This window comes from Podarcis tiliguerta, assembly GCF_965153285.1.
Source record: "Podarcis tiliguerta genome assembly, chromosome: 10".
NCBI lineage: Eukaryota > Metazoa > Chordata > Lepidosauria > Squamata > Lacertidae > Podarcis > Podarcis tiliguerta.
The window spans coordinates 12,962,518-13,106,696 of NC_139543.1; the positions used below are offsets into that span (position 1 = coordinate 12,962,518).

Sequence of the window (144,179 nt, forward strand, 5' to 3'; positions counted from 1 at the left end):
CAGAAACCAGCAATATGAACAAAACAAGGTAAGGAATGCTTTTAATTTACCAGTATGCCCTGTGACATTTTAGAACAATATATCTAATATCATTCTAATAATGTTAAAAAGGTCAGTGTAGATCCAGCCCCTGTATGGGAAGATTATGAGTATAAATAAATAAATAGCAATAATATTGACCCAAAAGCTCACTGAGCGACTCAGAGCCAGTCATGCACTCTCAGTCTAACCTACCTCACTGGATTGTTGTCAGGATAATATGAGGGGGAGAGCAATGTATGCCTCCTTCAGCTTCTTGGAGCAAAAGTAAGAATAAACAAAAGAGCTTTGGGACTTAATGAGCCTTTTGATTTTGCTTGGGATTGGGGGTGGGGAAAGGATTTTGTCAAACATGTAGTAAGCTACAATACACAACTGGGAGATTGCATTCAATGTGGTGAGTCATACAGTGTGTCAGGTTATTCTATGAACAGACAACCTCATTTGAGGGTATGTTTTTACTATAATAAAACTTCCAGAATGTAAACTTCAGCTATCAAAATACAGTGGTACCCTGGTTCTCAAACTCAATCCATTCTGAAAGTCCATTCGTCTTCCAAAATGTTTGAAAACCAAGGCACAGCTTCTGATTGGCTGATTGGCTCCAGAAACAATGCTGGCAGCCAAAACAGACGTTCGGCTTCCGAAAAATGTTCGCAAACACTTAACTTCCGGGTTTGCAGCATTCAGGAGCCGCTTTGTTCGTCAACTAAGCGATTTGCGAACCAAGGTACCACTGTACTGCTATGGCTACGAGCTAACCATTCCTTTGTTTAGCACAGTTTCTGGTTCAAAGCCCAGAATGTTGGTTGGCGGGAGTTAATGGTTAGGATATATTTGGGGATCCTCCTGTGTTTCTACTATAAGACATGCATCAGACCTTGGAGAACAGGATAGCCCACTAAGAGGAAATGGCAAGCGTGTTTGATAAAGGGAAGCTCTGCACTCGAGAACAATAAAGACCCAAACACAGAGGCGAGTTTCTGCAAGGTGAAGTCACCTTCGGACAGTCGGCACCTGATGTGAGGTGTTATTGTTGTTTAGACGTTTAAACGTGTCTGACTCTTCGTGACCCCACAGACCAGATCACGCCAGGCACTTCTGTCTTCCACTGCCTCCCGCAGTTTGGTCAAACTCATGCTGGTAGCTTTGAGATCACCCATCTCGTCCTCTGTCCTCCCCTTCTCCTTGTGCCCTCCATCTTCCTCAACATCAGGGTCTTTTCCAGGGAGTCTTCTCTTCTCATGAGGTGGCCAAAGTATTGGAGTCTCAGCTTCAGGATCTGTCCTTCCAGTGAGCACTCAGGGCTGATTTCCTTCAGAATGGATAGGTTTTGACCTCATTGCAGCCCTGCCTCCACCCCCTGCCCCATGTAAGCAGTGTTGTTGTCCTTTAGTCATTTAGTCATGTCCGACTCTTCATGACCCCATGGACCAGAGCATGCCAGGCACTCCTGTCTTCTACTGCCTCCCGCAGTTTAGTCAAATTCATGCTGGTAGCTTCAAGAACACTATCCAACCATCTCGTCCTCTGTCGTCCCCTTCTCCTTGTGCCCTCCATCTTTCTCAACATCAGGGTCTTTTCCAGGGAGTCTTCTCTTCTCATGAGGTGGCCAAAGTATTGGAGCCTCAGCTTCAGGATCTGTCCTTCCAGTGAGCACTCAGGGCTGATTTCCTTCAGAATGGATAGGTTTGATCTTCTTGCAGTCCATGGGACTCTCCATAGTCTCCTCCAGCACCATAATTCAAAAGCATCAATTCTTCGGCGATCTGCCTTCTTTATGGTCCAGCTTTTACTTCCATACTACTGGGAAAACCATAGCTTTTACTATACGGACCTTTGTTGGCGATGTGAGGTATGCGTGTAATTAAAGCAAATGTTATAAACACATCACACATCTCTCTCATCCCAAGGTAACCAAACCCGTGCAGAACTGCTCCTGAAGGTTCTCACCACTTACAGAGGTATGGTACATGCAATAATAACCTAATTTGGCAAGTTTACTCAGTGTTGGTCCTATTGCTTGCTGTTCACGTAGCTAACAATTGCACACAGGTGCAATTAGGAGTCAGTGGATTTCAGCTCAGAACATTATGCCATCCAAGTTTTAATTTCAAGCCTCAAATGATGCATTTCCCAAAAGCTGAGTTTTCATTAAACAAATATTGAATTAACAGGAGCATCATATCCAAAATTTGGTTCTTGGCAGAGAGAAAGCAGGAAGAAAGAGAGAGTGAGAGAGATGTTAAGTAAGGGTAAGGAGGTAATTGTCCATAGATAATGTTATAATTCTGAGGAGTATATACTATGCATTGGCACAAACAGTAAAGTTAAAAGGTAAAGGACTCCTGGACAGTTAAGTCCAGTCAAAGGCGACTATGGGGTTGCAGCGCTCATCTCGCTTTCAGACTGAGGGAGCCAGCATTTGTCCACAGACAGCTTTCTGGGTCATGTGGCCAGCAGAACTAAACTGCTTCTGGTGCAATGGAACACCATGACAGAAACCAGAGTGCACAGAAATGCCATTTACCTTCCCGCCACAGCGGTACCTATTTATCTACCTCCACTGGTGCATTTTCGAACTGCTAGGTTGGCAGGAGCTGGGACAGAGCAATGAGAGCTCACCCTTTCGCGGAGTTTTGAACTGCTGACCTTCCGATTGGCAAGCCCAAGAGGCACAGTGGTTTAGACCACAGCACCACCCATGGCACAAACAGTGGAACATCTTGGGTGGGCACTGCAAGAAGGGGGTGTCTGTATGCAACATTCAATAAGTGTGTAACCTATGTACATATGTCCACAAGTAGCCGAGATGCACAAATCCACACCTGTGCACCGTCTCACCCCAGGACATGTGCAGAGACAGTTTGTACCTGTGTTCAGAGTAAGGTGTGATCAACACCGCAGAGATTTTAAATGGTTCATCCATTATGGGACAAACATTTGGTACATGAAATGAAAGGACACAGAATCTGCACAGAAATACCTCCCCAGACATTTGCCACTGCAATACATGTTGTTATATTTTTGGAATTATCATCAAGTGGGTTGAGAAGCGAGTCACTTTTTCTTCCACAGATTCACACATTATATTTTTACAAGAGTTCAGATACGAGACAATCAACTCCAGGAGACAGGTGGTTACTGGGTTGTTGCTTTTATTTTGATTATATATTTTGTGGTTTTATATTTTGATTTTGCTCTGTGAACCACCCTGAGACCTCCGGGTATAAGGTGGTATATAAATCAATAGTAATAATAATAATAATATGTTAATCAGCACCAAGCATCACAGAACAGAAGGCAAAATGCTGCCAAGTACATAAAGATACAGGAACACCAATGGCATGCTATATGGAGACAAAGGGGGCTGGAGTAAGAAATGGTCATGTTTCTCATTCATGCAAATTAGGGCAAACTAGGCATAATGGTAAAACTGTAGCTGTCATTTGAAAAAGACTGTAACATCTAGTAGAATGCCTTGACATGATACATTTAAAAGATGTTTAGGCAGATTAAGGGAGGCAAGACTATCAACAGCTACAAGCCACAATGCCCTGACATGATGCATTTCCTCACCATTGTTGTTGTTTAGTCGTTTAGTCCTGTCCAACTCTTCGTGACCCCATGGACCAGAGCGCGCCAGGCACTCCTGTCTTCCACTGCCTCCCAGATTCATCAAATTCATGTTGGTTGCTTCTATAACACTGTCCAACCATCTCATCCTCTGTCATCCCCTTCTCCTTATGCCCTTAATACAGCTACTAGCCACAATGGCTAGGTTCTACCTCCACTGTCACAGCTGGCAATAATAATAATAATAATAATAATAATAATAATAATAATAATAATAATAATAATAATAATTTATTTGTAGCCCGCCCATCTGGCTGGGTTTCCCCAGCCACTCTGGGCGGCTTCCAACAAAGATTAAAAATACATTAAAATGTCACACATTAAAAACTTCCCTAAACAGGGCTGCCTTCAGATGTCTTATAAATGTCAGGTACAGTGGAACTTAATTCATTATGGAGGTCCGTTCTTAACCTGAAACTGTTCTTAACCTGAGGTACCACCACACGATTTCTGTTCTCATCCTGAAGCAAAGTTCTTAACCTAAGTTAGTAACCCAAGGTACTATTTCTGGGTTAGCAGAGTCTGTAACCTGAAGCGTCTGTAACCTGAAGCGTCTGTAACCTGAAGCGTCTGTAACCTGAGGTACCACTGTAGTTGTTTATCTCTTTGACATCTGATGGGAGGGCGTTCCACAGGGCGGGTGCCACTAGCGAGAAGGCCCTCTGCCTGGTTCCCTGTAACTTGGCTTCTCGTAGCGAGGGAACCACCAGAAGGCCCTCGGAGCTGGACCTCAGTGTCTGGGCAGAATGATGGGGGTGGAGACGCTCCTTCAGGTATACTGGGCCGAGGCCGTTTAGGGCTTTAAAGGTCAGCACCAACACTTTGAATTGTGTTTGGAAATGTATCCTTCTCCAGTTACTGGGAATCACAGGAGGGCAGAGTGCTGTTGCGTTCATGTCCTGCCTGAAGGCTTCAGCCAGGCATCTGCTTCGTCAGGGTAAGATCTAGATGCTAAGCTAGATGGACCATTGGCCTGACCCAGCAGGCCTTTCTTGTGTTCAAAACACACAGTACATTGAGAGCCAGTGTGGTGTAGTGGTTAAGAGTGATAGACTCGTAATCTGGTGAACCGGGTTCACTTCCCCGCTCCTCCACATGCAGCTGCTGGGTGACCTTGGGCCAGTCACACTTCTTTGAAGTCTCTCAGCCTCACTCACCTCACAGAGTGTTTATTGTGGGGGAGGAGGGGAAAGGAGAATGTTAGCTGCTTTGAGACTCCTTAGGGTAGTGATAAAGCGGGATATCAAATCCAAACTATGCTACAGGGATGTTGAACCCATGGCATGAGATTACAACTCCCACCAGCCCCAGCCAATGGTCAGGGATGATGAGAGCATGAGTCTAAGAGCATTCAAAGAACCACAGGTGCTTGTTTTGCTGGATATGTTGAAGGGGGGATGAGGAGCTAGATGCAAGGCTACTGTCACACACACCGACGTTGGCCTATCAACCATGCTAATTCAAAGCAGTCGGTGAAGCTGCAAAATACACACGTGAAAAAAAGACTTTAAAAATTAGTGATATTTTGCAAAACGTATAAGGGTTTCAAGTGAGAATAATGACAGACGCTTAACAATAGCAATATGGCAGAGCTGTAAGAATAGCAACATAATTGTGTGATACAGTAATTACTGAAGATTGCTCGCAGTATGTTTTATTCTTATGACATAGTGGAATCATAAAAAAATGCCACTAATGCACAGAAAACTGTTGGGATATATATATATATATATATATATATGTATGTATGTATATATATATATATATATTGTTCCTTTCTCCAAAGTAAAAGAGGGATGAAAAACAATGATGTAGGTTTCTGCTCAGAAATGCCATAATTTATTGAGAAAGGGCATGACACTGTTTTTTGGGGGAGGGGGGTGTTTCTCATAGGTAGAAGGGAAAATACAGATCTTTGTATAATATACAGTGGTACCTCTGGTTGCATACTTAATTCATTCCGGAGGTCCATTCTTAACCTGAAGCTGTTCTTAACCTGAAGCACCACTTTAGCTAATGGGGGCCTCCCGCTGCTGCCGCACCACCGCGGTGCGATTTCTGTTCTCATCCTGAAGCAAAGTTCTTAACCCGAGGTACTATTTCTGGGTTAGCGGAGTCTGTAACCTGGAGCATATGTAACCTGAAGCGTATGTAACCTGAAGCGTATGTAACCCGAGGTACCACTGTATGTATTCTATGATTTGCCTTTTGTGAGTTCTAATAGGAATCTCGTGAACTGTAGAAAAACTAAGGAACTAGGTCTCTACCACAATTGGATCTTCACAACAGAACCCGCTGTCTTGCGTGCCCAACTGCAGGGTTCAAAATTATGTGGGGAGTCCATGGGTGTACAGCAAGCTCAGTGCTTCATGCTTTCCCCCAAATGAATGGTTGCCAGGGGGCAGGGCCACTGTAGATGCTGCAGAAGGGGCGGGGCCAGATAAAGCACCACCCCTAACTGCCACCTTGTGAAAGGAGAAGCCAGAAAAAGACTACTGAAGTTGCAGTGTCCATCACAACAGAGCTGCCCTACAAGCCCAAGGGTGAGGAGAGGCCCACAAGTACCAACTTACTTCATTTGTTATACCTGCAAACCACACAGAAGCCCCTAGCAGTATTAAGCAGTGTATCGAAATAGAATGATGATCATGAAAAGTCATAATCATAATACTTTATCACCCAGTGTCGAGAAGCAGAAGGCACAACTGCTCCATGCAGCACTTATTGTTGTCTTTACCCTGGGTATCAGCCATAGGATCAAACTTTTTGATATTCTTCGATGCGTGGGACAGTTGAGCTGAGCCGAACATGGCCTAATTTGTAAGTAGATGCTTTGTTTTGGTAGGGACTCTTCCAGGACATTTGGTTTGGATGAAGGTGTCCATACAGTCCGACACATTTTGAAAATTTAATGTTAATAATAATAATAATAATAATAATAATAATAATAATAATATTTCCCCATTTAAACCACACTCAATTCGCTCTAAGCTGTAACTTTGCTACCCTCTAGCCCCCATGGCATGTGTGTCATAACTGACACATCCTTAACACAATAAGACAATTAATTAATTAATGCTTCTTTTCAGCTTTGGCTTCCCCATTTGGGTATTTTTAGAATCATTTTTTTTCTGCACGCTGTGAGAGCCAGAAGCTTTCTACCTTTTTATTTTTGTATTTTATTATTGGGTCAGTATTATTTCCTTCCGGCTCCAAGGAATTTGAGGCAGTGCTTTAGCCTGATCCCAATTACGTAAAGTAGATTAGGAGGAAGGTGGCAAAAAAAGTTGACATGCCCAAAAGCATGTCGTCAGTTTTGGCAGGATAGTTATGCTGAACAATCTTGGTAAAATAGGGTTGCAAGGTAAAGGTAAAGGTAACCCTGACCATTAGGTTCAGTCGTGGATGACTCTGGGGTTGCAGTGCTCATCTTGCTTTATTGGCCAAGGGAGCCGGCATTTGTCCGCAGATAGCTTCCGGGTCATGCGGCCAGCATGACTAAGCTGCTTCTGGTGAACCAGAGCAGTGCACAGAAATGCCGTTTACCTTCCCGCCGGAGTGGTACCTATTTATCTACTTGCACTTTGACGTGCTTTCAAACTGCTAGGTTGGCAGGAGCAGGGACTGAGCAATGGGAGCTCATCCTCCTGCAGGAATTCGAACCGCCGACCTTCTGATCGGCAAGCCCTAGGCTCCATGGTTTAACCCACAGCGCCACCTGCATCCCTATAAAATAGGGTTCTACCCCCATAGGGTAGACCCACTTCTTTGAATTGGACATAAACCCTACTATGTTGAATGGGGTTGAATAGGGACTGCATTTAATATTGCTGCATTAGTTGAAAAGCCCTTAATGACTTCAAAGATTTTTTGGATCCAGGTCTGAATGCAGAATCGTAGTGCCGAGCACATCTTGAGTTTCAGTTTCCCTGTAAGAAACTTTCCGAAACTAATCTGCATTGAATTAGTGTGTTCCTTTCGACTTTATGGGTGTCAAACTTTAAAGCCAATGCCTCGTGCCCTCATAGTAGTGATAATGGGCTGGAAGCTATTAGAATCGCTGTTTAAGTTGGAAGAGAGAGTTTGATTTCTGTTTTAAAACAAATTGATATTTAACCTTTACAGCTATTCAGGGCCCCCAAATGCTGACAGTTGCATTTGTCCCACGTCGGCTGAATTTTAAGCAAACCGGCTTTTTATTGTAGCTCTTTATTAGTGCAGTAACACTGACCTCCACATGACACTTGTGGAAATGCAGCTCATTTGGGGCACTGAAGTACGATGGATGAAACACCAAGAGTTGGATTTATTTATTTAATAGAAGGACAGCACTCAAGAGCATTAGTCATGTCACATCATGACTCTACTAGTCTCAAAAGAGTTGCAAGTTGCTGCTGCTGTTTTTAGTTCAGCAAAGGGGGGCATATACCATACTTCTCTGTGTATAAGACTAGGGGTTTTTTTGCATGTCGAGGTCCCCAGGGCCACCCCAATAACTCACACATCACACAGAAATTTTTGTTTAAGGTTTTTGGCATAATTTTAGCCACAACTTTATTAAAATACATACATGTGAGTGGTTGCTTAGGCATTGGTTGCGACTATCTGCCCCCCCCCCCATGGGGGATAGACTGACATTCTGCATGCCGCGAAAGTCAGAAAAGGGGAATACACTTGGGGGTAGAGACGGAGCAGGGAACCTGCCCTCAGCCCTCCCCAAATGTAGCCAGGAGCTCTTGCAATGGCCCGAGCCCCCTTGACAGTGTGGACAAGTAATAGCTAGCCCCTGATTCCTTTAACAGAATCCCTTGCAGCAGCAGCATTAGAGGGGCAGGCACAGCCAATCCATGCCCCTCAACCAACCAAACCCTAAACCAATGCCTAACCGCAACCTTACAAGTTGTGACGATTTGCTACGCAGTAGGCAAAAACCAAATGGCCCCAGCCAATCAGCCAGGTGGACAAAATTCCTACCGGGCCCCTGCCCCAAGAGCAGATGACCCCATGACAGGCATAGCAAGGTCAAAGCGAACAACCCTAATTCTAGGGGGGGGGGGCGGGCAATCTGATGCACGGGCGAAAAGAGGAAGCCCTAGCATCATGCAAGGAGTTTTAGCATTTCTGGCTGTCAATCAACAAATGGCAATATTAACTTCTTACCAACAACAAGGGAAGCCCAATCACATCAGTGGCCAACGATCAATTAGCCCTCCCCCAACTTTGGAGTGTCCTGGAGGCCCCCACCACAACACGTGCTCTCCATGAAGGAGAACACACTTTACTTTTAAAAAAGGTTAAAAATCTGGGGGCATCTTATACATGGATAGTGCATATGCCCATTTTCCCAAAAGTAGGGGGTCCCCAAAAGTACCGGGTGTCTTATACATGGGTGTGTCTTATACACAGAAAAATACGGTAAGATGTTTTCTTTCTACTCAGCGTGAAGCTGGAACATTGGAATGCACAAATAAAAAAGACTTGTCTACAGATGCAACAGAATGTGTTAAAGTGAAGAACAAAGTGAGTAAATATTCATCATGTTCCTGCATAAATAAATTGTGTCCTTGAATCATAGGATGACTGGATTTACAAAGAACATCTGGGGTCCAATGGTCATGCAGAATGAGACATAAAATAGAACAGTCCATTGGTCTAAATCATCCTGTCCCAAATTTTTGATGGATGAGGCAGACACTTTTTTTGACTGAAAAAAAGGAAGAATTATTCCAAATTGTTCTTTCTTTTTGTATTCCAAAACGTATCCAAGTGTTCAAGGCTGTGAATGTTTACCCAGGTTCCTCCCAGATAAGTATATTTTTATAGGTTGAGAGATCTACTCTAGAAAACTCTAGAAATTAACAAATGGTAGGATTTTGATTATTTGAGATATAAAGGGGATCTAAAGGAGGAATCCCTGGGCTAGTCTATGCAAAATGATCTGGCCGAGCTAGTGGTGGAATAAGCCCCTCTTGAGATGACCATGCTGTAAGATATGGACCTCCTCCATCTAAACTGTCAATTTGTAAATAAATCATATTTCTTAAAGCTGTGACAGCCTCTGTCACATGTTCACTTCTCCAATGGAGCAGAGACCCTGGTTGAAGGCAAAGACCCCTGGAACCCTGTGCATAGCCTGGCAGGGTTTGGGGTGCCCTGTAACAATAAATAGGATTACAGCCCTATAGCACAATCCTATGTGTGCCTACTCAGAGGAATTATTTCTGAGTAGGCCTGCCTATTGTGCAGGTTAACACAAAGGGGGTTCACACTGGGTTTGATGGGACTTTGCTCTGAGGTAAGAGTGTATAGAATAGCAGCCCTAGGCTTGCTACAGAGTAAGTACCACTGATATTGGTAGGACTTCCAACTTACCTTGCGTAACTTGGTCCTGAAAGAGTGGAAAGTAGCCAGAGAAGTGTCAGGAGCTGAGCCTACACTCAAGTAGGACCCTGGCAGAGACACATGCCCGACTGGCATGCTCTCTCCCTCCTGGTCTTTCATTCGGGAGCTTCATAAGCTTTCTTCAGCCCGAACATCACAGTGACCGATGGCAACCAACACCGGCACACGTAGGGATCCGCAGAGTTAGCGCATCATGCGTAACAGACCTCAGCAACTCAGCATTTTGGCTAATCTGCTTTATTTACATATAAACACACATGGAGCACTAGCATCAGACAGCAAAGAGAGAAAGGACAAAGGACGATAGTCCCACTTCATGGAACACAGTAACACAAACATCCTGTCTCTGTCACTTCCCACTCTGTGGAGTCAAAACATACACCGTCATGTGATAGACGACAACCCAATGACTGCAATCATGGAGCAGGAATTCTAACAAGAAGCCCACCCTCCCTATGTACAAGGGATGTAACAAATGTTGGAAATGTAAAGATAAAGAAGGTACATTTTATCATATGTGGTGGGAATGTAAGAAAATTAAAAATTATTGGGAAATGATATATAATGAACTGAAGAAAATGTTTAAATATACATTTGGTAAGAAGCCAGAAGCATTCCTGCTAGGTATTGTGAGAAATGAGATAAACAAGAAAGATAGGAAATTATTTTTGTACGCAGTAACAGCAGCGAGAATATTGTTAGCCCAGAAATGGAAACAAGAAGAACTACCAACACTGGAAGAATGGAGAATGAAAATGATGGACTTTGCAGAACTGGATAGAATGACAGGAAGAATTAGGAATCGACGAGATCAGAGATTTATTGAAGAATGGGAAAAATTTTCAGAATATATGCATAATTTAGGTGAAAAACAAATAACGCTTGTAACGTTTAGCGAAGCTTTGTAAAAAAGAAAGTTAAAATTATGGATTGAAAGCAGATTTAATTTAAGAAGTAGATAAGAACTAAGAAATGTGTGGAAAAATTGAGAAGGGAAGGAGTACCAGCCAAGTTGAGGGAAGTCAAAAAATGAGAGAATGGTTTTATAAATTGTTTGAATTGTATTAATTTGTCTTATTTGTAAACTGAATAAAAATTATATTTAAAAAAAAGAAGAAGAAGCCCACCCTTCCTGGGTCTCTGCAAGTCATTGATGAGAACATAAAGGAGAGTTCTACAACATCAGACCAAAAGCTCATCTAGTCCTGTTTCCCACAGTGACCAATCAGATACCTCTCTGAAGCAGGGCATGGAAACAAGAGCCCTCTCCCATTGTTGCTGCCCAGCAACAGGTGTTTTGTCACAGAAGATTGTGGTGTAAGGCAACCTTTGAACCTGGAGGTTGTGTAACTAGTAAACTGCACCAGAAATGGTGCATAACTCCTGACTGGGAGGAATGAACATAAGTGGTGGCCCTCCCTGATAAAATTGAGGGTGAGTAATTCAACTTTGCTCTGGGGTCAGTTGTGACTGAATGATCCGAGTAAGCGTAATGCAGAGAAATAGCAAAATTATCGGGCAAAAGATGTGGGACATAATATTCAGGCGAAAGATTAGGAAAGTTTACCTTACTTAAAGAGAATTATATGAAAATGATGTATAGGTGGTATTTAACACCAGTTAAATTGGCAAAAATGTATAAAACAAGAGAAAATAAGTGTTGGTAATGTAAAGAAATAGAAGGTACGTTTCATCATATGCGGTGGCAGTGTAAGGTTATTAAAAAAATATGGGAAATGATATATAATGAATTGAAAAAAATGTTAAGAATAACCTTTGTTAAAAATCCAGAAGCCTTTCTATTAGGTAGTATAGGAATGGATCTACCTAAAGAATATAAAAATTGTTTATGTATGCAACAACAGCTGCCTGGATATTGCTAGCCCAATATTGGAAAGAAGAAGTCCCCACCAAAGGAGATTGGCAAATTAAATTAATGGAGTATGCTGAAATGGCTAAATTAACTGGGAAATTTAGAAATCAAGATGACAACAAATATAAAAAAGAATGGGAAATGTTTATTGCGTATTTACAAAAGCAATGTACACAAGTTAATACATTAGCGGGATTTTAAATAACACTTGTAATATTATAGACAATGTACCAAAATTGGAAGTAATCAGAGATAAAGACTTCATTGACATGTGTGAATGCAAATATTAAAGTTAACAAGAGAGCAGGTGGAGGGAAGTTCAGGGCATACTGTGGATTTAATATGGATTGTTTTATACAGTTGTTTTAAATGTTTTATTTTATGCCTTTTTTGTGTAGTTTTTGTTTTTGTGAAAATTAATAAAAATATTACACAAAAGAGAGAGAGAGAGAAATAGCAAAATTATCAGAGGAGGCTGTCTAGAGGGGCCCAAGCCCAGGGCAGTGAATTGCCTAGAGAGGCAACAAGTGCCGGCCGGCCAAGAAGGGGTAAAGTCACCTTTAAGTTGCCACCCCGAGATCTACCCCTCAGAGACAAAGGAAGGAAATTAAGAATAAGACCAGCAGAAGACAAAGTAAAGTGTAGGTACAATTATGAAGAAGATTCCCAGAAGGGAGATGGAAAAGAGTTAAGAGCCTCGGACGTAAGATCACCTGGTTGATGGACTAGATGGAACAGACAGAAAGGACAGACAGAACTCGGGACCAGGAAGAAGAGACGGTGGATGAAGTTTGGCAGATTTTTTTTTTTTTTTAAATCATTTTGAGAAGTATTGTAAAATTAATGACTGTCAGGAAAATCTTGGAATGAAACTATTAGGCTTTAGTAGAAATGTTATAAGGAGTTATGTACAAACAATTTTTTAAACCTCAGGATTTTTTTTGTTTGGTTTTATGGTGAGATAAGGCTAAAATAAATTAAGGTAATTAAAGGACAGAATATAGTGAAAGATGGAAAGGATATGCTGAGATAATTAATAATTAGAATACAAAAGAGGGAGGTGTGAGGAGGTCAAGGAAATAAGTTAACGAAGATAAGAATATGGAGTTATTGGATTGGTTTTTAAATTTACTTTTTTGTTTTTGTTTTTGGATGTTGGAGTATTGTATCTTTTTTATTTTTTTTCTTACTGATTTGTATTGTTAATTCTGTTTTTTCCTCTTTTTTGCTTTGTCTGGTTTTTTTTGTTTTGTTTCTTCTCTTTTGTAACTTTAAAATTCCAATAAATATTATTAAAAAGAGAGAGAGAGAGAGGCAACAAGAAGTCTTCTCTGCAGAAGCATTATTTGAGTTTACGGGTTATTTGGGTTATTTAGGCAGGAGCAGACGGAAGCCAAAACACTAGGTTCGTTGCAGGGACACTGCCACTTATCAGGGTGGGTTGGCAGTGTAATTCCATCTACTGGGCAAGCTATTTCTGTCCTCTTGGGCCACACTAACCTAAAAATACAGGCACGCCCTCTGCAAGTTATTATGAGTCACACAGCACTCTTTATCGTGCAACACTGAGAATTAGCAGCCTGTCCATTCTTCTGGACTACACTCGGAATGTAACTCACAGACATCTGGCCTTTTGTGCCAATGGAAGCTGGCTCAATAAAAAGCCATGGGCTTGTCCATATTTTCATGTAATCCACTGTATTAAATTCACACTGAATAGCTGGAACTCCCTGTGTTGTTCCTGTGGCCATCCTCTTTCCACACCGCAACAAAGGGACAACTACATAACAATTTCCAGTTCTTGCTTCGGTGCACCCAGGAGGCAGACAGTAGCTTATCTTTCCTTTCCTTTCTTTTTTTCATACAAAGCAATGACAACACAGGATAAATTATTGTGGGAAAGGAGCTATGTTTTCTCCCCGGTTTTCAAAAGCATCTGTAGGAAAGCTTGAGAGCAAAGCAACCAACAGTTGTGGTGTGGTCTCAGCAGGTTTCGTCTTCGTCTTCATAGCAGGAAAGCACCATCCCTGTCCTACTGAGATTTTGAACCTTGAGCTAATTTCCACTAGTCGGAGTTGCAAAGCTTTTAACTGAGAGCATTAGTAAACAAGAAGCCATTCATGCTGTGAATTTTTGCAAGAGTCAACTTCATTTATGTGTGTTTTCAAGAACTTCTGTTTCACCATGCCATGCAAGTGGCTTACTGCAAATGCCTTGTTTAGAAAGAGGGCAGCCTGAAGAAGTTAAGAGATATGTAAATGACCGGCTGCACTATTATCAAATTAATGAAATGTTTTAAAAAGATCTAAAGTTAAGAGGTTTTGAGGAGAAAGAGTCGAAATTCCAGAAAGAAATAATAAACAGTGATTTTAAAATTTTGCCTAAAATGTATAAGATATTGTTAGAATGGCACACGAAAGATGAAGAGATAAAATCAGTTATGATCGACTGGGCTAAAGATTTTGGATATAACATACAAATGGAGGATTGGGAGAAACTGTGGAAAGAAGGTTTAAGATTTACTGCATGTACAGCTATAAAAGAAAATGTGATGAAAATGATGTATTGATGGTATTTAACACCCGTGAAATTAGCAAAGATGTACAAGGGATGTAACAAATGTTGGAAATGTAAAGATAAAGAAGGTACATTTTACCATATGTGGTGGGAGTGCAAGAAAGTAAAAAGTTATTGGGAAATGATATACAATGAATTGAAAAAAATGTTTAAATATACCTTTGTTAAGAAACCAGAAGCATTCCTACTTGGTATTGTAGGGAACGAGATAAATAAGAAAGACAGGAAATTATTTTTATATGCAGTAACAGCAGCGAGAATACTGATAGCTCAGAAATGGAAGCAAGAAGACCTACCAACACTGGAAGAATGGAGAATGAAGATGATGGACTTTGCAGAACTCGACAGATTGACAGGAAGAATCAGAAATCGACGAGATCAGAGATTTACTGAAGAATGGGAAAAGTTCTCAGAATATATGCATAATCTAAGTGAAAAACAAATAACGCTTGTAACTTTTAATGAAGCTTTGTAAAAAAGAAAGATTAGAATTGGAATGAAACAAGATTTAATTTACAAATTAGATGAGACTTCAGAAATGTGTAGGAAAGTAAGAAGGGAAGGAGTACCAGCCAAGTTGAGGGAAGTCAAAAAAGGAGAATGGACTTAAAAAACCGTATGAATTGTATTAACTTGTTTTATTTGTAAACTGAATAAAAATTATATTGGGAAAAAAAATAGAAAGAGGGCAGCCTCATTTTGTAATGGTTCTTAGGCCATAGGTGGATGAGCCATCACTGAGATAGCAAGGGAGCTAAGGAAGACTCAACTGGGGAAGGGACAGAGTTCAGATGCAGAGCATCTGACTTGCATTCAGAAGACCTAGGTTCAATTTCTGGTATCCCCAGGCAGGGCTAGGGAAAGTTCTTGCATTGGGGATCTAGTGTCAGTCAATGTAGACTGGGATCAGCAAACTTTTTCAGCCGTGGGCCTGTTCGCTGTCCCTCAGACCAAGTGGTGGGCCAGACTATATTTTGAAAAATACTAATGAACGAATTCCTATGCCCCACAAATAACCCAGAGATGCATTTTAAATAAAAAGGACACATTCTACTGATGTAAAAAAACACCAGGCAGGCCCCACAAACAACCCAGAGATGCATTTTAAATAAAAGCACACATTCTACTCATGTAAAATCACGCTGATTCCCGGACCGTCCATGGGCCAGATTAAGATGGCGATTGGGCCACATCTGGCCCCGGGGCCTTAGATTGCCTACCCCTGGTGTAGACAATATTTTTTTCTGCTTTTTTATTTTGATTGTTTTTTATTGAAGATTTTCTTAGTTTACAAAAGTACATGCATTGTCTTTTTTCAGGTTGTGTTCTCTACAGATCTATTACATTTGGTGTGAGACATTTGAGTTATATGCAGTATAAGGCTGGGAAGAACAAGAGGGGGGAGAGAGGCACTGGTGGAGAAAAGGGTGTGTGATGGGGGTGGTCTGCCCCTGGTGTCATCCCTAAAGGGTGTGTGAAATTGCAGCAGGAGTCGCCCCCCAGGACGCCCCCCACCGCCGGCACACCCCCCCGGGACATGCGCCGTAGCACCCCAAGGGTGGCTAGCCCCTCCCCCGTGGGTTGCTCTGGGTGCCATATCAGCTATCGCCGCCTCTGGAGAGAGGGGGTGGTGTGGTAAAGCTTATATTTCTTTACTTACTGTATGTGTGGGGTTTAGTGTCAAGATCACTTGGGTAAGTTCTCATTCTATTCGCTTGTTATATTTCCTTGGTACTGAGAGAAGTTGGGGGTGGCTGCAGTGAGATTTGCTTGGGGTGGGTGGGTCAAGTTAGCCATGTTGATTAGTATGCTGTCGGTGGATTCCTGTTGTTGTCTTTTGGGGCTGTGTATATGATAAAGAAGGGACACGGGTGGCGCTGTGGGTTAAACCACAGAGCCTAGGACTTGCTGATCAGAAGGTCGCCGGTTCAAATCTCTGCGATGGGATGAGCTCCCGTTGCTCGGTCCCTGCTCCTGCCAACCTATCAGTTCGAAATCACGTCAAAGTGCAAGTAGATAAATAGGTACTGCTCCGGCGGGAAGGTAAACAGCTTAGTCATGCTGGCCACATGACCCGGAAGTTGTATGCTGGCTCCCTTGGCCAATAAATGAGTGCCGCAACCCCAGAGTCGGTCAAGACTGGGCCTAATGGTCAGGGGTCCCTTTACCTTTACCTTTATGTGATAAAGGGGAGTCATACTGGAGTGAAGACGTCCTCTTCCATTTCCCCCCGTGTCAGTTTCAGAACTGTAGACATTAATGAAACATATGGACCAATGTTCTGACTCAGTATAAGGTGGCTGCATAGGTTACATGTTTCTCACTACCACACATCAACTAGAATAAAGTGAGTAATTCAGTGTGTTCCTGCATAAATTGTGTTCTTGAGTCATAGGATGACTGGATTTACAAAGAACATTTGGGGCCAATAGTCATGCAGAGTGAGACATAAAATAGAACAGTCCATTGGTCCTGTCCCAAATTTTTGATGGATGAGGCAGACACTTTTTTGACTTAAAAAGGGAATAATTGCTCTTCTAAATTGCTCTTTTTGCATTCTAAAATGTATCTAAGTGTTCAATGTTGTGCATGTTTACTCAGGGTCCTCTCAGATAAGTATATTTTTATAGGTTGGGGGGATTCACCTAACTCTAGAAATTAACAAATGGTAGGATTTTATTGAGATATAAAGGAGGAATCCATGGGCTAGAACTATGCAAAATGATCTGGCAAGCTTGGGGTGGAACAAGCCTCTCTTGAGATGACCATGCAGTAAAATATGGACCTCCTCCATCTAAACTAAGGTGTAAATTTGTGAATTTCGGTTTCAGAAGTGTAGACAATAATGAAACATATGGACCAATGTTCCAAATCAGTCTGTGGTGGCTTCATATGTTACATACGCCACACATCAACAAGCGTTTAACTTTGGGAAGGCATGCCAGCGGAATGTGGAGTCATCAGCTACACCACTTCTATGTTACGACTTATTTAGTCTCAGAGAACTCATCCTTTACATGGTAGAAAGCTGAGGGATCATATCTTTGGCACAAAGAATGTGAATGAGTAATATCAATACAATCACTGGATATTTCCGGGGGGGGGGGTATCTTTCTCCCTCCACGCTTTCTCCGTTCTCTCCTTTAAACTCACACACATCCTCTTGGCACATTTTCATGTACTTTCACTTTCGCATTCAACACATTTTTCGCATTCGACGAGGCACGGCGGTGTTTTGAATTCTGGCACAGATGGATGTCTCCACTAACAGGATAAACATTTGAAGTGGCACTTGCTGAATGATTGACACTGGTTATGCAGTAAGTTCTTATTCTGTCAGACTTTGGCATGTCATTAGGTGTCAGAGTTAATCTTCTGCCAGCCATTTGACAGGATTGTACTTAGTGCCTGATGCCAGTTTCTAAAAAGTGTGCATGATTAAGGCTGCATACAAATTACATTTGTTCAGTTGAATAACATACTGGTTATATATTTGGAAAGGAGATAGAATTATCCTAACAATGGGTCTCACCGTAGAGAGCTTTATGGAATATTGTATCTATTGTCAGGGCCATGAATATCTTCTCCAAATATGGACTTCCAGTTTTCTCCACATCAGTCCAAGTCTGGCGTTGGAGAGTTGCTAGAAGATATTGATCACTCAACCAGGAAGAACTCTGAGTATTTATACCAGGCCTGGCCAAACCGTAGGGTATTGCCAGATAACTATGCCTCTGAATATTCATGTCCTGCTTGTGGACTTCCATAGGCATCTGGTTGGTCAATATAAGAACAGAATGATGAACTAGTTAGATATTTGCTCTGATCCATACATAGTCCTAGGGAGTTCACTCAGCTAGGTTCCAGCCCAACTTTGGTCTCATATCTGTCATATTTGAGTAAGTGCATGATGATTTTGCAATGCATGCTTGCCTTTATATGAGCCCAATTTATTGCTGCAGATTAGCTCTGAAAAAGCTATTTACAATGAAGGAAAGCATTAAAATATCCTTGGCTTTCATTAGTCAAGTGGCAAGAAGGATGAAGTCATCAAGATAAGGGAATGATCTATAACATTGTTTAGATATTTTAAACTTAGCAGGTATGAACCTGGTTTTCAAGCTAACTCCTATGCACCCATTGTTCTTCCATGTCAGAAGCCACTAAATTCATGCTGAAGGTATTATTACCCAGAAGATCCTGGAGAAAAAACTACAAAATTTAGGAGGCAATTCTCTTCCACCAAAAACAATGGAGATACCAACAGAGATAGAGAAGAATCTTGTTCAGTCTGGATTTTAAAGTAAACTAAGCTAATTCAGTTTCTTATACATATTTGAATGAAGTTAACAATCATATTGTGTACTTCTCCAGATTTTGCAATTAGGTTTAGTTTTTTGATAAAATGCTAGGGAGAATGTGCAGGTAAGCAAACAAAACTGAGTATTTTATAGCGGAAATGTGTAAAAAAAAATTGCATATTTTATGGGACAATGTGTGAAAACATTACAACCTTAATGCATTTTTAATGTCTGTGTTTTTTTAAAAAAAATTCAGAAAATGGGATGGAACTGACTTGTGTTCGAATGCATGCAAAAGTAGCACAGTATAGAAATAGGGTAATATGCCCATTCCTAGTTTCAGGTCCACTTCAGAATATACTACAAGGCTCCAATCCACTGGCCCTGAGATTACTGCTGAACTCAGAATTGATTGTATTGTAAAGGACATTATCTCAGGTATGGGTGCAAAAGAACCACCAACATTCTTCAGAAGTGCTATGCTTTTTGCACATTCTCCCAAATTATTTCCAGGCAAAGAATTTTTTTCCATTGTCATCCACCAGAAAAAAAAAAAACCCAGTATCAATAATACTGAGACATAATGGCAGACCCTCCAAGTGTCCCTATTTTCCAGGAATGTCCCTGATTTAGAGAAACCGTTCTGGTTTCTGATTTGATCATGGAATGTCCCACTTTTCCTTAGGATGTCCCTATTTTCATTGGATAAATGTTGAAGGCTATGGAGTTATCCAACCCCGAGCCGTCTGAAGGCAATTCTGTATAGGAAAGGGTTTTTTAATGTTTAATGTTTTATTATGTTTTTATATATGTTGGAAGCTGCCCAGAGTGGCTGAGGAAACCCTGTCAGATGTGTGGAGTATAAATAGTGCAATTAACATTATGGAGTGGGACATCCCTATTTTCATCAGAGAAATGTTGGAAGGTATGTAATAGAAATGATAAAACACAAAAATCTTGTGTCAGATGGTAATAAAGCACACAAAACAGGGCATAACACAGGCTAAATAAGAACAGAGGCTGTTGCCCTGCATATGTTATGGACTACAATTGTCATAAGTCCTAGCCTGCACTGGCCAGTGCCGATGGGAATTGCAGTCCAAAATATATCAAGGACACCAGGTTGAGGGCATCTAGGAGACGCCATGATGAGTTCTCTTTAATTGGCACCATTTTATAGCACAGTATACAGCAGTTAACATAATTCAACAAGTATATTGGAATTTCAGGACAACAGTCACATAATTGCCTTGATTAAAAGAGTTTCTTCCAAACCCCAGAACTGGAACCAGAAGACAGAGTTGACAAAATTACATTACACTCCTAATAATGTCTTAGGGTGAAGATTCCGTCAGAGCATTTTTTCTGCCTACAGGTCTGTGAACAAATTAAATAACTATTTTACTGGAGGCTTTGGCATCAAAGAGGGTTTTTATAGGTTGTCTTTTTTAAAAAAAAAAAGTATAGTTAACTGCTTTCCATATCAAAGCATGTAGAAGTTGACATCAACAGGGGTGGAGAAGCTTATAATCAGGAGAACTTTTTCAGGTTTATGAGTGTGCAAAATGTTCTCTCTATTTGCATCAAGCTATTAGCAAACTGTTTATGTATGTATTTATGCATCGCCTTTATATCCTGCTGTTCTTTTAAAGAGCTGCAGGCAATATACATGGGATTTTTACAAGTTGTGAAGCTGCTTAGATGACCTTGGTTCAGTTACCATGCCTTCGCCCAAATCTACCTTACATGGCTGTTGTGCTCCTGGCAGGAAGGCTGAGACATGGGGTCTGACCAAGGTCACACAGTCAGATTCATGACTGTGTGGGGATTGAATCATGCCCCCCATTGCTCAGGTCTTGACCTCTGACCATGGTACACCACACTGAATTTCTTCTTTTAGCAAAGTGCTGATGTTTGGTAGAACAAGTCCTATCGGACATTCCCTATCTTCTCTGTGTGAATGAAAGGATTTGTCCTAATAAGCATCATGTACTGAGGGGGGAATAAAAGATGAAAGACAAAGCTGTTCGGTATTCATCAAACCAGCTACAGTATTTCCAGAGCTATTGCTACTAAGAAATATAATTATTATTATTATTATTATTATTATTATTATTAATAATAATAATAATAATATTTATTTATATCCCGCCCTCCCCAGCCGAAGCCGGGCTCAGGGCGGCTAACAACAATCAAATAATCAAACAATCAAATAATCAAACATTCTAAAAACATTTCATTATAAAAATTAATTAAAATCAAATTAATGGCAACCGTTAAGCAAAATTCTGTGCAGGTTGCCAGAGGAGGGAGTCAGGCTGGGCCCTGACCAACAGCCTGGTGGATCAACTCTGTCTTGCAGGCCTTGCGGAAAGATGTCAGGTCCCACAGGGCCCTAGTCTCTTGTGACAGAGCGTTCCACCAGATTGGAGCCACAGCCGAGAAAGCCCTGGCTCTAGTTGAGGCCAGCCTAACTTCTCTGAGGCCTGGGACCTTCAGGATGTTTTTATTTGCAGACCATAGGTTCCCCTGTGGGGCATACCAGGAGAGGCGGTCCCATAGGTACGAGGGTCCTTGGCCGTATAGGGCTTTAAAGGTTAAAACCAGCACCTTAAACCTGATCCTGTACTCCACCAGGAGCCAGTGCAGCTGGTATAGTACCGGATGAATGTGATCTCGCAGCGAAGTACAGCTCTTTTTACTGGACTTTCCAGGGCAATTATGTATTTATTTTACCTCAGCAAAGCAACATGTTATCTTTGGACACCCTATTTCTGTAACTGCAGATTTAAAAAGCAACAACAGAGGGATTTGGGTGAACATTGTTGCATTGGCATACTGCAGGGATTCTCAGACTTCCTACGTGCTTCAGATGGCTGAAAATTACTGAGGCCCACCAGTCTCAAAATGGCGCCAGATGGAGGCAGAGTTTGGCATAACCAGCTGGCAATTACAGACATCTGATATCTAATCCACCTTTGGAAATGGCTAAATTCTTTGCTGCTGAGATTTCCCTATGGCAAGGAGTCCCATAGCTCAGCTTTCTACATGCTAAAAACAGAAATCCTTTTCTGGAGGCGTTGTTTGACATCCTCCCCCCCCCATTTGGACAAAAATTGCTGATCTGGAGACTCCTAATGACAATGTGCAGAAATGGGTCCTGTGTAGATGCTTCTTCACACTCCAACCCACAGGAACAGAAATAGTACCTCACAGGATCGATGCCCCTGCTCAACAGCATCAATCCAATGGAGTGTTGGGCGGGAAAGAAAGCCATGATATTGACCTAAACAGAAGGTAGACCTCAGCCTTTACCATGCAGCTTTCCTGCCCTGCCTGTCTCTCCTTCCTACCAGATGCCTGTCCCCCTGACAGTCATAGATTGCTGTGAGCCAATCCAGCCTGACTGACTCACAGTGATCTGTGGTCATGTGTACTTGATTCATACGTTGCTCAATTTTGCTCAAGCCTCTGTGAGACAAATCTGGTACTACCATGTTGTTGTTGTTATTTATTTGTACAACACCCAGCCACTCTGGGTGGCTTCCAACAAAGATTAAAAAGACATTAAAATGTCACACATTAAAAACTTCCCTCAACAGGGCTGCCTTCAGATGTCTTCTAAATGTCAGGTAGTTGTTTATCTCTTTGACATCTGATGGGTGGGTGTTCTACAGGGCGGGCGCCACTACCGAGAAGGCCTTCTGCCTGGTTCCCAGTAGCTTTGCTTCTCGCAATGAGGGAACCGTCAGAAGGCACTCGGCACTGAGTCTCAGTGTCCAGGCAGAATGATGGGGGTGGAGACGCTCCTTCAGGTATACTGAGCAGAGGCTGTTTAGGGCTTTAAAGGTCAACACCAATACTTTGAAATGTGCTCGGAAACATACTGGGAGCTAATGTAGTATCAGGCAAGGATGATTTCCCCTTGCAAATACACTAAAACTGGCCGAGTGTGCCTTTCTTTGTTCAGTATACCAAATTTTCCTTCTCTAGCATAATGGCCATTAAGAACTAAGCTTTTGGCTCTCAACGTGCTGCTTTAAGCCCACTTCAGTCCTCAGTCTCCACATGGTTAACAATGAAGAGTGTGCAGGAGAATCAGAGAGAGGTGGCTCCAATCCACCGGCCCTGCTCTCACAGCCCACATTGTCTATGCATTCGGAGCATGTCGACGGAGGTAAAGCCTGCAATATTCATATTGGCTTCCCCCTTGAGCTTGGAACCCTGCATGTTCTGTGTACGTAGAAGCAGCCCCCTGCAGACTGGCACTGGAAATAAAACACCGGTCCCAAGATTCAGGGTCCTGGGACCCTTAAAATAAAATCTGAGCAAAGTTGGTGAAGCAGCAAAGAGTTCATTGATACATTCTTGCAAGGATAGGTGTCCCAAAGCAGGCACAACCAAGTTGAGTAAAAGACAAGCTTATATCACCTTCCCCTGAGTGGGAATGTACCTCCCCTGTTGACATCTCCCATTCACCTGAATTCAGGGACCCTCACTCTTAATTAGGTAAAGGTAAAGGGACCCCGGGCCATTAGGTCCAGTTGTGGATGATTCTGGGGTTGTGGCACTCATCTCGCTCTATAGGCCAAGGGAGCCGGCGTTTGTCTGCAGACAGCTTCCGGGTCATGTGGCCAGCATGACCAAGCCACTTCTGGTGATACCACAGCAGCACACGGAAACACCGTTTACCTTCCCGCCAGTATTTATCTACTTGCACTTTGATGTGCTATTGAACTGTTAGGTTGGCAGGAGCAGGGACCAAGCAATGGGAGCTCACCCCATCGTGGGGATTCGAACTGCCAACCTTCTGATCGGCAAGCCCTAGGCTCTGTGGTTTAACCCAGTGGCGTAGCGTGGGGGGTGCAGGGGGGGCCGGCTGCACCGGGCGCAACATCGGGGGGGGGGCGCGCTCGCCCTCGCAGCTCTCTGCCCCTACCTGGCTCACTCACTCTCTCTCACTGCAGTGCTGGCTGTGCGAATCCGATCCGAGCCGCCGGGTCGCCGCCCACTGTGGAAGGGGGATGCCAGGCATGCGGTGCGGTGCGGTGCGGTGAGGAGAGAGAGCGAGGGACTATCTGGGGGAGGGACAGTGCAGCGGGGGGGGGGCGCAAATTACTTGCCTTGCCTCAGGTGCTGACAACCCACGCTACGCCACTGGTTTAACCCACAGCACCACCTTTTGCTCTTAATTACATTACTCAAATAAGGAAGCATGTTCCTATGCTCTCACACATCTACCCAAGCGATAAAGCCACTCCTTAACCACCCCCTTAGGCGTACACCAGTTCTACCCCTCTGAAGTGTGCTGATGTGTCTAGATAAACCACATTCTAGCAACAAGCTGCCTTGTTTTTTTATAACCCCAAGCCAGTAAAGGTAAGCCCCCAAGCGAGTTGGCCGTTAGCTAGCTGTTGTAACCTTCTACTCAGATGCTGCAACTGTTTGAGGCCTTTTGACCTTTCATGAAAAAGTGACGTTTTTATTCCTTAAAATAGGTTAGCCAGGGTTGCCTGTCCAGCATGCAATTCATTGTAAAGATGGCAGGCCTAGTTGTGCATGTTTCTCTTTGTGCATGGGTGCTGAATGCCTGAATAGGGCTACTACAGTGTCCTTTTCCCTGAAGAGAATGGGGTACCACGCGTGCACTGTGACTTCCTTGTGCACTTTGGAAAACATAGGTGGCTGTGCATCAGAAGTAGTGAAGTACTAACAACTCCCAAAATGAAGCTAGCAAGGGAGACAGGCTTGCTTTATATACAGTCCTTGCTTACATAGATTTGATGCTTCGGGGAGACAATCCATTTAATTAAATGCTCAGTAGCCAAAAAAAGGAAAAAAAAGGTCCTAAATTATCATGAATAGCAGTAGATCTGCTCTATGTTGTTCCAAGTTATAGAAATGTACATCACAATTTGCCACTTTATTCCACGCTGAAAGGTTTGCAAAAACGAATGCGCAGAAATATAAAATCATACTAACAGGGAAAGAAAGCAATAAGAATGCTCCTAATTACTTGCGCGATGACAGATGTTTTCCAAAAATGGTTCTTATGCCTCCAGATTTATATAACGTTAAAAATGTGTAAAACAACAATCTCCACTATGAATACTGAGCTGTCTTATTTGGTGTGTTAGAAACACAGTGTATATTGTTTAAGGATGGCTCTATCTTATTTAAAAATAGCAACACAATAAGATTCGGTCACCAAGAGCCTGCGCAGGAGAAAGGAGAATTCCTTTCTCAGCATTGTAAATGGATGCTCACATATGAATTGAAATTCACCAGAGAAGGAGGCAAATTAATATCATCGGAACCTTTAACATTCTTTTTTTGAATGTCCTTTGCATTATGGTAATTGGTAAGTATACTGATAAGTGACAATTCCTTAATGCTGAGGGGTGTCTCAGAGTACCAGAGAGATGCTGCAGAGATTACTAGGCCAAGCTATTTGCATGGCTAATCAGAAGGCGAATTTAATTTTGATGCTGGAGCACTGACAGATGCTCATTTTCAAATATCTATCATATATGGAAAGGTAAATGTCAAGCAGTACTTATTCTAAAATTTGCCTTACTCTCGAGAATTAGAGTGAATTCCAGAAGAAGAAAAAACAAGACCAGACAGACGTGTTGGCAATGAAAAATGACTCTATTTCAACTAATACCTGTATGCTTAATAGCTATGCCTGCCCTTTATTTCTATATCATTTACGAGTTGCACGGACTTACAATGACCTTTGCCTTCAGTTTAATGGCAGCCCCTATTTTTTGCTTTCAACTAGGTGCAAGAGTTCTGAAAACTGCTGGATGAAGGCTTCAGTCTGATGCTTACACTCTTGGGAGTAAGTGCCATTTAACTTGATGTCCTGTTTTGTAGACATGCATAGGGATAAGCCATGAAAAATAAAAACCCTGTGGTGCCCCTTGTTGAAAAAAGCTGAATCTCCATGTTGCACCCACTTGCCAGAAGCTAACATGCAAAAATTATTTCAAGTGGCCAACATACATCCAATCAACACGAAACTCATGACTTCCACCTGAAGTGTATCTGAAGGTACAACTTCTCCAGTATGCTTCTCCCCATGGTCTGAGATTTGCTAAGGAAGCTCTGCTACCCCATGTCCAAACTATTGTCTCAATAAAGTCCTCTCTGATTATGGGGAGGGAGTCAGAGATTCCTCCCCTCTTTAACTTTGGGGTAGGTCAGAAGGAAGGTCTGTAGCTTAGGAGAAAAGCATCTGTTCTGCATGCAAAATGTACCAGGTTCAATTCCCAGACTCTCCAGCTAGAGCAGAGTTTCCCAAACTTGGGTCTCCAACTGTTTTTGGACTACAATTCCTATCATCCCGTACCTGCTAGCTAGGGATGATGGGAGTTGTAGTCCAAAAACAGTTTGGGAAACCCTGAGCTAGAGCTTCAGGAGAACCTTGCCTGAAACCCTGGAGAGCCACTAGACTGGAAAAATACTGAGATGTTAAATAGCCAGATACTCAGTATAAGGCAGCTTTCTAACTCACTTCTCCTTAAATTTATATGGAAGAATGATTGGCTAATACTAGAAGTGGCCTGTACTCTAGTTGCAAGGGCTTCTCACCTCTTGAGTGTATTCTTCTTCTTCTTCTTCTTCTTCTTCTTCTTCTTCTTCTTCTTCGGTGATCACTCGTAGCCGAGTTAGATTGTCTTAATAGTGAGTCTGTAAGGGATTGTGGAAGTCAATTCTGGATCCACATGTCCTTCCACAGTGGGGACATAGTTTTCTGGGCAGGAGTTGATCACGGTGAAGGTTTGCCAAACTTGCCTTTCTCTTAACTCATTTCTACTTTTCAATCTGAGTTTGTTCTTCAAAGTCCACGACACCTTTGGTAATGGCTGTTCTCCAATTGAAGCACTCACAGATGAGTGTTTCCCAATTATCAGTGCTTATACTACTTTATTATTATTATTATTTGCCTTGAGAGTGTCTTTAAACCTCTTTTGTTGTCCAGCGATATTTCGCTTTCCATTCTTAAGTTGGGAGTAGAGTAGTTGTTTTGGAAGGCATCCAAACAACATGACCAATCCAACAAAGTTGATGTTGAAGAATCATCGCTTCGACACTGGTGACTTCCGGGTTAGCGCCACCGGCAATGGCGGGCTTCCTCTGATCTGGAGGAACCCGCTCCGTGAAAATTAGGGTCTGGACCGCCACGGTGAGGCGGAGACCCATCAAAACCACAGGCGGGAGAAGCCTGTGGACCTGGGATTCGGCTGGCACCTTTTGCGCCTCCCCTACTTGCGGGGAAACCCGGTTTCGGGGATCCGGAGCAACGTGGGGTGAGCAGTGCGGTGCTTCAAATCGATTGCTCTTTTCACGGAGTGAAGCCGCATTGCTGTTGTTGGAGAGCGTTAACTTTTTTCCTGTGGACAAATTGGACTCTAAACAAGTACCTGTGAGTAGAACGGAAAATTGGATTATTAAATTTCGTAATTTGGCACCGGAGCGGGAAGGTCTAAACAGGAAGTCCGCCTTTCCGCTTTTGTAAATAGTTTGAAGCAAAGAATCATCGCTTCGACACTGGTGATCTTTGCTTCTTCCAGTACACTGCCATTGGCTTGCCTGTCTTTCCAAGTATAAAAAATTTCGGAGACACCATTGATGGAATCTTTCGAGGAGTTGGAGGTGGTGTTTATAAGTGGTCCATGTTTCAGTGGCTTACAGTAAAGTTGGTAGTATAATAGCTTTGTAAACAAGCATTTTGGTTTCCCTGCAAATGTCCCAGTCCTCAAACACTCTGCGCTTCAATTGGGAGAAAGCTGCACTTGCAGAGCTTAGGCGATGCTGGATTTTGGCATTGATGTCGGCCCTCATGGAAAGATAACTGCCCTGGTAGGAAAAGTGATCAACGCTTTCCAACATTACACCATTAAGTTGGATTTGTGGTGCTGTGGAGGGGTTGTTTTGTGCTTATGATTAATGAGTGGGTTGTAATATTAAACATGAACCCTGTACCTGAACTGATTTGGGATCCAGGAAGGGTCAGCCTGATCGAAGGGTCATGGATCAAGGCCACGGGGTAGATTGGGGGCACTGTGCCCAGCCCTAATTTACAGCAACCTCCTGGTGACTTCTTGTTGAAACCTACCATATAGTTTTATCCTAAATTATCCCATTTCAAGCCACACGTTCACCAGCTATTCTCTGTGAATAGTATCCATTCAACAAACCATTTGAACGCCACCTTAAAGTGAACCATAGGAAGCTGCCTTATACCAAGTCAGACTCTTACATCCCTCTAGCTCAGTTTGTCTACACTGACGGGCAATGGTTCTCCATGGTTTCAGATAGGGGTCTTCTCCAACCGAACCTGGAGATAACAGAGATTTCACCTGTGACCATCTGCATGCAAAGCAGATATTCAGTCACTGAATTACTAGCCTTCCCAGGGACTTCAGGAAAAAAAGCTGGATATCTTCATAAGTGTAGCTATGATTACTTTGACAAAAGAATAACTGAGTTATGGGAATCCATATGAATAATAAAATCCAATTGGGGCTGGTGATGGAATATTATACAAACCAGAAGAAGAAAAAGGAGGAGGAGGACGAGGAGTTGGAGTTTGGGTTTGACATCCCACTTTATCACTACCCAAAGGAGTCTCAAAGCGGCTAACATTCTCCTTTCCCTTCTTCCCCCACAACAAACACTCTGTGAGGTGAGTGGGGCTGAGAGACTTCAAAGTGTGACTGGCCCAAGGTCACCCAGCAGCTGCATGTGGAGGAGCGTAGACGCGAACCCGGTTCACCAGATTACGAGCCCACCGCTCTTAACCACTACACCACACTGGTCAACCTTCCTTCCTTCTTTGCTTCCTTCCTTCCACTATAAATATAAGCAGGTGTAGCAATGAATGCCATTTTTTAAACTAAAAAAAAATCCAGCTGATCCACTCTAACATTCTTTGATCCTTCAGACCATTTGGACTAAAATGCCTTTTTTGTGTTTGAACACAGGTCATCAGAATTTGTCCTTACACAATTTGGAAATAAGATTATCTAGAACACTTTGTCTATAGTTGGCAAAGAAATAAGGCCTTTTGCAAAGCAATTAGTGATCCATAATATTAGCACCATCTGAAACTAACATGGGAACAATTATTTTTAGAGTGTAGTTTCCATGGTTATTATCATTGATGATAGTAATTACACCATGGTGTTTAGAACATGGCCTCTGAGGCAACACATAGCCCACTTGGCAAACTATTGAGACACCCTTTTTCAAACAAGAGCCTAAAATGCCAGACACTAACCTTACTAGTGCTTAAATAACCCACTTTAATATTAAACACTCATCTTAAAAAGTAGAGACATCAGCTTGCCAACAAAGATCTGTATAGTAAAAGCTATGGTTTTCCCAGTAGTGATGTATGGAAGGGAAAGCTGGACCATAAAGAAGGCTGATCGCCGAAGAATTGATGCTTTTGCATTATGGTGCTGGAGGAGACTCTTGAGATTCCCATGGACTGCAAGAAGATCAAACCTATCCATTCTGAAGGAAATCAGCCCTGGGTGCTCACTGGAAGGACAGATTGTGAAGCTGAGGCTCCAATACTTTGGCCACCTCATGAGAAGAGAAGACTCCCTGGAAAAGACCCTGATGTTGGGAAAGATGGAGGGCACAAGGAGAAGGGAACAACAGAGGATGAGATGGTTGGATAGTGTTCTCGAAGCTACCAGCATGAGTTTGACTAAACTGCGGGAGGCAGTGGAAGACAGGAGTGCCTGGCGTGCTCTGGTCCATGGGGTCATGAAGAGTCGGACACGACTAAATGACTAAACAACAACAACAATGTGGAAATATAAGCAAGTATTTCCCTGCTCCAGTGGGTGACTTCTCCATCTCCCCACAGCCAATTTTCTCCCCCACCCCATGCAGAACATCTCCACTTTTCTTTGCCTTCCAAATCTTCTTGGTCAATGTAGCAAACAAAACTCCAGAAAGAGCAAATGCACTAGCTCCCAACTGCATCTGTACAGATTGACTTCTTTTGCATGATTTAATCCTGTTGCAAAAATACGTATTTTCTGCTCATGGCCCTTAGAGGTTTATATCTCACAACACAGAAAAACAAGAAACAAGCCAGTGAACAGTTTTCCTAGTATGGACGAAGCGTTATTGTAAAGCATAACCTTTTCAGGGAATCTCTTCTCATTCCAGAAAAAGCCTAATTTACATCAAAGTCACTAGCCTGATAATATTGGACAGCGGATGGAGTCTGAAGTGTATGAATAAGAGTTGTGGACACTGGGATTATGTAGACAGGGATAAACAGAACTGCCTGGATCTGCTTTGATTTTTTCTTTTTGCCCATGACAAAATGTAATCATTCTATTCCAGAGTGGTTGGTGGAATCTGGAATGGTCCTTAGTGTGAGTTGGACCCACAACTCACATGTTTGTGGATCTCAAATGTGGCAATGCAGCAGTGATGCAGAGAATACTATATCTGATAGATAGATGAATCCTGTTGTATATTTCCTCCAAAGTTATCTTCCCCTCTGTCTTTCTCTTTTATTTATATGGTGATTCAACATTTCCTTAGAAGTTAGAAGTATGTTCCTTAGAGTTGAACATACCTTATCATTGAGATGAGGCTGGCATTGGTGTCTTTCTAGTAAATTATTCTCTGGTGTCCTACAGTTTTCTCATGGTTTCTGATCTAAAAAAAAAAAAAAGCCCAGGAGAGAAATTACATCATTGCATCTTCTCCGTGGCCCAGGAAGCTTGGAGTTTGGATGTGGGAGAACTCCAGTTCAGTCCACATAGAAAGGTGAACCTACCCAATTCCACACTTTTTGAAACACTGCCTGAACCAAAACACAGACATCCTTTGCAATTCACGCTTCTCTGAATTTTGCAATGCCTTTTCCCAGTCATGCACTATGTACAAAAATGCATATATTATGGTAAAGTGTGTATAAATATTAGTGAAAATAATGAACAAATAAAAATTAGATTGCATTCCCAGTCTTTGTCTTCAGCTGTTTCCCTATATATTCATGAAATATATTTTCAACAACAACTTAGACACACACTATATCATTGGCTACATCCAATAATCAGTTTTGATTTATTCCAGTTTATGTATTTTAGACCATGTTGCCACCACATATACTGCTACTGGCTGTTCTTATCTGTCTGGGGTTCTTTGCTGCAGCATGCCATAAGCAATAATTTTAATAAACGGCTGTTTGAATAATTATAATACTCCACTTCTTTCCCCTGGCCTCCTCTTCATCTCCAGGATCCTTTCTCCTATCGACAATTCCTAATACAGTTGTCATTTCTTATACACCAGCTTCAGACTCATTGCTGTCTTGGATTACACTTTCCCCTTTTCTATTATATTCAGTTTCTGTCTTTAAATTTTGTTTTCACAAACTCATTTTCCCACCAAGCTTTTCCCTTCTCTGCCACTTCTCGACTTTCATTTCACTTGCCTGGATCATCCTCTCAAAATATCGCATTATAACAGCAACATGTGTAGACATCTGTGCCTACTAAGCATTTAGATTTCATCTTTCTTTCGGTTCACCTTCCTTTGTTTCCTCCAAGCTTCTGGCCTGATTTTTTAGATCCTGAACAGGAATCCATTGTTTTCTGCCTTGTGGTACTGTTATCTATCCTAGACTCTATGGGACAGGGAAGCCAAACTCTAAATGAATGAAATATGCAGAGCGCTTCTTATGATAATCATTGCTTACCATAATGCAGAGGAAAAGGAAAATCTAAAGGCAATATATAGGGAGAAAACAGTCAATTACCAAACAAAGCAACCAAACTCACCAAGCACTAGTTAAATGTTTTCTGAATGATATGGAACAAAATCAGCAGAGGAGCAAACATGCAAAACTATAGACATATTCAGAACAGATGTCAAGAAACACATTTTATGTTTGGCATATTTCCTCAAGTTTGGATTAATCTCTGGAACCAGATGGTATTTATCTGTAGCAGGAGACCATCTCCCCACAGAAATGCAAACATCAGCAAAAAGCAAAACAAAACAAAATCCGCACACACACACCCAAAGCTAACCCTTCCACCCCACAAAACTAATATAGGAAACATAGGTTTCTGGAAGATAGAACGCAATGACAATGGTCACATGCAATATATCAATAAGCATTATTCTGTTTCATCTTCAAACGTGCTGATTCACAGAGATTTTATTTTATTTTTGCCAGTGAGCTGCAGATTCCTTTCGAACAGAAGAAAGTGAAAAGTAACTTTCTCGCAGACCAAAATTCACCGAACTATTTGGATGGCATCAAAGATTTGCATACAAGGATTGATGCAATATTAATGCATCTTCTTAGTCACGTGCAGTCACCAGGTATAATTTCTTTATAAATTTCAAGAGCCAGTGTGGTGTAGTGGTTAAGAGCGGTAGTCTCGTAATCTGGGTAACCGGGTTCGCGTCTCCGCTCCTCCACATGCAGCTGCTGGGTGACCTTGGGCCAGTCACAGTCTCTCAGCCCCACTCACCTCACAGAGTGTTTGTTGTGGGGGAGGAAGGGAAAGGAGAATGTTAGCCGCTTTGAGACTCCTTAAAGGGAGTGAAAGGCGGGATATCAAATCCAAACTCTTCTTCTTCTTCTTCAATGTCGTGGTCCTAAGCAATATATTTACATCAGTGAATCAGCATCAGTAGTTGATTAATCCCATGGGGTACCAGAGATTCTTCCCTATTATCTTGCTCTCCTTGCTTTCAACTGTCCACTTAGGTTCACATGTTTTCCCACATGCATTTTTGCTTTTGAATTGTGGCGCTGGAGGAGACTCTTGAGAGTCCCACGGTCTGCAAAAAGATCAAACCTATCCATTCTGAAGGAAATCAGCCCTGAGTGCTCACTGGAAGGACAGATTCTGAAGCTGAGGCTCAAATACTTTGGCCACCTCATGAGAAGAGAAGACTCTGGAAAAAACTCTGGTGTTGGGTAAGATTGAGGGCAAAAGGGGAAGGGGACAACAATGGACGAGATGGTTGGACAGTGTTATAGAAGCGACCAACATGAAATTGATGAAACTCCAGGAGGCAGTGGAAGACAGGAGTGCCTGGCGTGCTCTGGTCCATGGGGTCATGAAGAGTTGGACGCGACTACTCAACTAAACAACAACAATGTATCATGGATTTGGGATGCCACTATGGGAATATACTTCCACATGATCTTCTTCTACATGACCTGGAGCACGGGGCAACCAATGCGATGCCTTCTAGAAGTTGCTGGGCTATAATTCCTGTCATCTTTAACCAATGGCTGTGCTGGCTGGGTCTGATGGGAGTTGAAATTCAGCATCAACATCTGGAGGGTATAGTGCTACCTACCTCTGACGTGGAGCTTTTAATTTAACCATAGTGATGTGGGAAACAAGGAAGTATACTACAGGGTTTTCCGAGTCCCTGAGCCATGTGAGTCCATTGTAACGGGAGTCAATATATCTTTTGGATTGACAATCCCAGATTGTCTGGAGCTTTGGGCTGGGTTGTCACATATATGCTGATGACACTCAGCTCTATCTGCGTATGGATGGCCATACCAACTCGGCCGGGGACAAACTGACCAGATGTTTGGAAGCTGTGGCTGGATGGTTTCGTGGGAGCCAACTGAAACTAAATCCTTCAAAGGCAGAGGTCCTTTGGCTAGGTCGGGATGGTATGGGGATGAGGGACCAACTCCCTTCTCTTGTGGGGGCCCAATTAGTGCCATTGCCTTCCATTAAGAGTTTGGGTGTAATCCTTGACGTCTCCCTTTCCATGGAGGCGCAGGTTACAGCAACAGCCAAGGCGACATTTTTCCACCTTTGCCGCATCAAGCAGTTGATCCCTTACCTTCCTGCCCCGACCAGGCCACAGTGATCCATGCGACGGTCACCTCCAGGCTTGACTACTATAATTCTCTCTACGCAGGGTTGCCCTTGAAGCTGTCCCAGAAACTCCAGCGGGTGCAGAATGCTGCAGTGAGGCTCCTCATGGGGTCTCTGCCATGGGAGCATATTCACCCAGTGCTTTTCCAGCTGCACTGGCTCCCGGTGGAGTACAGGGTCAGATTTAAGGTGCTGGTTTTGACCTTTAAAGCCCTTCATGGCCTAGGACTCTCATACCTATGGCACCGCCTCTCCAGGTATGCTCCACAGAGGACCTTAAGGTCCATAAATAGCAACACCCTAGAGGTCCTGGGCCCTAAGGAAGTTAGATTAGCCTCAATCAGAGCCAGGGCCTTTTCAACACTGGCTCCGGCCTGGTGGAACGCTCAGCCTCAGGAGACCAGGGCCCTGCGGGATCTGATTTATTTCCACACGGCCTGTAGGACAGAGTTGTTCTGCCTAGCCTTTGGCTTAGAATCAATTTGATTCCTTCCCCCTTTCTTTTTCCTTTCTCCTCCTGTGAAGAGGCTGCATCTTAATGTTTTAATGTTGTATTTTAATCTTGTTTTTAATTGTATTTTAATCACCTTGTTTTTATTATTGGTTGTTAGCCGCCCTGAGCCCGGTCTTGGCTGGGGTGGGTGAGGTATAAATAAAATTTGTTGTTGTTGTTGTTGTTGTTGTAATTTGTGCTTAACTAAATGGTTCTCTCGGATGCTGGTGGCACTGTGGTTTAAACCACTGAGCCTGGGGCTTGCCGATCAGAAGGTCGGCGGTTTGAATCCCCATGACAGGGTGAGTTCCCATTGCTCAGTCCCAGCTCCTGCCAACCTAGCAGTTTGAAACCACACCAGTGCAAGTAGATAAATAGGTATTGCTCCAGCGGGAAGGTAAATGGTGTTTCCATGCGCTGCTCTGGTTTTGCCAGAATCAGCTTAGTCATGCTGGCCACATGACCCAGAAAAACTGTTTGCAGACAAACGCCGGCTCCCTCGGCCTGTAAAGCGAGAAGAGCACTACAACCCCAGAGTCGTTTGCGACTGGATTTAACTGTAAGGGGTCCCTTTACCTTTACCTTAAACGCTTCTCTAAACTGTTATGGCTTGTTTTCAAATCAAAACTTTCACATAACCAGGAGAAATTCCAACCAGTAAAGTTTTCGCCTACCTGGAGAAGCAATGGTGGGGGGAAGGTTCCCCTTCAGGTCTTCTGCCTGCCGTGCAAAATGTGTTGCAGAAGGCATACGAGTCCTTCTTCCCCTCTCCCCACCCCCCAAAAATGTGGAAAGCCTAATTGTAAAGTGGTGAAGCAGCATGGCTCATTTGAAGGGTTTCCTGGCACCCAATGAAGAGATTTTTATTTGTTCTGTTTGTTTGTGAAACCTTTGCCAGTTATGCAGCTATCAGAGACACATGGAGAATGGCAACTGTAGGTTTGAATAACAACATGCTTCAATAATATTTGAATAGCAACATACAAGGTCCGTATAGTAAAAGCTATGGTTTCCCCAGTTGTGATGTATTGAAGTGAGAGCTGGATCATAAAGAAGGCTGATCGCCGAAGAATTGATGCTTTTGAATTCTGGTGCTGGAGGAGACTCTTGAGAGTCCCATGGACTGCAAGAAGATCAAACCTATCCATTCTGAAGGAAATCAGCCCTGAGTGCTCACTGGAAGGACAGATCGTGAAGCTGAGGCTCCCATACTTTGGCCACCTCCTGAGAAGAGAATCATAGAATCATAGAATCATAGAGTTGGAAGAGACCACAAGGGCCATCGAGTCCAACCCCCTGCCAAGCAGGAAACACCATCAGAGCACCCCTGACATATGGTTGTCAAGCCTCTGCTTAAAGACCTCCAAAGAAGGAGACTCCACCACACAGAAGACTCCCCGGAAAAGACCCTGATGTTGGGAAAGATGGAGGGCACAAGAAGAAGGGGACAACAGAGGACGAGATGGTTGTACAGTGTTCTCGAAGCTACCAGCATGAGTTTGACCAAACTGCGGGAGGCAGTGGAAGACAGAAGTGCCTGGTGTGCTCTGCTCCATGGGGTCACGAAGAGTCAGACACGACTAAATGACTAAACAACAACAACAAGAACATACTGGCCACGCACACACTTCTGATTTTGTCTCATGCAGGATTACAAATGCATGAAGTCACTAGGCTTTGCTGTGGAAGTATTTTAGTGAAGTTGCCCACCCTCTTGAATCCACCAAGATTTGATTTCCAAAATCTGATGGGTTCTGAAGAAGCCAATCGCTGCATCTAAAACGGATGCTAGAATCACCACTACAACTTGCTTTACACATATAGAAGGTTTTGTGTGGTCAAGCAGTGCCGTGGTGCAATGTCAAGGAAGGCAACATACCTGTCTGGCTGTTTTAAATCCTAGAGCTTTGAAGCGGGCAGGTCTCACTAGTCTCCAAGCTAATCGTATTCTTAATTGTTTGTCGGAATTGGAAAATGCACGGCAATTTGTATGGGTGAAAGCTCTCAGACAAATGATGAGATAATTACTTGAATATGCATTGATTGAGCAATTGGCCGGATGATTTTCTATCAGAAAGTGTTTGGGTTGAAAGGGAATAAAGGATTGTAGTACCTTGAAGAGATCCTGCTTGCAAATGAGTGATCCAGGCATGCAGGACTATTAGCCCCAGACCAAGTCTTAGTGTGGCATGGATATCATTGCTGTTGCCGCCACTGTTTGTACTGATATAAGAAGGGGAAAGTTTGCATTTGTGGGAATAGCCATCATCTCTCTGTTCCAATGCATCAGGACTTGGTGCAAGCCTAGCAAGGATAAATTTGGGACCGTGTAGACCTTTTTCATAGAATTATAGAGTGGGAAGGTATCCTGAGGGTCATCCTGCAATGAAATAATCTCAACTAAAGTATCCATGATAGATGGGCCTCCAACCTCTGCTTAAAAACCTCCAGTGAAGGAGAATCAACCACTTTCTGAGGGAATCTGTTTCACTGTCAAACAGCTCTTTCCATCAGAAAGTTATTCCTGATGTCTAATTGGAAATTTCATTCTCGTTACTTGAATCCATTAGTTTGGTCTTACTCCATGGAGCTTGAGAAACAAGCTTCATATTGCATGCGACAGCCATTGAGATGTTTGAAGTTGGCTATCATATGTCTAAGCAGTGGGGTCAACTATTGGGGTGGAAGAGGCTTCAGCCCCCTCAATATTTCTGGGAAGCGCCACCAATATTGAGGGGGCTGCCATCCCCCACTGCCTCCGGTTGAGCACTGGACCACAGGGTGGAGGCAGGAAGCATGAAGGGTGATTTTTGCCCTCTGCGCCCCCCACCCACAGACAAGTGCTGACAGGACAGGCGAGGCAGAACGGGCAACGAATGGGATGGGACAGGTCAGGTGACGCCAGGCCCCCACAATGTGGGGAGCAAGTTGGCACCCTTGCCTCTCAGTCTACTCTTTTCCAGGCAGCTTCACAACAGACGCCAATAATGCCTCCCAGGAGCCATCTCAGATGACAATGTATTCCACAACTTGGCTGTTGGATGTTATGTAATATTATATATTTTCTGGAATCAAGAGCAGTTTTGCATCCACATGAAGATCTTTACAAAGCAGATATTTATATCAACGTATATCAAACTTCCAGCTCTAAACAAACAGAGGTGGTTGTTGTTGTCAACCAGAGCCAGGGCCTTTTCAACACTGGCTCTGGCCTGGTGGAACGCTCTGCCTCATGAGACCAGGGCCCTGCAGGATCTGATTTCTTTCCGCAGGGCCTGTAAGGCAGAGTTGTTCCACCTGGCCTTTGGCTTGGAATCAGTTTGATTCCCTCCCCTTCTTTCTTTTTTCCTTTCTCCACCTGTGATAAGGCTGCATTTTAATGTTTCAATGTTGTAATGTTGTATTTTAATCTTGTTTTTAAGTTGCATTCATTCAACTTGTTTTTATTATTGCTTGTTAGCCGCCCTGAGCCTGGCCTTGGCTGGGGAGGGCGGGGTATAAATAAAAATTGTTGTTGTTGTTTTAAAAAAACACCTCCCTTCATCCATCATTGTAGTCAGTTCTTCATGCGACTGATATCTCAGTAACCTGCAATGCCCATTCTCATACGTTTGGAAGACCACTCCCTCCACTATTGTGGGTAGACAAGAAGGAGGCAATTGGTTTGGTTCTCTTAATTTTGTGCTGTAATTCTCCAGCCAAGAAAATATGTAGGGATTTTGTGTGAAGACTTCCACCAAAGAATCCTGAGAACTGTAGTTTGCTAAGGGTGCTGGGGATTGTAGCTTTGTTTCCAAGATTCTTCAAGGAAAGCCATGTACAGTTTCCAGGATTCTTTGAGTGAAGCCATGTGTTTTAAATGTACATAAAAGGTAAAAATAAAAGGTAAAGGACCCCTGGACGGTTTAGTCCAGTCAAAGGCGACTATGGGGTTGCGGCGCTCATCTCACTTTCAGGCCGAGGGAGCCGGTGTTTGTCCACAGACAGCTTTCCAGGTCATGAGGCCAGCAGGACTAAACCGCTTCTGGCGCACCTGGACACCGTGACAGAAACCAGAGTGCACAGAAACGCCATTTACCTTCCTACCACAGCAGTACCTATTTATCTACTTGCACTGGTGTGCTTTTGAACTACTAGGTTGGCAGGAGTTGGGACAGAGCAACAAGAACTCACTCTGTCATGGGTATTTGAACCACCGACCTTCTGATCAGCAAGCCCAAGAGGCTCAGTGGTTTAGACCACAGTGCCACCCACATTTTTTCCCAAATGTACAGTGTGAGTGTGACCTACAATCCTTCCTTTGTCCCTTCCTTCCACCAGCCAACTGTGAGAGGGAATAACTGTTAGGGAAAAATGAAAGGTCTGAGTTCAGGAGCAAAAATAATTGTTCTGCTTGGGTATTCATGCCCCACAGTCAACAGCCACAATCCACCATGGATATCTGATGTTTAAGCCACAGGTGGAAGTTGCACAAAACCAAGAAGGGTTTGCACAGGGGACTTTTGCCTTGCTTTGCAATAAAATGAAATGCAAACAGGAGATCTCTTACCAGTTCTTAACAAAATGCTTCAAAGACTGAGGGCACTGTGAGCATCACACGTTTTGATGTATGAAAACACTGGGATTTTCTGTGTAAATTTTTGCATCTCATTGGGACTTCGCCCACAGTGACATTTTCCTGTGCGAAATCTGGCATTTTTAAAAATAAAAAATTCCATCCATATATAATGGCAAGATCAAAGCTAGAGCAATCAGTATATTCTGATCTGATATCACAAAGGAAAATGTTGTGATATAGCACCATCTGCAGGTACAGAACAATACCATGTTTGCCCAAAGCATCGCTTGAAATATTTATGCTTCCCTACTTTTCCCTCCCTGAAGCAGGAATAGGGCATGCATTTTGCATGGATTTGATACACTGGAGACATAATTGCAATAGCATTATATAACTATAGAATCTGAACTATTAGCTTATTTATAGTTACACGGCACGGAAGCGATGTGAAACAAAAGGGATTTTAGGATAAGCAATAATGCGGCTGCAAAGCTATCTGTAGTAGTTAAAATGTGCTAGTTGTACAATTTGTATGCACAATAGGATTTACTTTAGATGGTGCACCTTTCTGGAAAAAACAGAATGTTCAATATTAAAAATCAATAAGAAAACATGCACGCTGTATTATATAAGGAAATGCCTTGGTAAACCTTTGCAAGGGCACTTGGGTTTGGTGCGGAGAAATGACTGTGCCAGTTCGCAGTTTTTGGCATCCATAGGCATGGTAAATCAAGGGTGCTACAGGTCTTCAGTGTCCTTGTAAGGAGGCAACTGGAGTGAGATGCAATGAGGCAGAGTCCTTTTCTAGGCTCTAAGCCACACTTAGTTTGTCCAGCTAAGGAACCACGATATTGCTAGGAATGGAAGACAGGATTTCATCAGCATAGCAATGCAGGATAATGCAGCTGTGCCATGAAAACTCTTGGATAAGTCAGGTGAAGCAAATTTGCTGATATGGATAGGTGTCCTAGGCAGGTATTCGGCTTGAGAACTACTTGATATGCACAGAATGTGCAGCTGCATATAATGGTTTTGATCTGCACGACAAACAAAGGACTTTTGCTTATTTATTTATAAAACTCATATATGCTTAATTGCTGAAAGCTCTAAACAGTTTACATGGTATTTAAAACATACATTAATATTATCCATAAATGTTAGATGATAAACACAAAAACCCAAGTGTACATGAATCTGTACTTTAAAAATATATATCATATATAAAAAGTAAATTTCATATTAAAATGTATGTCAACTTTGCATATCTGGGTAGGATTTCCAAAATAAAAAGGGTGACAGCTGTTGCCAAAAAATTACCATGATACACTTTATGTGAATAAAATGTCTCAAACATGTACTATATATATTGGGAAATAGAAGTATATTTGTGGAGTGAAATAAAGACTCAGATTTCACACATTCCCACCAGTGGTGAAGGTGTCAGCACATTTTTGAGGTGCTATAAATATAGGGATCCCTTCTAGTCAGTTGAGAGGCTGGGATCACACATTAGAGCTGCAACCCTGTACAGACTCCCTTGAAAGTAAGTTCCATTGAAATCAATAGGATTTACTTCTGAGTAGACACATAACAATAGAATCAAAGAGTTGGAAGGGACCACAAGGACAATCTAGTCCAACCCTCTGCAATGCAGGAACCTCAGCTAAAGCATCCATGACAGATGGCCATCCAACTTCTGTTTTAAAACTTCCAAGGAAGGAAAGTCCACCACCTCTTGAGGGAGTCTGTTCCACTGCTGAACAGCTCTTTCCTCTGAATGTTTAGTCAGAATTTCCTTTCTTGCAACTTGAAGCCATTGGTTCGAGTCCTACCCTCCAGAGCAGGAGAAAACAAGCATGCTCCCTCCTTCATGGACAACCCTTAAGATATTTGAAGATAGCTATCATCTCTCAGTCTCCTCCCAGTTTCTTCAAGCGCTCCTCAAAAGGCTTAGTTTCCAGACCCTTGATCATCTTGGTTGTTGTCCTCTGCACACATTCCAGCTTGTCAACATCCTTCTTAAATTGTGGTGCCCAGAACTGGTCACAGTATTCCAAGTGTGGTCTGACTAAGGTAGAACAGAGTGGCACTATTACTTCCCTTGGTCTGGACACTACACTTCTGTTAATGCAGTGTAGGATAGCATTAACATTTTTTTGCTGCTGCATCACACTGTTGACTCATGTGAAGCATGTGGTCTACCAAGACCCCTAGATCCTTTGCGCATGCACTGCTACTAAGCCAGGTGTCCCCCATCCTATATTTGTGCATTTGGTCCTTCCTTCCTAAGCGCAGAACCTTACATTTGCCCCTATTGAAATTCATTTTGTTAGCTTGCACCCAGTTCTCCAATCTGTTAAGGTCATTTTGAATTCTGATTCTGCCTTCTGCGGCATTAGCTACCCCTCCCAATTTGGTGTCATCTTCAAATTTGATGAACATCCCTTCAATTCTTTCATCCAAGTCGTTTGTAAAGACATTGAACAACAATCACTTCCTGCCAAGTTTCTGAGCACTTCCACTTCAATCAGTTCCTTCCTGTTGGTGAGGACCAGGTCCAAAATAGATGATCCCCTTGTTGGTTCTTCCATCTTCTGGGAAATTAAATTGTCAGCGATGCAATGGAGGAAAGTCTTTCTCCACTGCATGAAGAGCTGTAGCAGTCATGGATTTCCTAAAGGGCATGCTGGTGAAGATCAGAAAACAACTACAGCACACTTACAATGAAATTTAACATCCTACAATAAAGGGTCTTAGGTAGGGCATTGGGAACCCACCTTCCTAAGAAATATATCTAGTCCTCTTCAAACTCTTTCATAATTTCATTTAAAATTCCTTGGGGAAAATTGCTCCAAGTAGACACTGCCAGATCCATTGTACGATTCCACTTGTTTGCACAATTTGATGGCAACTCTAATATGAGCCATCCATTGTAGATGACGGGATAATACAGAAGGTGATCACTTGCGGCTTTCTCTAGTTCTCCAATGTCTGCATAATGCTGAATGCATATGGGTTGGACACAATTCTTGTTGATATGTTTACTATCATCTCAGTGGTTAGCAAACAGCTTTGCGATGCCTTAGCCCCGAGTGATATTTTGATGTAAGCATCTCTGCAGATCTGCATTCAAACACTTTACTTGTACTGACATCTTAACACCATTTTCTGATTTAAGATGACAACACTGGGGAAAAAGCCCTTTCTGACAGTAATTAAATCAATTAAATCAAACCGTTTTGAACCCAGCATTGACAATAACCTTAGCTGGACCTGAAAGGTTGGGAATAGCAAACCAGGTTAAGCACTTGGAGGAAGAAGGGGTGAGGTTAAGTTGACTAGTGAATAAGATTTTTATTCATGTGAACATCAGATCCATGTTTAATACCAGTCTCATAGAGATGTAAGATTTTCAGAAATATCTGTGTATTATTGTTGAAAAGCTAAGACCTCCATCCTCTGCACACACTTGCCAGGGAATGTTCCATTGAAATCTATCACTTGAGGCTGTATCCAAAACTGTGAAATTGAAATTCTGATCATAAAATGAGACTCCCCATCTCTCCTCCATCTGCATGTTCCCAAAATCTGCTGCAGAGGGTCCCCAAACCCTTTTGACCAGATTTAAAGGATGGGGGGTACAGACGAGAGAAGAGGGAGATCTATTGTGCACAAGGAAATCTATTGTGAGAGTGGCACAGAATCATTGGATAGAACCCTTGATTGATTGATTGATTGATTGATTGATTGAATGATTGAACTAGTATTTAAATATTTATCTCTGGATCCAACCAATCCTCGGTTTTCCAATGTAATCCGTTCTGGAAGACCGTTCGAGTTCTGAAACAAAACTGAAAACTCAATACGGAATCCTCAAAACAGAAAACTCAATACAGAAAACTCAATACGGAAGCCGCCTCAAAAGTTTTCCGAAGTGTGTTCAAAAACGGAAGCATTTACTTCTGGGTTTACGGCGTTCGAATTCTGAAACGTTTGTCAATGGAGACATTCGAAAACCAAGGTACCATTGTAATTATAAGCATAGAAAAACAATATAGTATCATACATTGAAATCTAATTCAACCAGTATAAAAACCGCATCAAAAAACACAGTGATAAAACATTGATAAAATCAACAAATGATCAACAAAACAGCTACAAAACCTCAATAAATCATAACCAAGTAAAGTATATCAAAAGTCATTTGGAAAAGGTGGGTTTTCAAAGCACTTTCAAATACTGAAAATGAGTGGCCCAATCTTTGGAGGGATTTCTATATCAGGCAGGAACTGTTTCTGAGTTGTTCTTGTTGCAGTTGAACTCAATAAGATTTCAGAGTAAGGATCAGGCTGTAAGTTAGTTTTGAATCAACTGTTATTGTTTTCCTTGGGACTAAAATGTGCTTTTAATTCAGGTATACAGGGCTCTGTTTTCTTTAAATAATAAGAATAAACCCTGAAGATAATCCAGGGAGCGTTCTCCTTAGTTCAAACACCTGTACATGATAGAACAGAGGAGTACAGCATGCGAAGACAAGATTATTATCAGTCACAGTTTAATTAGCACCCCTGAGACTTGGACATGAAAGGTCTCAGGTCTCTTGAAAACTCATAACTTATGTAAGAAATCATTTCTAAACACTGGGCATATGCCACACTCTTTTGGAAGATATGAAATGCCAGCTTTCTTTTGAACGCTTTATAATACTTTCGTGATCAACGATAACAGAGGCACTCTTTGTCCCACCCAAGTCCAAGTATGGTATAATATCAGTACAGTGGTACCTTGGTACTCAAACAACCTGGAACCCAAACACTGCAAACCCAGAAGTGTTCCAGTTTGCTAACTGTTTTTGGAAGCCGAATGTGCCCCGTTTTGAGTGTTACACTTCCGATTTGAGTTGCACACTTCCATTCTGAATGTTACGCTGAGGTCTGTCTGTTTTTGTTATTTATTTTGTATTTTTGCTTCTGCAGCTCTTTTCGTTTTGCCTTTGTGACTGTGTGGAATCCAATTCAGCTACCAACTGATTGGTTGTGCGACTGCAGTACATTATTTATTGCTTTCATTTTATGGATCAAAGGTCTCATTAGATAGGAAAATTCATGTTGAATTGCTGTTTTAAGGGTTGTTTTTAAAAGTCTGGAACGGATTGATCCATTTTGCATTACTTTCTATGGGAAAGCATGCCCTGGTTTTGGAATGCTTTGGTTTTGGAACGCACTTCCAGAACGGATTACGTTTGAGAACCAAGGTACCACTGTAATACAAGTCTTAACGGGCCCATAAATGATTGTCTCTGAGCATGAGGATCAGGCCAGATTGAAGGCATGGTGTAGTATATGCTTTATTGTCATTTATTGTCCTTTTTGTTAGTGCTAGGTCCTCAGATGAGGAACTTATTGAAGTTGTTCCATGCACATGTTGATTTAGTTGGGTACTGACTGGACATAGCTACAAATGCTGAGACTGTTGAACAGACTCTTGGGCTGGGGTTTGTTTGGGTTTCTTTGTTTGGGTGGGTGTGTTGCTGTTGGTTTGTTGTATATTTCTCTTTGAACTTGTGATTTATGTGGAAATTGTTCAGTTTGGTTGTGTGTTTTTTAAAATTTTATTTATTGTTCGTGACTACTTTTGTCATGTTATAATTATGGATATATATATATATATATATATATATATATATATATATAATTTTATAAGCCGCCTTATGCATGGTTTTGTAGCCTTATCGGAGTTCACCGACTGGGTCTGCGTTGCTCTGGGACAGGAGGAAGGAAGTCAAATGACACCGAGGTTGGTTCAAAGAAAGAGTTTATTCTGCTCTCCGGATAGCAGAAGGCACTTGTGTGGTGAGTCCACAGCAAGTCCAAAGAAATGAGAAATTTCATGCGGTATATATATCCTCCAGGCACCCTCTCCCCCTTCCCCAGCCACGTTAGCTTGTACACACAGGTTGACATCACAGGTGTTCCTGCTCCGGCACTCTTAACCATAAAAGGGTGTTCCTGCACTTCTGACCATAAAGGGATTTTCCTTCCTGTACTTCTGACCATAAAAGGATCTTCCTGTTCCTACTCTTATCTTGGAGCAAGAGGCCACCATTTCCGAGAACACACTCTGGCACTGTTCCCAAACTGGGTTTGTGCGTTTTTTGTGGTCAGTACATAAGATAAGGCACGGATGTGTCTTCTCTGTTCTACTGGTACAGTGAAGGCCATACTTGACATCACAAACTGATAAAGGAGAGAGCTTTGAGCACAGCCGGGTTTTTGTTTATACATTGACTCAGAGCTCAAGTTAATATATTCTAGCTAAGGAAAAATAGGGATTTTGGTGCAGTTTCAAACTGCCTGCACAGTCAGTTTTGGGTTTGGGAAACCCATTCCTTCAGTTTGAACTGTGGAAAGGTGGCATACAAATAAAATTATGTATGTAATTGTTCTAACTCACACTCCAAACTTAGGGTGAACAGTAGGAAGAGGAGGGTTATGTTAATAATAACGTTATTCACAAAGAAATATTTATGATGTAGAGGGTAAGATTATTGACTTAGCATGCTTCACTTTCTTTCCAAATTTCTGATGCAGATGTTGTCCATATAGCCCATTTCCCCAAATTATGAGAAACATTTCAGCTAGTTAAATAGTCTACAAAACAGCATAAATTTATGAGAGGTTCATTGAGAATGCTGACTTTAGTGGCTGTGCCTCACAAATGTCCTTTATGTGTAAATAAAATAATCCAATATGAAAATGTTGATCAATTGCATGGGATATTCTGGATGGAAAAACAGATAATGATGATGTGAACTAAAGTTTGCAACAAAATTCTCCTATTATAATTATTGCTACACACTGGAAACCATTAGGAGGAAACCATATTTGTTTTTAATGAGAAAATGAGACTTGAGTGTGTGTCCTTTTAAAAAGTCTTTTCTGTCGTTGGATTACTGAGCTAATCCTTTAAGATAATAATAGTCGTTTGCCTACCTGTCCACTAATTCTGTCATGTTGCTGCATACAGAATAGGACTACTGATTCCACAAAGAACTACATTGGTTCTTCTGTAATATGTATTTTGTTAAAAAGAAAGAAAGAAGAAGAAACAAAAACCCACCGGCTTTTAAAATTAGGAATAATGAAATGAAGTCTTTACCTGTACACCAGTTAGAAGGATCTAAGTATACAATTCAGACATGACTCTATGGGGAGCTAAAGTTGAATGCCTTATCTCCCATTTGGATCACTGAATTTAGGAGTTGAAGAAGATTGCCACTTGTCTTGCTGAGGAGCTAATTACCCTAACTGATATGCATGATGGGCTGGACTTCAGCAGATGAATTCTGAATCAAAGAATAAGGCTGCAGTATAGTACCAACAGGGACGCAGGTGGCGCTGTGGTCTAAACCACTGAACCTAGGGCTTGCCGATCAGAAGGTTGGCAGTTCGAATCCCTTTGATAGGGTGAACTTCTGTTGCTTGGGCCCAGCTCCTGCCCACCTAGCAGTTCGAAAGCACGTCAAAGTGCAAATAGATAAATAGGTACCGCTCCGGCGGGAAGGTAAACGGCGTTTCCGTGGGCTGCTCTGGTTCGCCAGAAGCAGCTTAGTCATGCTGGCCACATGACCCGGAAGCTGTATGCCGGCTCCCTCGGCCAATAAAGCAAGATGAGTGCCACAACCCCAGAGTCGGCAGGGGTCAGGGGTCCCTTTACCTTTTATAGTACCAACAGGGACATGGGTGGTGCTGTGCTCTAAACCACAAAGCCTAGGGCTTGCTGAACAGAAGGTTGGCAGTTTGAATCCCTGTGACAGGGTGAGCTCCCGTTGCTCAGTCCCAGCTCCTGCCCACCTAGCAGTTCGAAAGCACGTCAAAGTGCAAGTAGATGAATAGGTACCACTCCGACGGGAAGGTAAATGGCGTTTCCGTGTGCTGCTCTGGTTCTCCAGAAGCAGCTTAGTCCTGCTGGCCACATGACCATCTGAGCCATCTGCAGACAAACGCCGGCTCCCTTGACCTATAGAGCAAGATGAGCATGCAACCCCAGAGTTGTCCATGACTAGACCTAACGGTCAGGGGTACCTTTACCTTTATAGTACCAACAAAAATTGTTGGTCATATTCATCACCCTTACAGTTTCTAGTTCATTTCCTTCCATCATGAAAATATGATGAAGGTCCAGTTCGCATGGTCTTGCTGGTATGGATGCCTTCACAAAGTTCTCCCTCATGGTTTGTTTCTCAGCTGCATTTCTATTGTATAGTACGTGAGAAGCCCATATCACTCCGGCATTTCCCAAGACAAGGGTGGAAAACCTGTTGCCCTCCATATGTTCTTGGAGCCCAACTCCCATCAGTCCCACTTGGAATAGCCAATCATCACCTCTGATGGGAATTGTAGAACACATATATCTGAATCCACCACTCCCCATCCTAAGTGTCCTAAAGAGCCACAATGTTAGAAGATGGCAAGTGTCAATTTTTTAATGGCATCTGCCACACCATAACAATAAAATCACTACTGCAGCAACATGGATGGCCATTGTTAATTTGCTTCCTTTTTATAATGGTCAACTGAATCATCTGAGAACATCATTCAGATGTTTATCAAGATCATTTCATTGGAATTGATACATAGCTATTGAACATACATTGCTTGCTGCTACACTAGACTTTTCTTACACGATCATCTCCTGTAAAGACATTTGTGACATTTTCTGTGAAAAGTGACAAGAAGAATACTTAAACTTTTTCCCTGGCACAACATTTCATTTTAGCAGGAAAGGACACAAAAAAGAAATGATAATCCTAATAAGGCCGGGATTTGTTTAAAGAGAAATACATAAGTAATAACATATTGGACTATAAGAAATAGGGATGGAGGAAATTTTGTTTAGTCCACATTTATAAGCACACTGTCCTAATTCACACCTCCTGGATCAGGAAGCAATTGCTGATTGCGTGGCGAGTTCCCGCCCCCCACCAGGATAAATAAAGACACGAGACACCATGATATAAGGTTAAATGGGCGAATTAGGCCACAACTTTATTGAATTCAGGAATGAGAGGCATTGGCTTAGGCATTGGTCCTACCGACTATCCGGCTCCAGCCCATTTGCTGGAGACACGGTGAAGGGTTAACACCTTAGTGGGGGAGTCACCTGCCGAGGCACGTCAGCTAGGAGCTCCCCCGGTCACCGCTCTGGGGCGTGCCTTCGGCCCACACCTCCATAGGCTTCGGACAGGGCCACGCCACCCGGAATCCTTTAACGGACCACCCTTCGTTCACTGGGGGGAGGTGATGGCGTTCCTCCCCCCCCACACGCATCCTCTGAACCCCTTCTTACCAATGCCTACCGCCAATGCCGAGAAGTTGTGAAGAGTTGCTACGAGGTAGGCGAAAAACCAAAAGGCTGGAAATCGCCAATTGGGATAAATTCCTACCATGCCCCTTGCGGCAACAGACCGAGGTCCATAGCAAAGTCAGAGACCTACCTAACACCTACCTAAAGGGAGGGAGGGCGGGCAAATGTGGGGTCCCAGCCGGCGAAAGGAGGGCGAGCCTCCTCGCCCCGGCGCTAAATAGGGGCAAGCCCCGCTCCCTAAGCCAGCTGATTGGCTGGCTGGGGAGGGAAGCCCCCGGGATTCCCATTCCTATTCTCGCAGGGGCTAAACCAGCCCCTGCTCACGTGGGGGGGGGGGGGCGTGACGCCCGCAACCCCACCTCCTGGGGCAAGCCGGAAGTGGCTTTACTGATCAGAAAGTAATTGTTCTTTGGATTTCGCAGTTCTCTGAATTTTGTGACACAGTTCTTTGCTTTTTAAAAGGAACCAGAACACTTTTTTAAAAAAAAATGTATGCATATTTTACATCTCCTATGAAGAGAGAGTTTCCCTATGTGGATGTAATATGCTTGAAGACTTATGCCACTGCTTACTGGTTTGCCCAATTTATGAGGATTTAAGAAGAGCCTTGTTCGAAGATTTAAGTCTCTTAGTTAGGAGATCGCCTAGGTATTTGATTAACTTTTTATTAGGGGATAGGTCCCCCTATGTCTCTGAAAAGTGGTCTGTTTTGCCTTTGGGGCAGCCATTTTAAGGGGAAATGTTTTTGGAAATGGCAAGTTAAATTCTTCAGGGAAACAAACTCTTATCTGACAGAATGTCTGTTTCAAATAATTATTTTAACTTTGCAATGTACTTTATTACATTTTATGTATTTTATCATTCCCTTGTCTTTCAAACAAAATAGTCAATACAAATGTCCTAACACACCTGAGAGAATTCTGGTCCACCATACTTTTTGGGATGGAATATTTCATGGTCTTCAGTAGGGTCAGTATATTCCACAATGTCCCCGCTTGTCACAGCAGGTCCTACTAGCTCTCTAAGCATGCATAATATGGCCTGATGTGATGGAGGATATACAGTGGTACTTCAGGTTAAGAACTTAATTCATTCTGGAGGTTTGTTCTTAATCTGAAACTGTTCTTAACCTGAAACACCACTTTAGCTAATGGGGCCTCCTGCTGCCGCTGCGCCGCTGCTGTATGATTTCTGTTCTCATCCTGAAGCAAAGTTCTTAACTCGAGGTACTATTTCTGGGTTAGCGGAGTCTGTAACCTGAAGTGTCTGTAACCTGAAGTGTCTGTAACCCAAGGTACCACTGTATTTCAAATTCAGATGATACCAGTTATCTAACTGAATGCCTTAGTATTCTGTACGTTTCCTAATAGACAATAGTTTTGGGGTCTCTTCTTCTGGGCAGGGTGGCTCCCACAAGGCCATTTTGGTCGTTCCAGCACAGTTGTATCCCTCTGCTGAGATCTGTGAGCCGTGGACCTGGTTCAATCCATATATTGGTGTCTGGCCTCTTTATTACCTGTTCCAGTCACAACCCACTTTTGATGGCTTCCTGGAATTTCTTTAAAGAACTGATAAACTCATCTAACATTGATTAACTGTGGGTAAAACTCAATATTTGTACAGCAGACTGTATTTATTTTGGTTGTAAATCAGCTGAAATGGATATAGTTATTTTCTCTTGGGTGGCTATGAGGAAAGCTATCCAATAATAACACCAAGGAACATTGGTAGGCAAACAGATGCAAGGAGCTTTATTTAAGGTCATTTGCCATAAAGGATAGTGAAATTAACAGGGCAGTCATTTGCATGTCTACTCAGAGGTATGTCCTATTTAGTTCGATGCTAGTTACTCCCAGGTAAGTGTATATGATCACAGTCTAACGGTGGATAAAGGTAAGCTTTAAAATGTCATTTTCTTCTGGGGAACTGTGCTGGAGACATGTTCACAATGTATATGTTCAGAGAGATATATTCATTGAGTCATACATTGATTTCTGATTGTCCACACACCTAGAATGAAGATATATGAGAGATGTGTGGTTAAATGGTCACAGCTTTATTCACTACTCTATGGATGATCTGCAGAGATCAGATCGAAGGTTGTCTAGCTACTTGTGGGCAACTTTAAACTAAGCTGGCTACCTTGAGGGCTGGCTACCTTGAGGAGGTAGAATGTGAAATCCCCAAGTCTCCTCTACTGGGCAAAACTACTTGTCCTACACTGTGGCATTAAAGCCAAAAACAACCCAGCGAAAATAAATAGCAATGTGAAGTAGGTGAAATGGGTGCTCCAACAGCTTAGTCATGGGACACCCCTCAGAAAATGTTACTTGGTCCCCTGAATGGGTAACCAGCTAATTTCATACTGCTAAATGGGCCCACATCAGAAGAGGTCAGCTTCGGGGAATTCTGTGCCCTAAATAGGGATACACATGCCTTGGTGTGATTGGCCTCACTGGGCCATGTGACCTGTCCTTGAAACAAGAAGCTGGGGAAGTATTGTGTGCTTATCCAGTATACCTGAAGGAGCGTCTGCACGCCCAGCGTTCTGCCCAGACACTGAGGTCCAGCGTCGATGGCCTTCTGGCGGTTCCCTCACTGCGAGAAGCCAAGTTACAGGCAACCAGGCAGAGGGCCTTCTCGGTAGTGGCACCCACCTTGTGGAATGCCCTCCCACCAGATGTCAAAGAGAACAACAGCTATCAGACTCTTAGAAGACATCTGAAGGCAGCCCTGTTTAGGGAAGCTTTTAATGTTTAACAGACTATTGTACTTTAATATTTTGTTGGAAGCCACCCGAGTGGCTGGAGAAACCCAGCCAGATGGGCGGGGTATTAATAATAATAATAATAATAACTGTTATTACTATTATCCCCACAAGGGGTGGGACAAGAACACTTCCATTCAGGCAACAAGGCTGTGATCTTAGGCAGAACAGGTAGCTTGCAGCATGGCTCGAGCTATATAGATTCCGCTTCTGCTCCTTCATCTGTGTGCTTTGGTGGAACCTTCATAGCATTCTGGAACATCATTGTTAAGGGACTGGGACCAGTTTGCCATTCCACACATACTGACCTTCCTGGTTGTAAACATCTCAAACAAAAGACAGTGGAGTCCACTGTTCTTTTGTGGGAAAAGGAGGCAACGTGCAAGTTCCTTTGAGAGGAAGGTAGCATGGAGCAATTGAGTTTCCAGTGTGGTGTGCGGAGGAGCTGAAAAAGTACCTCTCTGACACCAGCATCATTGCAGCTTACCTGCATGGGGTGGCACAGGGTTGTGATGAGGTCAGGGCTGAGCAGGTGCTCCTACTGGTATGCCCACACAGCCTCGGGTTCACTTTTCTCCTGCCCCATCCCCATCCAGGTAAGTTGTGATGGTGACTCTGTAGCTCTGCCCACCACTCAGGCCACCACCTGCAGAACATGCAGAATATGAAGCGAACCTAGACCCCCATGTCATGGAATTCTACTCAATATTGGTCCAGAGCAGATTCCAATGTATAGTTAGCAGAGTAAAAACGTTGCAGGATTCCCCAAAAATAGACCAGAGGCAATTATATTTCATTCAGAAGAGCTTGACTGCTACTGAAGGCAAATGAACATAATGGTCACAAAGCAAATATATTCAGGATTGTCACTGTCCATAAGAAATCCAGTTGCAGCAGACTTAACTTAAACTTGCAATAACTTATAATAGGTCTAACACTCAGCATACTATGTACAGAACTCAGAACCAGGAGGGAGAGAGATAGAAAGAGAAAGTGAAACCCAGGCTCCTTCTGGCCTATTTTTATAGTCAGCATGACCTTGACTGAAAGAGATAACAGACCAGTTTAAACCAGCTGTACTCAGCTTCTCTGAAAGAATAACCCAAACATAATGAACCTTCTGCTTGTTTCTTTCACACAAAGAAGCTTCCAGAACCTTCCGGAACCCTCTTGAATTAATTAGAACAGGAAAGATCTCTACACATCATATCAATACTTTCTGCACTAAGAAATGCAAACTGACACCCATCATCTCATCTTCTTTCAATAACTGGATGTCATGAACAGTTGTCTTTTTTTTATTTTTACAAGACTAAGTTCTAAGACATAAATCATAATTAAATCAAATCATCATTAAACGAGGAGGGGGAGAAACATGTATGCCACCTCGAGCTCCTTGGGGAAAAGAAGGTGGGAAATAGATGCAATAAATACACATATGCACAGACATAATTATAGGCATATATCATTATTATATAATTATTGAAAGGGTCTTTTTAACCACTTGCAGGGAAAACAAAGAGCCTTTTAAAGTAGCTTTGTTTAATGATTTGTTCTATTGCATATTTTCTCTTGTGGTTTACCACTGCTATTTATATTCTGGCTTGTAAGCTACCTTTGAGTACACTTGCCATCTGTTGGCCTATTCACAAACAGAGCTCCTTCTTGCATTCTGCATCACAATGCACAATACACTAACACCAGTTGTTGTTGTTTTTTTAAAAAAAGAATTGATCTATGCATCCTATTACCCTGCTGTGATTGATACATACATTTGCGATAAGTCTGCATGAAAATTTGTAAGCGCTTGTATGCAAAATTCTCCTGTTTTATATGCAAATAGGCCTGGTATATGTGATTGTCCCTTGACATAATGCATTTATGAATGCTATCTTCATGAATATGCACATTTTAATTGTACTTTTCACTAACGTGCACCTTTTTGCATACTTTATTTGGTTGGGCATCTTTACGAAATTACAAAATTCAGATAAATGTTGGGCAGCTGCTAAACTGAGGCCCGTGGTAGTTCAGAAGCAAAATTCAGCTAAAAATGTTGCGTCTCAGTTTGTCCACTAGTTCCAAAAGCACAAATTTGGTAGGTTTACATTAAGATAGAAACTGGACAAATTTCTCCCATATCCCTAGTCAGAGGTGGTGATTTATTTGGGCGCATGGCAGCTCTGATACATCACTGAACCTCACAAAACTGCAGCAAACACCTTTCCCCTAAACCAGTAGCTATAACTGACAGCTCTCTTTTCCAATCCCTGCCTTTTTAGGAAGCGATGGCAAAGTGTGACAGCTAATCAGGATTAAAAGGCACCAGAGGAGGAGGAAAGCACTGAAGAGTGTCTGGCACTTCCTGTTTCTGTAGTGACCTTTCTAAGCTTAATAGCTGCAGGACTTCCTGCAGGTTCTACGCCTCCAGACCTCAGTGGCTCAGCTTGTCACAATAACGTTTTGTACTTCCCACTTCCAGAATGATCAATAAAGCTACGCAGACTCTTTTTTAGCACTTTTACTTCAAGCTTTCTCATGCAGCTTGAAGTTCTGAGGTGACCTAGAAAAAGGCAGGAGGGATGAGCAATACCTCCCCCCCCCCATCCCCACCTTTTAAAATAATGCTTTTAGGGCAGGAGGGAGATTCTCTGTGTTATTTAGCCAAACTAATTTGCTCGTAGCTTGCTTTCATTTCTGACAGTTAGTTGGCATTTTCTGGAGCGCATCTCCAAAGGTAATTGTTGTGCTTCGAGGGACCTTTCCCTGGCCCTCTTCATCTCATCACCTCAGGTGATGTGAAAAACAAAGAAGCAGCTTGCTGTTAAATAATAATTTTTAAGAGCATTTTTTGTTAAAAAAAGGATTCTCTTTAGGGTGGAAGGAAACAAAGCTTCACTGAGAATAGAGTATATGATTTTTTTTTGTTCCACTGTAGGAAGAAAAACTACCTTCTCTGATGGGAAAGAAACAGATTATTCGTTTTCAGTGGCAAGCAAATGTTTAGAAGAATGGAATTGGGATGTTATGTGTGGAAGCCTTGTTCAATGAAGAAAGCACACATCATATATTTAAAACATATCCAAAGTTTGTCAAGCGTACAGGGAATCACAGCTTTCTGAAGAGTAAAGTACAGTTCCCAGTATTTGAGCTTTTTGCAGGTTGCTTTAAGCCAGGCTTCCTCAAACTCGGCCCTCCAGACTACAATTCCCATCATCCCTGATCACTGGTCCTGCTAGCTAGGGATCATGGGTGTTGAAGGGCAAAAACATCTGGAGGGCTGAGTTTGAGGAAGCCTGCTTTAAATGTATGGTGTATACATTATGGGTTAACTCCTTTACGATTGCATTATGCAAGGTACAGAAGCACCATATAGTTATGTCAGTAAGAGCCAGGTTCATATAGATCTGCTTGTGTTTTTCACTTTCCCCCTCCCCATATTACCATCACATCATGGGGAGAGCAGGGTTGAACGTCTTGGCTCCACCACCTCCATCATCTCTCTCACTGGCTTCATCAACATTCACATGTTGGGAAGGGAACCATTGAGCAGGGAGCCCATAGAGGCTGCTCATGTGATTTAGAACCCTGACCTTCTAGGACAAAAAGTCTCTCCAATGGCACCCAAAAAAGGTCTCGGTAAAATCCACAATGTGTGAGTGACAGTTTGTTCTTCCTGCGCAGTTCCTGTTTGCACTTGCTCAGCCTCTCCTACATTGAACACCCCTCAGTTAACCATGTCCACATTTCCTTGGATAGCAAGGAAGAGACTGTGGTCTCTTCTGAATGGAGGAGAGGTGCAGAGAGCTTATCTTCAGAAGCAAGTGAGGTGCTGCCTGACATAGAAGCTGAACTTGGGGGCGTGGGTGTCCACAGGCCATTTTGTGGTCCTCTTTTTTGCTCCATTGAATGTGGCAGCCATTTTTTGTGTTATGCCAGTTCCTCACAGCAGCCAAGAAGGAGTGTAACCCTATCTCCTGACCATCCATTGGACTTTAATTTCTCTGGATATGTTCTGTTTGCATGATGTGTTGGTCTATGGAATTACACTTTGTGAGATATTATGTGTTGAATTGTGTTTGAAATAGAAGTTACATAGTTAAAAACAGCCTGTTACATTGTGTGTGTTGTTACCAGCATGTAAAAGCATCTGCAAGTAGCTCTAGAGAGAAATGAAACCCCGAAGAGTCACTTCCAGTCAATGTAGACCATGGACAGGCAATCTTTGATCCTAGGGTCATTTGTGGACCTTAGTCTCATTTCAAAAAGCAGCTACAAACGATCAATTCAGACCTTTGGCAAATGTCATCTGTCCCTCACACCATTGGCTGCTGGGTGGGGAGAGGGAGGGAGGGAGGGAGGGAGGGAGGGAGGGAGAGAGAGAGAGAGAGAGAGAGAGAGAGAGAGAGAGATGGGTTGCTACTTATACTGAAGTGATTGCAACTGATGAGCTATAAATGAACCAAAGAAAGTTCAGCTATGAAACCTTCCTTGGATTTCTGTGTGCTCATTCTTACTGGCGGCAGCTTAATTAAATAATAGCATCAATGCTCAAAGAATGTAATTAATGAGTGGCAACATCCAAGTGTACCCTAACACCCCATAAGAGAAGTAATACCACATTACCATGTGCAGAGTGGATTGCCAAGATATTAAATCCAGCTTCTGAGATAGTCTAAGTACACCAATACTGCTTGACTCTCAGATGGTCCTTATCAGTAGCTGAACAGCAACGAAAACATCCAAAATGACTATCAAGAGATGGTAAGTGGCAAATGAGTGGCTCTTGGACAATAAGAGTTTAAGATAGCTAGAACAATGGGCTATCCATTTCCAAAGTGCAGCTCAAAACATGCTCTGTCATATGTGAAGAACTCCTTGTCCAAGAAAACAAACCAACCAGACAAAAGCCTTTCAAAAACGTCCACAGTTTCAATGCATTTGGTGACAGCCAGGCAATATGAGCCACCCACGAGTCCCATTGATTTAAGTGGGTGGTAAACATAACATTCTTCTATTGAAACCAGTGTTTAAATTGGCTGTCTTGCTCGCTCACTTGCAAAAACAAAGTCCCTCTGTGATTTTTAATGGCTCTCGAAGATCCACTTTAAGATGGTGGTTAACTGTTGCTGCTTTCATCCATCTGTCTTGGGAGACAATGCAGAAGTGCAGCTTTGAGGGTGAAGACAAACTGTTGGAAAGTTACAGCACCTGCTGTGGTTATAGAGACCAATATGGGAGAGATATGTTTTGTTGCAGTTGGGGCACACAAAGGTGTCTGGTCATGCTGCTGCAGATGCACCATGTCGTTTCTTCTCTGTGTGTTCCTCCCAGCAGTCATTCCTCCTCTGGCCATTGCTGTGGATACACAACCTCACTGTCTGTCTCCAGGTACTACAGTGATCTGCAAGGAATTACCACATAGCAAGATTGATATTGCTAGCCTCCATGCCATGTTTGCAGACATCTTTGTAATGCAGAGTTGGTCAGCCAACAGGCCTGGTGCCTGAAGCCAGCTCCCATAGAGCACATCCTTCCTTTCTGTGCACATGACCAAGCCAGTGTAGACGTCACTGAGACAGGAGTGAGAACATTCTGGGAATGTGGGCTTGGGAGAGCACACCTTTGAGACTCTGTCCTGCCATGTGATGCCCAAAATCCTCCTGACACAACACATGTGGAAGACATTGACAGACCTTCCAATTATTCCAATTTTCCAGGGGCAGTCCCGGATTTACAGAAACCATCCTGATTTCTGATTTGATCCAGGAACGTCCTGCTTTTCCTGATTCTATTTTCACTGGAGTAATGTTGGAGGGTGTGTGTTGAGGCTTTCAATAGTCAATGGTCAAAGATGATGGGAACTGTAGTCTAACAACTACGGAGGGTCACAGGTTCTCCACCCTTACCCTAGGGCAGTTATCCACCTAAATCATAATCAAGAGTATGTGCTTGCTCTGTGTTTAATGATATATATCACCTCTATTTTTTCTGCTGCATATACCAACTTTTTCATCATTGGAATCGACTGATGAAATGATGGGCATTTTCAGTGTCACTCTCCGCCTTTCGTGATATTGATTGGCTTTTAGCATGTGGTCATAAAAACCATGTACCAATTTCAGAACAACCCTGATGGGAGAAGGAGGAAAACCCCAGAACTCTGTGGAAATAGATGTAAATGATCAAGGTCAAGAAAAGCATTAACCATGAAATGTAACCAACTCTCTCTGAAACATTTATATTTTAATTATGATTCTTCAAGAGTCAAGATTTTTATGTGCAGATAAATCTTGGGTGACTATAAGGATTGGAAATTTCAGCAGCACTCTGGTAAAAAGCAAGATATTTCTCCGTGAATTTGTCTCTTGGCCTACTGGCATGAGCTCCAGAATTGACCTAAACCCAAATGAGTGTGGGATGTGATCAAACGTAGGTATTTCTCGACATCCAGAGCTTGCTAAACTAGCCCTAATGGGCTTTCAGAAAGGCTCACAACAAAAGTTATTGTGCATCACTACAGAAAATGCAGAATAAGGAAGGCCCTTGCAGGTGAGGGGTGCATAGCATTATAGGACGACATATTCCACAGTCAGATTGAGGAGTTTATCTCCTATCCGCAGGATGAATTAGTATAATTCATTCTGCTACCTTATATCGTGCTGCTCGTGTACAGATTCCAAGAAGGTGATTGTTCCTTTTCTAACCTTTACTCTTATACAGGAGATTCTGTGATAGCGTCACAGAGGACATATGAAGAAAACAAAACAAAGGTCCAGGTATGTAGGATAAATGCAGTTCTCCATGAGTTGCGAATCAGAGTTCTGATCCAGAAGATGAAAACTGTTACCGTGTAAATAAGATACGTTTGCTAGGCTTGTAATGTTGGCTGCCTTGAAAAGTTGCTGTAGCTCAGTGGTGGCCAAACTCGGCCCTCCAGCTGATTTGGGGATACAACTCCCATTATCCCTAGCTAACAGGACCAGTGGTCAGGAATGATGGGAATTGTAGTCCCAAAACAGCTGGAGGGCCAAGTTTGGCCACCACTGCTAGCTGGAGGGGGCAGTTGCTGCTTCCCTCCCCAGCTGTGCCCCCCATGTGTTTTTTATATTGTTACAAACCACTGCGATAAATCTTTATGATGCGACAGGACATCAATATTTTTTATAAATAAAATAATTCTAAAATAGTAGATCTCGAGGTGCAAAATATAGGATGCATCTTAATGCATATTCCAATGACTTCAGTTTGGGTAGTGAGCTCACCACGCCCAGTCACTACTGAGCCCACGTTTGAGAGTGTCTAATCTGAAATTGATTTCCGGCTCAGGAGCTGCTGTTGGCAGTGTCACACTGATTGACATATCAGCCCTGCAAGGGGGTGGACTAGATGACCCCCGGGGTCCCTTCCAACTCTACAATCCTATGATTCTAGGATATGTGAGGACCCTCTGCCAGAAAGCATTCAACGTGCTCATCTCTTGGTTGGAGAGGAGACAAATTCTTCATCTGCTTTAGTATCCTACCCTTCCTTTGAATTTAAGGACGCTTCTTGTGTCGTGTCCAATAATCCCCAAGGATAAATTTGAAATGAGATAGATAGATAGATGATAGATTGATAGATTGATCTATGGCTATTTCTGTTCCAGTTATCCTGGAAGCAGCAGGTAGATAGAAGCACACAGGAAACTGAACTAACACTTTTATTTATTTATTTCATTCTGTTAAGATGATGGTTTTGCAGTACTAATTATTGAAATGTGGGGTAGAAAATAAAACTCCTCACAATGTGACAGGCTTCCTGATCTCAATGATTAATGCAAACTCACTTCTGGAAGAAGAGATGCAGCTGATGTTCTCCATTGTGTCTGTCTGCACATTCTATATTAATCTGTTGCATTACAATGAAGTGCTCTACTGATCAGTAACAAATTGGTATGACGACACTTCTTTTAATAGCTCTGTGGTTTTTGTAATCCTGCAAAATGAAATGGCAAAGAGTCAGTGCAAGCAGACAGGAGTATTAGCCGCAACATTGATTTATTCAGTAATAGAAAGAAACAGATCTTATTTTGAAGTCTGATTTGGACCTTAGAGTGAAAAGAGAGTTCAGCTCTTTTTGAAATGACGAGAGGAACACCTAAATGATTACCTTTGCAAGCATTCCCCCCTGTAGTGTATCAAGGTATTTAGGTAGCTGAGGTCGATTATGTGTATATCCTTTCCCCAACCTTACTTAAAGCCACAATCACTTTATTACTCAATAACTGAAGGATTTTTCAATTTAAAAAAATCTTTGACAGTGATGTCACAGCAACATCATTTCTTCAGTTGAAGCAATTCCAATTAAATGATGTTATTATTTTAAAAATGTGCTGTTTCTTAATTCATTGATAGTTTTTTTTCATACATCCAGCTGATGCCAAAACATTTTCCTTCAGAAGAACAGTATTTATTCACTAGACAAGATGCTTTTTTAAAAAGGATTCTGAATATTGAAACATCTGTCTTTGTTACCAGAGTATGGCGAATTCTCATATAGAAAATCCAGAATCAAAATTAAGGAACAAAATGTCTGAGTCTCTCTCTCTCTCTCTCTCTCTCTCATACAGCCACAGGGAATCTCAATAGGGGACAAGGTTACACTATGAGAGGAAGATGGGGTTAATCATTTATTTGCTTCCACATAAGAATAGCTCCCCCCCAACCACTTTATGTCCTAGGTGGAAAAAGGTCATAGGACCACAGGAAGCATACTCTCCGACATTTCTCCAATGAAAATAGGGCCTATCCAACAACAACATTTATATTTATACCCCATCCATTAGACTGGGTTGCCTCCAGCCACTCTGGGCGACTTCCAACATTTATTAAAACATAATAAAACAGTAAACATTTAAAAACTTCCCTAAACGGAGCTGCCTTCAGATGTCCTCTAAAGGTTGTATAGTTACTTATTTGCTTAGCTTACATAACTCCATGCCCTCCAGCATTGTCTTAATGAAATGTGGAATATTCCAGGATCAAATCAGAAACTAGGATGGCTTCTGTAAATCCAGTACTGTCCCTAGAAAATAGGGTAAAGTTAGAGGGTCTGCTTTTAGCTTGGTATTGTCTATATTAGGGGTCAGCAAACATTTTCAGCAGGGGGCCGTTCCACTGCCCTTCAGACCTTGTGGGGGGCCAGACTATATTTTGGAAAAAAAAGGAAGAATGGTTTTCGCCCACCCGCAAAGAGGCCTGAAGATGCTTCGCTTTACCTGTCCCAGTTGTCGTCCCAATAGCCACAGCTGAGCTTCTCCAGCCAGCCAGGTGCCGTGGCAGGGTAGGAGGATGTGTTGGCCGGTGAAGACAGAAACAGTAGCCCTGGCGGAGGAGCCATGGATGGAGGTAGGGGAACTGGGGGGTCGCCGGTGCTTTTACTCACCACCTGCTGCTGCTGCTTCCTGAGAGGCACTGTGGAGAAGAAGACAGAGCCGCCCGCCAACCCGCAAGTGGCTGCCACGGCCAGCGCAACAACCCACCTGAACGCCATGAGAGGAACGGAGGGAGGAGGGAGGCAGGCAGGCAGCAACGAAGGAAGTGTGCAAGGAAGCAGTGCAGGAAACAGGCACAGAGAAGGAAGGGAGGGTGGACTGAGGGAGAGGGAGGAGGAGCAGGAAGAAAATGGTTTCCTGCTTGGCAGGGGGTTGGACTCGATGGCCCTTGTGGTCTCTTCCAACTCTATGATTCTATGATTCTATGATTGATTCTATGATTCTATGATTCTATGAAAATGCAGCAGCAGTTGGCAGCCGACGTCACATGCCCCCTTCACAGTGCTGCCCTGCTGAGGTGGGCAGGTGGGCGAGCCAACTCCCACCGTCAACAGAGCCTGGCGTCGGACAAGATTGCTCCGTCCTTGAGGAGAAAAGCGCCGCCATGTGAGGGAGAGGGAAAAAATGCACACACTGGCGATCTAAGCAATGGCAATCCACGCAGCAATTCCTTGACCATCCACAGGCCTGATCTAGAAGGCAATTGGGCCTCATCCAGCCCGATGATCTTAGTTAGCTGACCCATGGTCTATATACTAACTGGCAGTGGTTTTCCACGATTTTGAGCAGGGTTTTCTGGCAGCCATACTTCAAAATCCCATCAAAATAAAAAGTTTCTCCCTCCTCCCTCCACTCAAAGAACTTTAGCCAAAGTCACGCAAAGAAGCAGCCCAATGATTTTTAACCAGGCAGAACCTCCTAGCACTGTGGAACTGACACAGAGAAGGCTCCGTCTCTCGTGCTCATGTCTCAAATCTCTAAAGATGGTACTGAGAGCAAAGCTGCTAATTTGCAAACACTGGTCTTCAGTCGAAATGGTAGAGCTCAGATCCAATTTTATTGTGTCAGCAAGACCTAGGAGCAGGCAGTAAGAGTCCCTGCAAACTTTCCCGGTGAAAAGCTATCATGGCCCAGCTTTCTGCCACCTTTGCAAATGTTAAGCAGAACTGAAGCACTAAGCTCTTAAGACTAGCACAAAAGGCACATCATGTGGGGACGTTGACTGCAGTTCATTTTGTTATCTCTGCTGTGCTTTATGATCACATTAGTCTTGATCAGCTTTCAGGACAGTGGCACTTGCTTAACTGTAGCTGCAAAGTCATTAGCGCATATGAAATGGATTTAAGGTTTCAGGAAAGCTCGAACGATAGCATTCCAAGGGCAAAAATGTAATTTCCTCCCAAACGTCTGCTCATTTCCTCTGCCATTGTCCATTGCATGAAACAATACAGGATTCGACGCCGATACTGTGCTTTGCAAGCATAGGAGGATCTCAAAATTGATCATATCAGAGTGTGACAAACAATTCACGAGTCATGGCTCTGGTCAGATATGCACCAGAAACCGTACAAAAAACCCTCACAAATACAACAAAATCGCAAGCACAGGGCGGAGGGGAGCTAGAAACACAGCTTGCACTCCTTTTAACCTTTAGATAGCTGCATTTTCAGTCCGGTTCAAATAAGAATTATAGAGAGAAAGCATCACTAAAAATTGCTCGGAGCAAATGATTTTTTAAAACACAGTCATAATAAGCAATTTCATTTACTAAAGGCACACTTGGGAATGCCACAGAAACAGCTCGACATATTGTCCAGTTCTCTGAATCGCTGCTGCTAATCGAAGCTACAATACACAATACAAAAGCATTTATTTGCTTCTAAAAGTTCTCAATGTGCCACAAATTCTGCTGGATTACTATTGTGCTGATTTCCTTTCTCTCCCTTCCCTGCCTTTTACCCAGAAATTTCACTGACCACATGAACCACTGCTTGCCAAATCACTTTTAAAATTATTAATCTGAAGATTGGGGTACGGACTTTGTACAGACATAGCTCAGCTGCTTGAAGATAAATATCAGCTACAAACAAACTAGATGGTATCTGCTGGAAATCAGATGTCCCTGTGTTAAGAAAAGCTATTCAAAATCAGGCTGTTGCCTTTTCTGCCATTAGTAAAGCTCACCAATCTTCTTCTTCTTTGGAGATCACTTATAGCCGAGTAAGATTGTCTTCCACGAACATGATATTAACAGTGAGTTTGTAAGTGACTGTGGAGGCCAATTCTGGATCCACACGTCTTTCCACAGTGGGGACATAGGTTTCTGGGTGGGAGTTGATCACAGTGAGGATTTACCAAATGTGCCTTCTTCTTAGCACGTTTCGCCCTTTCGTCCCAAGTTCGAGCGTCTTCAAAGCCCATGACACCTTTGGTAAAGGCTGTTCTCCAATTGGAGCACTCACAGGCCAGCGTTTCCCAGTTGTTGGTGTTTATACTATATTTTTCTAGATTTCCTTGAGAGAGTCTTTAAACCTCTTTTGTTGACGCTTTCTATTTTTAAGTTTGGAATAAATTATAGTCCCCCCAAAAGAGGTCATCTTATACATGGGGGGGGGTCTTATAGATAGAAAAGTACGGTAATTTTGTCACTACCACCACCGTGATGACACCCGGGGTGGACTGCGCCCCCTTCATCTGCCCCTGGCAGGGAGGGAGCCAGGGGCCTGCTGATATCTCTGTTTTATTTTCGTGGAAGGAGCCTTTCCCCAACGTTTACCTTATTCTGGCCAAATCCCTGGAGAGACGTGACAAACCTCCGGCACTGGGGCATGGGGAAATACCTTTTGGGAGTCGTAGGAACACTCTCCCCACCTGCGGCTTCTTACAACTTCTTTCAGAAACATTGCTCCCCCAAACCGAAGAGGCTGAGCGTAGCCATCACAGCTAGTTGCCTTGGATAGGCCTCTAAATGTTTGGTGTGGCTGAGGCAGCTGAATGTGCGTCTGAGCTGACTTCTGTCCGTAGTTTTGGGCCAGCCACAGCCCATTCCCTGTTTCGTCCACAGGGCCACGACTCCAAGGATCAGGCTCCAGCTCCAGTTCCCAGGATGAAGAATCAGAGGGCATCCCAGCAGTTCCCAGCTACCACCCCTTGCACCTCTTCCCCACTGCCCCTTATCCATGCAGGAAATCTGTGCACTAGAGAACGTTTTAAACAAAAGCGAAACTCCATCATCCGTGGCATCCCAGTCTTGCCTTTCTGGATTGTATTGTCCTTCCAAGTCGCTGGAGGAATTCCATGTTGCACAGTGCCTTGCATGTCTTCTGGGATGTCCCGCTTGCCATTCCCTGGCAAGAGGAGAACAGTGTCACTGGTATATGTTAAAACTCAATATAGAAATTGGAGGAACTTGTGGCTTTTGATATTCCAAGGATTAATTAATATTTCTTAATAAACTAGCTTAAAATGAAAAAAGTAGTTTGCTTTCCTTCTCTGACTGCTGCTGGGAGATCTGCTTCAGAAGGCTGAAGCCAGCTGGATGTGTGCCGGCTTTCGGGGAGCAAGACATTGGAAGTGTTGGACCAACTGGGGGGGGGGGGGAGCATGGACATGTGAGGCATCTTTCCATGAGGATTTTCTATGAAGTCCATGTCTGTGACATTGGCTGTAGCCCCCATTTTTTTTCTTTCATAACCTAGGCCTGTAAGGCTGGTTTCTCTGGAGGTGTCACAGTTGGCGGCAGACAAAACCAGGTCCTTTGAGAGGCTGGTGTGAGGCATCTGAGTATTAGCAATACTAGCCAAGCCCTGGCTCTGTGGCCCACCTAAACTGAGGGAATTCTGTTTCCTGGGCAGTTGGCAGAGCCCCTCTTTGCTGTTCCTTTTCGGCCACTGTCAAATGAGGGCGATGGCGACTGGTCTATTGATTCTAAGCTGATTAGCGGCCCAGCCCAGCCCAGCTTGACATCCCCCACCAAGTGTCCCCCTTCTAGAACCCACCACTCTCAACCGACTCTCAACTGCCTCCCACTCCAACATTCAAACTCCCTTTCCAAGCCTCCTCCAATCTTCTCTCTCCACCAGAATTCCATGTTCTCTCTTCCCCCCTCCCTCCCTGCTTAACGTTCCCTTTGGAATTCTAATAGAATTACCTTAGTTACAACAACAACAACAACAACAACAATTTATTATTTATACCCCGCCCACCTGGCTGGGCTTCCCCAGCCACTCTGTGCGGCTTCCAACAAAATATTAAAATGCAGTAATGCATCAAACATTAAAAGCTTCCCTAAGCAGGGCTACCTTCAGATGTCTTCTAAAAGTCTGGTAGTTGTTGTTCTGTTTGACATCTGGTGGGAGGACGTTCCACAGGGCGCGTGCCACTACCAAGAAGGCCCTCTGCCTGGTTCCCTGTAACTTGGATTCTCACAGCCAGGGAACCGCCAGAAGGCCTTTGGCAATGGACCTCAGTGTCTGGGTAGAACGATGGAGGTGGAAACGCTCTTTCAGATACACTGGACCGAGGCTGTTTAGGGCTTTAAAGGTCAGCACCAACACTTTGAATTGTGCTCAGAAATGAAATATTACACACAATATTGTTATTGTGCATGCTGCAGGGGCCCCCAATGGATAATGTGTACACAGCCTTTGGTTTTAAGGGAAAGGCTTCCAGCGGGCTTCAGCTTGCATGGGGCAGGAGTGCAGTGAGATTTATTCTGTCTTATTTGTTTGCACCATCGCTGCGTGTGACCCTTGAGAAAGAGGTTCGTGCCCCGAGGGGTTTACAATCTTTAGTTTGACACAGGGAGGGAACAGGGAAAGGTTGAGGTCCAGGGTGGATCCTAAGTCCTCCCATGAGGCATAAGACACGGTCTGTGAGTTTAGATTTTGGGATTCCCGGACATTCCCATCTGTAACCTCTTCCTCTGTTTTTGCAATACGGTAATTAAGGTGATTCTATTAGAATTCCCAAGTGAATGTCAAGCAGGGAGGGAGGGGGAAAGAGAGAGAGAGGAATTCTGGTAGAGACGGAAGGTTGGAGGAGCCTTGGAAAAGGAGCGTGAATGTTGGAATGGGAGGCAGTTGAGAGTCGGTTGAGAGTGGTGGATTCTAGAAGGGGGGCACTTGGTGGGGGACCTGAAGCTGGGCTGGGCAGCTCTTTGGGATCAGTAGTCCAGTAATAGGATCAAATGTGCCCCTCAGTGCGCATGAGAAGGAACTCTGAAGGTAGGAGGAGCTCCAAGGCCCAGAGGAGATGAGTGGCATAGAAATACTGTTGTTGTTGTTAATAATAATAATAATGTTGTTTAGTCGTGTCTGACTCTTCGTGACCCCATGGACCAGAGCACGCCAGGCACTCCTGTCTTTATTAATAATAATAATAGCATCACCTGTCACTGGTGCATGTGGCTTGGCTCCCTGGCTTGACTTGTCCACAGATGTTGTCAGCTTGGTAGGTCCTCAGCTGTGGTCCCCAGATTATATTTACTGTTGTGAATAACTGGTTGGTTACAAGTGCCCCCCACCCTCCTGCCCCAGACTGGTGCTAGCATGGCTGGGAGCCAGGCACCTGCTGATGTCTTCATTTTCTTTGCAGGAAGGGAGCCTTTCCCCAACATATATTTTGTTCTGGCCAAATCCCTGGAAAGACGTGGCGACCCTCGGGTAGTGGGGCAGAGGGAAGGAAGGGGTCCTTCTGAAACAGCTTTTGGAGGGTCATAGGAACCCTGTCCCCACCTGTGGCTTCCAGCAAGTGCTTTTCAGAAGCATTGCTCTGGAAGCTGAGCATAGCCATCACTGCTACTTGCCATGGATGGGCCTCTCCTCCATGAGATTGTCTCACCTTCTTTGAAAGCCACCTCATCCAAGATGCTCTTGTGGGGCATCTGATTCTCCTAGGCTTCCATATTCCTGCAAAGAGGCAGATCTTGCAAAATCAGCCATGGGATCTTGTTCTCTCACCTTACAAAGTTCCACCTGGTTCACTATTGCATATGTACATCATTCCTTGACAATTGAGGTTAAGGGGTGATATGATAGCCATGTTCAAATATATAAAAGGATGTCACATAGAGGAGGGAGAAAGGTTGTTTTCTGCTGCTCCAGAGAAGCGGACACGGAGCAATGGATCCAAACTACAAGAAAGAAGATTCCACCTAAACATTAGGAAGAACTTCCTGACAGTAAGAGCTGTTTGACAGTGGAATTTGCTGCCAAGGAGTGTGGTGGAGTCTCCTTCTTTGGAGGTCTTTAAGCAGAGGCTTGACAACCATATGTCAGGAGTGCTCTGATGGTGTTTCCTGCTTGGCAGGGGGTTGGACTCGATGGCCCTTGTGGTCTCTTCCAACTCTATGATTCTATGATTCTATGAATTACAGAAAGCCTGCAACATTGGAGCATCTCACTTATGTGCATTGAGCTTTATGTTCTTGGCCAAAAAACCCAAAGAATCAAAAAGGGGACAGAAAGCAGGCAGGTGTCCAAGAAAAAAGACTTTGGCTATCCCACCCAGCCCTGAACCCCATGTGTTTTGCCCATACAGTCATACCTCAGGTTGAAGTAGCTTCGGGATAAGTATTTTGGGGGTTGCTCGCTGCGGTGACCTGGAATTAACGGAGTGCGTTAGTTTCAGGTTTTGCCGTGTGCACATGCGCAGATGGTCAAAATGATGTCACGTGCATGCGCAGAAGCAGTGAATCGCGACCCGCGCATGTGCAGATGAGCGGACGCAAGTTGCATTCGCTTCTGGATGCGAACGGGGCTCCGGAACGGATCCTGTTCACATCCAGAGGTACCACTGTACGTGATTCTGGTTGGAGGCACGATCCCCAGAACATAATCCCCATGAAAGTGGCAGGCTTCCTGTTGAGAGCATCTACCACACCGGACATTTCAAGGCCTTTTCTACCATTTTCACAGTCTTGGCTCCCACCTAATTCAGCCTAAGTTATACTTAGAGTAGGTCCATTGAAACTAATGGTCCTTACTTAGTCAAGTTCATTAATTTTAATAGGTTTACTGTTGGTAAAATTTAGTTGACTCCTATCTCAACATTTCTAACCGCAGCTAAACAGATTGCAAAAGAAAAGTCTACTTTTGGATTTTTTACCCACGAAGCACTCATTTCCCATACTTTTACCAGAAAATAGATAGTAAATCTTCTTTATTGCTTAAAAAAAAAGAACACCACTATTTAACTTAGATTTGCTTCTAGCAATCCTTAATTACATTCTTATCATTTCAAATTAATCTGGTAGCGTTTGCTATGTGTCTAAGAGATTCCTTCAATAACCTTTCCCTATGACTAAAGGGGTTGGGAAAATAGAATATAATCAGATTGATTTACTTTGAAGGCTTACAAAAACTTGTGCAGAACTCTAGCCTAACCAGCTATAAAACCAGACAGACTAAGATAATTTTTATGATCAGTCAGCTATGGTTTAAATTATGTATTTGTCAAGTGACAGTGATAGAAAATTTGCATGTGCTTAAATAAATGAACATATGCAAATAAATGGTGGTGGTCAACTGTTCTTTCCAAGAGAAATGGAAACCTAGACTCAAAGAGAAGAGATCTCTCAATACATGGCCCAACGAGGGTGTGGCGCTTCTGATCATTGTTTTTCTGAGAGCTATTACATATATGCTAATAATAAACATATGGTAAACTGGACAGGCTCTGAAATCATGTCTAGAATCCAGTTCTGCCATCCAGGATCATTCTTCAACAGAAAGACAATGCAGTATGTGATACAACACACCATTTTATCTCTCCCACGAAAGCCTGTTCAAATGAACTGGATATTTGTGGACCCATAGGCTTGCCATATGTCAGGAATATTCCTGACATGTTCTGGTTTTCGGGTTTAAAATGAATGAATGAATGAATGAATGAATCTTTATTTGCGTCAGCCATCGGCCATAGCAATAAAACAACAATACGATATACAAAGAGTAGAACTAAAAAGTCAATTATATAAAATACATTTTAGGGTTTTGAATCAATAGTAAAATGGTGGATCTTATTCTGATTGCCCCAGCTAAAAACCTTGCACCCTTTGCTGTCACCTGCTCATCTTGATCTGCCAAAAGAAAGGACACTGCGGCAGTGGTTGGGCGACCCAGAATGGACAATAAAAGAGGGGTGATAATCTCAATCCTCAAGTCTTTATAAAGAGTGCAAGCCAGAAAGGCATGCGCCGCCAATTCAGTACAGGGACATAAGCGTTTTTCGGGTGGAATCTGTTGGAATCGGGTGCAAAAATGATGTCGGGGGGGGGGTGCCGAATTGGCAAAATGTCAGGCTGCAAATGGGGCCCGATATTTGCCCTGCACTTGCCCTGTTTTTTGTTTTTAAAAAAGTCAGATTGGTTTCTGAGTCACTCTCTGCCCTGTGTTTTTTTTCTGTGTTTCGACTACTGAAGCATTCTGTGTACAACAAAGCTCTGACCCAATCACTCTTATTTGTAATATTTCCCCTTTTGGGGCAGAAGCAAATGAAATTTGCAGGCACAAAGCCCTTCCAGAGTGTGTTAAAACGGTGAAATTGCAGGCCCAGGGGCTTTTTTGGAGGAAGTAAAACAAATTCACTTTCCTCCATCATCCATACTAGGACAATACTTTTATCAGGCCAACAAAAACTTCAAAATCCATACTTTTTAAATATTTTTGAAGGAAGAATAAGAGTTCATCTCTTGCTGTAAAACAATTAAGTGAAGTGTATTCTTGCTTGTACATTGAGAAAAAGAAATAGCAACTTCAGGTTAGCCAGTATAGATATCTAGTGCTTGTTTTGTTGAGAGAGAATACAGTGGTGCCCCGCAAGACGAATGCCTCACAAGACGGAAAACCCGCTAGACGAAAGGGTTTTCCGTTTTGGAGGTGCTTCGCAGAACGAATTTCCTATGGGCTTGCTTCGCAAGACGAAAATGTCTTGCGAGTTCCTGCGATTTTTTTCCCCCGCTCCCCACCCCCTTTTTCTAAGGCACTAAGCTGCTAATAGCCTTTTAGCAGCTAATCCGCTAATCCCTTAAGCCTTTAATAGCCGCTAATAGCCGCTAAACCGCTAATAGCGCTAATCCGCTAATCCGCTAATGGGGTTGCTTCGCAAGACGAAAAAAACCGCTAGACGAAGAGACTCGTGCAACGGATTCTTTTCGTCTTGCGAGGCACCACTGTATTCTCCATTTGGCATTACAGGGTGAGGCTGTGCTTAATGCTGCCTGTGAAGATTTGAATTCATTTAAAGTAGCTAGGTGTTCCCTTGCTGCTTTTCCTGTATTTGGCTACATCTTCTTTCTTGCATTGTTTATTCCATTATCACTAGGTTGGGCACTTCTTTCATTTTGAATAAAGACAGAGGCAAAGCAGGTGTTGAGCATTTCCACCTTTTCTCTGTCACCCAAGAGCATTTCTCTGTCTTCCCCACGCTGAGAACTTAGTACTTGCTTGTTCTTCCTCTTGCTTTGAGCATAATCAAGGAAACCTTTTATATTATTTGTAACTTCTCTTGCAAGCCTGAGATCATTCTGAGCCCACCTGACTGCCCCTCCTGCAGCTGTTGACTACTTCATGATTTCCCCTTACTTTCATTCCTTATACATGTCCTACCTAAAGTTCATCTTTATGGAGGCTTTGGCTACTGAGCTGTAAATTAGGAGGGGGGAGAGATCCTCAAATACCCCTTTATTCAGCCCCAAAACAGAGGCAATGCACACTTCTAGTGGATTCTTCCTGCCTACAGCTTCTCAAATTAGCAGCACATCATTCGGAAGGATAAGAAAAACCTCCTGCCCCTTTACTGAGTTCCTTTAATCCATGAGAGACTTTCCTTAATTCAGAGAATGTGTTTCTCTGTTCCTGTTCCTGTTCCATTCCATGTCTCATCCCATAGGAAACTTTTCAGTATTTGACTCTTGTGAATAGTTATGTTATCAGCCCTAGCAATTCAAGCAGGTAATCTAATAAGCACAGATGTTGCCTTGTGAAATCAGTTTTTACCTACCTCGACCAGATGTAATGTATTCATTAGTGCCTTTGGGTAATGTAATATTGATTTTTTTTTTTTGGTAGTATAGACTATGAACTTCAAACTTGGAGTTTCTTAACATTAAAATACAAAATGAATTTAGCTAAGGCACAGGTGATTACATTGTACCATTAAGAATGCAGTTAAATCACATATTTGTTGTTGCTTGACTTCCTCTTTTTTCTTCTTTTTATTACCCAAGTCTCCAATATTAAATCATGGCGGTGAATGGTTTTACTGACATGGCATTCATTGGCACCGCTTTCAGATCTAAAGAAACTGCAAGTTAACAACTGCTAAAAATAAGTTAGTCCTACTTACAATGCCATGGACTTGAGAGGTCCTTAATACTTTCATACTGGTTTAGAGGTTGATGTTGTTTTTCCTGATAGGCAGAAATTCAGGTTGTTGTTTTTGCTTCCATTAAGCTAAATGGCGGAGGCCTTAGCTTTGAATTTCTCCCTCGCCATATAACTCTTAAAGGCATAGGAAGCCTGCCAAACAAAAGATGGCAACTTTCATCTATTAACCAGCTAGTGAAGAATGGGAAACAAATGTAAAATAAAATAATAACGATGTGTTCTTATACATGCTGCCCAAAACACAATATCCTGTCTCAGGCAGCCAGTGTGGTGTAGCTGGACCTGGAAGAACAGGATTCAAATCCCCACTCAGGCATAAAAGTCATTGGGTGACCTTGGGCCAGTCAATCACTCTTAACCTCACGTCTCTCACAGGGTTGCTGTCATGGGGATTAAATGAGGAAGGAGGAGAACTATATAAGGCATCATGAGTTAACTGAAGAAATAAATAAATGATCAGTCCGATACTCACTTGGAAATAAGCCCCATTGAATCCAACAGTTACTTTTCTCAGAAGCAAGCGGCCAGGAAAAACCATGCCAGTCTTGGTATTTTGCCTGCACCAGTTGCAGCAAACCTCTTGAGAGTAGGAGAGGCTAAGACATTAGTGGCCAATTCACTATTTCCAGCACATTGCTCTTTAACAGCAGAATCACTGTAGGACCAGGGTACAATAAGTTTGATTGTTAGATTGCTCTGAAGGCTGGTCCTAGATGGTCATCTGAGATAGCTCAGTCAGTAGAGCATGAGGCTCTTAATCTCAGTGCTTTGCAAGAGGTTGGGTAAGATTACTTTTGTGGTCTCTTCCACATCTACAATTCTGTAGCTAAGAAATGGCTGTGTTGACTCTCCAAGTGTCCCTATTTTCCAGGCCGTCCTGACTTCTGATTTGATCACTGCATGTCCCACTTTTCTTTAAAGGTAAAGGTAAAGGGACACCTGACCATTAGGTCCAGTCGTGACCGACTCTTGGGTTGCGGCGCTCATCTCGCTTTATCGGCCAAGGGAGTTGGCGTACAGCTTCCGGATCATGTGGCCAGCATGACTAAGCCGCTTCTGGCGAACCAGAGCAGCACACGGAAACGCCATTTACCTTCCCGCAGGAGCAGTACCTATTTATCTACTTGCACTTTGACACGCTTTCGAACTGCTAGGTTGGCAGGAGCAGGGACCGAGCAACAGGAGCTCACCCTGTCGCGGGGATTTGAACCGCCGACCTTCTGATCGGCAAGTCCTAGGCTCTATGGTTTAACCCACAGCACCACCCGACGTCCCTATTTTCATTGGAGAAATGTTGGAGGCTATGGAGTTATCCAATCCCCGAGCCATCTGAAGGCAATCTGTATAGGGAGGTTTTTAAACAAACAAACAAAGAAAGAATGTTTTATTGTGTTCTTATATATGTTGGAAGCTGCCCAGAGTGGCTGGGCCAACCCAGTAAGATGTATGGGGTATAAATAGCAAAATTATCATTGTGGAATGGGACATCCCTATTTTCATTGGAGTGACTGGTTATGGCAGGGGTGGGGAACTTCAAGCCTACAGGCCTAATGAGCCCCATCAGGCCTTTCTATTTGGCTTAAGAGGCCATTTCAGCCAAGCTTTCGCCACCTGCCCTGCACCTGATAAGTGCTGTATGATGCTAGATGCAGCGCAGATAAAGGCAGGGCTTGGGTGAAAGTTGCATTTCAGGTACCACCAATCAGTTGATGGGTAGTTCCTGCATCAACCTTTGAGCAGTGCGTCTCAGGCACCAACTACCAGTTGATTGTTTGCACTTCAGAAGTATACATACACAGCTTTCACTGGGCTGAGAATCAGCTGGTTTTTGACACTGAGGAAGCCCTGTCCCCAGTGCTTCCCAAGCATCGATGATCAACTGAATTTGGGAACGCGGCATCCTTTTTAAATCATACTGTTGGATTTCAAACTAGATGACCAGAATTGGTCACCTGGCAACACCGCAGCAGCAATAATAGATGGATACACCTGTGTGTGTTAAGATCTGGGAGTCGAGCACTCTCCAATGCAGGCATAGGCAAACTCGGCCCTCCAGATGTTTTGGGACTACAACTCCCATCATCCCTGACCACTGGTCCAGTTAGCTAGGGATGATGGGAGTTGTAGTCCCAAAACATCTGGAGGGCCGAGTTTGCCTGTGCTTGCTCCAATGCTTTTGGGGAAGCTAAATTTCAAGTGGCTTTTAGATAGGCAATGAAATTCAGCGGTTGAGATTTTCTATTGCCTTTTTTTGGTATGGATGATGTATTGTGTTTTATAAACTTTTCTTTTTAATTCAGAAGTTTCAAGGGGTTATTTCATTCAGTAGCAAGTGACATGTTATTATTTTAATGTGCAAGCCGCCTTGGAGGATTTTTAATTCACAAAGGTGGCATGAAAAGTTTTAAAATAAATAAAAGCGCAACAAATAGAAGGATAGATAAATATAACTCATTACGGGAGACAATTAAATGAAATAAAGCACACTGCAACAGCAGCAGCGTCTAAACCAGATGGCAGGCAAGTTGGGTCCAGATTCACTGACAGCCTGTCTAATTGAAATGGACATATGGATGGGAGAGAAAGGAAATAAGAAACTGACAGATATGGTCAGGGACCAACACTGTAGCCTCACAAAGCCCTGGAAAGCTAGTCAGCTGGCAAGTTTGTCCTAAAGCCTAACGTGCAATGACTCATTCCATTTCCCCATGTTAGAAACAGCATTTGATGCCCTAAACCATTTCAACAGACTAGGGGTTGTATCCAGTGAGGGCACACAGGGTGCTGCAGGCAAAAGGAGAGGAGAATTCCATTGTGCAAGTGGAGGAGGTCTGTCGCACAAATGGAACAGCAGTGTTGAATACAACCGTAGGGCTGCAATCCTATAACCCCAAATTCCATTGGATTGAGCGCAATTTAGTTTTAAGTAAACATGTTTAGCATTGGAAATGCATAATTGCAATCCCAGTGCCATTTTATAGGAAATTAGTCCTGTTTAACTCAACAGTGTTTACTTCTGACTCAACATGCATTTATTATTTTACATCAGGGCCCCTCCTCTGAATATTCTGCCATCAATCTGCCTGTGGGAGGAACTGTTAGTTTTTGTGATAAAGCCACTTCCGCCCTGCAGAGGAGGTAGGGTTGTGGGCTTCATGGCCCCACCGCACACATGGCGGCTAGAGCCCAGCCCCCGCGTGATTGGGGAATCCCCGGCCGCGTCACCCCCTAGCTGTTAGTTTTTGTGATAAACCAGACATCTTATGCAAGACTTGAAGATAAATCTCTACTTGTCAGGTTGGTAATGGCTGAACAAGAAGCAAGCTCTTGGGCTTGCTGATCGGAAGGTTGGCGGTTCGAATCCATGCGACAGGGTGAGCTCCCAATGCTCTGTCCCAGCTTCTGCCCACCTAGCAGTTCAAAACCACACCAGTGCAAGTAGATAGATAGGTACCGCTGTGGCAGGAAGGTAAATGCCATTTCTGTGTGCTCTGGTTTCTATAAAGGTCCTCCGTGCACCAGAAGCATTTTAGTCACGCTGGCCACATGACCTCAAAAGCTTGGCCTGATGCAAGATGAGTGCCGTAACCCCCATAGTTGCTTTTGACTGGACTTAACAGTCCAGGGGTCCTTTACCTTTTTACACACACACACACACACACACACACACACACAAACACACAATGTGTGTGTCCCCCCCCCCCGCTTGAGTCCAAGAGAGGGTTTAGTCTTTTTGTTTTCAAAACTCCTTCATAACAGTACATAAGTTATTAATCCATAGCTTGGCTGTCCTCACAAACTCCTCCAGACAGTGCCTGGAGTCACCATGCTCCCATGTTCTCAGTCAAAGAATCAACTAACAGAATAACCAGCCAACTCCTTTCCCCGTTACTGTGTATTCTTTGTGAAATACATTTGCAATGCAAATATTGATAAGAACCTCCCCAGCCTGGAGGTACTTTTCTCCTAGATTTCATCAGGGGGAGAGCAGATGTTCATGAGAAGAGGTTAATCACTGCCGTACTGTCAAAGCCAAGACACCACTACATTAATTGCCAATGTGGTACCCTCCAGATGTAGTGGATTAGAACTCCCATCAGCCCCAGTGAACATTGCCAATTGTCAGGAATGATGGGAGTTGTTGTCTAACAGCATCTAGAAGGAACTGCATTGGCCACCCCAGGAACAGAACATGAGTAGGCGTCAAGCAAAAGGTAAGAGAGTCTGTTCTAGTATTCTAGGGTGGTATATCTATATGTAGTGATTTGTTTTAAATGTAAGAAACTTCATTTGAACATGCGGGAAAGCATAAATTGCAAAAAAGCAGGCTGGAACGATGTTAAGTCAACAACAACAACAATTATGTGTCTGTTTCTTTAAAAAGAGTTAATTTTGAGAGGACATTATAAGGAGGAAAAATGGCCAGTGTGAAGGATATCAAGCCACTCCCTTTCAAATCGTAGTTAGTATTTGCAAATATGTAAGTTTATAGGTAAGACTACACTGCAATGGATTTTTATTGAAACCAATGAACGTTGAATAAGTCATAAAAAGATTTATTTTAGCTCTGACACTTTTATATATCATTTGGCCATTCTGTTCACAGTGGAACACTCATACCCATGGCAGTGAAAGCACTTGAAATACTTTAATACAAAATGAAGTAAGCTTTCTTTATTATCTATTCAAATGTTATATTTAAATGCCGCACATACACTTTTCTAGGAAAGAAAAGAAATCACTCCCTCACTGTCCAGTTTCCCCAGAAGAAAAGAAAAAACACACCCATGAAACAGCATTGTTGAAACAGATGAACATGCTTGTTCAATCTGATTGTACAAGTGTGACCTTTTCATTGAGAGGTTGTTAAGAAAGTCTCGAGTAAAGTACTGTTTCCACCCCTCTCTACATTCTCATCTTTTTAGACAATCCTTTTCAATTATATGGTTGAAGAGGCATGTTCCTGACATTCTCTTTATCTGAATTCTCCTTAGCTGAGACCCCAAAGTTCCAAATTTCCCAGTCTTGTTTTGGAAAGCTTTAAGAATCCTCCATTTCTCTGTTTAGTTCTATTCAGGCTTTGTTACTCACCTTATTAGAATTGTGGGGGTGGGGAGCAGGGTCAAACTTCCTGCCCTTCTGTTGTTCCCTGATGTCATAATGTATAAGCTTGCTCCTCTATTACTCTCCGCTCCCTCCACTTCATCCCACATCGTTCAGTGGGGACCCCAACCAAGCCATCACTTATTCCTTTCAGATTGGGCTACATCAACTGCAGATTACCTGGGTTACCCAACAGAGCAGGTATTCAGACCTTGGGCTACTGGAAATTAGGGGCATCCTGGTGTTTGTTATGTCCCCCCAAAAGTCAACATGATTCTATGATACTTACATTATCAAAATATTGTTTCCTGTTCATAGGTGGTTGGAGGGCGAGAGTGCTCATATGTGGCCAGAGTATGGCTGCATGGACCAGACACAAAATCCCATTAGCACTGGGTTTGCAATAGTTCAGTAACTGAGCAGATGTAGAATACCTTTTTTCAACATGGTTCCACCTCTTAGTGGTTCATTAGGGTGGTAACCATTTGGGGATCTTGAAGGGCAAACGCTGGCATGCTTGGATTTTGTGCTTTTTGGCATTATTGGCTGGAAGTGACCATTAGTTTGGTCGGATATTTTGCCCAGAAGGGTGTGGAGGGGAGATGGCGACTCTAAATGACATCATTAGGCAAGGGTGAAAGTGAATGGGGAGATCTGTATCAACCTGCCTAGCAATGAGGGTGACGCTATGCATTATCCTGAGATGAAATATACAAGGACTGGTTCCCATAAAATGGGTGAAATTCACTTGTCCAATTGGAGCAATGATATTTTCTTGGCAGCATGACCTGCACAACTTTACTCAAGGCAGGTAGGGGGAGAGAGTCTAAGCTTTTCCTCTTCAGTGGCAGGTAATGTGGGAATCCAACAGGTAGAGTAAGGTTAGGAGAGCATGATAGATAGATAGATAGATAGATAGATAGATAGATGATAGAGATATAGATATAGATATAATTTTTTTTTGCATATCATTCCCAACTATCATATGACATATTTTCTTACCTTATACAATATTTTAGACTTCCATCAACCACATCTGAAGATTTTTCAGTCTTTATCACCTAGTCTACATTTCTCAATTCCCCTATTACTTTTAATCATCCTTAACTAATAACTCTCTTCATAATCTTCTTCTCTGCAATATTTCACATAATCCTCCTTACAAAACTTATTGCAGTCCCACTAGCGTAATCTGTTTATTACCATTGCTTTTCAAATAGTTCAAATATTTACTCCAGTCCCCTGAGAATCTCTGGTCCCACAGGTTTCAGATCCTTCCTGTCATCTTGTCTAATTCTACATAGTCCCTTAATTTCGCCTGCCATTCTTCTTTCGTCGGTAATTCTTCTTGTTTCCATAGGAGAGCATCCTTAGGCACCTTTAGAGGCAGAAATCCTCATGCTTCCTTCCAATGTTGGGAGGCCTGTTGGCATGGTAAGGATCACCTGGGGAAACAGTATTGTAGGAAAGGTCCTACAAGATCAAGAAAGCCACCCTACTCACCCGAATGCATGGGGCTTAAGGGAGAGGGCATATCTCACTTGGATTGGTAGTTGATTAGTTACCTGCACAGAACCTCCCCCTGCAGACATTGTTGTTTAGTCATTTAGTCGTGTCCGACTCTTCATGACCCCATGGACCAGAGCACACCAGGCACTCCTGTCTTCCACAGCCTCCCGCAGTTTGGTCAAATTCATGTTAGTAGCTTCGAGAACACTGTCCAACCATCTCGTCCTCTGTCATCTCTGTCCTATGCCCTCAATCTTTCCCAACATCAGGGGCTTTTCATTTGTTTATAATTTGAATAAAATGTCCTTCCTTTTAACACACTTCACCTTGTGTCACATCTTCTTATTTCCATGGTTACACCCGCAATGCAACTAGTTTGCTTGCAGTTTAATGAGAACAATATTGCAAATGCTGATTAACTTTGGAAAGCGTCCCAAATTATTTTTGCATTCATGCCCATAAGGCCAATTTGGTTAGAGTAGACGTTATAGCTGTTACCTTAAGCTTTGTATTATTAGTGTGCAAAAATAGTCTGCTCCTTTTTATGTTTGTAAGCAATAATATCACCTCAAGCAAACATAGTGATTTCAATTATCCTTAAGGCAAACTTTCACGTTACAACTTAATTATGGCCTCAGTAGCAGCTTTTCAGCACCATCTTCACATTAGCAAAATATCTACTCTGTCCTAGTCCTATTGTGCCATTGCTACACCTTATGCACAAGTCTCTATTGGTATAATGAATATAGTGATGGGCAGTCAATGTCTTTGCTCCTAGTTTGTAACCGAGCCATTTAAAGCATATTCATTTTGAGCAATTTCACCAATTTCTCTCTCTCTCTCTCTCTCCCTCTCTCTCTCTCTCTCTCTCTGTGTGTGTGTCCAAAGTTTGCAAGATGTGTAGATCCCAAAATATTTGAGTAGATCTTCAGAAGCAGAGCATAGACTAGAACCCTTTGGTTGGTTTCCATGATTAATTGTCCCATTGCCCTGCCCCAACAATCTCTACAGAGATTGCAGCCCTCTGTAGTTTTTTAAAAATGTTTTTAATGTTTAATGTTTTGTTATGTTTTTATATACCGTATGCTGTGAGCTGCTCAGAGTGACTGTGGCAACCCAGTCATATAGGTGGAGTACAAATAATAAAATTATTATTATTACAGATTATGGTGTTATCAAAACGATGACAGAACCTAAAGGTGCATCAGACTTTAGCATTCACAGTCTTTAAGAAATGAACTCCAAAAATAGGGCCACAAAAGGGGATCCTTCAAATTGAATAGATGGACCTGATTTGAATCTATTCCATCAATATCTGGGCAAGGACAATGCCTTGTGCTCAGGGTGTGGGGCGCTGTTTCCAAATCCACAGCTCCAAATGCTATCCCATTGCCTGAACTGTGACAATGACCTTAGGGGCTGGGACATACCAGATCTGACGAGTCAAGAGGAGTAGTCAATTGATGCAGGTGCCAGGAACTATTAGAGGACTAAGCAGTGAGCAAAGTGTAACCATTTGTGTGGCGAGTTCCCGCCTCCCCCCTCAGAAATAAAGACACAAGACACCAGAGTTTAAGGTTAATGGGTCAAATTAGGCCACAACTTAATTGATTACAGGAATTAAGCGGTATTGGCTTAGGCATTGGTCCTATTAGCTAACCGGCTTCAGCCTGCTTGGTTGAAGACGGGCAAGGGTTAACCACCAGTAGGGGGAGTCCTGCTGATGCACATCAACTAGGAGCTCCCCCGGGGTCACCGCTCGGGGGCGTGCCTTAGGCCCACACCTCCATAGGCTTAGGACAAGGCCACGCACCCCGGAATCCTTTACCAGACTACCCTTTGATTTGGGGGAAGGTGATGGCGCTTCCTTCCCCCCACCCTTGTTATCTGCATAACAACACCCCTACCAATGCCTAACCACCAATGCCCAGGAAGTTGTGACGTTTGCTACGAGGCAGGCAAAAAACCAAAGAGGGAGACCCTCGGCCGCGCCGGCGCTAAGTAGGGCAGGCCACGCCCCCTGGGCCAGCCGATTGGCTGGCCAGGGGGATGACGAGTTCAAGGATTCCCCAGTATCACGGGGGCTGTACGCCAGCCCCCGCGTGCGTGGGGGAGAGGTGTGAAGCCCGCAACCCCACCTCCTCTCCAGCTCGGAAGTGGCATTACTGACTTTATTGAGGACAACCATGCACGTCACTTTCCAAGCTTCCTCTTCATCTGGAATGTTTAATTTTATGGTGAGAGAATGCATTCTCGCATTTCAAAGCACTATTGTTCCGCAACAGATGTTTATGAAAATCTTCTCTCTTGTAGTTACATTGCAAAACAATTATATCTGCGTGTAAAGCCTCGCTGCTAGGGAACTGTCAGTCACAGAGTAGGTTTCGTCTCACTGCACTGAAGACTGAAATGGCTGCACACTTTAAACGGGATAGTTTGTTTAATATCAATGGGCATGTCTGGATGCAACTGGAACCCTGATGGATCTCTCCCCAGGCAACTGCCAATAGCCTATAGCCATGATGGCTGCGCATTGTTGTTGTTTAGTCATGTCTGGCTCTTCGTGACCCCATGGACCAGAGCACGCCAGGCACTCCTGTCTTCCACTGCCTCCCGCAGTTTGGTCAGGCTCATGCTGGTAGCTTCGAGAACACTGCCCAACCATCTCGTCCTCTGTCGTCCCCTTCTCCTTGTGCCTACCATCTTTCCCAACATCAGGGTCTTTTCCAGGGAGTCTTCTCATGAGATGGCCAAAATATTGGAGCCTCAGCTTCAGGATCTGTCCTTCCAGTGAGCACTCAGGGCTGATTTCCTTCAGAATGGATAGGTTGGATCTTCTTGCAGTCCATGGGACTCTCAAGAGTCTCCTCCAGCACCATAATTCAAAAGCATCAATTCTTTGGCGATCAGCCTTCTTTATGGTCCAGCTCCTACTTTCCATACTGGGAAAACCATGGCTTTAACTATACAGACCTTTGTTGGCAAGGTGATGTCTCTGCTTTTTAAGATGCTGTCTAGGTTTGCCATCGCCTTTCTCCCAAGGAGCAGGTGTCTTTTAATTTCGTGACTGATGTCACCATCTGCATTGATCACGGAGCCCAAGAAAGTAAAATCTCTCACTGCCTCCATTTCTTCCCCTTCTATTTGCCATTACCTCCAATATTTGAGGAGTTTCACCTCTGAATATCAGCAGATAGAATCACAGGTGAGGTGAGTGCTGCTGTTTGTGGGCTCCTCATTGGCGTCTAGTTGGCCACTGTGGGAACAGAATGCTGAATAAGTGAGCCTTTGGTCTGATCTTATGTTCACTGCATGATTCATCCAAATATTTCTATATTAGCCCACCTATTGCCATGGCAATTTGCTTTCCACAATCCAGAAACATTATGTCTAGCATTTTCCATCCGGAGACTCTGTTTGATGTGAAGGTCACTTGTGACCTTGAGAAAGGAGATACTTTCCAATTCTCAGAAAATAGGATTCCGATTACCAGTTGTACATGCTGCATTTCAGTTGCGTCGTATTAAGAATCTGTTAACCCTACTTCAAGTTATTTCAAAAGAAATTACCTTAAGTGCATTCTCCCCTCTGCTCAGCTGGTCTCGTGGAAGCCGTATATTTCCTTCTCTAGAAAATCGGTATTTTGTCTTGATTTATAAGGCTTCGATGTTATCTCCTCAAAGGTAATTTGATTCCTGTCTAGCCACAAGGTGTAGTCGTTAAGATCACTCTTTTTCATATCTGGCCTCTTAGCACATTTCCACAAACCACCGTTCCTTCCAGCATTGCCACTGCCTCAGCACAATCAGAATGAAAAAGCAAGAAAGAAAGATGTATTAGAAACCATTCCTTTTCCCTGTCATCCGGATTAAGGCACAAAACATATTTTAATGCTCACCGCCAGCAAAGGCACAGAGATTGACTCAGCCTTTAATTAGGGCTGCCTTGCAAAAGGAACCTTGCTAACACTCAGTGTATTTTCACAAAATATGCTGCATGTCCTGACCGCTCAAAGAATGGAACAGTCTCTGGTTATCATTGTAGAATGGAATTGCGGTGAGTAAATGATCACCCCAAAATGACAGCCATAAAACTTCAGCTGGGTGTTTTGACTATTTACTAGACACTCATCATTGTATTATATGTTTCAAACACAGGATTGCCAATACTGTGGTTGCATTGTGACATTGGCAGGGGAGAACTGGTGGTTATGCCTTATACTGGGAGTCAGACCAATGACTTATCTAGCTCAGAATTGGCTGGACCAGACACCCATAAACTGCTGTCATCTTGATGGTTTGGACTGCAGCTCTCATTGGTCTTGTATGCTTGGGCTGATAAGTGTTGGAATCCAACAACATCTGGAGCAGTGTTTCCCAAACTTGGGTCTCCAGCTGTTTGGGGACTACAGTTCCCATCATCCCTGACCACTAGTCCTGCTAGCTAGGGATGGTGGGAGTTGTAGTTCAAAACAGCTGGAGACCCAACTCCTGTTATCCCTAGCTAGCAGGACTAGTGGTCAGGGATGATGGGAATTGTAGTCCAAAAACAGCTGGAGACCCAAGTTTGATCTGGAGAGTAGCAGATTGGACAAGGCTGGTCTATAATGACTGGCAATGGCTCTCCAGATTTTCAGACATGCATCTGAAAATTGCCAGGAATTGAAGTTGGGAATTTCTGAATGCAAAGCATGGTCTCTACCTCTATAGTCCTTCCTCTAATTAATGTGGAACATCTCTCCCTTGATTCTCTGTTGCCAATAACCACCAATCCATCACTACCAGTTCCTCTTCATTCAGACCTGGGGCTGATTCTCTCCTAGAATTCAAACAATCCTCCTTCCCATTGTATTATATCTGGGCAAACCCAGGTTTGGTTTTTCCGAAGGTCACTGTAATTTCTCTGTTAAAGCCACTTCCGACCTTGGGCGGTGGTGTTGCGGGCTTCACGCCCCCAACACGCGTATGGGGGCTGGCTCTCAGCCTCCACGCAATTAGGGGAATCCTCAGCCACGTCATCCCCTGGCCAGCCAATGGACTGGCCCAGGGGGTGTGGCCTGCTCCATATAAGGCAGGCGCGGCCGGGGATCTCCCTCTTTGGCCATGCCGACTCTCCGGTTTCCCACCCGCCCACCCTCTAAGTTTCTCTTCCAACCTTGCTATGGACCTCGGTTGGTCACTGTTAAGGGGCCTGGTAGGAATTTTTTCCACTTGGCAAATTGGCACCAGCCGTTTGGTTTTTTGCCTACCTCATAGCAAATCGTCACAACTTCCTCGGTTTTGGTGGTTAGGCATTGGTATGGGTATTGTTATGTCGATGTGTGGGGGGAGGAGTGCCATCACCTCCCCTGCATATTGAAGGGTAGTCCAATAAAGGATTCCCAGGGGCGTGGCCCTGTATGAAGCCTATGGAGGTGAGGGCCCAAGGCACGCCCCCAAGCAGTGACCCCGGGGAAGTGCCTAGTTGATGTGCATCAGCAGGGCTCCCCCTGCTGGTGTTCAAGCTAACAGGCTGAAGCCGGATAGTTGGTTAGGACCAATGCCTAAGCCAATACCACTCATCACTTGTAACCAATAAAGTTGTGGCCTAATTTTGCCCAATTTTGCCCACGTGTCTTTATTCCTACTGTGGGGAGGCGGGAACTCGCCACACAAAGGGCAGCTACCATGTTCTCTCCATAAGCACAACAGCTGATCTCTCAACTCTAGGCTTACCTAAACCCCAGAGCTGCCTCAAAAAGAATTTTTTAAAAGATTATCAGTATTGGCAATCCATCAATCAGTCCCCGCTGCAATGCTTCCAATATCTATCGTAGATGTTTAGTTTACCAGCAAATAGGGTTTCATCCTCTATCCCAACAACAGTGTTGTTCTGACACTTTTAATATTGGAAATGACAAGAGTTTCTATGTAAAGCTCTCTCGTATTGCAACTGTACTTTAATTTGTTTAACAAACAGTGTAAATGTTGTTGTTGCTGTCAAGACTAAAGAAACTGTTGACCCAGAAATAAAGAAGAAAAGGGGGGGGGGGAGAGAGAAAAGAAAGAAAAGCCATATGCTAAGATGTAAATTTTATACAAGAGAAATGTGCCATATGGCACTGGATTTGCACCCCTGTCAATGCCGCCTTGAAAGCAACCCATGAAATACGATCATTCGTATCATTGCTCCTGTCACTCCTATTGGAATCTGTGACAGCAAAGAAAGAAAAGTGACAATGACATGTAATAAGGTTCTGTAGGACAAAAGATACCTTATACTACCAAGAGGAATGAACAACTGGATTTAGAAGTCAGTTGCAGGTGGCAATTAAGATGCTGTTTATTAATTGTCATGTGCTCGTAAGCCTGATCTCTTTTCAGAAAATAGTTGATGACTCATCGCTCACTTCCCTGGGTGTTCAAAGTGTTTAAATACAATGCTGCAGATAATTATCAGCTTCCACCAAATGTGCTTGTTAGTAGCACTGGAATTAATTTAGGTATTAATTATGAATGTTATACCTTTGGGGAAATGCATCAATCTAACTATAACACACCTGTCTTCAGGCACGTTGGTGCTGCATCAAATTCTTTCGCAAAGGTTTGCCTTCCAATAATGTCAGCGCCTTGTAAAAGTAACTGTAATCATTGGGTGTTAACACAACAGTTCCTGCAGCAAATCTCCACATTTATATATTGCCCTATCCCGTACATTCAAGGCTCCTGGTAATACATTTTCCTCTTGCTTATTTTATGCCTCCCTCTGATAACTCCTTCCTACACATGATAGATCTTTCTTTTTTAAGTGATCTGAAGATAAATTGTGAACTAAATGCCCTGCATCTTATTTGGATTAACTTCTTGAGAAGAAGAAGAGTTTGGATTTGATATCCCGCTTTATCACTACCCTTTAAGGAGTCTCAAAGCGGCTAACATTCTCCTTTCCCTTCCTCCCCCACAACAAACACTCTGTGAGGTGAGTGAGGCTGAGAGACTTCAAAGAAGTGTGACTGGCCCAAGGTCACCCAGCAGCTGCATGTGGAGGAGCGGAGACGCGAACCCGGTTCCCCAGATTACGAGACTACCGCTCTTAACCACTACACCACGCCAGTTCTTTGCTGAATTACACTAAGTGCATCAGAAAACATAAGAGCTTACAGTTTTGAATCTGGATCTTGTTAGTATTTGTACTGGTACTGTATTTATTAGAAATGGGATCCTCCTTAATGAGGGTCCTGGTTGTGTACGGGCCCCTGAGACACCCCCTCCCCCTCTGGGTTGTAGGTGGGGGGCGTGCCCCAGGCCTTGTCTGTGGGCCCCACAATCACGCCAGGCCATTTGAGCCAATCCGATGCAGGTGGCGTGATGGGGGAGGGGCTTTAAAAGTGACAGCGCAATGTAGCTGAGGCACTTGCTTCGTGCTGCTGAACACCCGCTCTCCCATCCCTATTTGTTGGTGTTGCTACTTTGGCCTTGCTTCAGATATTGGTCTCCTGAAACAGGAGCCGGGAAGGATTTTTTTTCCATTTGGCAAATTGGCACTGGCCACTTGGTTTTCACCTACCCCCTTAGCCATCATCACAACTTTGTAAGGTTTGACGGTTAGGCATTGGCTTAGTGAGGTGTGTGGGAGGGGAGGTGCAGCCATCACCTGCCCCTACATGAATAGGGGTAAAGGAATCTGGGGGTCCTGGATCTCATCCGAAGTCCACTGGAGGGACTAGGGCCATGCCAAGACCACAGGAACCCTGGAGTGAGCAGTTGATTTTCATTGATGTTGCTCCCTCGTTTGGTGTTTACCCTTCCAGACTACCTGCCAGAGAGGCAGTTAGGTTGCCAATGCCTAAGCCAATACCACTCACTTTGCTGTAATCAATAAAGTTGTGGCCTAAATTTGGCCCAATAACTTAAACCAAAATTACATGTCAGTGTGCAGTTATTCACTTGGGGGAAGGGCTTGGGGGCCTCGGAGTGCAAAAATATATTTTGCAAAGAATAGATTGTATTGGGGGGAAAGAAAACCCATGCAACGTAATGTAACAGTCTTCTGACTCCAATCCAGGTCACAGAAATGCTGAATTTGTTACCTTTAAAATCATTACTTTTAAATGTGAGTATGTGTGTATGTTAGGTAGTGATAGAAGGGGTGGGAATTAGAGATGGGCTGGTTGTTACACTGAGTTTGCAGACTCCAAGAACATGCTGCTCACAGGAGCTGGTGAGGGCAGACAAGTTATAATTCATGGACTCCTTCAAAGGAGTTTTGGAAGCAAGAAGACCCTCTCTTGGGCTCAAGAGAGTGAATGACATTGCAATGGATTTAGTATATCTGCACAATACTGCTTTTAATAGTTGCCATCCTCTAAGAAAAGAGTCATCTTAAAAGTCTTGTGTGTGGAGTCTACTTCACGACTAGGGCTTCGAGGGTGAAACTGCTACATCAGTCTGTATGACTCAGAAAAACGAGATCTGTTTCGGTTTCCCACAATTTTCTGCCTTTGCATATGCAAGGTTAGGGGAGTCTCAAATGTGCCATTCCAAATCTCTCTGTCTGGCCCTTGGGCGTCTCCACAGGCCACAACCCTCCCCAGCCACACCCACTTTTCCCAGACCACACCCTTGACAAACTATGTTTGACACCTTCCTTGAGTGTTTTTAGCTGGCTGGAGTGTGCCATTGAACTCTGATAATGCCTCTTGCTCGTCCGGATGAAGGATAGAGAGGGGTGTCTGAGTGTGTAGAAACTAACTGAATGTACTAAGTTAACATTCACAGTTATTGGGCTGCCCATTTTTGCTTCCAGCCTCTCTCTCCACTAGCATGTGCTCCCTTGAAGATATTGTGGGTCTCAGGCTGAAACAGGGTTGCCCACCCATGGCTTAGGCTTTTCATCATTAGGCAGAGTGAAGGTGGATATTGTGGGCAGCATATTTTGCCAAATAATTTTTAAAAAATGCATTCTTCAAATGAAGAATGATATAAGAAATAATCATGAATAATAATTGGGGAACTCCAAATGAGTCAACCATCCATGAATTTGGTCCTTCTGGTGTATACCACTTCAAATAAAATGGAGATAATTCCTTTAGGAGTTTAGCATTCTCACAATATCATTATTATGCCTGACTTTAACTTTCTGTATGTGTACAGATTTCTGTAGCAGTTCATTTCAAAGCTTTCATGCTAATGATCTGTCTGATTTATTCCCCAGCTCAAAGTATCTTTGCTTCACAAATGGCATTTTTGAAAAATAAATTCTAATCCCAATTGCTCACTAACTATTCGAGAAGAAAGTTGCTTGTGTTCCTGTTCCGGAAGTCTAATTGAAATAATAAATAGTTTTGTTGTTGTTGTTTCTTTGTTTCTTTTTCTTTTTTTAAAAAACCTCTCTCCCTTTACCTCCTAGCCAGGAAATATAAGACAGTAGATGTCCTCTTATAAGAGCTTTATAAGTATGACAAATTGCTGATGAGGAAGAAAAAAAAGTGCAATTAAAAAACCCAAAACAAATTTGTGTTTCTCAGTCTATGTAGCTCAGTACACTTCTCTGCTTTCACAATTAAATTAGCAAGCCTTCTCTCACTGACTAAGAGTCTTCCATATTTACTAAAAGCTCTCTTCAAACATTCTGATTCCATACACAGTAAACGACACCCTGGGTGCTGGGGCTAGAGGAAATAAACTCACTGGCTACAGCCATAACTCCATCCTTATAGACTTCCCTGAGCTGGAACTCCCTCACACATAGTAGAACCCTCATTTTCCATTATTGTGATTCTATCCAAATGCATTGAAACAGATTGAAATCTGGGTGTACACAATGCAGATTAACTGAGCACAATTCTGGATAAAAATGTGCAAAGTTTATATGGACTTGAAAGAGTCATCCACCACCACGTCAAGATTAAGAAATACCACACTGCCCCCTTTTGGAGATCAACTGGTCTTCTTCTGTTTTAACGCTAAGACCAGGGTCTGCTTTGGAGGGATTAGAGATCTTGGAGTCAGATGTCCCACTTGTGGGCTGAAGAGCCACAGTGCCCCTGCCCATCACCAATTGAGGTTCAATAGATGTGGTTCACAATGTAGAGGGACCACTTAACTTGGATATCCCCAATTCTTCATCAACAAGCAGGTGAGCTGGTTGATCAATGAATATATGCTCAGTGCCTGCACCAAAGCTTTCTATCTGTAATCAGGTTGTGGCCAATTTTCCTCCAACACACATCTCTGGGTATTTATTTGCTATCTGATTGCCCCACCATGGACTCACTGTTCCAGAGCCCACAAAACCTTCTCCCTGAGCCTATTTTACACCATTCAAGCTAGATGCAAGACAAAGGGAAAGCTCAGGCAAAGGTTTGCTTTAGCTTATTAACCAGTAGCTTTTATGTGCTGCAACTTGAGATTCGTTGTACATAAACTGCAATGCCGCACTCAAGAGGACATGCACACACAAAGTTGATTGAATGATTGATGGATCCTGGGTCACGTAAGTAGGGCAAGATGAGTCTGGGGATTTGGGGAAGTGTGTAATACTTTATGTTCCTGTCAAGAAACTCCAGAGCTTGAAAGTTGAAAGGCGTGGGCAGAAAGGCAGTGGAACAACAATGGAAAGCCACAGGATGTACTCATCCTCAGTGAGGGAAATTAAGCATTTAATGTTTTGTTTAATGAACTTAGGTGCATTGTTTTGTTTTAAGTAAAATAAAAACATTCTCACTTTTACTCAGATTTGGAAACCATTATCTCATTCCACAACAAGCTCTAAATGAAATTTGTTAAGTTTATTGTACTAGTCATGGCAATTTAATAAACTCTATAGAAAAGTACAGGGACACGGGTGGCGCTATGGGTTAAACCACAGACCCTAGGACTTGCTGATCAGAAGATCAGCGGTTTGAATCCAAGTGACGGGGTGAGCTCCCGTTGCTCGGTCCCTGCTCCTGCCAACCTAGCAGTTCAAAAGCACGTTCTTAAACCATTAGGTCCAGTCGCGGACGACTCTGGGGCTGCGGCACCCATCTCGCTTTATTGGCCGAGGGAGCCGGCGTACAGCTTCTGGGTCATGTGGCCAGCATGAGTAAGCTGCTTCTGGCGAACCAGAGCAGCGCACGGAAACACCGTTTACCTTCCCGTCAGAGCGGTACCTATTTATCTACTTGCGCTTTGTGCTTTCAAACTTCTAGGTTGGCAGGAGCAGGGACCGAGCAACGGGAGCTCACCCCATCGCGGGGATTCAAACCGCCGACCTTCTGATCGGCAAGTCCTAGGCTCTGTGGTTTAACCCACAGCACCACCTGCGCAGCATGGCTATGAGGAGTGTTTGAAAGACATCAAATGTTAAGAAGAGATAAATGGTCTTCACAGGGGAAGGAGGCAAGTTTAGAAACTTATGTCTGAGATGTACTTGATTTTAACGTAATTTAATTTATAAATTTTAACTTGTTATACATGTGCTGCTGTGTAATGTATTGAATATGGGCCTATGGCCATAATAAACTATCTATCTATCTATCTTCACAGGTTTTGTTAAGGCTTTGCCAATGATCCACTGTGAGTGTTTTCTTTTGGGATAATTTGCAACATGGGTTTGATCTATCAATTGCTCTTCATTGGGAATGGAAATGTAGAGGCCTCTGGGGACTTTTATCAATTCAGGAACTCCACAGCTAGGGAATAGGGAAGGAATCCAATTCATTTCACATTTAATAGCAAATCTATCAAATCTGCAGTTCCTGAAAGAATATGAAAACTTAAACACAGGCATCTTTGGAAATGTACACTTATCTGAATTTTGTGATGCAGTTCTCCAACCAAACTATCTATATTGCAGGGAATTGTGCCTGAAAATAAGATATGGGCGAAAATAACATAGAAAAGGGCAGTACATCAGGGGAAATTGCTTGCAAAAATGTGTACATTAGTCAGAACTACATTAAAAATGTGTTTATGGGGAGAAATCCACAGTAAAATGCTGGTGAATTTCTTGAGCATTTTTTTTTAAATTAAAAATATGACGCAGAAATGCGGAGAACCAAATTTAAGATTGGAAAAATGAGAAATGGAGAGAACCAAAACTGACAGATCCTCCCAGCTGTGTCCACACCCTCACCAGCTATGTCTCCTCCACCCACTGGAGGAGGAACGGGTGTGCGGAGGGAGCGGACTGCCCCCAGCACCACTATTCCGGTAGGGTGCCATTGCGGCGGCCCCCCCAACATGCGCCATGCACCTCCCCCGCATGCTCTGGGCACGCGCCCCCACAGGTGGCACACCACGCCCCAAGAATGTGCACCACACCCAGCAGGTGGCGTACCATGCCCTGGGATGCACGCCACACCCCTGCAGGCGGCATACCACGCCCCTGGGGCATGCGCCACACCCCTGGGGGCGCCAGCCATGCCCTCCTGCTCTCTGCCTCTGGTAGCAGAGCATGGAGCTTCGCCACTGCCTCCACCACCAGTCCGCCCCTAGAACAGTTAGGGAGCCTTCCTAGTCTCACATGACCCCCCTCCAAGGTTTAATTGGACCTGGCTCTTACACACATGCAAAAACATTTATAAGATCATTGGTTTCTTTTGCCTTGATCAGATGCAAAGAAGGACGGGGTTCTTGCACCTTTCACAGTTTGTGTTATTGCTGCAGAAAATATAATGGGCTGAGTCTTTTCATGGGGTATACATTAGCCCTATATCATATGGATGGGTTAATATGACGGACTGATTCTATTAACATAATTTGATCAACTTTGTCACCCAACATTCCCATAAAATGAAGTTCCATGAATTTTGGGTGCTGAATCTTCAGCAAGCAGCCAGAACACATAAATATCTCCATGGCATGAATTCCATTGTTTTAAGACTCTGATTCACCTTTCCACCCTGTCAATAAAACCCTGATTTGTTTAAAAGTTGTCGAAAGCATCTTAATTACTTACTCATCCGTTTATCACTGTAAGACACTGAGATCCAGCACCGAGGGCCTTCTGGCGGTTCCCTCATTGCGAAAAGTGAGGTTACAGGGAACCTTCTTGGTAGTGGCACCTGCCCTGTGGAACACTCTCCCTTCAGATGTGAAGGAAATAAGCAGCTATCCTATCTTTAAAAGACATCTGAAGGCAGCCCTGTTCAGGGAAGTTTTAAATATTTAATGCTGTACTGTTTTTAACAATTGATTGGGAGCCGCCCAGAGTGGCTGGGAAAACTCAGCCAGATGGGCGGGGTATAAATAATAAATTATTATTATTATTATTATTATTATTATTATTATTATTATTATTATTAAAGTCTGGGTCTATGAAGCTTACAGCTGAGGAGGAGGCTTGGATTGGTAGCCTTTAACCCTAAGCAAAGGAAATCTCACACTTCCCAAAAGTGGAAGGAGAAATGAAATGGACAAAGGGAATTCAGAGTGGGCGAAACAATACTGAGAAAAGTGTGAGAGGGCAAGATGCTGCTGGTATGTATGTGCTGCCTAGTTTTGTTATGTGCTTCGGCAGCACATATACTAAAATTGGAATACAATGAAACATTGTGCATATTTATGGTAAATCAGTTCTCGGAAGGGATTCTAGTCCAGCTTAATGATAGTAACCACACGGTTGCATTCTAAGTGTTCAAGGTAAAAAAGAAAGAAAGGAGATGTCATTTCAAGTGCCTATTTATTACACTTTCATTGTTCGCAGTAAATAGCATCTGTGGTTATTATATCAATCTTATCATAAACGCCGGTAATTTGTAGGCAGGCAGAATAGCTCAAACTGTGTTTCGGCAGCTGTGGTGGTGAAGAAAGCGGACGAAACACCGTCCCGGTGCATTAAAATTGCATCAAGCCTCTCTTCCATTCATGTTTTACACTTTCCCCCCATTCATTTCTTCGTGGGTTTCTTGTTGTTTTTACTGCTGTTGTTCACACGGAGGACGTGGAGAAATGATTCATTACATGAGAGAATGCGGCCATCTGTTTACTTGAAGCAGGAGCACAGTGCACAGGTTTTGGATAAGTTCCAGAACCGGACTCAACATAAAAAAGAACGAGATAGTCTCTTGGTGTAGGCAGTTGTTCGTTGTAAACATAGTTTTAAGTGTTCTAATTATTACTGTCAGTTAATTTTTTTTCCTGTCTATGGATTGTCTTGGGCACTGGCATCTAGGCTTTGCTGCATCCCACATGAAATCTGGACTTAGTCATGGCATATGTTAAGGGGCCTCTTCCTTCATGAAGCAGAAACTGAGGAGACGAGGGCTGGTCTAGCTAAGACTGTGTTAGCCCCTCGATTCCAAAATTGCTCCCTTCACTCCCTCGCCAACCCATATATTGTGGAGCTCTTATTTCCCCCTGCTTCAGAGTTTATTACTGGAAGGAGTATCTCTCCTAGTTTCAGAATGGTAAACGCTCAGAACTTTAGTCAGAAATGTCATACTGATTCATAATATAAACAGTGGTTTTCATTGCCGGGTAATAAATATGAGCTATAAAAACCTAAATGAGAGTAACAGCGCCATAAATTATCAGTATGTTATGTTATAAATGTGAAATAGTCTTTGAAGGGTTTTTTATTGCTAAGACACAGCGTATACACTAAAAAAAAGGGCCTTTTGTTAACAGTACTATAAAATAGCAGCGGAAAGGAATGTAAGCCCAAAGAAAACTTTCTAGACAGAAATAAGCAAGACTCCCTTTCTCACAGCCTTATTGTACTGTGCTTATGAGGTAGAGGGTGTGCTGAGGCAATTTTTTACGTTAAAAATTCTGAAAATGTTCTTTTGCAGGTGGGACTTTGAAAGAGGACAATTTTGCACGCACATACAAACACACACACAATTATCTGAATATCCTCCAACATCTGTGAGGTGGCTTCCATTTTTCCTCTACAGTTCCATGGGGGAAAGTTATGTTTGCTGTTGCTACTATCAGTTTGCAGAAAAACCACCCCCACTGCCCCACTGAGGGAAAAATACTTAAAAGTATTGATGCCACCACTGCTGATTATTATGAGCTACTCACAACAAACTGTTGGAGAGAATATTTGAAAAAAAATCCCAATTTCACTGCCTATGAATAGGATTGAAATTCTCATCCCTTTCATTCCCCCCCCCAAAAAAAAGAAGTCTCCCCCCCTTTGATAAAATAGGGACAGCTTTATACTACTTTCTCAGAGTGGACAGAAATCTCTTTGAAATGCTCAGGGAAAGGGTTGATTATAAGTTTCCCAGATAATTAACATTCAAATAAAATATAAGGGGCTTTCCTCACCGAGAAAACTATTATAACTGGAAAGAACAGGTCTTGGGTTTATTCTGATGCTTATTGTGAGTCTGTCTAAGAAGGCAAATTCTATTCTTTCTCTTGGTATTGAAACTACCCATGTGATATTGCAATGTGCTTTTCAAATTAGTTTGGTGCTGTTTGACTAGCTCAAGCAAAAGTTGGATGTATGGAATTAATTGCATGGATCTTTGGACTGAGGCATTAAAATAGCATTTGCTGCCATAAGATTCACTGGCAGGAAAATACTACTGTTGTTGTTGTTGTTGTTGTTTTAAAAAGTATTAGCATTTTATTTGTCTTGCCATTTTATCACATTTTAAGTTCTTTTACAGGTTTAACAATAGAGAACTGTTAGTATACTTTCTGAAACATAGTTTTGATGATGTTTCAAACTTCTTGGACATAAATGAGGTTGGGTTAGAGTACGGCTTTGCCACCTTTCTTATGGGTTAATTATTTGGCATGGCATGTGCTTGTTCCTCGTTTCTTCCCCTCCCCCTATTTTGAATTAAATTTGCAATAGCTTTCTATTACTCCAAAATATACAAAGTCAGTTACAAATCATTTTGCTGCATATAAGGAAAATAAAACAGAATATAAAAGTTACAGATCTTGAGAGGATATGGTAATAATAACAAGTTTCACCAGTACAAGAAAGTAGGATAGTCAGGTTAAAGCAGGTAAGTAATTCTGATTGCTAATGCCCTCTTGATCTCTGTCCCTGTGATCTAGAAATGCCATCAGTCCATGGCCCAAAATGACAATGCAGTTTCTCTCCTCTGGGTCCAGGTGGCATCTGAGCAAAGGCTCCTAAAAAATACTGCTGTTGATGACCTGTTGAAAAGCTCTCTGTAGCTATGATTTTTATTCATTTGGTGATGATGAATCAGAGGAATGTGGGAAGTTGCCTTATACTGAGGTAACGCATTGTCCCATTGTGTTCAGTGTTGTTCTGGAAGGTTTATCACCTGATCAGATTAGATCAAGAGACAAAGCTGTTGTGGGGTTGCCATGGCACATTCTGCAACTTGGCAACCAACCCATGGGTCACATTTTAACTTTGATCTACGCACTGACTCATAGCTTATAGACTAGTCACATGAGATGATCTTATAGCATCACAGAGTTGGAAGGGATTTTTTGGCACTTCCTGCAACTTGGCGGGCTGCATCGAACCCATGGATCATGGGTTAACCTTGGGCTACATACTGACTCATAGCTTGTAGACTAGGCATAGTGGATGATGATCTTATAGAATCATAGAGTTGGAAGGGAACCTGATGATCATCTAATCCAGGCGTAGGCAAACTTGACCCTCCAGATGTTTTGGGACTACAACTCCCATCATCCCTAGCTAACAAGCCCAGTGGTCAGGGATGATGGGAGTTGTAGTCCCAAAGCATCTGGAGGACCAAGTTTGGCTATGCCTAATCTAATCCAACCTCCTGCAATATAGGAATATGCAGCTGTCCAAAATAATAATAATAATAATAATAATAATAATAATACATTATTTATAACCCGCCCATCTGGCTGGGCTTCCCAGCCACTCTGGGTAGCTTCCAACAAAATATTAAAATGCAGTAATGCATCAAACATTAAAAAATTCCCTAAACAGAGCTGCCTTCAGATGTCTTCTAAAAGGCTGGTAGTTGTTGTTGTCTTTGACATCTGGTGGGAGGGTGTTCCACAGGGTGGGTGTCACTACCGAGAAGGCCCTCTGCCTGGTTCCCTGTAACTTGATTTCTTGCAGTAAGGGAACCACCAGCAGGCCCTCAGCGCTGGACCTCAGTGTCCGGGTAGAATGATGGGAGTGGAGATGCTCCTTCAGATATACTGGACCGAGGCCGTTTAGGGCTTTAAAGGTCAGCACCAACACTTTGAATTGTACTCGGAAATGTACTGGGAGCCAATGTAGGTATTTCAAGACCGGTGTTATATGGTCTCGGTGGCCGCTCCCAGTCACCAGTCTAGCTGCCACATTCTGGATTAGTTGTAGTTTCCAGTTCACTTTCAAAGATAGCTCCACATAGAGCGCATTGCAGTAGTCCAAGAGAGAGATAACCAGAGCATGCACCACTCTGGCGAGACAGTCCGCGGGCGGGCAGGGGCTCAGCCTGCGTACCAGATGGAGCTGGTAGACAGCTGCCCTGGACACAGAATTGACCTGCGCATCCAGGGACAGCTGCGAGCCCAAAATGACTCCCAGGCTGCGCACCTGGTCCTTCAGGGGCACAGTTACCCCATTCAGGACCAGGAAGACCGCCTCCTGTCCCCCCAAAACAGTACTTCTGTCTTGTCCTTATGAGGATTGAACCTGAAACCTTGGTGTTATCTAACCAACTGAGCTCTTTTGTGCCAACTGCTGTTGAGGGTCTCCAGAAGAGGTCCCTGAGATGCAAAGGAATGCACCTGGAACTTTTGCACACAAAGAATGTGAGCCATATCACATTCTCCAAAGGGAAGCTGCTGTACCCATGACATCTCCCTGCAGGACATCTAGAAACCCAAGGCAGAATGTTGAGAAGTTACCTGAGCGTGAATGATAACTAATTTGTGGCTGAGGGGGGAAAGAACCTTGGCTAACATTTACAAGGCAGCTGCCTGGCACTTCTGGAATATCTCTCAAGCCATTTAAAGGTACGAAAAGGCAGCCTTAGCCAATGCTGTGCTTGGCAGGGCAGTACTGGAAGCAATCTGTATTACTCCTCTCCTTTTCTCTCTTTGGCACAGTTTTGATTTTATATGCATTTCCCCCCCCCCCCCATTTCCACACTTTGTTAAACAAAGTCATACTTGGATGGGCATTTTGGTTTTGATTTACATGTCAAATGGTGCTGATTCCGAGAGTCGGCACTTATAATTTAAACACAGGCAAACAATAACACACGCCTAAATGTGTCACCTTTGAATGGCTTCTGAAAGATGCTCAGCACCCATTCAAACACTCAGAAACCAGCAAAAGCCCCCTAGAGTCAGTTTAATAATTTCAGAAGGTAAGTAAGAAGAGGGTCAAATATTATGTCCTCTCTCACACATGGAAAGTTATCACATCAACAGAATGTTTGGGGTCAGTGAGTATTGAAACCTGCAGTTTCAAGTGGAACAAACCTAGGAAGACTGTAATGTGTATGAATGAATCGGAGGTTCTTCTGAGAAGAAGAAGAGTTTGGATTTGATATCCCGCTTTATCACTACCCTAAGGAGTCTCAAAGTGGCTAACATTCTCCTTTCCCTTCCTCCCCCACAGCAAACACTGTGAGGTGAGTGGGGCTGAGAGACTTCAAAGATGTGTGACTAGCCCAAGGTCACCCAGCAGCTGCATGTGGAGGAGCGGAGATGCGAACCCGGTTCACCAGAATATGAGTCCACCACTCTTAACCACTACACCACACTGGCTCTCTGGAAGAGAGTCTTGTGGATGGCTGGGACAACCATGAATGTAGACATCCATGACACCCCTTAAGGCCACCAAACGCTGCCCCAAAACTAATTTATGAGCTGCCATCACTGGATGTTGCTGGTTGTGGTTAGGTATCCTCTATCAAAACAAAAACAAACAGTGGACCCCAAGATGTGTGGTCAAGTCCATCCACTTGAATTTAATAAAGAACTCTCCAGCTATTCAGTTACAAACTATGCAGGAAAAAAAGTCTTTAAAAGTGAATTCCACTAAGGAAATCAGAAACTTATAGACATTTGAAATATGAGGAAAGGACAAAATAATCCTAAGGTATTGCTAAGGTTGGTTTTGGTTTTTTGGTTTTTGCCTGGCTTCTTGATTTGAGAAAGGACACATCCATTTTTTTTAGTTCCAGAGAAAACATAATTTAAGTTCCTAAGCAATCTTCTAAATAGTCCTAATGGCTCTGAGCAGTGGCATAGCATAGGTTGCCAGTGCCTGGGGCAGGGGCTCATGTGTCCCAGGTGAGGGGGGGGCTGCTAGCTCAGCTCTCTCCGCCAACACCGCTGGAGGGAGGCTATCCCCACTGGGGGGGACGCAGCTACCATCTTGTCACCCCTCCCAGAGTGGCACCGGGCCGCCCCCCCCCGCCCCCTTCCTACGCCACTGACAATATAATGTCCTTTTTAAAGTTAGGAAACTAAGCCAACAGAACTTACTCTTTCACTCACTCAGACCTACTATCCTCTCCCAATCAAATGCAAATAATGTTTTGCCCAATCCATGTGAGCACTGGAAAGCAGTGTCAATGGGAACAGGAGATTGCCCTCCAATCTGTGAACAGGCAAACTGATGTCACCACTTTCTTTGTTACTACCCCTCGTATATGTGACTCAGGGCATTTCGTACCTGAAGCACGTAGGGAGAGTGAATCTATTCCCACCTGTTTTCAGGAGATCTTATACATGATTAAATGGAAGGTGTAAGACTCCAAATCGTACAGGAGGAAATTCCATGAATTTGGTCGTGTGCAATCTGGCCACAGAGAAAGCTTCTGTTTACAAGGGGAGAAATGTGAGGTTTTTGTGACCTTTAGAGAAACAGGATTTTCACAGATAGTTCCAAACCTAGTAATTAGCTACGGTGAGTTCTCATCTGCAGACCCCCTACCCTTCAGGAAATTAGGCAAGGAACATACCACAAAGACAACTCTATCTACCGCACCTTGTAATGTGGACTTGAAACACTGTGAAGAAGTTTGTTTCAATTCCCCAGCTCTTTTAAAACTATATTCTTGAATCAGGTACAGTAAATTATGAAAAGTTGCATCACTTTGCAGAACTTGCATAATGAACTGCTGAGTTGCATATGGTGGGAGGCCGATAGCTGCTTTCTGAACCTGCTGAAGAGTTCAAATATAGTCTAGGGTAGGGTGACAAAGATATGGATGATAACTGCAAGATCTGAAGCTGTGCAAAACTGCTGCCCCATTCTCGCAAAAGAGGGATGATGAACCGTGTTTGCATGTCCGGAGGCTTTCAAAACTATCACACAAAAGCTGCTGCTTCCGCCTTTTCCTGAGATCCATGACAGGATATTATCTGCATCTTTCGCTGTGTGTAGGTAGTCAGAAGGCAGAATTTATGAGGGGAATGCTTCATTCTGGAGACATCTCTGTTTTTTTCCTGAGGACATTTGGGTCATTATTAATAAAGATCTATTAGACACATTGATTGCCACTGTCTGCTTTTGGCAGCTAGTTAGATGGTCCTCCTTTCCCTCATAAATAGTGTTGCTTCGGGCCTCTGGTATGAATAAGCAACGGGCACATTATTTAGGAGTTGGCTTTGTTAAGCTGTGTCATATCTTATTAAAAGCAAGTCCCAACAAATGAATGCTGAAGCCTCGGCACTGCCAATGACTCAATGGCTAGTGCCAATCACCGTCAAAGCAACCTATGGGTCCTCAGCACATCTTTCCTCATCAGAGAACAGCTTGATTGCTATTCTTATGAGAGCCACTTACTTCCCCTCCCCATTTCCACTCCAGCTACAATACGAAACCCCATAGGTATCTGCTACACCACAAATGAATGATGGATTAATTCCCCTGCAGTAGAAATATCTTACAAAAAACGGGTTCCCCAGGCTTATATTGAACTTTCAGGCTACCAGTCTTGCTTTGTAGGGATTCGCTGGAAAGACTTCACCATGGCATGATAAGGTACGGTGTGCTGAGGGAAAGCCTAATTAGATTTGACATTTTAATTGGAGAATGATAAATGTCCTTCACCAAACTTTCTTGAAACTGTTCACAGGTGACTGATTATGGAGTAGCATTAATCCACTGTAGCCTCTAGGTATCCTGTGGAAATCTTCTTAGCTACAAGTTAGAGAACATAAAACTTTTTTCATCTACTTTTTGCATCAGCATGGAAGGCACAATTTTGTCCGCACTATCGTTGCTACTTAACATGATGATTAAAGTAGATTTGTTCTCCACCATAGAAGGTCTTGTTATATCTTCCTTATCTTATAAGACCTACAGAGAATCCTGTGCACAGGGTGTAGCAATTTGTTCTCCCAGCCACCTAATGCATTGCCAAGCGCAAAGGAGATTTGAACTATGATTCTCACATCAAAAGCAAACCCTTTGCTTATCCTAATGCATTACACTGATGTCTGTACCACAGGGTGATTTTTCATACTTCATCAGACTTGGAACTGAAAGGAACACATAGTGGCTAAAGGTCTATGGGGCACAGGGAACTTGTACAGTGGTACCTTGGTTCTCAAACTTAATCTGTTCTGGTAGTCCATTCCAAAACCAAAGCGTTCCAAAACCAAGACACTCTTTCCCATAGAAAGTAATGCAAAACGGATTAATGTTGCTTTGGACTTTGGAAAAATCAACCCCTAAAACAGCAATTTAACATGAATTTTACTCTCTAACGAGACCATTGATCCATAAATGAAAGCAATAATCAATGAACTGTACTATAAAATAAAGACGACAGTATTGTAGATGATAAAATTTGAAATTAATTGATAGTCATTGTTGGGATGGGGTTTTTATCCATTTCCGCAGTCACACAATCAATCAATCAATCAATCAATAGCTGAACTGGGTTTAATAGTGTCACATTACGGAAGTCAAACATATAAAGTTTGGTGCTCTCTTTTTTTGCTATTTATTTTGCGTTTTTGTTTTTGAGGCTTTTTTGGTTAATATGTTTTGTTTTGTCTTGAGCAGACAAGACCATTGTGGGGTCCAACAGTCAAGAACGTGGTTTCTGCACGAGCTGTTAAAGGAATGTGAGAGATTTGGTCAAATCCAGCACATTGGCCTGTTGTTGTCGTTTAGTCGTTTAGTTGTGTCCAACTCTTCGTGACCCCATGGACCAGAGCACGCCAGGCACTCCTGTCTTCCACTGCCTCCCACAGTTTGGTCAAACTCATGCTGGTAGCTTCGAGAACAGTGCCCAACCATCTCGTCCTCTGTCGTCCCCTTCTCCTTGTGCCCTCCATCTTTCCCAACATCAGGGTCTTTTCCAGGGAGTCTTCTCTTCTCATGAGGTGCCTCAGCTTCACGATCTGTCCTTCCAGTGAGCACGTAGGGTTGATCTCCTTAAGAATGGATAGGTTTGAACTTCTTGCAGTCCATGGGACTCTCAAGAGTCTCCTCCAGCACCATAATTCAAAAGCATCAATTCTTCGGCGATCAGCCTTCTTTATGGTCCAGCTTTCACTTCCATACATCACTACTGGGAAAACCATAGCTTTAACTATACGGACCTTTGTTGGCAAGGTGATGTCTCTGCTTTTTAAGATGCTGTCTAGGTTTGTCATTGCTTTTCTCCCAAGAAGCAGGCATCTCATATCAGGAGGGTGCTGTCATGGCTCCAACCCACCACACATGGAATACCATCTTAGCAAGAGGAGGCCTTGCCCCATCCATTAGCCAGAAAAGCAATAGCCGCAGAGAGTTTGCTTTCCTCCTCCCTGCCAAAAAGTACCTGTACTGGAGCATATTCTGGAAGATCTTTGTATTTTGAGGTTAGGAATGATGCAGAGCAATTTCCCTTTTAATGCCCAAGCACAGTTATAGTACTGTAGGCTTGTAGACTGAAAAACTAGTAGCATTGTCAGAAAATCTGCAGGCTATGGGGGCAACCCCCTCCAATTCTGTTAAATAATTTAACTGAGCAAAAGAAAAAAAGAATCCAATTGAGGCTGACAATAGCAATTATCCTGTTTATCAGTGAAGTGTGAAACATGCCCATATTCAGAGGCCTTTGGTGTGAACTACAGTATACATACCAATGCTTTAGATATTCAGAAACATCACCAGTGGTTAGCCAGCTCAACTGCTTGATGTAAATTTTCAACAGATAACACCCACTTCAGTTTATATATAAATTATGATACTCACAAAACCAGCTGACGTAGCCAAACACACACATTTATTTATTCTAAAGCATCTTTCAAGTGAAATCATGTTCTCCTCCAGAAACAAAATTGTAAAATATGTGAATGCTATGTTTTATTCATTACTCTCTCGTAATCCCCTTATCAACAGCCTAAAATAATGAGAAAGCAGATCTATGAAATACAATAGACCAGTCTTAACCGAAGTAAAGATATTATGTTGCCATTGCTAAACATTGCTAAAATGACAAATCATCTGCTATCTCCAGGATGGATTGCCGCTTTTTCTACAGGGTGTATTGTGCCGAAATGCCCCTTAGTCATTTGCTATTTTTATCTTCTGTTCTCCACTCAGTGTTTTCTAAAGAAAACAAAACAGGCTTAACCTTCATAATCTAACATTCTAACAGGGAAAAAAGAGAAAACTGTTAACACATACTACCTTTTCTAGCAGCACAGAAGGAATGGGGAGAACACCTTTCTAGTTTTGGGTTAATTGGCTTCTTCTTCAGGTTGGCAATTGATCAACACTGCATACTATTCATCATGTTTACTCAGAAGTAAGTCCCACTGAGTTCACTAAAGTTTACACCCAGGCAAGCAATGCAGCCTGAATCTCCAGAAAGAAGCTGTCTCTTCAGAGAGGTCCTAGCAATAAATTATTATTAACTATAAATAATTTTATTATTTATAGAATAAAATTATTCTATAATTTCCCCGCGGCGGGGTGCACTCCCATTGTTCGGCCCCAGCGCCTGCCAACCTAGCAGTTCGAAAGCACCCCCGGGTGCAAGTAGATAAATAGGGACCGCTTACTAGCGGGAAGGTAAACGGTGTTTCCGTGTGCTGCGCTGGTGCTGGCTCGCCAGAGCAGCGATGTCACGCTGGCCACGTGACCCGGAAGTGTCTCCGGACAGCGCTGGCCCCCGGCCTCTTGAGTGAGATGGGCGCACAACCCTAGAGTCTGTCAAGACTGGCCCGTACAGGCAGGGGTACCTTTACCTTTACCTATAAATTATCATCATCATCACCACCATCACCATCATCTAATTATAATTATAAATTATACTACATATATATATATATATATATATATATACACACATATACATATATATATCTCATTCATCTGGCTGGGTTTCCCCAACCACTCTGGGCAGATGGAATCCAGTTTCATTACACCCTGCAAGGGTCTTGAGATGACTGATCACCAATTAGGAACTGCACAATATATGTGTACAATTATATTGCAATTTATTTACTCATTGTCAACTGAAAAGGAAGCCTTCTTGTGATATTTTTAAAGACATGATTTTATTTTTTTCTACAGCAGAAAAAGAGAAACATGGCTTCTCAAGCTGGACCCTTTTTGGAAGAGAGGTTGCCTCTGTCAAGCCACATGGTAAGAGTTACAGCCTTCCCCCCCCCACCCCACCCACCAATCACCAGATGCAGCCCCTGAAATGTTCCCCACTGAAGAACTTGATCTTCAGACCGAAAATGGGTCCCCAGTCTTGAATCTCTAATCCAATGCAGGTAATCAAGAAACACCAGTTTAGCAAAAGACCAATTAAGATGGCACCCATGCGATTGTACATAATCGGGATTACAGTCTGGTTAGGATCCCATTTTGGTTGAGCTAACTGGTGTTTCCATGTGAGGGCATGCAACCACTTTCATTTGTGCAACCCTGAAAGCTTCAAATAGGGCTTCCAATGACAGCAGCATATGTCTCTCCACCTCACCGCAGCAATGGTTCATACTGCCAAAGCTGGAACAAGATCTCAGCTAGGAAAGCATTGTGCCAGTACCCCATGGAACTCAACAAGTGTTGGTCCTGACCTTTAAAGCCCTAAATGGCATCTCCACCCCTATTGTTCAGCCCAGACACTGAAGTCCACTTGCAAGTTTCTCACTGCAAGAAGTGAAGTTGCAGGGAACCAGGCAGAGAGCCTTCTTGGTAGTGGCACCCACCCTGTGGAACACCCTCCCATCATATATCAAGGAGATAAAGAACTACACAACTTTTAGAAGACATCTGAAGCCAGCCCTGTATCAGGAGGCTTTTAATGTTTGATGTTTTATTATGTTTTAATATGCTGGAAGTCACCCAGAGTGGCTGGGGAAAACCAGCAAGATGGGTGGAGTATTATTATTATTATTATTATTATTATTATTATTATTATTATGCAACCACACTGGGCCAAAGGGGATGTGTGTGGAAACAGTTTTACAAGGAGAAATCTGCAGCCTGTTGCAATCTACCTCTTCTGCTTGTGTTCATTCCCATAATCTTAAAAAAAAACACAACACAACACATCTTCCCAAATTTCAGTTTCATTGCATTATTCATGGTAGAATAATGAATGCAATGCAGTTAAACTCCTACATACGGGAGGTTTGTTTTTTGTTTTTAATACACAAACACTTTATCTTTGTGTTTTTCAAAAACCATCGGGTTAAGGGTGTGTAAGTGAACATAAAAATTGTTTGTCAGCATTCAGCGAATGCTATGATATTAATCTCACTTTAATGTGGTAGTGTAAATCGACCCTAACAAGCTGATCCAGCTGTTAAATACAAATTGGCATATAAATGCTTACTCAGAAACTATAAGACTTTTTATTATTTTGACTAATGACTACTAATTTGGGGTACTTGTCCTCTTGACCTTCATGTTATATATCAACATGCCAGTTCTGGTCCAATGTTTTTTTCAATATTCATACCAGTGACTCTGGTGTATATTAAGCTTATAAAGATCACCAGCCTCACACGGTGTTCTTGTTCCATGCATGGACGGGCCACTGTGTGCTTGAAACAGCCCTTGGTACACTCACAATAACCTGTGGAGTTCTGGGTACGGTGCCAATCTAACCATCAGTGTCTCACCTTGGCTGGGGGAGCATGGCCTGGTGATAGGGTGAATGGGGAAAGTTTCAAGGGCCGAACAGAAACTCTTGGGGCACATATTTGACCCTAGGCCTGAGATTCCTCACTCTGAGCCACCCTGAGCCAAGACCTTTGGAATTGTGTCCAGGAATGATTCAAAGGTGGATTCAAATGAGACAATGTGATGCATTCGCTGTAAACCCAGACACAAGCATTGAGCACCTGGTAAGTTTCCAAATGTTTTTCAAAGTTAAGGCTTGGCCAAATTGCCCACCTCATTTTCCCCAAAGTATTATCCTCCTGGAAAAACAGGAGCTAACCCCCCTCCCGCTAGTTTCTTGAAGGATGGGGAAAATATCTCAGAAACGTTCTGTTAAGTTGTGGGCGAACATATCAGACGACACAGCGATTCTTCCAAAGCAGCTCTTTATTTGTAAGCTGGAACAGAACTGAACTGAGGAGCTCAGTCAGCCTGCTTATATAGAGCTCCACTAGAATGCAACAGTAACCATTTTCTGTAACTAGCCAATCACTGAACGTCACTTTTGATCCTTCATTTGCATACAAACTATCCAATCACTGAACGTCACTTTCAATCCTTCATTTGCATAACTATCTACAGTATCCCCCTGCTGGCCCAGGGTGAGAACTTCAGTACATAACACGTTCAGGAGCTAAGGCTGCCGTTTACCATCCTGAATGTGACTAGGAAGTGTGGCTGCAGGAAGCAGTGGTGAAAACCACATTCCATTTCCCAAAATGCCTTGGGGTTGGTTTCATGTGAGGTGAAGTGAGGTGGTGTGGTGTCATGCCCTGGCCTTCCATGAAGCTGTGGAGAGAGTCTTGTATCACTGTAAGTAGTGTGGGGCTGCTCCTCCTTTTTAAGACAAGGGTTGGAGAATGGAAAGCCCTAGGCCACCTCATAAGGCTAAGTAAAGCAAGGAGCAACATCTTCCAGGAAATGTTCAGATAATTTCTTCCCAACTGCCCTCCGTTCTTTTTTACAGGAGGGTTTCATTTTGCCCCTACTTGCTCAACAAATGGATAAAAGATCCCGTCTCAAAATGATCAGCAGATGCCTCCAGTACTTTAACCATTTGATCATGACAATCATGAACTAGGGAAGATCTGCCTTTTCCCCGGAAGAGTAGTAGCAGGAGCAGGTCTGCAGCAATGCAAAAGCAACATGTTTGCTAAGTAGCCAAGTCTCCACTGAAAAAGATATAATGGACAGTGAGAATTGGGTCCATACATAGGAAAGAAATACAGATAGGTACATTGACCCTGAATCTGTTCTGTGCACAAGAGAGGTGTGATGCATGCAGTAACCAAAGAGGAGGAGGAGGAGGAGGAGGAGGAGGAGGAGGAGGAGGAGGAGAAGAAGAAGAAGAAGAAGAAGAAGAAGAAGAAGAAGAAGAAGAAGAAGAAGGTGATAAAGGACCCCTGGACAGTTAAGTCCAGTTGAATTCAACTATGGGGTGCAGTGCTCATCTCGCTTTCAGGCCAAGGGAGCCAGCGTTTGTCCACAGACAGCTTTCCGGGTCAAATGGCCAGCATGCTTAAACCACTTCTGGCTCAACGGGACACCGTGACAGAAGCCAGAGCGCACAGAAACATACAAATAATATTTATACCGTGCCCATCTGACTGGGTTGCCCCGGCCCCTCTGGGCAGCTTCCAACCCATATAAAAATATAATAAAATATTACACATTACAAAGTTTCCCTATAACGGGCTGCCTTCAGATGTCCTCTAAATCTCAGAAGGCTTATAGGAACTTGCCACAGGTGGAATGCAGTGTGAATCCTGAGGACCGTGGTGAACACTTTTAGTTAGGTGACCTATACATTTATAAGCAAGGATATATTTACTGTTATTAGTAGCGTGCGAAGCAATCTGGAAAATGATGTTCCAGAAAGTCTTGATTGGGCTAAAAGAGATGGCTTCTGGGGCAAGTGACTATATAAACTATTTAGCTTTGGGGAAGGGAACTACAAACTACTGACCACTTGTTAAGTGGATATGTTTACCAGCAAGTGGATATGTGAGTTCTTGTCAGGGTGATTCTTAACCTTGCAGCGGTGCAATTTAGCAAGATAACATGCAAAGAGTAGTAATTAGAGCTTCTACCTGGAAATATCCTTCCCTGCTACCGAATGAAAATTGAAATTTCTGTCCAGAGCCATCATTACATCCTTGTTGTGGTAAATCCAAGGCTTTGAATCCATTAACCTTTCATTGTATGGCGCTACCATCCAGTGCTAAAGATTAGCTACTGACACATTTATCAAAGGATGATAAATGAGCTGTCCTTTTAGATGTCTGATTATTTGACCTTTATTCAGTTAAAAGCAAAAGGAGCTGACGATGTTAAGTGGCTGCCAGTTTAGAATGAAATTGAAACCTAGGAAATGAATGCTTGGAATTGTCTTCAGTGGTGTGAAGTTAGGCCATCAATTTAAGTTTAAATTAAACAAAACAAAATCAGATGTAAACCGTTATTTCATTAATGCGGTTGTTATGGAGAAAAACAGAAGTGCCATGTTATTTTAGACGGCCTTTCTCTTTCGCAGAGAACCAAATCCATTAATGTTCCTGACTATCACTTGGCAAGTCCTGAGTTCTAAAAACAACCTTAGGAAGAAAGTAATTCCCCTCCCTGCCATCATGCACTTATTAAGAGGTGTCTGACGAGAGAAAGCGTGTTCTCCTTCATGGAGAGCACGTGTTGCGGTGGGGGCCTCCAGGACACTCCAAAGTTGGAGGGCTGGCTAATTGATCGTTGGCCACTGATGCGATTGGGGCTTCCCTTGTTGTTGGGAAGAAGTTAATGTTGCCATTTATTGATTGACAGCCAGAAATACTAAAACTCCTTGCACGAGGCTAGGGCTTCCTCTTTTCGCCCGTGCATTGGATTACCCGTCCCTCCCTCCCTAGAATTAGGGTTGTTCGCTTTGACCTTGCTATGCCTGTCATGGGGTCGTCTGCTTTGGAGCAGGGGCCTGGTAGGAATTTTGTCCATCTGGCTGATTGGCTGGGGCCATTTGGTTTTTGCCTACTGCGTAGCAAATCGTCACAACTTGTAAGGTTCGCGGTTAGGCATTGATTTATGGTTTGGTTGGTTGAGGGGCATGGATTGGCTGTGCCTGCCCCTCTAATGCTGCTGCTGCAAGGGATTCCGTTAAAGGAATTGGGAGCTAACTATTGCTTGTCCACTCTGTCAAGGGGGCTCGGGCCATAGCAATGAGCTCCTGGTTGCATTTGGGGTGAGGGCAGGTTCCCTGCTCCGCGTAACCCCCAAGTGTATTCCCCCATTCTGACTTTCGCATCGTGCGGAATGTCAGTCTGTCCCCCATGGTGGGGGCAGATAGTCGCAACCAATGCCTACGCAACCACTCACAAATTTGTATTTTAATAAAGTTGTGGCCAAAATTATGCCAAAAATCTTAAAAATTTCTGTGTGATGTGTGAGTTATTTGGGGTGGACCTGGGGACCTCGACACGCAAGAACATGAAACCATAACATAATAGTTTGTCGTTTTTAACCAGAATGGAAAATGCTAGAGCGTGTTGTCCCTTATAGAGAGCACATGTTGCGGTGGGGTCCACCAGGCCAACCCTCTGTTGCCAGGCAGGGTTATTAAGGAGGCCTAAGGCAACGATTGGATGGCTGGGTTGCTGGGGTATGTTATGTAAGTTATGTTGCAATTTTGGTGGGAGGGATCGATGGTTTTAAATGCTTTGCACGCAGCTTGGAGCTTCCTCTTTTGCTGCGTGCAATGGATCACCCGCCCTATAATTTAGGGCTTTTGCGTTGACCTTGCTATGCCTGTCATGGGGTTGTCTGCCATTGGGGCAGGGGCCTAGGAGGAATTTTGTCCATCTGGCTGATTGGCTGGTGCCATTTGGTTTTTTCCTACTGCATAGCAAATTGTCACAACTTGTAAGGTTGCGGTTAGGCATTGGTTATCAATTGGTTGGTGGAGGGGTTAGGATAGGCTGGGCCTGCCCCTCCAAGGTTGCGACGGAAAGGGAATTCCGTTAAAGGAATCCAGGGGCTTGCCATCTTTTCGTCCGAATCCCTGGGATGGGGCTAGGGCCGGCAAGCCTTCGGGGAGCAGGCGGGTGAGAGTTGAGGGTCTGTGTCTCAGCTCCAATTCCTCCCCGACTTGCTTTCCCCCTCACTGTCTTTCGGTGGTGCCCGGAAGTCAGTTCTGTCCCCAGGCGGGGGGACAGATAGTCTTTAACCAATGCCTAAACAACCACTCACATGATGTATTTCAATAAAGTTGTGGCCAAAATTATGCCAAAAACCTTAAACAAAAATTACATGTGTGTTGTGAGTTATTTGAGGGGTGGCTTGGGGACCTCGACACGCAACTGGCTCCATGCTTGATGCAGTTTAACATCTCAGACCATATTATCCATCTTGCTTTAAGACTTGATTGCATTTCTATTGACTGAATCAATTTCATACACTTTCATGGCAATGGCCAAGGTTAATCCAATTAATAAATAAGAAGAACACTTTAATTCTGTTTATAGAGATGAAAGCATGTTGAATAAATAGTCAATAATTATGAAAAGCCTGTAGGACCTTTATTATTAGCTAGAGATAATAACACAAAACACAGACCTTCCCCCCCCCAAAAAAAATCTATGTCGCTTTTTTACGTTAAAATAATTATCTATGTTCTCACCGTTCCAGAAGCATGCTGTAATATGCCCAGAGGAAGGAAGGCATGGCACTGAACTGAGATCCATGGAAATTTGCATAGCCAATGCAAATGTGCAGGTTTTCATTAAGATACATCTATTCCCTGCCTAGATGAGTATTTTATCTAAATGAACTACAGTGCATACAGAAATTCTATCAAGTTTAATTTAAAATGCTATTATGAAACTGATATGCAGCATTGTTGCTAACCCAGGTGGTTAGTTAAAGCAGAGTATCTCTGCATTAAGATACCGGCTTTATTCAGAAGGAAAGAAAAAAATAAATCAAAAACAGGAAAGGTAACAAGGCCCAATTTCACTCTTCATGAGACCCTTGGATGTAACATAGCTCATGGAATTGTTGACCACTACTCATGGTTTGTTGGATGTAATTAATGATGATCTGTTTAGCTTGCTTCTGTTCTGGAAGGAAGGCAGACCTAGAAGTGATGATGATGATGATGAATAACTTTATTTTAGAGATTTATAACCAGTCTTTCAATAAGGACTATTGGACCAAGTTCAAGATCCTTGTATTAATGTACTAAGGCCTGAGCAACTTAGGTCCATAATACCTCAAAGGTAAAGGGACCCCTGACTGTTAAGTCCAGTCGAGGACGACTCTGGGGTTGCGGTGCTCATCTCGCTTTACTGGCCGAGGGGGCCGGTGTTTGTCCGCAGATAAATAGGTACCACTCCGCCGGGAAGGTAAATGGTGTTTCTGTGAGCTGCTCTGGTTTTCCAGAAGCGGCTTAGTCATGCTGGCCACCAGTGGCGGAGGAAGAGGAGTGTGGGAGGCGCACACCACCCCCGGCAGTGTGATCCCGGTAGGGTGCCATCGTGGCTGCCCCCCCACCAGCGATGGACACCATGCCCCTGCAAGGGGCGTGCCCCACCCCAGGATGCACACCCCACTCCACCCCCACCTGCTCTCTACCCCCCAGTGCCAGAGCATGAAGCTCCGCCACTGCTGGCCACATGATTTTCTTTTATGAAAATCTAAACCCTTTACCTCTTCCATTATGTCCAGAATTCACCCTTAAACTACTAGTGATATTCCAATCCTACTAATGATTTTAACTGTTTATGATAAGTTATAAAATTTTCCCATTTCTTGTTACAATTTTGGTCTTCCTGATTTCTGACTCTTCTGGTCATTTTAGCCATTTCAACATAGTCCATCAACTTCATCTGCCATTCTTCTCTAGTAGGAGCTTTATCTTCTTTCCATCTCTGGGCCAGTAACATCGGCGCAGCCGTGGTCACATATGGAGGAATCGTTTCTGACATGAAATGGTTTCATGTTAGCTGCTAGGAAAAAAACTATTGATGAACCTTGAAATGCAAATTTGCCTTCTGAGCAGTTTCAGGGCGAAACGCAAAGCAATTGCCTATTGGTCTTCTCCAGTCCAAGCCAACATATACAGTCCTGAGAATGAATGGTGGTGGTGAGGGAATATGTGATGGTCAAAATTGGCATTCTAGTTCTTGTGGGAATTTCATTTCCACCCAAACTTGGAGAACTCAGTAGAAATCACATGAAGAGAAATCCGACTTCTGCACACAAACTGCACATATTTTAAAAAGTGTCATTCCACAGAGACAATTCATGCCTGATTCGTGCGCTACTCAATGTGGGTTCCATTTCTCCATGTTATGTAAGAAACATATAAAATAAGTGCTGGTCCTTACTGGTGCTGGTGGGCAGTGGTAGCATGAAGGAAGGTTGCCATCAGTGTCACCAAAGCTGACATGGGAACTTCCTATGGGATCAGTTCTTCTCATACAATTGCCTCATCTATTAACCCAGTACTGTAATTTTCATGCAAAGGTCTTTCCTCACGCAATCACAAGTGTCTCTGTTTTCCAGGGAAAGTCCTGGATTTACAGAAGCCACCCTGGTTTCTGATTTGATCCTGGAATGTCCCACTTTCCCTTAGGATGTCCCTATTTTCATTGGAGAAATGTTGGAGGCTATGGTAGGAAGTCCCTAGTTTCATGGGAGAAATGTTGGAGGGTATGGATTTATGCGACCCTCTGAACCAAGGAGATAAGTAAGTATACAACTTTTAGAAGACATCTAAAGGCAGCCCTGAATACTGAAGTTTTTAAAAGTTTAATGTTTCTTTATGTTTTTATATCTGCCCAGTCAGATGGGCAAGATATAAATAATAAAATTATTATTATTATGGAATAGGACATGGGTAGGCAAACTAAGGCCCGGGGGCCGGATCTGGCCCAATCACCTTCTAAATTCGTCCTGGGGAACGGTCCGGGAATCAGCGTGTTTTTACATGAGTAGAATGTGTCCTTTTATTTAAAATGCATCTCTGGGCTATTTGTGGGGGATAGGAATTCGTTCATTTTCCCCCTTCAAAATAGTACGGCCCCCCACAAGGTCTGAGGGACAGTGGACCGGCCCCCTGCTGAAAAGGTTTGCTGACCCCTGGAATAGGACATCCTTCTTTTCATTGGAGAAATGTTGGAGCGTATGCATTCACAATGTTTTACTTAAAAAATGAGATCCTACAGTGATGACATGGAGACTATACCATTGTACGACCATAGATCTGAATTAGCCAACAAGAGACATGCACGTAAAATTAAAAATGAAGGTGGCATTTTCAGTGAAGCGGGGGAATCATGCAATCCAAATACAGACAGGAAACTATAACCCCCAGAAGCAAAATGCTAATATAAATCATCAATAGCGTGGAAGCCATAAAAGAAGTTATGGCAAGTATTATTGATGAAAGGAACAAACTGTCATAGAGAGTAAATGCCATGTGAAAACCTACTCCACCATTTAGCCCTAAAACAAAGAACAAATATATAATAGGTGTCCATTGCTGATTTATGACTGTTATAACTGACATACTGCAGCACAGTTGGGGGATAAAGAAGTTTACCCTAGGTGTTGTTGCTAAGATTCCATCTTCTGCGGTATATTCTTTTAGGCAAAGATTTTAAAATCTTTGCCTGCTGAAATTATTCACTTTTACAAAATACCAATGGCTTTATCTGGCAACAACAAAACAAACTGGCGCCTGTGTTTAGATAGTTTGGCATCAACAAATGATACCATGTCTTACATGATCAAGATAGCAATCTATAACATCAGCTCCAGGCACACTTCTCATAGAAGAATAAATAACCCAAAACGATTCCAGACAGGAACCACGGGGGTTTGAAAGTCTCTTCCATTGCTTATTTTCTTTTCCCCAATTAGAACTCTGTTATGAACAAAACAAAAACAAAAAACACCCTCAAGTCAGAGAACTAAATTGCAAAATAATAATTGCCAATAACTTGATCTCTGTTCAGAGCTGGGAGATGACTAATAAGATATTCCAAAGGTATAAATATTTGGAATTTTGGAATTCCAATTTTGTTGCTGGTTATTAATTGCCTGGAATAAAGAAATGGTTTTCTGACTCATTATTGTGGATCTCAGGGAAACAGGAAAAGGGAGAGTCAAAGAATTTCAAGCAGCTGCAAATTATATTGAAAACGCCAACCCCCTATTTCTCTGAGATTTGCAATACCAGTTTGGATTGATATTGCTATATTTAGGACATCAATCATAGAGAATGATTGAGTTGTAGCATTGGAAAGGACCCTAAGGATCATCTAGTCCCCCCCCCCCTGAAATGTGGGACTATGCAACTGTCCCATCCTCAGGTTTGAGGATGGCCCATTTAAGGGTGGAGACAAAATCACTCACCACCTGAGACAATCCTGTCCAGCACCTGTATGTTTAGAATCAGAGTCCACCAGAAACAGATGGTCAAGTTGTAGCTAAGCCATGTATGGAGGACTAAATTGAGGAAAAATGTGGTTCTCCTTTGACATTTTGAAAGTCCCAGACATCTAAAGGTGAATCTACCTAACTTTCATTTCCCCAAACAATCCATCTTTTGAAATTTGCTCTTCCCGAAATTTTGTGATGCACTTTTCCAGCCAAGTTATGTGTACTAAAATTATATTACTAGGGTAAGGTATAAAAATGTGTATATTAGTGAAAATAACATAGGAACGTGAGGAGCAGCACTTTTGTAAAAATGTGTATATTTGGCAAAAGTGCATACAAAATATTGGAAGAAATTTGCATTAAATTGTTGATAAATTTTCACGATGATTTTTTAAAAAGGTGAACTGATGTGAAAATGCAGAGAATTGAACGTAAGACTGGGAAACTAAGTAACTGAGTGTGTGTACTCAGGCACTCATGGACCTACATATGCAGAAGATTCCATTGTTTCCCTTCTTAAAGTGAATATATTTTTGTAGGTGAAAGCCGCACACCAAGTGGTACAAAGCCATTACTCTAGCTTCCTGGCAACTGAGCCACTGTTGCTTCTTGCGGCAGGTGGGAAGACAGTGGGGAGGTTGATGTCACAGGATCCAATCTCCTGCCATTGCAGGAGTACGACACTAACCTCTGAACAATGTAGTCATTCATGCATGCAAGTCACTGCTTGATTCAGCCCTTAGCTGCCTGCTTTAAGTGAGATTGGGTAAAGCTGTAAGGTAAAAAAGGTAAAGGACCCCTGACAGTTAAGTCCAGTCGTGAACGACTCTGGGGTTGCGGCGCTCATCTCGCTTTACTGGACGAGGGAGCCGATGTTTGTCCACAGACAGTTTTTCTGGGTCATGTGGCCAGCATAACTAAGCTGCTTCTGGTGAAACGAGAGCAGTGCACGGAAACGCTGTTTACCTTCCCGCCGGAGTGGTACCTATTTATCTACTTGCACTTTGGCGTGCTTTTGAACTGCTAGGCTGGCAGGAGCTGGGACTGAGCAACCGGAGCTCACCCCGTCGCAGGGATTCGAACTGCTGACCTTCTGATCAGCAAGCCCTAGGCTCTGTGGTTTAGACCACAGTGCCACCCATGCTGTAAACGACTGCTTAATAAACACTTCCTATTTATTTGTGGTTAATTGCTACCCTCCTCTCAAAACAAGAGAATCAGAAAGCTGTGGTGGTTACCGGTGGAGTTGATTTCATTAACCAAACTGAAACGATGTAACAGGGGCTCAAAAGTCCAGTGGTTATCATTAAATAACTGGGATTCTTTTCTTTCAAAAAACACTAATTTGGAGTTGGCGTGTCATGCAATAATGTCCCATTAATAACATTTCCCAATCAGTATTTATGCCAGTTGTCAGTTCTGTGCTCAGGGGCATTTCAGAGATTGGAGATTAATATGTCAGAGAACCCTACTTTCCTCTTTGCATATACATGCCCCAGGAAATCAGTATTTAATCTGGAATCATCTACAGCAAAGGATGGTATAGTGTTTTTTTAAAAAAAAATAATAATAATATTATTAATATGTCTCTCATGTGTTATGGGGAATATCATTAGTACACAAGCCTGTGGTTCCTAGTTCCCATTGCATATAAAATGGCCCTGGATAAGGGATTTTATTGAATAGCTAAAAAGGTAAAGGTAGAGGACCCCTGACAGTTAAGTCCAGTCGCAGACGACTCTGGGGTTGCGCTACTCATCTCACTTTATTGTCCGAGGGAGCCGACGTTTGTCCGCAGAAAATTTTTCCGGGTCATGTGGCCAGCAGGACTAAGCCGCTTCTGGCGAAACCAGAGCAGCGCATGGAAACACTGTTTACCTTCCTGCCAGAGCAGTACTTATTTATCTACTTGCACTTTGACATGCTTTCAAACTGCTAGGTTGGCAGGAATGAATAGCTACTAGTCTGTATTTCTCTTGAGAGTCACTGTCTAGATTTTAACAAATTACATCATTCGGCATTCAGTCTTTAGGCATCTTAGGTTTGGCAAGCACATGCCTGAATGAAAGTGGAAGCCAATGGAGGTGAGATTATCCTATACATGTTAAACAGCTGTACAGTGGTACCTCGGGTTAAGTACTTAATTCATTCCAGAGGTCTGTTCTTAACCTGAAACTGTTCTTAACCTGAGGTACCACGTTAGCTAATGGGGCCTCCTGATACTGCTGCACCGCCGTCATGTGATTTCTGTTCTCATCCTGAAGCAAAGTTCTTAACCCGAGGTACTATTACTGGGTTAGCGGAGTCTGTAACCTGAAGCGTATGTAACCCGAGGTACCACTGTAATCCTTCTTCTGGGAAACCTGAAGTAATAGAATCGTTCAAACAGGCAAACCAGTATAATTCAGTCTTGAACACGTGAGGCCCTTTTTTGTGTGTCCCCTCTGCAAGAGATCAGGAGGGAGGCAACCCGAGAAAGGGACTTTTCTGCAGTGGCTCCTGATTTGTGGGGTGCTATCCCCAGGGAAGATCGGTTGATGCCTTCATTATACACCTTTTGGTGACAGGTGGAAATATTCCTCTTCAACTAGGCCTTTGGTTGATTAACATCCTATACTCTTTTAAATGTGCTTGTGGGAAGGGAAGGGGGAAGGGGGTTTATTAGGAGGGAGTCTGCATTTTTATCTTGTATTCTTCTGTTGTAAACTGCCCTAAGATCTACGGAGTAAGTGCTGTAAAATGAATGAATGAATGAATGAATGAATGAATAAAAATGCATTTCTCTCTCATTTTTGCAAGTTTCATCCAAATTTGTTTGTGGCTAGATGATGCTCTTGGTTTCTCCTACTCCGGAGACTACCACAACCAAATTCATAGGTAACGATAACGATCTTATCTCTCTCTTTAAAGGCATTGTTTAAGAGCAGATGGCAATGGCAATGCTTAGTCGGGAATATTGTCTTCTAGAATTCATTTTGGATTCTGTCAGTAATTCTAAAGTGTAACATTCCCTGCTATCAATGCCTCTGCAGAGCATTAAGCTTTTATGAAAGTAAAAGTTAATTACATATGATGACTAAACTCCAGGGATCATAATTAGCTAGAGTGAATGACTGCACATCGGTAATTAAATGTCATTCCACTTCATCGTACCAATCTTGAAACCCAGCCCTTAAAATGTCATAGGTTCTGGCTTCAGCTATATCTATAGGTCTGCCTCCTAAAGAATCACAAATGTTAAACACTGGGCAGACCTTTGTTAAGTAGAAGCAATAATTAATAATTATGTGTCCGGGGCATCACTTACACAGTAGACAGATCAAACATTTTTCTAGGGTTGTCGGGGACAGGGAGGGAGGGCATGGCTGAGATAGATCTGTTTTGGGTTGCCTTTTCAAATTTATGCATGAGTTCCCCCTCACCCTTCTGATTATTTTCTGCATGACAGGGTGGCTGAATTGCTGCCACAGTATTTGACCACTGAAATCTCTAAAAATAAATCACCACACGTAAAGCACTGATTAATGGTATGCGGGCCTGAGGATTTCATACAAACAAAGAATCATTTGCGACAGTGCACAGACGATTTGCCTCAGTGAAGCAAACATTCGCCAGCGTGGCCGAAAAAGACCTGTGTGGCATCGTTCACTGCACATTGTTTATAGAAGTACTGACACACAAACTGGCCCCACTGAACTTACAGATGCTCCAAGTTCCTTCTTATTTAATCAATGCCTTCTTGTTGAAGGTCCTTGTGGATTAAAAAAAAGGTAAAGGACCCCTGACAGTTACGTCCAGTCACAAACAACTCTGGGGTTGCAGCGCTCATCTCGCTTTACTGACTGAGGGAGCCGACGTTTATCCGCAGACAGTTTTTCCAGGTCATATGGCCAGCAGGACTAAGCTGCTTCTGGTGAAACCAGAGCAGCACACAGAAATGCCATTTACCTTCCCGCCAGAGCGGTACCTATTTATCTTTTTTCACTTGATGTGCTTTTGAACTGCTAGGTGGGCAGGAGCTGGGACCAAGCAATGGGAAGTCACCCCATTGCAGGGATTCGAACTGCCGACCTTCCAATCGGCAAGCCCTACCTGCTGCTATCAATAAAATTGGGCATGATTTTATCCCATCACTGTTGTACAGTCTGGTTATTTTGCTGCTCTCATGGGTCACATAATGCACCAGCCTGGGCAAAGTTGAAGACATACCCCTTTTACCTGGCCTTTGTCACATGAGATATATGTTTTAGACTCCATTATTCTGTTTGTAGATTGTGTTAACTAATGTTAATACTTTTTTTACATTCTCATACTCCTTCTTTGGAGATGCGGGTGGCGCTGTGGGTTAAACCAAAGAGCCTAGGACCCAGAAGCTGTACGCCGGCTCCCTCGGCCAGTAAAGCGAGATGAGCACCGCAACCCCAGAGTTGGTCACAACTGGACCTAATGGTCAGGGGTCCCTTTACCTTTACCTTTACCTCCTTTCTTCGAAGGAGAGTTGCAGTGTGATAAATTTGCCCCCACACTAAAGGGTGAGAATGGCATTCTCATGGAATAAGTTGTGGGTCAACCTAGATTTTATCTATTACCATAGCATTTCACAGATTTCAACATTGCAACATTTCCCTTAGTCATAGAAGGTTTTTTTTTCCTTTTCAAAATACCATTTGGCATATTGATTGAATAAGTGAAACTATAATTGCCACGATGAAATGCATTCCACTTTCATTTTGCTGGATTAAGTAGCCTACTACCATATGTCATCATTTCTTTTCTTTCAACTCACCACCTGAGACAATCCTGTCCGGTGCCAGTATGGTCAGAATCAGAGTCCAACAGGAACAGATGGTCTAGTTGTAGCTAAGCCAAGTGTGGAGGACTACTTGAAGGAGAAATGTTGTTCTCCTTTGACATTTCGAAAATCCCAGAAGCCAATGTCAAGTTGGACCTTAAAGACTGAAAAGTTCTGAGCTTTTCCACCGATGTTATTCTCTTTTCCACCGATGAGGGGAAGGCATAATAATGGATCAACCAAGTTTGTGTGTGTATTTGTGGCTTATACAGCATGACTGAAGTTGCTGTTACTATAATGTGCCCAGCTCTGTTCTCAAAAGACCTGTATGGACAATTAATTGATAAACTATTGAAAGATTTATTGCAGAAGTCTGGAATCTCAATTCTAAATATTCAGGTGTGCCTGCAACACTGTTATGAAGCTGTGTTTTATAGCATTCGATTGGCAAAGCTATTGGGAAACAATAATGAGAGGAGAGAGATTGTCTTACCAGGTAACCCCACGTGGCAAACAGTCTAGAAGAAGAAACAGAGCTATGTGACGTGCCTGTGTTTTCAATACCCTGTGGCCAGATTGCCAGTCTGGAACAAGAGGCAGGACTTTGTTTTACCCCAGTTTTCTTGACACTCTCAGATAAGAACGTTAGGTATCCTTGCTGGATCAAGCTCACTGCCACCAAAATAGGGGAAGAATATAGTAATGAAGCCCTTGCTAATACTATTCTCCATGCATTTGTCTTTAAGGTCATTCAAGTCGGTGGCCATCACTACATCTTGTGGGAACCAGTGGCGTAGCGTGGGTTGTCAGCACCCGGGGCAAGGCAAGTAATTTGCGCCCCCCCCCCCCGCTGCACTGTCCCTCCCCCAGATAGTCCCTCGCTCTCTCTCCGCACCGCACGCCTGGCACCCTCCCCTCCACAGTGGGCAGCGACCCGGTGGCTCGGATCGGATTCGCACAGCCAGCACTGCAGTTAGAGAGAGTGAGTGAGCCAGGTAGGGGCAGAGAGCTGCGAGTGCGAGTGCCCCCCCCCAGATGTTGCACCCGGTGCGGCTGCACCCCCCACGCTATGCCACTGCTGGGAACAAATCCCTCCATTGAATTATGTACTGCGGGGGGGGGGGGCAACTCCCAAGAGACTGTGATCTACTCACAGAGTTAAAAACTGACAGTGATCTACCCCTCTTTTGGGGGTTCAGGTCAAAGCTGTTGAGCTTTTTTAGGGAGGGGGAAAGCCATGGGAGAAAATGTTTAGCTTTTTTTAGGGGAGTCAAACGTGTTGAGCTTCTTTGGGGGGAATCAATGATCTACCAGAGATCTACCAGAGACATCCAGTAATCTACCAGTAGATCATGATCTACCTGTTGGACGTGCCTGATGTACTGTATGAAAAAGTACTTCATTTTGCCTTCCCCCTTAGAAGGTGGAAGAAAACCCAAGTGCAATCATTTCCTTTTTTTCAAATATTGTGCCCTCACAGACCATAATCACACTTACTGTATGGGTGAATGGCTCCCTTGGGTATGACTTAACTCATAAACACCCCTAAAGTTTGCGTGAATGACTTTCCCTTGTTATGGCCTAACTTTAGAAGAGCATTGGCTGGACAAAATAAGAATTTTTGTGTGCAGTGATTTACAGTACAGTGGTACCTTGGGTTTCAGACGCTTCAGGTTACAGACATTTCAGGTTACAGACTCTGCTTACCCAGAAATAGTACCTCAGGTTAAGAACTTTGCTTCAGGATGAGAACAGAAATCACATGGTGGCGGTGCGGCAGCATCAGGAGGCCCCATTAGCTAACGTGGTACCTCAGGTTAAGAACAATTTCAGGTTAAGAACAGAACTCCAGAATGAATTAAATTCTTAACCCGAGGTACCACTGTAAGGAAATAAAGTGTGGTGTGCATTAAAAATTATCTGCTGAAAGAATGCTATGCTGTTTACCATTAGAAGGAGAGCACATACCAATTTCAAGGAACATAAAACCCATATTTACTTTTCCACAGGGGAGGGGGGAATTGTTTGCCATTGGATATCTAATTAATGTCATTTTACAGTTTAGGAGGCATTTCACTTCTCTTCTTTCTATGTGGAAATAGTGTGGCAAAAGAAATATTTCTGTGCTACTGTGCCCAAGGAATTCTGGATAATTAATTATGTCAGCTGCCAGTGAATTAACTTTTAAAAGAAAATGGCATGTTTGGCTTCATGTCGAAAATGTGCTGTCATTAACAGCTGATGTCAAATAGCAGACACATTCATGTGCTAACAACTGTGACAAGGCAGCTCTAACCTTTCTTGTATCCATGAACCTCCATTGACCCCACCCACAATAGTTCACTGGCCTAATGAAATAGAAAAGATTAAGAAACTGAAACCATCAACACTTTTTACAAGGCGAAACCCTCCTCAAAGTCTTCCTGTGGAAGGCAACTCATTAACAAAAATCCAAACAATCTAGAATGTGACACAGAAATACCCACATCTTCCATTTATTCAGCCAATGTTGCTGTTGTGCTCCAGCTTCATGGGAAAGGGTGGCACTGTGGCCTAAACCACTGAGCCTCTTGGGCTTGCTGACCAGAAAGTGGGCAGTTCAAATCCCTGTGACGGGGTGAGCTCCCGTTGCTCTGTCCCAGCTCCTGCCAATCTAGCAGTTAGAAAGCATACCAGTGCAAGCAGATAAATAGGTACCCCTGTGGCAGGAAGATAAACAGTGTTTCTGTGCACTCTGGCTTCCATCACAGTGTTCCGTTGTGCCAGAAGTGGTTTAGTCATGCTGGCCACATGATTCAGAAAGCTGTCTGTGGGCAAACGCCAGCTCCCTCAGCCTGAAGTGAGATGAGCACCACAACCCCATAGTCACCTTTGACTGGACTTAACTTTGACTGGACTTAACTGGAAGAGATTCCTGAGAGTCCCATGGACTGCAAGAAGATCAAACCTATGAAAGTGCAACTTGGGAAAACATCCAGAAAGAGTATAGCAGACCGCCTGCAGTATATGAGTTACAAGGAAACAGATGGGGATAAAAGGAGAGATTCCTAATCTTCTTCACTGCTGCTTTTCTGGAGCCCAGAATACCAGAGTGTTGGGTGTAGATTAATAAATGTAAAGATGATCTAATTGGATGCACTCACCAAGAAAGTGACAGATTGTTTGCAGGGGACAAAATTCCAGTCCCATTTCCTAATGCAGGTCTGATGAGATGCTCTGCCTGCAAAATATAGATTTTCAGGTGTATCCCTTGTCATGTGTCCGCACACCTCTCCTTCTTGAAATTCATGCACACAGTGATGATGAATGAAGTTCCTATGTTGTTGCATAGGAGGGAAAAGCCGTGTTTCTCAGTTAACTGATGTCTCGATTACATTACGGTGAGAAAGTCACATTCTTAGAGACAGCGATCTGAATAAAGAGGAACAATTAACTCCCATTGGATGCATTTCAAAGTCTTCCTTCCATCGACCCTGCCACATAGGAGACCCACATTATGTGTGTCGACAATTCCTAGTATGACTTAAAGAAAAAGACTGGGAAACAATGGGTGACCCTGGACTTTAGACAAGAGAGAAACCCAATCTAGAGTGAAAGGGAAAGCTACATCATTAAACTTTAAAGGAGGTATATAGATGTCTTATACAGTTGGCAACAGGAGGCCAAGGTTTACATCTCGAGGTCACTTCTCTTCACGTACAGCAGATCAGTAGTGACAGGAAGTGCTACTTGCTGACAGCTGTTCAGTGTTGTGTGCAAAATGATTTAGTAGCATTATTCCAATTCTTCTGGACAAGTATGTACATTGCAACTGACATTAACTTGTTGGCAGCATGTTGCTAGCGGCCAATGTCTCAAAGGGCGAAAGCATCTCAAAAACAACTCAAAACAACCCGCCTCTTGGGGTTAATTCCTTCACACTGGGTTTTCACACATACTGGGGATCTTTCTTTCTTTCTTTCTTTGCAGAATAACTTGTATCTAAAAGGCATTTGGGATGTTGCACATAAGCAGGGATTTCACATGCAGAAACCGCTTAAGATTGTGACTTTCTGTGTTTAGCAGAAAGGGAGACCCATGGATGTTGCGCAGTTTGAGATCTGTGTGCTGCTGAGTTTACCAGAATGTTGAAAGTGGCAATTTAGAAACACAAGTGGCATGTCACTTCTGAATTCTGTGGTGTTAAGTACAGAGAAATCTATAGGGAGGTTTTAAAAAATGATTTCATAAGTAGCTCCAATAAAATCCAGTGATTTTATAAGTAGCTTTCCAATGTCTCCCTAGTATAAGGCTCATAAGGCGATTATGAGAAAAGGGATAGAGGAGGGAGGGAGAAAGAAATCATGGGACAACGGGCTCCTTTGCTGGGGTGGAGGGCTTTTTCATGTTGGAAATTCACTTACCTCCTGCCATGCAAGTCAATTGAAATGGCAATGTTTTCACAGGAGGAAAATAAAGGATGCACCCCTCAGAATGCTTGGTGGCAGAGAGGCCCATCCCCTGACAAGGACCCTTGGGGAACAAGGTCCTCATTGAAGTGATGGGCTTCTCTTTCCCTATTCATATATCATTTTCCTTTCCGCGTGCAGCAATATTGCCTTGCATGGGGGCACTCACACTTTACACTGTGGGTGCCCTTTGTGGGATTGCATGTGGCACTTCAGACCCTGGAACTTACCAGTTATATGGGCTGGCCTGCCTCCAGGGCCGTCTTAACCATAGGCGCCAGGGGTGCGGTGCACCCGGGCACTGGGCTCTCAGAGGCACCAGGCCGAGAGTCTGGGGCCTGAGAATTGGAGTCTGGGGAAGAGCCTACCCGTCAGTCGGAGCACCGGGGTGGGCTCTTCTACTGCAGGCGGCTCTGTGCCGTGAGTTCAGGGGCGGGCGAGTTAGTGAGACTCCTGCATGCCTGGGATTGGGCCATGGAGAGGCCCGCCCAGCACATGTTGCTTACACCACGAGGTGCCCAGCTTTGCTCAGTTGTCGCCGCCGCTGCCTCGGGCTGGTTTGTTGCGCTGGGCTCCTTATGTTTCCTGTTCTCTTTTCCTGAGCAGAGATAAGTGTTGTGTCAGCTCCAAAAGGTTGACAACTCTGGGCAACCTGGGGGAGGGGGCGCTGGGCAGATCTTTGCACCCCGGCACCACATATGCTTAAGACAGCCCTGCCTGCCTCTCAGTGTTATTCTTTGGAGGTTCACACCCAGCCTTAGTTAGTCAATTTACACTGCTGGGAGGTGGGGCCCGTCGCATAAATAGGGGGTGAAGCCGGCAGCAGCCAGGCAGTCAGCTCAGGAGCTTTACCCATCTAACCATCCCTTTGTTTCTTGTTTCTTGTTTGCAGCTTAACCCTTTTCTTCCTGTTTAGCGGTGCTGCTACAGTCTTTGACTGGTTGCTGTTGAAGGACCAGGAAGAAATTTTCCTGCATTGGCAGGCTTTATCTTCTCTGTAGCAATTCATCACAACTTTGGCTGCTTAAGGCCTTGGGCGGAATCCTTTAGTCTTTTCTTCCCTAAATGGGGCAGGGGGCATGAAGTGGTGACTCACACCCCCCCATGGCGATTCCAGGGCCCCCTCTTAAAGGGGTTGTAATATGGGTGTCGCTGGCCATACACTGAAAGGTTGTCAGTGAACTACCCTGCGTGTGGGGATATGAGGTGGGCTGCCTGTGTACACATGTGTCTTACAGGGCACCCTCATATCCCATTTACCCTGAGGAGCCCCAGTTCCCCTGGCTGGGGGGCTGGGAGGGACACACACCCAATGTCTAAGCCAAGGTCTTCCTACATTTGAAAGTTTAATAAAGTTGTGGCCAAATTTTAATTCCATAACATGTTGTCACAAGTCTTTATTCCTTTCTGGTGGTCCCTGGGGGCTGGGACAGTCTCCGCCTGGTCACACAAAGGCTGGTAGGGTGGATATCAACTCCCATGAAACTTCTGACCTCATTGGGCAAGGCTTTTTGATGTTCTTATGCATTTTGTAGTCAACATTCAACATTGAATGTTGGCAATCAGACCTTTTCTGTGGCTTCTGGTCCAAGTGGTAGCAAACACCCTTTTCTCTGGGTACTGTGTCCAGTTCTGGGCACTACAGTTCAAGAAGGACACTGACAAACTGGAACGTGTCCAGAGCAGGGCAACCAAAATGGTCAAAGGCCTGGAAATGATGCCTTATGAGAAACGGCTAAGGGAGCTGGGCATGTTTAGCCTGGAGAAGAGGAGCTTAAGGGGTGATATGATAGCCATGTTCAAATATATAAAAGGATGTCACATAGAGGAGGGAGAAAGGTTGTTTTCTGCTGCTCCAGAGAAGCAGACACAGAGCAATGGATCCAAACTACAAGAAAGAAGATTCCACCTAAACATTAGGAAGAACTTCCTGACAGTAAGAGCTGTTCGACAGTGGAATTTGCTGCCAAGGAGTGTGGTGGAGTCTCCTTCTTTGGAGGTCTTTAAGCAGAGGCTTGACAACCATATGTCAGGAGTGCTCTGATGGTGTTTCCTGCTTGGCAGGGGGTTGGACTCGATGGCCCTTGTGGTCTCTTCCAACTCTATGATTCTATGATTCTATGATTCTTTCATTCTTAGTAGAAACTGAGAAGGAAGATGCTTTCATCAATCGTATTTTCAGTGGATATCATAAAATATCTACTTAACCAATGGCACCATGATCGACAATGCCACTATGATAACCTTTTACTTGTGATCTGTTTCTGTTATGGCGTGCTTATTCTTGATTCTGACCGTTATGCTTCTGCTGCTGTGAGTTGGTTAACTAATGCCCAGCTATGTAGCCCAGCAAAATGTTAGAACTATATCAGGCACGTTTAACAGATGCCACATCTGATTAAACTGTAATGCAGTTAAACAGATTCCTCTGTGATGCCCCATTAGAGGGCCAGTTATAAATTACTGATCCATGAAGAACTGTCTACAGTAAGTCAAAATGGGTCTTTTTCAGACTGCCTGTCTTCTGCAATCAAGAAACATCATCTGGTTCTTTGTTAATGAGGTGTTTGGCTTTAAGCGGAGCAGCAACAACAAAAAGTGCACAATCAAAGCTTTATTGAACTACTCTATCTTTTATAGTACAGCATTTTGGATTGCAGTCATCTGAGAACTTGCCCCATACAACTGAATGAGATTTGGGACTGCTTTAAACAGGCCAGAACAGAACTGAACTGAAGAGCTCAGTCAGCCTGCTTATATAGAGCTCCAGAACAATGTAACTGTAGCAACTTTCTAAAACTATCCAATCACTGAACGTCACTTTCGATCCTTCATTTGCATAATTATCTACAGTATCTAAGTAATTTCGTTGTCCCCGAAGGGGGCAATGACAATAAAGATATTATTATTATTATTATTATTATTATTATTATTATTATTATTATTATTATCCCCCTGCCGGCCCAGGGTGAGAACTTCAGTACATAACATTTTTATTTGCCAAACTGTCTCTGGCTATACTTTCTGGATGAGACCTAGACATAACAGGTGGCTGAAGACTTTCCTCTTCTCCTGCCCCCCTCAGCAATATATCACAGCTTCTATAGCCTATTTGTAGTAGGGGAACTTGAAACGAGAGTTTTCATAGCATTCTCTTTTTTGCTCTTCAAAATATGGCAACCTTGGAGTGTCAGAAAGAGTGTGTGTGTGTGAGTGAGTGAGTGAGAAAGAGAGAGAGAGAGAGAGAGAGAGAGAGAGAAGGGGTGTTGGGAAGAGTGAGAAAGGGGAGCAACCTCACCCACCTTTGGGTTTATGGTGTAATCCACATCGTGAAATGATAAATCAAGATACCAAACAAGTTTACAGTTGGCCACTGATGTTTGTTATTGAGAAGGGAATGTCTTTGGGCAGCTATACATTAGGACTGGGCTAGGGTGCATTTTAACATCTGCTATGGCTCTAAGAGGCCAATATGGGTTTGAGAGAGGAGGCGATGAAAAGATCAAACTGATTTCGGTAAAAGGGATTCAAATGTCAATTGCAATTTCATCCTTCACAAAAGATTATGCAGGCTGCTAGAGATAAACACTATTAATGTCGAAATGTAAAATACCAATTTTAAATATGTCAGCAGTACACAACAATCAAGGGGAACAGGGATTCAGAACTCAGTCTTGTGAAGCAGAAAGCCTTCCTGCCTGGAACCAAGGAGCTATACCTCTAGTGGGCTGTTGGAACAATTCCCAGTATCATTTCTGTGTAAGTGAATAATTTCAATAAATATTATTCGGCAAAGGCAGCTGCTCTATACATAAGACCAGACAAAGCATTTGTGCTGAATTATGACAATGCTCTGCTCCTGAGGGTTTACAGATGAACTTTCTGCCGAAAGAGAGGATCGCATAGAGCTAGAAAAGTGCAGAAACAGTTTCACTAGACCAGAGGTTCACAAGCCTATTTGGCGAACCGCCCCCTTTTCGGGGAGGGATTACTCAGTGCTTCCCTGGAAATCTACCCTTTTTAAGTGAACAAACAATAGGATACAGTAGCAAATGTGCATTCTTTTGCATGACCAGGCCGTGACAGCCCCAGCCCCCAGGGATCATCAGAAAGGAATAAAGACTCTGACAAAGCGTTTTCTCCATAATAGAGAGCACCGTGTTGCGGTGGGGGCCAAAAAGGCCACCCCACTGTTGTTGGGCAAATTGGCCACATGCTGTGATTGGGCAAGGAGTGTTTCTGGGGAGAATGTTATGTTGCTAAAGTGTGGGAGGGGTCAGAGGTCTTAAATACGGGGCTCGCAGCCTGGGGCCTTCTCTTGGGCTGTGTGCACTGGATCACCCGCCTACCCTCCCTGAAGGAGGGGGGGGTTCGTTGTCCTCTGACCTTGCTATGCTTGTCATGGGGTCGTCTGCCTTGGGGCAGGGGCCTGGTAGGAATTTTGTCCATTTGGCTGATTGGCTGTTGCCATTTGGTTTTTGCCTGCTGCGTAGCAAATCGTCACAACTTGTAAGGTTGGCGGTTAGGCATTGGTTAAAATTGGTTGGTGGAGGGGTAAGTGCGTACCCCTCCAATGGTGGTGCTGAAAGGGAATTCCGTTAATGGAATCCAGGGGCTTGCCATCCCTTTCGTCCAAGTCCCTGGCATCGGACTGGGCCGTGCAAGCCCCAGGTGGCATGAGGGTGAGAGATGAGGGACTGATGTCCAGCTTTATTTCTCCCCAATATGGTTCTCCCTGACTGGCTTCTGTTGGAATCTGGAGGTCAGTTCTGTCCCTGGGGCAAGGACAGATAGTCGTAACCAATGCCTAAGCAACCACTCACGTGTGTGTATTTAAATAAAGTTGTGCCCAAATTCATGCCAAAAACCTTAAATAAAAATTGACGTGTGAAGTGTGAGTTATTGGGGTGGCCTGGGGGACCTCAATGTGCAACATGTTATGGAATTAGATTAGGCCACAACTTTCTTAAACTTCCAAATGTAGGAAGACCTTGGCTTAGGCCTTGGGCGTGTATCCCTCCCAGCCCCCCAGCCGGGGGAAATGGGGAACATCAGGGTAAATGGAATATGGGGGTGTTTTGTGAGACGTAAGTGTAGCAGGCAGCCCAGCCCATATCACCACACACAGGGTAGTTCACTGACAGCCTTTCGGTGTATGGCCAGTGACACCCAAAATAGAACCCCTTTAAGAGGGGACCCTGGAATCGCTGCCTCAGGGGGGTAGATCACCACTTCACCACCCCCCCCCCCATTATAGGGAAGAAAAGACTAAAGGATTCCACCCTAGCCCATAAACCGCCAAAGTTGTGACGGATTGCTACGGAGAAGACAAAACCTGCCAATGCAAGAAAATTTCTTCCCGGTCCTTCAACAGCAACCAGTCAAAGACCACAGCAGTGCCTGCTAAACAGGAAGAAAAAGCTAACCTGCAAACAAGAAAACATTAAACAAAGGGAGGGGAGGGAGGGTGAATCTCCAGAGCCAACTACCTGGCTACTGACAGTTCCACCCCCTATTTATAAATGGGACTGGCCCCACCTCCCAGCAATGAAACTTGACTGCTGAGGCTGGGCGTGAACCTCCAAAGAATAACACTGAGAGGCAAGCTAGCCCCTGTTTGCCATTAAGCTCCCTGGGAACTGAGGAACCGAGCATGATCCCGCAAAGGGCACCCACAATGTAAAGTGTGAGTGCTCATTAAGTATCTATATTTCTACCTCTGTCCTGCAACATAGTAAAGAAAGATTAAAAGCCCATGGGGCGGAATGGCGTGAAACCTGCCACCTCAGTCCGATCCACCTCAGGGACAGGGCTGGCACTGCAGCCCACCTGCCATTCGCCAAATAGGCAGGCAAGGTGTCATCCATGTCTTTAGAAGACATCTGAAGGCAGGACAGTATAGGGAAGTTTTCAATGTTTAATGTTTTCTTAAGAATTGATGTTTCTGAATTATGGTGCTGGAGGAGACTCTTGAGAGTCCCATGGATTGCAAGAAGATGAAACCTATTCATTCTTAAGGAAATCAGCCCTGAGTCCTCACTGGAAGGACAGATCCTGAAGCTGAGACTCCAATACTTTGGCCACCTCATGAGAAGAGAAGACTCCCTGGAAAAGACCCTGATGTTGGGAAAGATGGAGGGCACAAGGAGAAGGGGATGACAGAGGATGAGATGGTTGGACAGTGTTCTTGAAGCCACTAATATGAGTTTTACCAAACTGCGGGAGTCAGTGGAAGACAGGAGTGCCTGGCATGCTCTGGTCCATGGGGTCATGAAGAGTTGGACATGACTAAACGACTAAACAAAATGTTTTTATATATGTTGCCATGGGATAAAAATGATATTATTATTATTATTATTATTATTATTATTATTAAATAGTACACCACTATTTTCATTGGAGAAATGTTGGAGGGTATCTGTGCAAATTTCACTGCCTAACATGGTTTAAATGCTTAACTTCTTACCCACTTTTTGGTGTTAAAAAGGAAAGAGTAGTAAACAATGCTTTTTTCTGTATAGTTTAGCAATGTTAAAAGCTTCCTTTTGGACTGAGGCAAAGGAGCATGTTGTGACTTGTCAGTTCTGGTTTTATCAGTGACTTATCATAACTTTGAAATTACTTGCAGTCAGAACTTGCTGCGGAGGAAAAATAGAGATATTTGCGCACAAACGCTGATACCCTGGACTATAAACAAAGGGTGTTGTTTTTGTTGTTTAAAAAGCCTGTGTTTAATCTTCTGTCTTAATGCAATGCTGAACCCAAAATGTTTGGTAGCCTCCACAGTGCAGATGTCTACAGCAAGACTCTAGTTTCCTATAATGGAGAGCAGCCTTCGCTGCTAAATAAAATCTTGTTCAGCAAGGCTATTGTTCTGCTATAGATTTGGTTGCATCTCTTATCCAGCACATAGAGAACCTTTTCGCCTTTCCATTTCCTATATTCTAGGACTGTTTTCCATGTTATATAGTTTGGTGCGACTAGTGCAGAATGTTTTCTACCGGTTTGGATAGGTATTGAGAAATGTGATCCTATTAGACTTGCACTGGACTTTGCTGCCTGCTTGCTCCTTCATAGTCTGGAACAAGGGCGCCAACTTGCCCCCCACATTGTGGGGGGTGCATCACATAAGTGTCATGTTACACATAATGTGACGCATCCTGCCCTCATCTGGTGCACTCACACACTGGGTGAGGAATGAGGAATGAGGAGCTGGGCTCCACGCTCAGCCTCCTCCTTCCTGCATGACATTGGCAGGGAGGAGGAGGTGGAGAAGACCACAGGATTTTGGGGGAGCCAAGCCCCCTTCTTGGAAAAATTGGGGGTGCTGAAGACCCATCAGCCCTCATCACTTGGCACAGCTGGCCTGGTACCAACATCCTTGAAGCATCACCTCTCCTTGAATAAGCATTTGCAACAGTTATTAGAGATAAAGTTCTTTTGGTGCGTCCTCTCTGCAAGGAAGTCTAAACATCTCTGTCTAGGAGCAGAGTCTTCACTTCTGGGTTTTGGAAGAAAGCACTTTTCCTCACTTTTGATAAAGGAAGAGGTGGGAAACTTTACTATTTTGACTCAAATTTGGCTTTATTTTGCCTTGTAGACTATTGCATTTTTAAAACATTGAGTGCCATGCAGGTTTTCACACGCACTTTGGTTCATGTCAATATATGAAATGTGATTATTTCAATCGTGCTTTTATTTGTGGTCTGTCCTGAGCATTTTGAAAAAAGTTGCACAAAAATATCAACAAATTGCTAAGGCTGCAATCCTCTACATGCTTACATGAGAGTAAGCCCATTGAATTTAGCTGGGCTTTCTTTGAGTATATAGGTCTAGGAATATATTGTAAATTGTCTGCTGCTCTCAAATCTGTCAGCATTCACACCTGGAAACACTGATCAAAATAATATCATATTAATTTATGTTGCAATATTATAAACATTTGTTTTAGAGTAAGGCCAACTCAACTCACTATAACTTACTTCTGAATAGACATGTCTAGGACTGTGTTAGAAAAATTTGCTTGATAGCCTTTTACCAGGTTTGTTTTAGTTCTAGCCTATTCATTATTTTTATTTAATTAAAATAAATATTTTTACAACTTTTATAACAGCTTCTTAAGGCTTTTTATTTTTATTTTTATTTATTTTTATTTTTTATATTATTATTATTATTATTATTATTACTATTATTACCACCCTATTCAGTATGTGAATAGACCTCAGAATTAAATTTATGTGATGTGCAATGCTGTCTAAATAAACCCTTCTTTTGAATTCAAGGGTGGTGATCTTGGAAGAATAAAACATATTACCAATGATATTTAAATGTTGACAGTAAATGTGCTGTTTAAATAGGTCAATAGTTAGGAGGTATAATAAACTACAGACATATGGCCCTTGGGACTCACTGATAGGAGTTTATATAAAATGAGATTAAGGGTGCTCATGCAAAGCAAATTTATTCATTGATTTATTCATTGATTGACTGATGATGTGATTGATTACCATACTGACAGGAGAGATGGCTTTGTACGTGTAATAGAAATCTTAAAGGGCAAAACTGCTTAAAACAGTGAATTATTTTTCCATCCATCTATATGGATGAGAATAGAATGGTCACAACATAATCCTGAGGAGAAAAGGTATTGAAAGAAAGAATGAGGTATTTTTTGTTCACTGTGGGAGCCCATCTTGTCAAAGCTACACATTATTACATCCCATTGTTTTCGGTTGGAAAGTACAGCTCAACTTTCAACCTTAACCATGAAAATTAGTAGGCTATAAAAGGTTCCCCCCCCCCAGGATGGGACCACATGGTGGTATCCCACGTCCCACTGGGGAAGACCCCGGCCACATCAGGATGCCAGGTGGCCAATCAGTTGTGGCCTAAATTTTGCCCATTAACATTAACCTAAAATTCTGTGTCCTTGTGTCTTTATTCTCTTTGGGGTGGCTTGGGGGCCTTGACACGCAAGCATTATTCTCTGCTGCCCCCTCAGCTCATACTGGCTGATACTTTGTTTTTGGTACTACTGGCAGGGACAAGAACATAAAGAGAAGACAGCAAGTTCTGGGATTCAACAGGTCACAACCTTATAAAGCAACATAGCTCCACATGCTAGTCAGTGTGGAGTATGTTGTGGAGATGGTGTTGTTATAAGGGACAACGAGCCATGGCGTTCACTCTGATACAGCTCATCTTAAAGCTCACCTGAACACTTGTAAAGATAAAGGGACCCCTGACCATTAGGTCCAATCGTGGCCGACTCTGGAGTTGCGCCGCTCATCTCGCTTCATTGGCCGAGGGAGCCGGCGTACAGTTTCTGGGTCATGTGGCCAGCATGTCTAAGCCTCTTTTGGCGAGCCAGAGCAGTGCATGGAAACGCCGTTTACCTTCCCACCGGAGCGGTACCTATTTATCTACTTGCACTTTGACATGCTTTTGAACTGCTAGGTTGGCAGGAGCAGGGACTGAGCAATGGGAGCTCACTCCGTCGCAGGGATTCGAACCGCCGACCTTCTGATCGGCAAGTCCTAGGCTCTGTGGTTTAACCCACAGCGCCACCCGCGTCCCGGAGAATTCCATCACTTCTACCTTGGCTCATCCCTTGACAACCCTTTTGAGTAAAGTGTCAGGGTTCCCATTGTAGCTGCCTACAGAGTGTGCCATAGTTTTACTACCATAAACCCTGTACTCACAGGCTGAGAGTGTCCTATCCTCTTGGGCACCTTCTACAACGAAGCAGGCTTTCAGGTAACTGAGCTGATTTAAGCCCGAAAGAACTCAAGCATCTCTTTGGGGCCCAACATTGCAATCTAGAAATCCATAGTCAACTTCATAAATGTAATGTTTGATAACTGAGCAGCAACAGCCACACGAAGCCAGAGGGGACTCCGCTTAAGAAGGGGGGGAAAGATTGGCTACAAATCTCACGAACATGAGAGAAGTACTGACGGCATCCCTAGGTGAACACTGTCACTTTCTAGCCCACCCAAGAAAGACCTCAAAGTGGTTGTCTTCAAACAAATCAATTTGGGCAATCAAATGGATTGTGAGGTAGCAGAGGAACATCTGTTGCAAACATTGAATTGTGCAGACAAGGTCTTTACTGGGTCTATGGATTCTTTCCTCCTTCTAAATTGTGATAGAAGAAATAAAGATGAAAATTACATTTGCACTAAGGCAGGCTTCCTCAGCCTCAGCCCTCCAGATGTTTCGAGACTACAATTCCCAGCATCCCTGACCACTGGTCCTGCTAACTAGAGATCATGGGAGTTGTAGGCCAAAAACATATGGAATGCCGAGGTTGAGGAAGCCTGCATTAAGGTGATACTTCCTTTTCAGCTCCGAACAACCACCCCATGTGCTTTGCTTGCAATTACAGTGGTGCATCGCAAGACGAAATTAATTCGTTCTGTGAGTTTTTTCGTCTTGTGAATTTTTCGTCTTGCGAAGAACGGTTTCCCATAGGAAATGCATTGACGGTTTCCCATAGGAATGCATTGACGGTTTTAAGAAAAAGGCGCAATACATTTTCGTCTTGGGAAGCAAGCCCATAGGGAAATTCATCTTGCGAAGCAACTCAAAAAACAAAAAACTCTTTCGTCTTGCGAATTTTTCGTCTTGCGAGGCATTCGTCTTGCGAGGTACCACTGTATTCCATTTAATTCAGCATCCGATGCAATGGGATTGTGGTCTATGAAAGCGCAAGCCTTTAAAGTATGGCTGAGCATTTGAAGTGCTTAGCTTTCTTTTAAAATAAACACTGATTGTTGTAGATCTGAACCAGAATTATCATTACAGTGAAGTGGTTTTGAGTGAAAGGAAGAATGTATATTGCACAGCTTGTGTGGCATAGATTAGGATCCTTTCTTTTAGCTCACATCTAATTTCCTCAGAAAATAAACAAAGCTACTAGGAATGTCAGAGAATTCACTTATTTGTCCTATGTGCAGAATGGAAATCAATCCAGTGAATGCAATCAGTATTAACGTCTATCGCTGTTTTCAACCCGCAAAAAAATACATAATTGCTTTTGTATTTTCCCCATTTGCATTGGGTTTCCTTTGCACTGAAACAAATGGGCTGGAAAATGTAATAACAATGCAATTTACATAACTGCAGTGGACAGGGAGAGAAATAACATAATTTTGGGTGGGAGATGAACTGCAGCAGAATGGAAACAGTGATGCATGTGACAAATGCAGGCCAGAAAGGAAATGAAGCTACTTCCTGAAAAATCAGAAAATTACTTGGCTTACCATCACATACCAGGTGTAGGAAGTCACTCACTCAGCACCCCCTTCTTTCCCAAACCCTTGGCTTCCTTCCCTTCAGAGAACACAGCGTGCAGTAGTTACCAGGAAAACAATACCAAATCTACCTCCTCCTCTTTTTTTAGTCGGAAGGCTGGATTTATACTTGGCCAAATGGGAAAGGCCAATGGAAAGGGGGCAGGGACTAAGGCAACAACAAAAATGCTATTTTTAGAATTAATTTTCATTGCTTTCCCCCATTCTACCTTCTTACATTCATTCCATTATTGCTCTCCTTGTTCCTGAATTAATTTCTAAATGCATTTCATATTGGTTTCTACTCCACTTTCCCTTCCCCCCGCCCCCATGATTCCACTGGGACTTTTACAGAGAGCTCCCTTTTCCGCTAGCATTTGCCTGCTTCATATCTGATCAGGAGCATCCCACTGCAGCTGCAAAGGGGGTCGTGGTTCATAGTTGAAGCTGGTCAGTCTTATCCTTCGTAGCTGCCCTTACATGACAGGGCTTGTCCCTCTGCCTCCTCAGGCAGAGCTAACTTACAGAGTTCCCATTTGAAGGCAGATTGTGCTCACTTTCTCCAGTGATAGCTGGAGGCAGGAAGTGATGGAGAGAAGTAGAAAAACGTAGCAGGAAGAAAGCGAAGGAGGGAGTTGGTGGGAAGGAACAGGACTAATGGGTTTCAGGAAATGCTGGATCAGCAAACATGCTCACCCGTCACTTGCGAAGATGGGTTCAGAGGGCTGTGTTGCTTGCTGAAACCTGCTGTGTGAGCCCACTTTATATGTTATGCCTGCCTTATTTCTAGGAGGCAGTTTTTATTACAGCAATTAAGCTGCATGTGGCCTTGCACTAGAACGAAGAGAACGCTCATCATCTAAGTGTTGTTATCATTACCAGGGAGGGGGAGATTGTCACTGTGCATATGGTTCAAACATATGGTGTAACCTATATGTCCAATAAATAGATACGCTCTGAATAATGAGCATTCATAATGAGATGCTTGAAAATGCCACCACTATATATTTAAAGGAATAATTCAACAAATGCCTTCCGAGAAAGAAAACACTGGAGAACGTAATTTCTCCAATGGCACTTCACAAACAGAAACAGAAGCAAAGTTTGTCAGATAAATGGCACATTATGCATTATTCACCCAAGATCACAACACAGTAATTTTTCACCCAATCAAATAGGGTACAGCATACTCAAATGGGTGGGTGGGTGGGTGGGTGGATTCCTTGCATCTGACAAGCAAAATGGAATACAAAGTAGAAGTTTTGTTTTTGGACTTCCAAGCAAAATCCAGTTATTTGTTTCCTTTGACAAACAGTCAAAACGTGAAGCAAGCCAGACCTATCAGAAAATGCAATAAATATGTAACTTGCAGAGAAATACACAGGCAGCCACAAATAAATGAGATAAAATGGAAGGAGTGTCTAGCAGCCTGTCCTCTTCAGATGAAGCCTGCACACCAACTGAAGAAGCCCACTTCAGAGGTTGTCAGACGACTTCTGAAGTGAGATGAATGTTGCCCATTGTTGTCTGAAGAGAAGCGGGTGGTGCTGAAGCTTCAGATCTACTTCATAGGATACATTTTTGTTCTCCAGTAAGTGCAATTGGATATTTATCTAAACCTTCTGTAGGCAAGCTCTCCTTAAAATGAAAAGGACAAAAATCCTCTAGCTTCCAACCAGGAAAGGATGGTAACTGAGGTATTTACAAGAGGAAAGCTAATAGCTTGCACAAAGCAAATGTTCCAGAAAATGGCATGGCTGATTATTCTCCTCTTCCAAGTGTTTAGTATTCTATTGCTATTCCATACATTTGTGTTTGTCCTGAGACCTAATAATTCTTAGGACACGGTCCATCCAAATTGTGAAGCCTGATTCTCTGTATGTTGACTCAACAGCTAAATCCCATGACAACCTTCAAGCCCATTGACAGCATTGAGATAAAGTGTTTTAGTGTTACTGAATCATCTCTTACATGAATTCCCATTTTCTTCTCCTCATCTTATGATGTTTTCCTTCTGAATATAACAGCTAAGAAATCTTCACAAACTGGAGCTACCCTCTGACGGTAGACAAGAGTTCCGTGAGGAATTATCAAAAGTTCTTTCAAAGCTCAATGATTTTGAGATTCAGTCATTTCATATTTTACAAAGCGAAAAGGATGTCATAAAGATATTTTTCTCATAAACCTCTTGATTTCACACTTGAGAAATGTGCCTAGTTTGCTGTCAAAGTACATTTCTTTCTACATTTCTGATGTGAAGAAGAAAACAGCTCTTCAACTTTAGCTGGTTTACAATTAACTTTAAGTATGTCTAAGTGAGTTGTATAAATGATCCACTTGTAAAGTTGCTAAGAAGCAAAGAAAATACAATTGTCTTAAAAAGTAAGTTTTGGAAGATTCCTTTTAGCTCTTTCTGCCAACATTCATACCTAAACCCCTGCTCTTTTAATTCCACCAGTGACATTTCCCCCCATTCTATCAACACCAAGCAATGCTAATGTTCCTTACAGTTTAGCATCGACCTATCTATAATTTCTTATATAAACTATTGACCCATTGATTCCAGCCTCTGGTTCACTAAGAAATGTCATATTTCATCACCTATTAGTCATGTTCACGCATGGGAGGAGCTCTTACCCTTTCAGTCTGGCTGAATTACTTGTAAAAATGCAGAAGGGATGACCTTAGAAAGCATATGTGTTGTAACGGATATTGCTTCGCTAACTCCAGGTGTGCAGTCAAATAAAATCTCATGTGACATTTTTGGCTACTGTTACCTCCCAAGTCTGTTGACTGAATTCTAGGTTTGGACCTAGGTTATATGTACTAATACTGACATAGATGGCACTGTGGTCTAAACCACTGAGCCTCTTGAGCTTGCCAATCAGAAGGTCGGTGGTTTGAATCCCTGTGATGGGGGTGAGCTCCCGTTGCTCTGTCCCGGCTATCTATCATCTATCTATCTATCTATATCATCTATCTATCTAGATCTATCTCTCTATCTTTGATATTTATAAATCACCCTTCTGGCAAAGGTGCTATGAGCAATGTACGAGAAACATATAAATATCAAAACACAAACAGTAAATAATTAATGTGAAAAAGAAATATGAACAACTCCTTAAAACACTGATTCAAATATTGCTGCTGAGGATCCCATTGTCAAACTACAAAAGCCTGGGTTTGTGATTTAACTCAAGTGAACCCTCAGAACCCCAGTGCACTCCCTGTTCCTAGGTTCACCTAGTAGACATTCAGTCCTCCAAATGTGATCAAGAACTATAAATTGTTGAAATAAATAAATGCTTCGTTAAAAACTCTGTAAAGGAAAGAACGAGCACATTCCAATATATGTTGTGATCATTGAATAGATGGATCTGCTAGCAAACATATCCCTCAGCTTTGGTCTGTATACATGCCAAATGATCAACTACAGTATCACAGGAATCACCACAGTTCTAAAGAGAGCATGCAGGAAGAGGTGGTGAGTCCTCCCATGTTCAGCTTTCAGACTGCGCAAATCTGTGGACAGGATTTGGAGCAAATAAATCCTGGGAGATTTCATCATCATACCCTTTCTTTCCCTCCTGCCAGCCTTCTTTTCTTGTGTATGTGGAAGATAAGTTCTTATTCCTTCCATTAACCTTTTGCAAGGGGCACCTGCCCCCTCTCACCATTCTCCAGGTCCTATCAATCCCCAGGGTGGAAAGGGGAGATAAAAATTTGGAGGTTAACAGGGGAAGTACATGTCAAAGTGATGATTCTTCAATGTCAACTTCATTGAACTGATTGTGTTATTCGGACCCCTGATTGTTGTCTTCCAAAGCAACTACTCTATTCCCAACTTTAAAATTGAAAGCGTCATGCTGGTAGTCAACAAAACAGGTTTAAAGACTCTCTCAAGGCAAATAATTAAAAATGTAGTATAAACACAGACAACTGGGAGACACTGGCCTGTGAGCACTCTAATTGGAGAACAGCCTTTACCAAATGTGTCATGGGCTTTGAGGACGCTCTAGCTCAGGACGAAAGGGAGAAATGTCCTAAGAGGAAGGCATATTTGGCAAACCCTTACCATGATCAACTCCTGCCCGGAAACCTATGCCCCCACTGTGGAAGGACGTGTGGATCCAGAATTGGCCTCCACAGTCACTTATGGACTCACGGTTAAGACTGTGTTCATGGATGACAATCTTGCTTGGCTAAGATTGCAAGAAGAAGAAGAAGAAGAAGAAGAAGAAGAAGAAGAAGAAGAAGAAGAAGAAGAAGAAGAAGAAGAAGAAGACAATCTTACTCAACTACGAGTGATCACTAAAGAAGAAGACATAGGAAACTGCCTTATACCATTGGTCCATCTAGCTCAGGATTGCCTACACTGATTGGCAGTGAGTTTTGAAGGACAAGTGTCTCCTACCCCTACCTAGAGATACCAAGGATTGAACATGGCATTTTCTGTAGATGCTCTACCATTTAGCTAAGGTGCATGCAAGTTTGCTCCAATGCTTTCTTCATCTATTAATAAAATAATAGCCTCATCCTTCTCCATGTTCCTCTGTGATTAGAGGGGCGATTGCCCACTTTCTTTCCTGATCTGTAATCTCTGCTTTAAGCAACTAATTTACTTAGGACAGGTGGTGCTGACTATTCCCAACCAAGCTTCTCCAGATAATAGGAGGTAACCAGTGTTCAATTTACTACTGACTACATTTATTGATTGCTCCCTTGCTAGCTACAATCAGATAAATAAACCAATGAAGAACACTCAGCTTTATCTTCATTTCTTTCAGCATTAGGCAACTCCTGTTTTGCTAAGCAAGGCAACCAGCTCTTGTTGCAGAGCTGGCCACCTGCTGTTCCTATCTGACATATGAACTGTAGCCTGCCACTCGATACATCCTTCATTTCAGGGCAATGGAGTGAATCAAAGATACTCAGAAAAGCACCCCAGCCATTTTTAACTACGACATCCCACTGCTCTAACCATACTCTGAAATCAATATTTCTATCGAGCTGGTTTTCAGCATGCTCATTTGCTAGTAATGAGCACTATTCTCTAAGCCTATGCATGGCTGCACTGTTTATTTGGTTGGAACTCAGCTGCAAGAGAGATTTCTATTCAAGTAGATTTTCTTAATTCTCCATTCCCAATAGTCCAGGGCTGACGTGTGCTGAGGGAGGGGCGAGGGAGGAGAGGAGGGAGAGATGCTTCTGGCATCTCTCCTCAAGCAAAAAAGAATGGTAATTACTTTTTGAAGTGGTTTCTAATCGTGTTGGACACGTGCATTTAAATACTTAGAAGTTTTCTTTGTATCTTTTGCAGGCAATCATTTGATTGGTGATTATCCGGTTGATCATTAAACCCAGTCGAAAGTCTGGATTTTTAAAGCATACAGAGATGCAACATACACAGAAAAAAAGCGGCCTGTGGAATGAATCGTTTTCAATAATGCACCACCAGAAGATGGAATTTTATTATGGGGCTCGGTTCCACAAAGAAAGGCAAACCTGTACAAAGTCAAGAAACCCTAGAAACCTCCTACCCAAGATGGAGGGCTGCTTACTGGGATCTGGGAAGGTTATGGAAAGGCCCTGGGAAGCTATCTGCAACCTTCACAGATCCCAGTAAGTGAGAAAGTGCCTTCCCTACCAGCTTAGTGGAGGCTCCAGAGCCCTCACACCTCCTTCCAAGGAGCCACTAAAGAAGATGTTGCCATGCTTATCAGGCTTTGGGGAGGCAGTGTGGGGGCTTTTGGATGCTGCAATAGCTCTCCCACTCTTTTTCCAAAGCAAGGAAGGACCTGTGGATCCAGAATTGACCTCCACGGTCACTTACGGAGTTCACGGTCACTGTCTTGACAGTCACTGTGTTGACGGTCACTGTTAAGACTGTGTTCATGGAAGACAATCCTACTTGGCTACGAGTGATCGCAGAAGAAGAAGAAGAAGAAGAAGAAGAAGAAGAAGAAGAAGAAGAAGAAGAAGAAGAAGAACTCCCTCTGACTTCTTCTTAAGTAAGGCTTCTCCCCAAGTAAGCGTGCAGGCTAGGATATCACAAAAGCTTCATAGGGGAAATCACAGGCCAGTGCTGGATTTGATTAAGAAGTATATCTGAGAACCAGACATTCAGTTGTGGGGGGAGAGACACGTGATGATGGATTTGTTCCTACCCTACATGCTATTTATAGACACAAGCCATGAGGAACAGTGGAAACCTTAGCCCTCCAATTCCTAACAGCCCCAGCCAGCATGGTCCATTATCAAGACTGATAGTCCAACAAGATCTGGAAGCCCTTAGGCTATTCATCCCTGCCCTTGATAGACCTATTTTCCACGAACTTGTCTAATCCTCCTTCAAAAGTATACACTGGCCAGAACTCCCTTTTGCGGTTGTCATATATCATATAATCAAAACCCTACCATTTATTAATTTCTAAGGTTATGGGGTTTCCCCCCCCCACACACAAAAAAAATCAATAACAATATAGATGCTCTGATGTATGCATTATCAAGTATATATAACTGGCATGTGGTCCATTGAAGACTAATAGCTATGACCCTGGAGACCAGCTCCTAGGGAGGTGACTCAGAGGTGCGCTTTGGATAGAGATGTTTGACACGACTCTATGCAGGCCTCCAGGCCTCTTTAGAAATGAAGTGTAACTCAGCTTGTAATGGGCATGGATGCTTGGAAAGATTTGTCCAGAGGTGGCTTGACAGATGGGCTTGAGTTGCTAAAATAGCTTCCTGGCAGATGGTTCACACTTGCTTACCAACTTGGAGTTGGTAAAGGAAGTCACCCCGGTAAAGGTAAAGGTAAAGGACCCCTGGATGGTTGAGTCCAGTCAAAGGCGACTATGGGGTTGCAGCGCTCATCTCGCTTTCAGGCCGAGAGAGCTGCAGTTTGTCCGCAGACAGCTTTCCGGGTGGCCAGCATGACTAGACTGCTTCTGGCACAACAGTGACGGAAACCAGAGTGCATTGAAATGCCATTTACCTTCCTGCCGCAGTGGTACTTATTTATCTACTTGCACTGGCGTGTTTTTGAACTGCTAGGTTGACAGGAGCTGGGACCGAGCAGCAGGAGCTAACTGTGTCACAGGGATTCGAACCGTCAACCTTCTGATTGGCAAGCCCAAAAGGCTCAGTGGTTTAGACCACAGCGCCACCCCGGTAAACAACAGCAACCCGACTGCCAGGAAGCTAACATAGCATATCTCTTGCCTGTCTCTGAGTCACATCTGCATTTGCTGATTGTGAAAGTCAACCCAAAATCATCAGCTGGTGAACTGGCAATTTAACCATTCCACTGAGAAGAATCTGTAAGGCTGATTTTTTAGCAGCATAGATCTTCAAGCTCTTACTAGAAAATATCACTTCCAGTGTGTACATGTCAGGAAGTGTAGTATTTCATCCCCATTTTCAAATTCCACCAGCTGCAGTATATGCTGTATATATATTTTCTTTCTTTCTTTCTTTCTTTCTTTCTTTCTTTCTTTCTTTCTTTCTTAATGCACACCTTGCTTTTTGAGACACTATCTCTACAAAACAACTTACAGTCCCAAATAAAAACCAGCTCTACCTCACAACAAACTCCATAAATAAAACAGGCTAATTTGGGAGGGCTTGGGAGTAAGGTTTTTGTCAAGTGTTTAAAAAAGATAGCAATGTTTTGGCTTGCTTTACTTCTAAGGGAAGAGAATTCTAGAAAACTGATACCACAACTGCTACCAGATAGCATTTTCCTTGGGAAGCTTAACCACTAGTACATTTGCTTCTTGCTCAAGAAGCATATCATTCTCATTTCTTGGGCCAAACTTTATCCTCTTCCTCCTCCTGTCAAATGTTTCAATCATCTCCACCCCCAAATCTTCTAGAACTGCTCATTTTACCTTGAGCGCTTCATTAGTTCATTGCAGTGGTTATTCACCTCAGAGTTCAGTTTAAAATTTTCAGGCTCATTTCTCCTTTACAAGAAACCCGAGATTTCCCAGACCTAGACTTCATATGCACCACACTCCATCAGTTCCGCTAATGCAAAAATTATCCACCTGATCTCTACCATTGTTCCTGCAGTAATTGTTGAATCATTGACATATGCCCTGGCGCGATGGCAGCGCAAGCCCTCTTCTCATTAATGGGTCTCTGCACTCCTTGTGCAACTGATTGAACTAGCAGTTTCATTGCTAATCTCAAATATGTTACAGAAGGGGGCAACTTTACTGTAATAACCTTTTGAACCTATTGACAACAGTGACCCCCATCTGCAGCGATAATAACAATAATAAAAACTGCAATGCTTTCTGATGAGCGACTCAATCTTTTTGGAGTACAAAACTTGCTCATGAGGTTATGTCTCACCTTCTTTCAAAATCATTGGCAACATGTTTCATTCAAATGGGTGGGAATTAGGCTCAAATAGCTGAAGCCATAAAATTCCCCGAGTTCTTCTCATTGACATACAGAGCAGGGCAAAACTGCCTTCATAATCAAAATATTTCTTTTAAAAAGTGAGTGTGCCATCTCTCAGTAATTATGGCTGATTATCTATAGGCCTTATTTCAAATTCCCTGACTTTTCACGCATTCCTTCACTGGCTGAATGAATGAATGAATGAGTCTTCATTTGCATCAGCTATCGACCATAGCAATAAAACAATATACGAAGAATAGAAATAAAAAGTCAGTTATATAAAATACATTTTAGGGTTTTGAATCAATAGTAAAATAATGGATCTTATTCTGATTGCCCCAGCTACAAACCTTGCAACCTTTGCTGTCACCTACTCATCTTGATCTGCCAAGAGAAAGGACACTGTGGCAGTGGTTGGGCAACATAGAATGGACAATAAAAGAGGGGTGATAATCTCATTCCTCAAGTCTTTATAAAGAGTGCAAGCCAGAAGGGCATGCGCCACCGATTCAGTACTGCCATCTCCACAGGGACACAAGCGTTTTTTGTGTGGAATCTGTTAGAATCGTCCCTCAAGTACAGCCGAGGGCAATGCATTCAATCTTGCGAGAGTAAAAGCGCGTCTATATTTTGGAATTGCTAGGTTATGCAGATAGGGGGCCAGAGAGTCGGAATGGGAAGGTGGAAAATAGTCATACCATGGGCAAAATTTCCTTCTTGTGGCCAAGTTGCAAAGTGCAGTTGCAAAAAGGGCTAAAAACTGAAACAATTTTGTGGCACCAAATCCCGTGGACATAACTGAACCTAATTTCTTCATAAATATGCTCTGGGTTGCAGCTGGGAATGCTGATTTATCCCAGCTTATGATGAAACAGATCAGCAAACTGTGCATGGCTGAAGTCCTCACAATAGCATCCATGGGCACCCGCATTGTGGCAAAAATTGGAAAAGACAAATATAGACCTCCGTCTATTATTTCTCATCAAAACATTATATACTGACACATCAATACAAGTAAAGGTGGATCTGGCTGGCCATCTCACCACTAGAATTAAGGCCATTCCTGGAGTCAAACAGGGATGCATTTTGGCACCTTTCCTGTTCAATTTTTATATTAATGACATGGTTAATTCTCGACCAAAAACTCTCAGTTTTAATGTATGCTGATGACCTAGTACTTGTATCTAGAACCCAGGTGGGCTTGCAAAATTAAGTTCCTATTGCATGAGGAATGCTTTATCTATAAACTATGATAAGACGCAGGTCATTGTATTTGGGAAGCGTTCTAAAAAGCATGTTTGGCACCTGGATGAACACATCATAAACCAAGTAAATACGTTTAAATATCTGGGATTGATTTATTCAGAAACGGCATCTTGAAATACACAGCTATCCAATATTAAATTGCAAGCCTTTAAATCAGCAAAAGCCATTCTGAAATTTGCTGTCTGTAAAGGTGGAAATCTGGTCAACCCAGCTCTATCTGTGTATAAAGCAAAAACAATGGCCCAGATTTTATATGGTGCAGAGGTTTGGGGTACCTCAAAGGTCTCCGGTCTGGAACCCCCACAGAATTATTTTTTAAGAGTTCTTTTAGGTTTATTCAAAGACGTGCAATCTGCCATGGTCAGGTTGGAAACTCGCATGTTGAGCATAGAGAGCCAAATAGATAAAAGAATTCTGTTACTGGTTTAGAGTTCAACAGATGGACAACACTAGGCTACCCAAAAAATGCCTGGTTGAGCTCTCAAATGGATTACCCCTTAAAAACTGGGTACATCATGCTGCCCAACTGATGGGCAAATATGACCTCTCAGTGACTGAGATTAAAGAACTCCCCTTATATTTACAGAAAAATATTTTTAAATGAACCATAAGGGCAGTGGCAACTAAAAATGATCTAAACTCTATGTGCACATCTACATGCGCCCCATTGTATTTTTAACTTAGAGAGGTCAATGAACACATATCTTATTTTAATGAATGGACTTTTGCACAGCTTCAAAAAGCTTTTACAGAGCTATGACTAAATACAATAAGCTCTGCTTATAGAGATGGGAGACATAGAGGCATACCAAAAAACGAACGTGTTTGCATTAGGGGATGTTCTGAAGTAGAGGACCTTATGCATTATATCTTGCACTGTCCATTATATAATGATGCAAGCAAAAGATTTTTGGTACCTATAATGACAGGGTCCCCTGGCCAGAACCCCCTTGACATGATGTTATATCTCCTTGCAGACACAGATAAGTATGTAACGTGGTGGGTAGCACTTTTTGCAACTGCTGCTAGGAAAATTAGAGCAAATTATATAGCCAAGGTAGCCATTAATTGTAAAGGAGATGAATTTATTTGATCCCATCTATCTATCTCAGGCTATGCTCTATCTTTGTCACCAAACTCTGAGTATAAATTGCACACTGTATTAATTGATATTGTTTTTAACATTAGTGACCATGTGATGATTTTAGCTTATGAATTTTATTGTTTAATGCTTTTATTTGTACATTGAGGTACTTTTATAGCTTTGTTTAGAGTATGTAATGTTTATATATATATATATATATATATATATATATATATATATATATATATATAATATTTTATTAAGACTTTCACATAAAAAAGAAAGAAAAAATACAAAAAGGAAAAGAAAAACAAGTAAAAACAATTCCATTTTCATAGTATTTCTTACATTAGCTTGTTTCCCAGACTTCCCCACCCCTCCCCTCTCTGTATTCCAATTCAAATATTTAATCAGCAAATCCCTTCCCTCTGTCTTATCTTTATCTTTATCTTAGTGTATTATACTTTTAATTCTTCATCTTTTTAACCTTCGAATTTTCCGTACTCCTTCACCACATTATTACTTATAACCCTTTAACCTCCATCCAACGTCTAACATTCATTAATTTTATAATATTTCTGTAAATAGTCTTTAAGTTTCTTCCAATCTTCCTCCACCGTCTCTTCTCCCCGGTCTCTGATTCTGCCAGTCATTTTTGCCAGTTCCATGTAGTCCATCACCTTCATCTGCCATTCTTCCAGAGTGGGTAGTTCTTGTGTCTTCCTATACTTTGCGATGAGTATTCTTGCTGCTGTTGTAGCATACATAAAGAAAGTTCTATCTTTCTTTAACACCAATTGGCCGACCATGCCCAGGAGAAAGGCCTCTGGTTTCTTCGGGAAGGTATATTTAAACACCTTTTTCATTTCATTATAGACCATTTCCCAGAAGGTCTTAATCCTTGGGCACGTCCACCAAAGGTGAAAGAATGTGCCTTCCATTTCTTTACATTTCCAACATTTATTATCGGGCAGATGATAGATTTTTGCTAGCTTGACGGGTGTCATGTACCACCTGTATATCATTTTCATAATATTCTCTCTTAAGGCATTACATGCCGTGAATTTCATACCTGTGGTCCATAACTGTTCCCAGTCAGCCATCATTATGTTATGTCCAACATCTTGTGCCCATTTAATCATAGCAGATTTTACTGTTTCGTCCTGAGTATTCCATTTCAACAGCAAGTTATACATTTTTGACAAAATC

At 43.0% G+C, this 144,179-nt stretch overlaps 3 long non-coding RNA genes across 3 annotated transcripts; 2 read left to right on the top strand and 1 right to left on the bottom strand.

Annotated features, from left to right (window-relative positions):
- Positions 1–11,315: 11,315 nt before the first annotated feature.
- Positions 11,316–26,003, top strand: LOC310658274. The gene is made up of 2 exons (XR_014502170.1): positions 11,316–11,511; positions 25,613–26,003. It is a non-coding gene; the product is annotated as an uncharacterized lncRNA (long non-coding RNA).
- An 11,173-nt stretch (positions 26,004–37,176) lies between these two features.
- Positions 37,177–60,532, top strand: LOC310658348. Its single transcript, XR_014502260.1, has 3 exons — positions 37,177–37,275; positions 57,642–57,697; positions 59,530–60,532. It is a non-coding gene; the product is annotated as an uncharacterized lncRNA (long non-coding RNA).
- On the bottom strand, positions 58,608–63,306 carry LOC310658354. The gene is made up of 2 exons (XR_014502266.1): positions 63,075–63,306; positions 58,608–58,895 (listed from the first exon to the last, which is right to left on the bottom strand). It is a non-coding gene; the product is annotated as an uncharacterized lncRNA (long non-coding RNA).
- Positions 63,307–144,179: the final 80,873 nt, after the last annotated feature.